The sequence below is a fragment of the Lathamus discolor genome, chromosome 6, assembly GCF_037157495.1.
Source record: "Lathamus discolor isolate bLatDis1 chromosome 6, bLatDis1.hap1, whole genome shotgun sequence".
Taxonomy (NCBI): domain Eukaryota; kingdom Metazoa; phylum Chordata; class Aves; order Psittaciformes; family Psittacidae; genus Lathamus; species Lathamus discolor.
In genome coordinates, this window is record NC_088889.1 from 20582984 (window position 1) to 20727162 (window position 144179).

General features: G+C 39.3%; 3 protein-coding genes across 8 annotated transcripts in view; all 3 read right to left on the reverse strand.

Annotated features, from left to right (window-relative positions):
- Positions 1 to 735: 735 nt before the first annotated feature.
- PPP2R5E (protein phosphatase 2 regulatory subunit B'epsilon) lies at positions 736 to 79923 on the reverse strand. Of its 2 annotated transcripts, none has more exons than XM_065682965.1 (14): positions 79218 to 79923; positions 76309 to 76469; positions 35312 to 35508; positions 21675 to 21776; positions 19538 to 19630; positions 14951 to 15081; positions 14799 to 14858; positions 14055 to 14163; positions 13017 to 13070; positions 12857 to 12907; positions 11644 to 11763; positions 10381 to 10508; positions 7872 to 7973; positions 736 to 5260 (listed from the first exon to the last, which is right to left on the reverse strand). In XM_065682965.1, the coding sequence occupies exons 2-14, from the start codon at positions 76463 to 76465 to the stop codon at positions 5161 to 5163; spliced, it is 1404 nt and encodes a 467-aa protein (XP_065539037.1). In that variant the 5' UTR covers positions 76466 to 76469; positions 79218 to 79923; the 3' UTR covers positions 736 to 5160. The 2 variants fall into 2 exon arrangements, with proteins under 2 accessions (XP_065539037.1, XP_065539036.1); XM_065682964.1 differs by having other exon boundaries at positions 76309 to 76472; positions 79218 to 79920.
- A 26642-nt stretch (positions 79924 to 106565) lies between these two features.
- Positions 106566 to 126253, reverse strand: WDR89 (WD repeat domain 89). Of its 5 annotated transcripts, XM_065685569.1 has the most exons (4): positions 126202 to 126253; positions 125816 to 125902; positions 123871 to 123956; positions 106566 to 108244 (listed from the first exon to the last, which is right to left on the reverse strand). In XM_065685569.1, the coding sequence occupies exon 4, from the start codon at positions 108211 to 108213 to the stop codon at positions 107044 to 107046; it is 1170 nt and encodes a 389-aa protein (XP_065541641.1). In that variant the 5' UTR covers positions 108214 to 108244; positions 123871 to 123956; positions 125816 to 125902; positions 126202 to 126253; the 3' UTR covers positions 106566 to 107043. The 5 variants fall into 5 exon arrangements, with proteins under 5 accessions (XP_065541641.1, XP_065541644.1, XP_065541645.1 ...); XM_065685572.1 differs by lacking the exons at positions 125816 to 125902; positions 126202 to 126253 and adding an exon at positions 124314 to 124395; XM_065685573.1 differs by lacking the exons at positions 125816 to 125902; positions 126202 to 126253 and adding an exon at positions 124150 to 124203.
- Positions 126254 to 133101: 6848 nt separating this feature from the next.
- Positions 133102 to 144179, reverse strand: part of SGPP1 (sphingosine-1-phosphate phosphatase 1) — a 21748-nt gene continuing 10670 nt past the window's right edge. The window contains exons 2-3 of the mRNA XM_065685430.1: positions 141675 to 141764; positions 133102 to 139368 (exon numbers count right to left, since the gene is read on the reverse strand). Coding sequence (XP_065541502.1) covers positions 138817 to 139368; positions 141675 to 141764 — 642 coding nt within the window. The 3' untranslated portion in view covers positions 133102 to 138816. The remainder of the gene's footprint in view (positions 139369 to 141674; positions 141765 to 144179) is intronic.

Genomic DNA, 144179 nt, shown 5'->3' on the forward strand with positions numbered 1-144179 from the left:
TGAAGTGATTTGTGACAATGAGCTCTTCTAACAAAGGCACACAAGATGTGCAACTGTTGAAAGTCTAATTTGGAAAAAATCAAAATGGAAAGAATTGTTAAGAATTAGGCTACTGGAATAACCCACATAGGAAACTGATATTTTAAAATGAGAGGTAAATGTTAAATACATCCTGTCCCCAGTTTTATTGCAGCATCCGTATCTGCCACAATTCCAGTAAAACCATTTTTAAACCAGCATTGACCCTTACCAGGCTCTATCTGTGGTTCTTCCAGAGGGTGTTTTCCACATACATGACCATCTTAAGCCTTTCTCTTCACTTCCAAACTGCAAGACAGAGTAGCACCAGGACTGAAACAGCAGGATGATACTTTAAAAGAACAAGTTTCTTCACCAGCTGTGAAGTGTAAGGCTCAGAGGGTTTATAAAGAACACTGTGTGGCTCTAAATCCTCTCTTCTGTATCCACTGTCCTTTACCTTCCTCACAGGTGTGGTTGTGTGCAGTATGAGGATGCTCATTGTCATGAAAGGACCTTGAAAAAAAACCCAACTTTGTGAAATGAATATTTGCTATTGTAAATCTGGCAGAAACTTAAATTGCCACCTCACTGTTTGTTTCTTTTTTTCCTTGGTCCTTACAGTCAATACAGAATGGCTATCTGATCCCTGGAAGGTCACTGCTGAAAAGACACACAAATTTAGATGGGAGGAAGTGGAAAAAAAAGCCAAGCACCTGGAAAACACTTCATTGCTTCTTTTATTTAGATGCACCCACAGTACAGAGCCTCTTGAGCATGAGCCCAAGAGGAAGATCACACATTTATAGCTGGGAGCACCACTGAGTTTGAGTTTCTTTGATACCATTTTTGAGAAAGTAAACTATTTCCAAAGAATTACATTTGAATCCAAGAACTTAAGACCTGCTTGTACTTTATCCAGCAGTGGAGATTATTTTTCTTTTATTATTACTTTGATGTAAAATAGAAGACATTTTTGAGTCTGGTTGGACCAGTCTATATATTTTCATATGCACCTTTTAATTCATATAAAAAAGGCTTCATTCCCTCCCCCCCCCAATAGTTAAATGCATCTAAATTTAAAACCAGTAATCAACCAGAGCATTCCTATGGGGAAAAAATGAACTTTTGCTGCCCTCTCCTGCTTAAACAATGAAATGCTAAAATATTAAGATCTATGAATCTAATGCTAACCTTGAACAAAAAGCATGACAGGTCATTTGCTATACTAGAATCAAAAACAGGACAACAACAAGAAATGTATCGGTACTATTTATATTTGAAAACTCCTCCTCATTACATGAGGCTATGAATACAACATATTTACAGTAAGTGATCCAAGTAACAAAAACTTGTATTCAGAGAGGTCATGATAAAAAGTGTTTGCTTCTGTGGATGGGAAGCAACACTTGGATAAAAGTTTTCAATCAGAATTAGTTCCACTCTGTTTCAAAATACTGTTTCATAGACTTCAAAACAAAAAATTGGGCTATACAAAATCTGCTCACACAGCAACTCGCAAAACTAACCCGTGGCTCACTCTAGAGCTGCTAAGGGAAGAGGGTGAGCCAAAACGAAAAAGCCACATCTATATAAACACATTCTTCAGTCTTGAGCATTGTCACCTTTGTCTTGTTTTAGGGCAACTGCTTCGGGATGGTATTGTAACACAGTCAAGAGAATAGGCCATCTTTGTCTTCCAAGACAGAAATAAAAGCAAATTATTTCAGTTTTACTTGAAGGAGAGAAGAAACTTGTCTTTCTCCCTCCTCAAAAACAAAGTTTTTAGAACTCCTAATGCATTCTCCTTTCCACAAAGTGAGAGAGCCTGAGGCTGTACTTAATGCACTTACAATATAAGTACAGCTGCTATATTTCTTACTCAAGCAATTCTTGGCTCTAGCACCCTAAATTTTTCCATAAATAGGAGGAAATAAAAAAAAAAAATTAAATCCTTTTATTTATGCTAACAAAACCAAGATTAAATTTACTGTAACCCTTCTAGTGAACACTCCAACAGCATTAGAATACTTTTATTTAAAGCATTCCAACCTTTGGAAGAGACACAAAAAGCACTCAAAAGCAAGGAAAGAAAAACAATAAGGGAGACTTGCGACATGAAGAAAGCAATGTGTGCTCAATTTAAAGTATATGAGAGGAACTTACTTTTACAGTTGGTATATCCCCATGACCTGATGCAATGCCCTAGCATTGAAAAAGCAGCTCTTTCCTTTTACCAGAGAGCATTCAATCCTTTCTCCTGAAACCAATATGGTACAGGACACGAGTGACCACCCAACAACCACCATACGAGCAGTTAATAAAAACATTTACACAAATAAACATAGCTTCTGGAACTCAAGAAGCAAATGAAAGCATAATTAAATAGACACACTGATCACACTTGGGCCCATACACTGCCACCTTCTTTGCCTACAACTCCAATTGATGGGAGCATCGCAGAGTGGCAGGACATTGCATTTGGATTGTGGCAAACAGTGGATCCCGGGGGTGAGGTCGTATCACTGTGGCAAGTGCTTCTTCACATACATCATACAGTGCAACCTAGTGCCGTATCAGCCTTTTAGACTCAAGTGACTAGTATCACATCGTCTCATTCACTTTAAAGAAACGTCCCTTCTTGGAAGTGACAAATCATCTATGAACTTTAGGTACTTCCCACCGTCCCTACATCAGAGGTAACATTAGAGGTAACAAAATATTGCAACCCACCAGGTTCTCATCAGTTTCATATGATCAATACCAGAATGTCAGGTCAAAACCAAAAATAGTTATGAACAAACAACACTCACCTAAACTCTAAGTACAGGACAAGGTGCTTTTTCTAATTTCACATTGCTGTGTTCTACTCCACAGGGTGGAAAACATTAATCTTTTTTCCTCCATTTTATCTGTTTTTCACAACTGAGCATTAGTCTTTGAGCATGAGTTTGGGTCCACCCCTCTTGTAAAGCGTGATCATTTCACACAGAAATCACACTGTCTAGTATTTTTTTGGTAACAGAAATAAAAGACTGTCAAAATCAATGGGCTAAGGGACACGATTTGTTATAAATTTATTTAATCTTCAGTATTTCAGCTTGCACCTTTGCTTCGGCACTTTAAAATGTTTCAACTATGACAGTAACTGCCTAATTTACATTGCGTCCCAGTCAATGTTCTTAAAAGAAGCTTGTACTAATCCCACTAAACCATGTTGTGTTTGGTGTTGCATATGACTAGTTCCACTTTTTTTTCCAGAATTAACAGTGTCAAGTTTTTACAAAATTGTTGAGTTTACAACATCTGTGTGCGCAGACCTGGGAATACAAACTGTGACCTGATAATCCTGAAACAGTCAGTAGTCTAGGAGGGAATTCTTTTTTACCTCTTTTCCATGCCTGAAAACAAGAAAACTCCAAATCCTACTTTATATTTAAATGGTAGGAAGAAAAATATACAAGCTTATATTTTATACTGTATTTCTATCAATGGCAACAGGTCATAAATTCATGTTTGCAACTATCACAAAGACTCAAGAACACCAATTCAGTTTTATACTGTAAATACTGCTGGATTGATGGTTTAGGATTATCAATTCACTGTTGTCATATGTCTATAACAGTTCAAAAGCATCCTGGAGAAAAATCCTGAAACACATACCTTTCGGTATATAATAATGCAACTGCATTAGCTAAATATATACTGTACATAAGTCTTATCAGCATTTTACCTACCAAAGATGTAAGATTCCACTTTCAGATACAAAGCAGATAGCCAATAATGTATATTTATAATACAGCCCTCTTCTTTGTTTTTGTATTTTTTCTTTCGTTTTAAACAATTTGGTCACAATGCACCTTTGATATAAAAGCATTTTAAACTTTATTATTAATACTCAGAACATTAGGATTTCCAGATTTTTTTTCAGTAGCATTTGTAGAACCAGTTTTGGTAACAAATACAGTAGTTAGGAATGAGCATCCAGATGAGAATGCAGAAGTATATTATCCAGAATCCTTTCCAGCTAAGACCATAGGGCTGGTACTGTGATGAATAATAGTACTAGAATCACAAAAACACTATAGTATGTTTCTTAGAGGCTACATCCTCTTTTGCTGGAACACTTTATAAATACATATTAAAAAGTAAGGCAACAACTCCAAACAGTCCAAACTGCTATCTCAATTTCCAATTAGATTCATGACCACTGGAAACTAATTTCATGCTCACACTGTTTAGCATTTGTCTTTATTCTTTCAAAATGGTCCAATAAAAACATACTGTAATAATTTAGCAATTAGTATTTCTAAAACAACTCCGGTACACGTGTCCAACGCCACATCACTAATACTGGTTAGGTACTGAAGTCCAGGGTGTTACCACTGCCTGTTTTTAAAGGATTGTGGACACTAATTTGGATTTGCAATAAATCGGTGCACAAACCCAAAGCTCCCTTTCCTACTACATTTATCACCTACTTGTTTTTTTAACTCCTAATGTTCAAATTAAGGAAGCACCAGAGACAGCCTGGTACTAAAAAGAATGCTCACACCAGTAAACAAAACTTTTATTCAGGACCTATGTTTTTCACGGCCCTGATCTGAATGGACATTCAACTTATGAAGATGTGCAAAAGGAAAAAAAAAAAGTCAAATTACAGTAAAGTTATCCAGAGAAGGAGGATGTTACACAAACTCATAAGGAAATGACAGTCTTTTTTCTCTTTTACTATAAATACACTTAACAGTTTAGCAGAAAGACAAGCTAAATTTTAAGATTGTTCACATTTGAAAGTTGTATTATACTCTCTGCTAATGATAAATAAGGAACAGGTCCTGACAATGGAATTTGACATCGCAATTTTCATCAACAGATCTTTGAAGACTGGTTTTAAAGAAGGGTTAAAACAATGACTATGTTTGTAAAGTTCTGAGAAGTCCATCTGCTGTCCAAACTTTGGATTAAAGTCCTTATTTTTTTCCTTTACTTAGAGACAGGTATATACAGTGCTGTTGTAATAATGAAACAAATGTGAAATCTACTGTAAAGTTGCACAATACAGAAAACTGTTGCTCCATCTTCTACTACATAAATGTGTGACTCCACAGGTTAATAATGCTGTTTTGTTGGGTTTTTTTGTTAAGTTGGGATTATTCCATCACGTCTAAGACCTCTCTTTAATTCCAAATCCTCCAGTTTTTTCCACAGTTCTTCACGTTCTTTCTCTTTCTTCTTCTCACTGACAGATGAAATAAAACAAAGTTAGCAGGAGAGAATACTGTAGAATATTTATGTGTAAAATATCTATAGCTGACATGAATTAGCAGCACTGATTTTGTTAAAGATAACTGCAATTTTCCTAACATGTATTTAAGTTTCCAAAAAACTTTGTTACCTACATAAGTATCACTGAACAAAGCAGTACAAAAAGAATATAAAACATAAGCTGACTGAAGTAACAGTACGTGCTGACACTAATTTGTAAAGCGGAAGGAAAAAAAAAAAGGGCTTTTATTATGGAATATTTTAAAATATTTGATATGTTATGGAACAAAGATATCATAATTACAAAAATTAACATTTCAGGACTGGCTTGCATTTAACTATTTTCAAGATACTTTTAAGAAAGGTATTTTTTAATCTTATAAATAGCAGCCACGTTCTAGAACAAGCATTCCCTTATTCTTTTAGAATCACTGTTCTAACTTACTGGTGCCTTTCATATTGCTTAGGTAGCAGCCAAGGAAAAGTTCAAGCTACAAGATGTGCCTTTCAGTGATTTATACCTTTTCCTTACAAATTCCTACAAGATCTATGTAGCATTTGCTTTAACAACAGATTTTAACAACTAACCTAACATTTACTTTACCTGCATTATTTACTTTCTGAACTTCCTGTATCTGACATCGCTTACTTTGAATAAACCTCCTTGATATTGCAAGGTATAAAATCCTTTCAATTTCTACTACATCACCTTGTAGGTTCAGATGAAATGGAAAACTTAACAATTACAGACACAGTCTCTGCCAGTCACATTAAAGAATTCTTGAAAAATATTTCAGTGGATTAGAAACATTCCTACACATCTTGATTCACTCAAAATGCCAATATCTGGCCCATTTATTTGAAATTTTTATTTCCCAAGTGTATTTTAAACATATAAAAATACAATCCACTTTCGGATAAATCCCTGAAGAACATTAAAGGGAAAAAGAAAAAACAAACAAAAAAACAAGCCCACTGTCACTAAAAGTATTTCAAATTAAATATAAGAGTAAGTGAAATAGCCTGACATTTTCAGGCTACTTACCAATATTTATCTTCTAAGCACTATGAAATATATGCCTGCTTACCTAAAAGACTGTTAGAAGATGATCACCTTATTCAACGTACCTATATGACCTATGAAAGTCATTAATATCTAATATATTTCTCCTCAAGCTTTAAGTCGTATCAAGTTACCCTTCTGAAAAGCAATTCTATTAAGATGCTGAACATTTTCTGTAAACATTAAGGCTTTACATGTTTTAAAATGCTAAGTAGTAAACAAAACTGATGAAATGGTTAGCATCAGCCTTGATAGGAGCTACAACATCAGTAGGTGCAAGGAAAATTCTCTGTGCAGTTCAGACAGTAAGCCTCGCTCATTATCCAGACATGGGACATACTAGCACACTGTCTGGTCCTGTTAAGAGCAGAGTTCCCCACCTTAAGGGGCAAAGTGCAATCTCAAATTGATGTAAGTCACTAAGCTCCCTCAGTAAATGGGTAGATTAGATGACTGGTCCTAAGATTCCCTGCCTTCTCTGCTAGAAAACCATGAAGCATTGTCTCAGCTGCACTAACAGACTGAGCCTTATTTATCCACACCTATCTGGAATTGATCTGGCATCTTAACTCAAACATATATCTACATCTCTAAAATTAAAATACTGTATCAATGAACTAACCTGTTAAGCGTAGATTTGTGTGTGTGTGTATAAAACTTTTATTTTACAAAAATGAAGCAGAACAGAAGGACAGTGTGATTCCAGTCACACAATTCAAAAAACGTGGCCTCCAAGACTTTAAAGACAATGCTAACTAACAAGTTCAAATGACATACAGTACCCTTTGCTTTGCTTGGGAGAACCCCGAGTCATAGAAAAGGTATGACTTAAATAAAACTGCAATCTGTTCAGAGTTCCTCAAGTTTCCTCATTTTTTCATGTGACACTTAGGGTAAGCTGAAACTTTAATTGCTCTTTAACTGGAAAATGAAGATTAAGAAAAATGGGAGAAAAGACAAAAAGCATTTTACTAGAGTGGAACTAATGTATATAAGATTGGTGTATCTAATGGATCCTGCATGTTAGAAGACTCCAATATAGAGAGACCCAGGAATAAGAAATGAAAGGGTTGAGAGATGCCTTTTTGCTTTAAGACCATATCTAGCCTACAGACAGTAGTTTGGCAAATCAAATCTTAGGATGTGCCCCTCATGTTTCCAAACCTCAGCGTAACATTTTTAGACGTCTTTAAACAAAGTGTTAGCTTTAAACCCTTGTTCTTCTTTTACTATTGAAGATCTTGATACACTCAAGCCTTTTGGAATGTGGAGTCAAAAGGAACTCCAGGAGGAATGCGATTCCCAAGCAATGCAATGGATACTGTATTTCATAAGGGGTAAAGAACAACCTGTATATGGTATTATCTTGCATCTTTCAAGGAGAAGGCTGAAGAGCATGCAAAGGGAAAAGTGAGGCATTGTGTCTATTATGGGTGAGATTATGCAAGTGCACCTGAGTGTGAGGGGAAAACTAAACAGCAGCCCTTACGCACAGCTGACAAAAAAAGCTTTAAAAAGTTACCGCTGACGATCTGACTTGTAAGTGGCTGTCAGCTCATCAAACATGGTGCTGTTCATTTCCATAAATGCCTTCAACACATTGTAGACTAAAGCCACAATAGCCCTGTGAAACATTAAAATAGAAAAAAGAAAGGAGTCTATTAGTTTCAGATGAAATCAAATATGAAATAAAAGTGTCTTCTCTTACTGGCATTGCCGCAACCAACTCTGCTCTTGCAAGTGTGATAACGTAAATTCTTTGATTTCAGTGAAACTACTTTTGATTAACATACTTGAAGGTGAGAATCAGCTTTCATGTCTCTACTGACTTCTTCAATGGAGCAACACAAAACTCTAGGGTAAAAGGTAACAACAAAAAGCTATTACATATAACTAGACACTTCCCCTCATGCTGTGGAACAATTCTTAATTCATCTCCAGGGATTCAAATCATCAATGCTGCCAGAAAGAATAGAATTTAAACATGAAATGGGAAAGATTCGTATTTCCTTATGATTTTTCTATGAAGCTGAACATTCAGTGCATCTATGCAAAATAAAGCTGTATTTCAAGCGTGATTTCCTTGTACTCATACATTTCATATTCATTTTGATACTGATACTGCAAAAAACTCTTCAAAAAAACCCCTACAGATCCTTGCAGTACCTGTGTAAAACTATGTGTTTATATATAAATAGACATACAAATTATTTTTTCATAGATATATAAAAAAATATGCATCATATCTATATGTCTCTAGATAACCTCTGCCTACTTTGCATATTGCTGTTACTGACCCTACCCAAGACCCAGTACACTGCTGCTTATTTGAATTCAAGTTGCTTAATTGCATAAAACATAACAGATATGATCTGTTCACACAAGAAGAAATTATGTGTAATCATAATTTCACAAAGGCTTCAAAGGCATTCTGTCCCACAAAGGTTCCAAAAAGGGAGATACAGTTTAGGCTTTTATACCATTTGACTGGATAACTAACCTAAAATATACTAGAATTTCCAAATAAAGATGGATCTGCCTATCATCTGATTATCTAGAGGTCAAAACTTCTTTCTGGCAGAATTGAAAATAAAGAAACAACGAAGCAACTGAAAAGGGTGTACGGAAAGAGACAAATCTAAAAACCTCTTGAAGAATTTTGAATAGATTATCAATCAAGAGATCCTAGTTATGATCCACTACTATTCAGACATGGGGCTGCTTAAGAAACAGTTTAGAGAATGGTGAATTAGCCAGGAGACAGTGAATCACCATTACAGGTGCTGGGAACCTTTGGAACTAACCTACAAGGCAGGCAGATTCTGTGCCATCTCCTTTGCATCCTGTATATCATTCACTTCTTTCAATAAACATTCATTTTTGTTGCCTACATTTAAAAATGATGTTACAAATATAAAAATTCTTTAAACACCTTCTTTATTTTACATGTATCTTAACCTGACTTGTCTGTCAAAGGTACAAAATTCCTGCAGGTATGAAAAACTCTGCAAACTGGGATAACTGCAATATTCTCATTACCAGAAGCATCCCAGTGCTCAGTATAAAGGGCTGGGCAGGAGCACGGGCAGGTTGGAGAATGGTGATACAGTAATGCCATGAAAAGTGTCCTTTTGTGACCAGATTATTTAAAGCTTTCCAGTAGCATTAGATTCATCATTCATTCTCACGAACTTGAGAGTTTGGAGAGGTACAGAACAAAAAGACTAATGTTTGAAAAGAGGAAATACTTTACAAATACTTTACAGTAAAGTCTTAAAGCAAATGGGACTTGAACATAGCATAGCTCATTAAAAATACTGGGTTTATTACATGATAACCATCTTGACTTCAAAAAACTTCTCAACTATAGAATACATGGCATCTAAGTATAATAGCATTTTTCATTAAACCACTTTTTACTAGGTCATTCAGCTTAAAAATAAAAATGCCAGATTAAGAGGATATCAATACGGATCAACTGCTCTATTATTGTGTGTAACAGAGACCAGCTCTGTTTAAATCAATTTAGAAAAAAACAACCCAGTCCAATGACTATATGCTTCATAAGACATTTAGAAAAATGCCAGTACCAGAGGTCTACCAGAGGTGTCAGTATCATCCACGATACAGCCACAAAGCTTTACTAATGCCAAGCAACATTCTTCTAGACAAGTTACAATCAGGCTTAAGATGTTAACCAGTTTATAAAAAACTGTGTAGGAGAAATTCCTAATGAGCAACACATTTTCTTCAATAACAAGCTAACATCTGATTTCTCTTTTTTCCAACTTGTGACAAAGTCTATTTTTATCTCACAAGGTACTGATTTTTGTACACATATCATATAATTAAAATCATTTTGAGATAAACTCAAGTAAAGACTAATTTATCCTGGCATTAACAGAGTTGCACCTGTTTATGCCAGCTTTGAATCAGGAACTCTCCTGTTCTGATGTTCTCCACCAGACATTCCCCAAGTGTATCAGTGGCATATCAAATGGCAAGATAAAGTATAATGGCAAAAAACTTACGGATTCCAGTGCTCTTTAGAAATCCTATAAAGGCTGGAAAACATGATGGGAAGTATAACATTTGAATTCTCCTCTATCAAACTCATGATGTATTCATTATTCCAATAATACAGCGCTCTTTCGGCCACCTTTGAGTCAAAGGAATAAATATTAACAGGAATTCAGATAGCTGTAATTTTGCAATTTTCTCAAGGAAAAATACATCAGAGAGAAATTTTGTGAAGATGTTTTAACAGGAATCATTAACTTTGGAATTAAAATTCTACTTTAATCAGTAGCATAACATGCATTAATGGAATTAAGTTTTTATCCTCTAATTCAAATCACCCAGCATCCACTCTCTGTTTCCCCTGAGTATGGTATGCTGCTACTCACTGAGGACCAGGTGCAGACAGTATATTAATGCTGCAGCTGTGGAAGGGAAGTGAGAGCAGACAGACTTCCCATCACCCCTTTCCCTCAATTCTGTGACTGCCGTCAGAAGGAAGGGAGCTGTGCTGGGATACCAGGGGAAGGAGAAGGGAAAGGCCCAGTAGCTGAGCTCAGTGAGGGAGGAGAGATCTTAAATGCAGGCAAGGTACCAGTGATAATAATCACTTTGGGGAGGAGTTGGGTGGGGGGAAAGGGTTGTCTTAGGAGAGAAAACACTGATCTAAATGATGCTAAATACAAATGTAGTCCAGGAAAGATGAAAACAGACACATCTGCCTTTGAGACAGGATAGGTCACCTAGCTTAATATGAAGGCACTACAGGTCATATATCCTATCTCCTTCTTCACATATGATTCAATTTAAATCCTATTCATTCCCTTCCTTTCTGTTATGCAATGTGAACGAGCTATGGGTTCTACCATCTCTAACCAGACATCTCCTTACAGAAGGAGGTAAGTAGGAAAACAAGAATGGTGCACAATACTGCATTAAAAAGGGAGTAAATACATCCTACATGGCCTATCAGACCCAAGGCCATATGGTGAGTACACATCACCTACAGTCAGAAGAGCTCGAAGTCTGCCTGGATACAGTTAAAGGCCTTACGTGGCTCAGAACAGCAAGTTCTGTGCTGTAACCCCAGATATATCTAACAAGTTATTCATGGAGCTCAGAACTAAACTTCCGCTGCAACATAACCTCTTCCATAGAGATCCACAAGACAAGTATTTAAAACAATGTAACATGAAATTATATATACATTTGGAGGGGTGTTATGTTTGAAACTGAGACAATACATTTCTATACAAACAACAACCTCTACAACTGACCTGAAAATGAGGGCTAGAGACACACTTGGCAATTTGTTTAAACAAGGGTTCCTGGATTTTGACAAATTGTGATGGTTCAATTACATCCAAGATTTCCTCCAGCTCTCCAAGGAACATGACCTAAAGACAAGGAAGAAAGAATTGAATATAAAACATTTGAATCATCTTTGGTCAGCAAAATGCTGGTAACTCTCAAATTCTGCTTCAGGGAGAAATGGAGGTCACTAGCTCAGCAAGACCCTCTCTCAAAAAACATGATCAGTTCTACCTTTAACAGCTTCTAGATTCAGTTTCATAAAAGAATGACGACCAGTGTGTGCAAATACTGTATTTAAAGTAGTCCTTTAAAACAAAATTCAGAATTGCACCAGTATATCCATGCTGAAAACCTAGCCTAATACAGTCAAAGAATCTGGTCAAGGCTTCAACTTTGTTACGCAAGGAGAGTATCTTGATATCACCTCAGTTACGGAAGCAGTGTTCAAAATAACAGTTTCATTGTGTCACAGTATCTCATTAGGGAATTTCAGATTTGCTCAGGGATTGGAAACAAAAATACAAAGATCTAAGTGCACCTTTTACATGTTTAATAGGTAAACACTAGACAATAAAATATCTTTAATCCTCCTGGAAAAATACGACCCTCACATATAAACAATTCCAAATCTAACAAAATTTACCAGTCTATCCTCAACTTTAGGTTCTTCTTCTGAAACAAAAAGGAATTCTCTGCAGAAGAACCACTGTTTGTTTTGTTAATAGTTAGGTTGTTTTGTGAATAATCAAACATGGTTATCAAACTTTTCACAGTTAAAATTGTCAAAAAATCCACCCATAATTCAAGTATGGAAAATCAACTACAGGAATCAATACCAGGATCCATCACAGCATGTGCTATTTACCTGGAAATATCTAAAGATTGCCTGCCTATTATATTGTAGAACAAAATAATAGCTGTGTTTTGTTAATACAAATAATACACACCCTTTACCTTTTGTTAAGGGTGGTGAGGCACTGGAATCGGTTGCCCAGGGAAGTTGTGAATGCTCCATCCCTGGTAGTGTTCAAGGGCAGGTTGGACAGAGCCTTGGGTGACATGGCTTTGTGTGAGGTGTCCCTGCCCATGGCAGGGGGGTTGGAACTTGATGATCTTAAGGTCCTTTCCAACCCTAACTATTCTATGATTCTATATTAATACTAGAATATCACTTACCTCTTTCTGACTGCAGGTTTTAGGCCAGAATTTCATTAAGCCTCTAATGACCTAAATTAAAGGGAAAAAAGTTAAGATTTTTTTTCCTTCCCTCTCAACAGGGTAAGCCATTTATGATGAAAAAAAAAAAAAAATAAAATTGTATGAAAGAAATATTTACTGGTTCTGTGAGTGAAGGGTCTTTCTCCAGAAACTGTACTATGCAATACGCCAGCTGTGAAGCAGTAAAGATTTAAGAAAATGAAGTTAGAACATTTCTATAAAGAAAGCACAACAAAACAATTATTTTTAAAAGAGAGACTTAAGACAAGATGCTACACAGCTTTCTCCAGTTGCATCCAATTTTAAACTCAGACGCACGGTTTGCACTGTGCAAATCCACCCAAAGAGCAGTTCAGAAGAAACAACAGAACACATTACAAAAAAAAAAAAAATAAATTAAGGTGACAAAGTAGCATATACAACAACAATCAGAGCAACTTAGAATTCTAAATACAGTCATACAACCAACGTTTAGAAGGTTCTGTTACTCTCTGAAACTGTGCCTTTTTACACATTTTATACATCAGCAAAATCATGAAAACTCTTGGCAAGGTGAGCTGAGACAGCTAAAAACTGGAATAGCATATTTAGAAAGTACAGCTTTATCAGCACTACCTGAAAACTGGAGAAAAAGGCAACAGGTATCACTTATCAGAGGAAAAACTACATCATGAAAGCTGGATGTATAAAAAGATACATGAGAGCATAAATACAGTATTAAGAAATATTTGAGCGAGAATGTTAAAGATTATGCAAAAATTTGGGTATTGGTATTCAGAAAGTTGCCAGGGTGAAGAAGAGCCTTGACAGCACAAGACTAAGGAAACCCAAATATCCTCTTGGGAGAGGAATGGGAAAGGCAAACTTATGAGAATGAGAAACTATCAAAGAGAAATCTAAAGAATTTACTAAACAAAATCTCCAAAATAGTACCAATTTCTGTTAAACTTTTAACTGTCTAATCAGAAGCAAGACATTTATCATACAAAGGACATTAAATGAAAAGGAAAAAAAACCTATCACATTTTTTCCTACATTCCAAAACTTTCCCCCCATCTTTCATGTAACATGCAATTAAATTTCCAATGCAACCTTAAAAAAAAAGTATCTTCCTGTATCACCCCACTGAGCAGAAAATATTTGTATTAATTTCTACCTGTGCATGGAAGAGTGATAAACTCCTGACAGTATGTAAAGGGATCAGCACCTTCACCAGAAATTGTTTATGCTCTGCCTTAAGAGGTAAAGCAAACCCATTGATAATACTGGAAATTAGAATAGAAATATTTGTTAGTGTTATCACAGAAAACATTCTTGAAGTCTGAACAAGCACTTCCTAGATTAAAATAATTTAACAGTCAGCACCTGTTTACAAATAGCCAGGTCATACCATTTGTGAACAGCTGCTGATTTGTCCTGCTTTATATTAGCCATGCAGTATGTATCTAGGTAGCAATTCAGCTCTGACTTAGGAATAATCATATAAATAGCTGCACAAACCTGTTGCCAAACAGGTAAGACCTTGTCTATGTGGTCTGTAAATTCATGTAAGCAAGATGTTCTGGAGCAATTAATTTAGAAAAGTAGATTTCCTCAAAATATTCGCACTGTTAGTGTGCTCAAAATAATGTAATTATTTCTACAGCATGTAAGGATGAAGTGCACAAAACTTAACACACACATACGGAAAGTCAATCCAACACTTTGGCTCTAACTTGCATCCAGTTATATATTCTTGGCAAAGACATGAGAGAGGTTTGCACATGGGCATGAAGATGAGCATGTGCACACATCTGTTTTCAGAATCAGGGCTTATAGTTACACTTTTTCCAAATCTGACACTATTCTGATGTGTCCAGAAGGGAAGTTTGAGATAGATAACAAATAAAGACCCATTTACCTTCCTAAAATTTCCAACAGTTCAGCTACGCCATTGAAGTGTTCAGTTTCATAAACAAATCTAAAAAAACCCAAAAAACCCCGTTAAATATAAGTAATATATTGGTTTCCTAAAGTGTTCATAAGCAAAATGTACCTTCTTCCAAAACTCACCGTAGAAAAATATTATTAATCTGTTTTCGGATAAATGCTCTAAGACCCAGAAACTTGCCATAAATTCTGTGCAAGACTGTTTTCAGGTAGTCTCGTTCTCGAGGGTCTTCGCTGTCAAACAGCTCCAACAGCTGTGTTTAAAGGAAAAAGAGAACTGAAGCAGTAGACATTTGACAAGTATGACACACAGACTTCTATATAAAAGAAAAATTACATATTCATGCATGTAAAAATGCAGTATCAGTTACCCAAGGTGTAGAAATACAGTATTAAAAAAATCTGTAGTTGTAACCCCACTACATCACCACAAAACTCAGTTTATTAATTTCCACTTCTGGCGTAATGAAACTTTGGCAACCTCAAACAACTGATAAACTTTTGATTAAATGGCTCCAAAATGCTGCCTTCAGTCTCCTCCTCCAAATAAATAAATTCTTAGACATTGCCATATCTACAGAATAGGACAGTTTACCTCTTACCATTCAGCATTCTCTCAGTCTGCAGAAAAAAAAGATCCTCATTGGTCTTATTTGTTCCCAAAACATTGTGTCAAGGTCACATTTTTCTAATTGCTTGCAATTTATATTGCGAATTCTTAAGCCTTCCTAGTGATTGCATGGCCTTCACACTGCAGAAAGGCTCAAGAGTGAAGCCTATGCCAGCACTGGATCTGTGGTTACACAATCTCCACCAATCAACTGAAATCAAAGCATCAGGTGGAATTAATCCTCCATGTTGAACACAATGGTAACTTCAATATCGAGTTTAAACAAACAAAATCCAGCAACAGAAAACCTACATTTACTAAGTAACTTGTAAGTAACATTTTAAACAGCAGAATGATTATGTGTTACCCAGTGAAAAGACAACGCCATCCCGTGTCTTTTACTGTACAAAATACATCCCGAAACACTGACACCTAAAGTTGTGTCTAAGAATTAAGGCATGAAATGAGCAGCAGGAATATCACCTGCAGATCCTTCTTCCATTCCCCTTGAATCCCCTACCACAGAAGTATGAGCTTCCCCTTATACCTTCTTCACCTTTTTTGACACCACAGCATTGGCTATTCTGGCAGACAGTTGGAATGAGTTAGACAGTAAACTTTATTTAAAACACAAAACCAATCAAAACACAAAAAACAACTGCCATCCTCCTAGTGCACAGACAAAAGGTGAGTTTAAGGTAGTAATCATGAGCAACCACTTGTTTGCATGAAAGAGAAATTAACTGTCAACCAGTACCTGTCTTGCAAGAGAAATTAAGAGTTTGTCAAAGAGGTCTGACAAATGTGTAAGATGCTGTCAGAAAATTATTACAGGAAGGGTAGAAAACAATATTATCTTGGATTCACAAACGGATACTGACATATGCATAAGTACATATGGCAGTGTATGTATACTACCTGATCTCTGTTAAACTGCTACACAACTTTGAGAAAGTAAAAATGAGAAGACAGAAAAATATGATTAAAATACGTTGTCTGGCATTTTGCTTTCTAATATCCAGATTTAGGACTGACATATGTTTCCTTTCACACTGTTCTGGATTTTTCCGTAGGTTGTAATGAGATCCCACTATCTCTTCCTTGCAGTAAGAATCTGTGGTGGGAATTTCGTGTGGCAACAATGAGGTATGTCAGCTGCCCTCCAGAGGTTATGAACATATTGCTTTGTTCAATTAGTTCTACAGTTAAATAAATAGTCACCTCATCCTTCCCCAAATAGTAAATTTCACCCAAATGCAGCAAACAGCTGGAAACACGTTTTTAATTTTCTTATTGGACTGCTTTTAGGAGCAAAGTATTTATATTTCCAGTTCTCTCACACAGATCCTCTATGGAAACATTGCTGAACTAAGACTTGGTCTCTCATTTGAAGAAGGACAATTATTTTGATATGCCAAATTTGTTACCAGGTTTCAACAATAAAGTCTTATTTTTATGGATAAGCTGCAAGACTTTTGTAATTTACGTAACTGTTCTGACACTAAGCATACGTAGAGAAGGGAAATAAATTTTCCAAAATAGCAACCTACATAACACAGACACTTGTGGATATATTAGAATAGTATGTCTCTTAGCAACCACTGCCAACCATTTCAGACTGTATATACGCAGGCTTTGGAAATGAACAGTTACATTGTTAAATACAGCATTTTATCAAAACATACAGCTGAAATCCAGAAACACATCCATATTAAAAAAAAACAACAGCAAAAAACAAGCAAATAAGAAAAAGCCTAAAAAACACCCATTAAAGTGTCATTTTTTTATATAGGCATTCTTATCACCAAGAAATACTTCAATAAAGATCCTCACATTTAAAAAAAAAAAAATTTAGAGAGAAAGCTGATTTCAGACTGTCAACACTTGTATTGTCATGAAACGTCAAACATGCATAATGTCCTTAAGTCTCAAACTGGTTTCCTATGTAAATGGTCTATAGTCACAGATTCTAAGGAATTGTTCTAGACACACAACAAATACAATAAGAAGTGGAATAAGAAGTGGAAGGACAAGCCAGTACTTACACAGCGAAGACAAACACACACACACAGATGAATTTCCTTACATGTATCTATACAGCTCAACATTAACTTCTTACAGGAAAAAAAGGTGAATTTTATATTGACACGCTGTGCATAGCAAGACGTAAAAATGCGTCACTTAACCATATGGCCAGAACTTAAGACTTCTTAGAATTCTTTTGAACTCTAAACTGTAATATCATACATTTTCAGATATGATGGTTTTAAAACGTTATATTTCCCTCTTTCGGTAGATACTATTCTTTCACTTAGTAGATTTAATAAACACTAACAGGATTTAAAATAAAAAAGTAAAATCCTTGGTTTAGACCCATTCTACCGTTCCAAACTCTTAACATGTTTGAACACCTTGAAAGGGCATGAGTGGAATGCCACCAGTCATGACCAAGTCCAGCAGCACATAACAGGAAAACCCGGGAATTATTTTCTCTAGATTTCTAAGTGGAACACAAATATTTCTTCTAATGTAATCCTACTAAAGAAAATAAAATGAGTCTGGAAAAACCTGTAGACTGATTATCTCCCCATGCACATTCTTACATCTCCACCAGGTAACTGTATGATCAGACTGGCGTAGCCCCTTGTTCAAGTCAGCATTTACATGAACAAAAAGGGAACTCCACCACAGAGGCTTGATCTGGATAAAAAACATTATTGTATTTAGAAAATGGATAAACCATAAATATCCTGTTGCTTCTGTAGGGTGAAGAAGGTCTGTATTATTAAGAAGGAAACTGAAGTCCCTCATTTGAATCTTTGAATACAGGGACAGAAGTTGCTCTCTTTGCTAGGGTTTTAGTTAACCCATAAAAATAATACACACGGACAGGAAAAGCACTACTTTTATTGCCTGACCACTACAGGGAAAAATAAAAGCTGTAGGCCAGAGTGGTAGAGAATGGTCTTCACAAATGCTGAGTGTCTCCTGCCAGTTTTAGTTTGGCTTTGATTCAAGTCTCAGCCCACAAGGAAACTTCTTTTTCTGACTAAGTAGGAATCTTTCTAAATTTCCCCGATTTCAAAAGCAAGCTATAGACAGCATTAAAGTTCTTTCTGACTTTGCAGTTATACAAAAATTCATGATGAGAACAGAGAACACAAGACAGGCCTATTCCCAAAAGCTGAAGACAAAAGTCATATCTGTGGAATTTCCTGGCTTATCCCAGAAAACACCTTCCATCAGCCCCCTCTGTTCTGGTGTCTGTCAAGGCCTGGACAAAAATTCCTCGCCATAGAAGAGCAAGTACTGTAGTTTCAAGTGAAATAACAATACATACATGAAGCCTAGCTTGTACAAAAGGAGGAAGAAGGGAAGGTTAAATCTGAAACACAAAAACCCTGGCTACCAGCTGACCAAGTAACAGCACCCATCTCTTCCATTTAGCCGTAACAATAGTGAGTAAACTACAAAAATACAGGTACACATTCTTTGCCAATGTTGTTTATTATTGATGCTACTTCTTCCATGCTTTTAATAGAGCTTGAACTTCATATGGCCTTTTGATTTACTTCCTCCCCAACCACTACAGCATCACTGTTTTCAGAACTGCACTGGCAATAGGTTTCCTGATGAACTTCTGTCCCTGCTGCTAACACTCCAGCAGAGACAGAAGGGAGAAATACTCTCCCTTTCCAACAGAAATATTTTAACAATATTAAGACACCTTAAAACAGTCATTTAAGTAGTCTTTCTAGATAGAGCATTTTTGGACTACCTGACAGCAAACCTTTCATTTTTCAACAATTACTACTTCAGCTCCCTCTCATAACCAGTAAGTCAAATATTTTGATTAAGGTATCAAAACTGGATACAAACCATCCATTTTATATATCTATAGCAACAAGACTGACATATAAAGACACAGACACATATTTCCCCTACCTCCATAGACTGAAAACTCTCACTGTATATGCTTGTTTAGCCTTTTTCTGTTGCAAATGAAATTACCAAAATTTCAAATTCTAAACAAAATATTTTTAAAGACCTTTTTTCAAAAGCAGAATGAAGCCTTAAATTTAGAATAAACGTCAGCTTACCTGCAATACAAATTTCTGATCTATGTATTTTTTGGCAATGCTGGGCTGAAATTCTTGGCTTTCCAAAAATCGTATGAAAAACTCATATACAAGCTGCAAAAGAATAAAAAAAAAATAAATTTCCACAGTTTAGTTTATGACTTGATTATATTTTAAAGTCTTTCTCTAAATTCTTTTGCTAGAAGATAAAATGCTTATTTTTCCACAGAGCAAAAGGTTGAAAAAAAAAAAAGGTTTTTCTCCTTTATCAAACTGCTATCTTAGAGTTACAATTAATTATACGAGCTTTTAAAGTTAGTTTTGCTTATTTAAGTCCAGTGAAAGACACTTCATCACCAAGAACAGACACTGCCATTTTGTAATGCTTATTATCATCTTGTAAAGCTTCCGAGAGTAATTGGAAAGCACATTTAAACTGCCCTCTGAATGGCTGAAGTCACATCAAATACAGACATTACAATTCTGAAAGGGCTGGGGAAACAGTTGGAAATATTTAAATTAAATTAAAAACTGCTTAGAGTAGCTTTTAGTACAACTTGAAACAAAGAAGAATACAAACCAGAATTTATTCAGAAGTTCCTAACTTACTGTAAAGATTAGCCTCAGGCTGGATAAAACCTGCTTACTTTCAAGCAATTCCATCTCTGCCTCAACTATTCAGCAGGACAGAAACAGACTTTCAATATAGTGGAGAAAAAGAAGAGTATGAAAAACAGGCAAAAAGGAAGGGAAGTGAAACAGAGACTGCTGTGGCCTTTTTGTTGAACCGTTTCAAGAGGAGCAGCTATTTAAAACTTTTTCTTTTCTGACTTCAGAGTATGAATATTGATACTGAAAGGAGAAAGGAAGCTAAAGATTACATTTTAAAATAATTTTGAACTTTTCTACGCTAACACCAATATGCTGAAATACTGTTGCTGCTTTACGTCAGTGTTCTCTGACTTCTAAGAGGATAGGAAATCAAAAAGGGGGAGAGAGGTTTAGAAATATGATATGGAAAAAGTGACAGCTTACATAACTAATATTAAATCATCAGGAGATCGATTCCATCAACTCCTGACAAATACTTTTGTGCATTTCTTTCTTCCTGACAAGGGTAAATCATCCACCAGCTAAGAAATGCCATCATTTCCATGTAAATAATGACTTTTATAATTACAGCACTACTGTCGACGAACACACAATAGCAGATACACATGCCTGTGCTGTTTCCTGGAAGGCAGAGCTGTTCAGAGCTGCCTTGAAGCTTTTAAGAGTTTTTTGGGTTTTTTTTTTTTTTTTAATATGAGAGATGAAATCTACATTTCAACAAATTCTAGATTTGTAGCACAAAAGAGTGAAACAAACTGCTCACAGGCAAGGACTGTGCATGCAACTGTCCAATAAAATCCTCATTTCAAGCTGAGATCAACTGTGCTCCTTTGCTCACAGAAACTTCCAGTTTACATAAACTGTTACCTCTCAGGCAAACTTCTTCTAAACTTACCAGTGGTGTAAGTCATTGTCCTGACTAACACAGACAGAATCTGCATCTGTATTTTCTCTATAGGATTTTACTGCATTAGCATCAGTGATTCTTTCTCCAAAATCAGTTTATGGTCTTTGTTCAAAATACCTTGTGTTGGCACTTGAGGTACAGAGGAAGGGATGATAAACAACAGTGAGCATGCATCCTGCTACAAACACCAGAAGGCAAATAGTGACAAGGGAAGAGGAAGTAAGACTTAGGCATATAGATTCTCATTCATATTTCTGATCACCTACCAGCACCTGTGGACTTTTGTATGAAAATTAACTACCCTCTGTAAAGCAAAACTGTGAGCAGTATCTTCCCCACAATGCTCTCACTGAAATTGCTGAAAGACACTTGTGCAATGGAACAGTTTGGAAAGCAGAATAGTTTTTAAATCACTGAAGGAAAACAAGAATATGAGTGGCACCATCAATACAATTGTGAAAGAAAGTTTCAGATTTTGCAAATTTCATGAAGTACTCTCCCATCTTTGTAGGTACTATACTACAGCCATGAACAATATTTGTAAATGTGTCTTATAGACTAGTTCAGATTCATAGGGTAAAAAGCAGCTGAGATACATTAAGCAGTGATGAGCATTTCTGAGATAAAATTATCAAAAACCTGTAAATGTGGCCACGATGCCTCCAAGGTCGGCTCATCTTCTTCTGGATCAAATTCATTGCTGTCACTAGGTGGGAGAGTTCTGAATATATTGCAAGATACCTGGAAAGTGAAAAGAAAGAATTATGAGATCTGTTTTTCAAATAGGTACTAGATCTCAGGACTCTGTATGTCTGTACCTACTCTCTCCTCCACCATGTAAGCAGTGTTTCTTTTGGCTGCTATATGATAAAGCTCTTTAGCAAAAGCACAGGTCTAAGGAACCTGACACTTTACAAACCTCCCACAAGCCTTGCTCTTCTCCAGGTGTTTTCATTTCTTCTTTCCACTACTATGCTGGCATTACCCAGTCTGCCACCATTTCTGTCCACCATGTTCCAGATGTGCCTACCAAGATGTAATTCCCAGTCCTGTCAGGCACCAGTGAGTTGAGAGCCACAACTGTTTAGGAGTTTGTCATGGTTTAAACCCAGCCATGCAGCTCGTTCACTCACTCCCCCACTTTCTCCCTCTTTCTTTCCTTCCCCCTGCCCCCCCACTCCCAGAGGGATGGGGAGGAGAATTGAGAGAATGTAACTCCCACGGGTTGAGATAAGAACAGCCCAGTAACTAAGGTATAACACAAATCACTACTGCTACCACCAATGATAATAAGGATAAAAGAAAATAACAAGGGAAGAGAATATGATACCACCCGCCGAAACGAGTCCAACCCCTAGAAGAGAGCCCGTGCCCTTCCGGGTAACTCCCAGTTACCTCCCTGCGCATGACGTGCTGTGGTATGGAATACCTCTTTGGCTAGCTTGGGTCAGGTGGCCTGTCTCTGCTTCCTCCCAGGCTCCCCTCATCCCTGGCAGAGCATGAGACTCATAAAGTCCTTAGCCAGAATAAACATTACTCAGCAACAATTAAAAACAATCGGTGTTATCAGCTCTGTTCCCAGGCTGGAAGTCAAAACACAGCGCTGCACCAGCCACTAAGAAGGAGAAAAACTGACTGCTACTGCTAAACCCAGGACAGAGTTGCAGGAAACACCATCAACACATACAAGTGTTTTCATACAAATTTGAGTTATTTCCTGTTACACAGGGAAAACATTGATGATATCTGATTAAGGTCTCATTTATCAGCACTTGTTAAGAATTGTGAGTGCCATTTACACATTGTATGCCTGGACACCTCATGCCAAGTACAGAAATTGGTCCTAAATAAAAGCAACAAATAGTATTTGCTCAACACTTGGCCTGCATTTTATCTCATGGTTGTTTCACTTTGCCTAATCTTATTTAGAGGAATTTTGATGAGATTGCTTGGCTTTGTGAGGCTCATGCTACCAGCAAAGGCTGAACCAGAGTGCTTTCCTAGGGTAATTATAGTGCTGAATGGAGTGTACAGCTTATTATGCAGCAAATATGATAAACTGCAAACACGGTATACAGCCTTTTCTGCACTTTGAAGGTGATGTTGTGCCTTCTTTGCACTCTGCTACTGCATTTGACCCATCTCTAAGCTGTTAATCAAACAGCTGGGAAAAGCAGCATGTTATCTCCTAATCCTGTCTATACATGACCCATTCATTGCACTTCAGACGAACTAAGCTATTTAAGAAACAAAGCTAGTATATTCTGCAACATCCTTATTTATTTTTCCACCTTTTACTCCTGTAAACGTTTACAAGTTAGTCTGTAAAACATATTTTCAATATGTTGTCAACTTGGTAAGAAAGAACACTTTGAAGCCAAGAGTTTAAATACAATTCAAACACTGGAAAAAATGGATTGAAAGAAAAAGTAAAGCTTTGCAAGAAAATATTTGCAAGAAAATCAGAACAGATTCAGGTACTGCATAAACAGAGAGATGAAACAATAGAAAACTGTAGGAAAGCACATGTGGTGCATACCAGTGAGGAATATTCACTAAGCACATGGGAAAGACAAAAGAAAAGTAAGGCAAAGAAGTGAGCACAGGAAAAAGATAAAGGAAGCAAAACCAAACTCAACACACACATAAAGGGGTCACATGGGGTTTCTGCTTGGACTTTCCCCTTCTTGCCACAAGAGGGTGTATTTCACTACAGTTACAGTAAAACACTTTTCACAGAAGCCTCCGCTGTGTACCTATATCTCATGTTTTCAAGTCACGTGGCTTTCAACCTTAACATACAGAGCTCTTATTATAGTCTGTGCTGATACTGAACTCTGCTTGCCCCGTATGCACAGCTGCCAAGTGACTACTAATATTTATTAGGAGATAGTCTTTTCCTCCCTTCTCCATCCTCTTCCCCTGACTCATTTACTTCTCTCAAGAGCCCCTCACGAAGACTTGCATGAGGAGAGGTCAAATAACTATTCCAGGAATACACATTCCTGAGCTCCTCCTTCCACTATCCCTGATAAAAAAAAAAAAAAAAAAAAAAAAGACACAAAAAACAGGGAGAGGAGGAAAGTTATCAGAATTGGCATGACAGAGTTGTTTCTGTGTTAAGAGCACACAGCAAAATAGGGTAGATGGCCCAAAGGATTATTCCCAAGTAAAAAAGGGAAAACATACCTATTGATGCCTTGGATCTGAACATCTGGGATTCTGCAATACTTACTGAAGCATTTTTGGTTAATGCTTCACATTCAAAAATCCCAGCCTTCCCAGGATTTGGACCAAAATAGGAAACTAGCAAAACCAAAGGCACTCCGCAGCTATTTTGTTTTTTCCCCTGCTTTAAACTACTTGAAACAAGAAAGAAATTTTCATGCAAATTTAACCACACATAAATTATTGAAACTTGTACCAACAGATCAGAGAAAATGTAAGTATTCATCAGCTGTTGTGTTTAGAAACTCAAACAGATACTGAATTATGGCACAAGCAAATCCTGCAAGGAAAAGTGTCTACTTTCAGAATGAAAAGCTAAACTAAGACAAATTCCTGTAAGATTTAAATTAAGTCAAACCAAGCCTCAAGCAGTTAGTGCCAGGGCTTTAACAGCATGACAGAAGTATGAAGGGTTCAGCAACAATTAGTAAGTGCCAGCACTGACACCTGAGTCTTGAGCTTGTAACAAAACCAGTATTTCTGGAGAGCACCTATTAAAAAGAGGCCAGTCTCAAGGCAACTCTAAAGCAGATTTTTTGCATGAGAAAATTAACATACAAGACTAAATGAACAAAGTAGAATATGGTCCTAGTATACAGTTTGCTCTCTTTCATTTTCTTTCTTGCATTAGGAGAAAAGAAAAGCTATATGAAACCAAAATGCACATATTCTCTGGAGAAGAACAGACAGAACAGGTTATCTTTAAGTGATTTCCCCAGGTTATCATAATTTTAAAAGATAATGTGTGTCATTACCGTTACATTAATCACCACAACACAGCATGATAGCTCATTTACATACAGTGTCAATTTTATAGCATGCTTATCTGAATCAGTAGCCTCTGGGTGGCTGATGTTATAAGCCTCTAAGGGAGAAGTGAAGGCAACAAGTTCTTCCATGCATGAACTGCCCAGCTGTACATTAGAGACGTTGACAGCCACCACACAAAGATGGGAATACACTACATCAAATCCAAAAGAGTAAGTTTTTTCTCAGATGGGTATAAGGTAGCTATTTAGTATTTATCCCTGGGCCCACTCAGCATGCCAAAATTCCTTCAGCTGGATAGCTAAATCATTTCTCTTCTGACCTCTGTTGCATCATCAAGCCAAAGGACATACCTGCCAGCCAGCATATAGAGTCCCAGATGATTTGTCTCCTATAACCAACACAAATGACTATTGATCATACTGTCTTCTGTCTTCCACTGGTTAAGAACACCTCCAAGCCTGGATGCTATTTTTGTAAAGCAAACCAGAACTCTAACACTGCAGAGAGTTGTATGATGACAGATCTCCTCTTATATCCTCCATTACTGTCCCTTTCAGAAGCAAACATCAAACTGGGTGTAGAAAAGTACATCACTGCTCCCCTGGTATGCAGAATTTAAACACCCAAGTGCCAGAAACCAATTTAAGAGAATTGTAATATCTACCAACTGGCATCGAATCTAAAATTTTCATGATCAACTTCGAAATGCCAAAATGATACATTTTTAAATTCAAGATGCCAGAAGCCCCTATGCCCCATGTCAGTGTGACAGTCAGGCACAACTCTGACCAGAAGAAAAACAAAAACGACTTCTTCACTGTGAGAGTAGTAAGGCACTGGAACAGCTTGCCCAGAGAAGGTGTGAGTGCCCCATCTCCGGAAGCGTTCAAAGCCAGGTTGGACGGGGCTTTGAGCAACCTGGCCTAGTGGAAGGTGTCCCTGCTCACAGCCGGAGGGTTGGAACAAGATGAGATTTAAGGTCCCTTCCAACCTAAACCATTCTATAAAAACCTTTCCAGGCTATTACAAGTCAATGTCAATTCATTAAAAACAAACAAGATAGGGAAGGCTGCTCTGATACTCCCACACAGAATGAGCTGCAAATTCTGAATAGATCTGATGACTAGTACCTGGCAATGCAGAACTATGAATATACAGTTAAAGTAATGAGCTTCAGGAAAGCTTTGATTTTATCACCACATTTATATTTTAAATAGCTTTTAGGAAAGAAAATACTGAAAAGCTTAAGTCTGAAGGTAGGAATAAATGTTTTGAGATGTCCATTCTCTGTTCCTCACCAGAGTGCTATGTAAACAACGATGCTGTAACAGAAACACTTCACAAATTGAATTTCAGCTCAGCACTCCTACTCTGTGCTGTTTGAAACAAAGATTTTCATCAGTAATAGTTTTCCTGAATGGAACCTGAAAACAAACATGCACGCAGGGAAGCTTAGTATATTAGCTATAAAAAAAAAACAGGATAAGTGAATAGCCAATTAGCTCACAGGAAATACCTCTTCTTCTATTATCAATATGTGAAATCATCTAAATAAACCCTGTGTACATATGAAATTGAAACCAAGTATCTCTGCACATGCAACGTTTTAACTATTATGCATATTAACAACATACAGTAACATGCAATTAAGTCATAACATGAAGCCATGCTAACTGGAAGGCAACAATGGCAAGTGGAACAGACACTAAACTTGTCCTTCTTAAATGTATGTGTGTGATTTTTTAATATTGTTTATGGATTTACATATTTTAGAGCCTGAAATGACTACTGCAGTCACTCAGCTATAATCACAGAATCACAGAATCCCAAGGGTTGGAAGGGACCTAAAAAGATCATCTAGTCCAACCCCCCTGCAAGAGCAGGGTAACCTACAGTACATCACACAGGAACTTGTCCAGGCGGGCCTTGAATATCTCCAGTGTAGGAGACTCCACAACCCCCCTGGGCAACCTGTTCCAGTGCTCTGTCACTCTTACAGTAAAGAAGTTCTTCCTGATGTTAACGTGGAACTTCCTATGTTCCAGTTTACACCCATTGCCCCTTGTCCTATCACTGGATATCACTGAAAAAAGCCTAGCTCCATCATCCTGACACCTACCCTTCACATATTTGTAAACATTGATGAGGTCACCCCTCAGTCTCCTCTTCTCCAAGCTAAAGAGACCCAGCTCCCTCAGCCTCTCCTCATAAGGGAGATGTTCCACTCCCTTAATCATCTTTGTGGCTCTGCGCTGGACTCCTTCAAGCAATTCCCTGTCCTTCTTGAACAGAGGGGCCCAGAACTGGACGCAATATTCCAGATGCGGCCTCACCAAGGCTGAGTAGAGGGGGAGGAGAACCTCTCTTGACCTACTAACCACTCCCTTTCTAATGCACCCTAAGATGCCATTTGCCTTCTTGGCCACAAGAGCACATTGCTGCTCATGGTCATCCTCCTATCCACCAGGACCCCCAGGTCCCTTTCCCCTTCACTATTTTCCAGCAGGTCAACCCCCAACCTGTACTGGTACATGGGGTTGTTCTTCCCCAGATGCAAGACTCTACACTTGCCCTTGTTAAATTTCATCAAGTTTCTCCCCGCCCAACTCTCCAGCCTGTCCAGGTCTCGCTGAATGGCAGCACAGTCCTCTGGTGTGTCTATATAACCCATTGAATTGTTCCCAGAAGCTTGACTAAAGTACATCTTACAAAAAGTAACACCTACTTTTACCTTAAAAGATTATAAATGATTCCACCACCCTCCTAAAGTTTTGCTACTAATCTAACGACAGCTGGCTTCAGACTTCAAGGTTGAATTTGCCCGATTTCCCTGATGGTTCTCGTTAAACCACCAGATCTATTTAACATCTGCATATACATTTACATATACAGTATATATCTATTTTTATGTAGGCATTTTTATATAGACATGACACTTCTTAACCTCTGTGCTGCTAAATGAAGAGCTAGAGCTTCTGAACCCAGGCAGTTGTTAGTTTCCTTGTTGGTTTATAATCCTGTGATTATTCTTGCTTCCTTCCTTTGAACTCCCACCTGTGCACAGCAAGGATACTGGGGTAGGTATAAAACACCAGACCCTCTGCCTCTTTTTTTCCTGCATGCTGCCATTTTTATTTATCAACATTCATTTCTTTGAACAGTGCACTGTACCAGAAACTCACATTAAGATACTCATGATAGTAATCCACAGTGCTCAGGTCCTTTTCTGCACCACTGTTTGCCTGAATATAGTCTTTCAAGGCTTAGTATTATGAACCTTCTTTTTGCCCAGAAGCATTACTTCTGACTTGGCTGCACTAAATTAACTACAATGGACTGCAAACACAGTCAACAATCCAGATCACAGGGTGGGGGGAAAAGAGTCCTTCTCATCTTTTCTTGATCCTTAAGTCTTCCAAAGATTTAATCAATAACCTGTAAAAATTTAGCTCTAGATCAGGGTTCCTAAACTTGTCAGTTTACCATCACTTACTTCCGTGGTGGTAGCAGCTTCCATCCATACAGATAAGAAAGCAGTAAAACTCAGATCCTTGGAATTCTGTTGGCTGACAAGTGCAACAGGAGCAAGTTTGTAGAACAAAATTTCTGGTGCTTGGCTGCAATGTCTACAATATGAATGCCTGGAGAGAGTAGTTTTTCTAGTGATCCCTTGCACTGAACCCCATTAGCAAGTTGGAAAGCATTAGCTACACTCCTGGAGTAGACATTTTGTCCAAAATTACCTGAATTTTCAAACCCTAAGATTTCTCTGTCACAAACATCCAAGTAGAGTGAGAACAAATGGGAAATCCACTTCAAGAGCATACGCAGGATCTGAGTTAGTAGCACCAGCAGAAACCCATCCTCAGGCAGCATCCCTGGAAACTGCTGGAACTGAAGCTCTGAAATCCCACTGTGTCGCCTAAACCCGCACCATAACAGGATACCCTACTAGTAACAATCCTGTTCCTCACTACCTCCATGTAACTATAGTTTTGAGATGATCCAGGGAACACTTATTTATTTAATGTGTCCCCAACTAATTCTATACAATACAGTCTAAAAATTCACAGCAGAAACTCAAGCATCTTGGACAAATTAAAGCACAGTACCAGCAGAAGGAGCCCCTCACCTCTAGAGCAGGCGCTGGATAAAGTGAAAGCTTGCCCATATCTGAACTTGAACTCCACACAGCATTACAAATCTCACACTGTCTCAGACTCCAAACTGAAGAACAAAACAAACCCCAAGAAAACAATCCCCCAGAAGATTCATACTGTGCTTATCTACAGACACAATGCTTGAAAGGTATTTTAGAAGATGACACAGCCAAAATGGGGGTGGAGATATGCACTCCTTAAAAAAACCCAAAAAACCCAGCTGCATTCAGCACATATACTTCTTGGAAAAAGAAACAAGAAACTGTTTTGCAGTTTATTTCTTTGTTTTAGACCTAGTAACTGTACTATTATGCAGATAAGGTCTGACAAATGAAAGGCCTATGTAACCAGCAGGAGGAATAATGGATACGGGTAAATGTAATTACATACTGTCGGGAAAAATTATTAGGGACAACTACTGCAAGAGGAGCTGCCTTCATCTGATTTTTTGAGAGGAGTACAGAACATCAGAGCCTCTTCTTTCAATAAGCATTGTGGGTTTTGTACAAACTAGGTGCATAAAGAATGTGAATAATAAAATGCATCTAACAGAGGGATTTGCAAATAATGCATAAATGAAGCTAAAGTTAGATTCTTCTCCTGCTTCTACCAAATTGATAGCCCTCACATTAAAGAGGCAAGAACAGAAATTAAAACATGATGTGACGTTTATCTTCCCCCCCCCCCCCCAATTTCCATAGCATGTTTGCTCCATCATGCTGCATCTAAATGACAATTTTTAATCCATGTCCATTTTGGGGGTCAAAGGACATTGCATCTTCCTTTCAGCATTTCAGATGGTTTCAGAACAATCCATTCTACTGATTAGAGTTTAAAATGAATTCCTAACATTTTACAGAATTCCTAATGTTATATAAAATTTATATTAGAAAAGAAACATTATTTGTAAATCCTTGTAAGACTGTATGATCTCATTTACTTCCCATAAACTTGAAATTACATTCAGCATTATATTTTTTTAAATCTAATACAAGAACCAACAGGAACATATGCACATGTTTTTTGCTAAATCAAAACGGTAAGACTAAGTATAGGTACATTTGCACAAAAATCTTAATCCAAGAACATTTTAACATCGAAAACCCTATATAAGATGACCGGTTAGCAAGCAGGGTGTCATACTTAGTCAGAAGCTATAGCTAAAGCTGTAGAAGATTTAAAAATTTGAAATTCCTATGAAGTCGAACAGCTAGAACACTTCCAAAAAATACGTTCTTAAGCCATGGCTTTTTTACATGCTAACAAGACAGTCTCAATGTTTAACAGGTCTGTCACAAAAACTCCTGATCAGATTCTGCTCTCACTTCTGTTAAGACAAACCTACAGTAGAAGGGATTCAACCCTGCTAGATTTATGTCAATAGAAAGAAGAAAAATAAATAAATAAGTAGATAGATTAAAATGCTAATTTGGTATTTATTTGGGTATTCATTTAGCCAAGTTCCTTCCACTGTGTAACTCAACACAGCTCCTAAGGCACAAGGCATCCAATACGATGTTTCATTTTGCCTATAGAGATTAGAGTCTTATTTAACTTGATTTGTCATTATAAAAAAAAAATATAAAAACAACAACAGGAAGTCAAAGGTATTTCTACACTTAAAAGAGAGGAGAACAAAGTAACAACATTCCATTCTAAAATGTGTATCTAAAAAATGTTTCATTGGCCATCTCTTATGGGCTGGCAACCATCCATGCCTGCTGCATAAATAGCATGGTAAACGTCAGGGGTCAAGTTTACAATTTTTGAAGCAGCAACAGCAGAGCTGAAATGCTGCTCACCAACAAAGAGCTTCATCCAGACTTCTCAGTTTAACAGCTTGTCAATTTTTTCTATCCGATTTCTAAATTGAAAGAGATCAGCTTCCTCAATCTATGTCTTAATACCCAGGAAACAAAAAGCTCTACTACATACACCCTTTAGGATACCACAGATAATAACAAACATTTAATTCATTCAACTACTATTGCTTAATCTACCAGCAATATCAGCATCATTAGTTTAAGCCTCCACATTTTGCTCAGACAGGATCACATTTTAGATTAAGCATCCAATTATTGGCTCATAAAGCCACATTACTGGCATTTCCTTCTTAGCAGAGTGTGGTTTAATTGGCAAGGGCCTTTTTTCCTATGACTAGCCTAATTCTAAAGAATGTCATATGCCCTTCTAAACAACACATCAAACTGCAGGGGAAGCGCTCTGAGCAATACCCTCCTGAATAAATCTGTCCAGCTTACAGCCATTAACACAAATCCCAACTGCTCTTCCCATCAACTGATATTGATGACAGTGACAAGGACACTGCAAGCTTGCTTTGGTGGCCATTAGTAAATTCAATTTCATTCTCTTTTTTAAAAAAACTAATAACATGCCAAACACTTGGGTATGTATCAAGCTAAAGACAATGGTTTAAAGAAGCACAGGTTGACAAATAGCAAAATGATTTCACATTTAGCTATATACAGCATCATATTATACGCTCAAGAGAACAAGATGCAAATATGTGATATTACAATTAGGGATTAAGGTTTTAATGCCATGATTTCAGGATAATTGGCAGTAAAAATATTGAGGAGCTGTTATGCTGGTTACCACAAATGACTTTTTCAAACCCTTATAACATAACACAACATAATATAACATTTTTGAAGTAATTAAAAATCTCAGAGTTTCTGAAGAGCTTTGCAGACAATCCCTCTCTATTCTAGTATCTATAAAGCCAAACTCCTTTTGGGTCATGAACAGAGAGTACTAATACACAAACATGTTATAAAAGTTTAAAGCAAAAAAGGCTCTCCCACAGATACTACATTTTTGACATTTTAGATAATTAAGACAGGAAATCACTTTTCAGCCATTAATACTTCTTTATAAATACTATTAACTTTTAAAATATCAGCTTCAGACTGGTACACCTTTTCTTATGCTCTTACATTACAAAAAAACTCACAAAATAGCTTCTTTTTCCCCTGTTTACAGTACTTCACCTCCAAAAGGTGAAGCCCGAAGTGCCAAGCAGGATATATTAATTCCTGGATTCAAAAACACTGAACGTAATAGGGAAGAGACCTTCCAAGGGGACAAACAACACTTGTGCTCCATTTTGATCAGTTTTAAGATACTGTTTTTTCAATCACAACACTCCTGTGACAATTGCAGCAGGCAGTCCATGGGGACACTCATTTGCTCAGGAGACAGGTACTGCTGTTTTCTTTACTATCATGACAGATCTGAGATTGCCAATGTGACAGCTCCTTTGTGAACACAGTTGGAGACTTAGATGAAAATCCACAAAAACAGATAAAGGCAGCAGTTGCACTCATGAAGTCAACTGTGTGCAGTTGAGTCTCTCTTAGTATAAGATTATAAGCACAGTTCCTCTTCAAACAAGAACATGCACTTCCTAAAAACACAAGTTACACCAAACATCATGCTTCAGAACAGAGTGACTAATGCTGTCCCTTCACCAGGCAATATGCACTGAAAGCTTCTTTCATACAATATTAGAAGTCCTACCTTTCCCTCTAGAGCCTGTATAACTGAAGTCAACGTGATGAGGAAGTCTTGCTTTTATAAGCAAAGACCAGGAGTTAAAAAAACATTTTTTTACCTGTAAAATACAAAATATTTGCAACCCACAAAAGCCCTGATGATGTGGTTCACTAGAAACACTTCATTAGCATTCACTGGGATGACAGATAGAAATCATTCATGTGTTTGCCATGGATTTACTCTAACAAATTCAATTCCAGAGCACAGCATCCTGCCCACACAGAATACAACCACCAAAAGTTTCTTCCAAGAGCACATGCAGCAAGAACACTGCTGGCTGCAACCGGCACAATTACGGGACTCCAACTTTCCAATAGCTTCTTCAACACACAGGTGTCTGTTGCAGGCTGAAGTTTCTTGCAAAATTTAAATATAAGGACTTTCTCAGGAAATTCTTTACTGAAATAAGCATGTCCACTTCCAAAACTATTTAGGTGTCTTTTTATTTGATAAAACAAAACAAAACAAAACAACCCAGGTTTGGGCAGTCAAGTGTCATGGAGTAGCCAGATAGACTTGAGAGTATTCTCAGTTTTCCCCTGCTTAGGTACCCTGGCACTAAAAAGAAAACATAGCTAGAGCTCAGCACTGGAGCACAAATGCAAGGCAGAAGTAAGAAATATGAAGGGCATGATGCAATGAAAGGATCAGGGGAATACTGGAGAAAAGACAGAACAGTATTCCATCAAAAATGAGCTAAACTGAAACTGAACTCTTGAAGCTCCATTAGCAAGTATCTGTAAAATCCACCAGAAAAATTCAAATGGTATCTTTACTTCCAATGACTCCTCCATATTGTAGTTACAGACTATTTGAAGAAAATTATTTAGAACTATGCTTTTCAAACTATTTAGGCAATGCATCATTTCCTTAAGGTAAAAGCTGTTTTATGAATGAACATAAATGACTGCAAAGACAGTTGGACACACAGCAAAGAGGTGGTGTGTCTCTTCTAAAGTTCAAGTTCAGACTGCTTCATAGGTTATGATTTACGATTCAAACTGAAATTTATGAGCAGTTACAGATCAAATTCTTCCTTCTTGGGACCCAACAGACAACACTAACTTGCAGCATCTTTATTCTACAAATATTGCTGCAGTAAACAACTATAACCAAAGTCAATGTGAGAATACAACCTCAGTAACAGAAATGCTAAAATAAATACTAAATTATCCCAGGAGGTGAGTCTGGAGGCATCTGCTACTCACAGAAAAAATACCTGATTTTATTGAAGTTACCTGCGCACCAGCGTCCTGTCTATACAAAGGGTATTATATACTTTGCTCATCATACGGCAATCATACAAGTAAAATTAAGCTAACGTTTGCAAACCCTTTAGATACTACAGTGCAGCACCAGTGGAAGAACTGAGCAAAGTAGTAGTAATTCTGTATTCAGACTGGTATTTGAATGATGCATTAGACCACATGCTGAATAAAACAGCACAACAGATTGAAAGCAGTTCATTCAGAAGATTGGTCCAGTACAGAAGGGAGAAAGGGAGGGTGAAGGAGAAGTGGAAGAATCTGATCAGATAATTACAGGCTTTCTGACAACACACACACGCAAAGCAGCCATATCAAGATTTTTCTATACACCCTTAACTCTGTTTTATTTTTCTTCATTATTAGCTGCTTGATAGTTCTGTCACTATTTACAGCTATTTTTAAATATTCCAAACAAACAATACAGCATGTGTCCATGTGTGTCAGAAAAGAAATAAGGAGTAAAATCTATTCATGTTTTCATGCTTACTGCACACAGCCAGTGGATTCCATGACCACATAGTACCATTAGGAAACCAACATCACCAGATTTATATGTAACTAACTGACTTCTCATTTAGATTACAGGTTATAAGGGTTCTGTATGGTAGTACAGAATAAACATTATGAAAGCAGTGACTGATTTTGCAAATCACAATGAACATTTTTCACCATATAGCTAGCATCTGTTGCTGCTTCCATTTTTACATTGAAAACACTATTATTTTACAATCTATATATATATAAGGTATGGCTTTATTACCACATAACCTTGCTCACTCTAACGGCAGCTACAATGAATCCACATAATACAACCAGGAAATTTCCATATTGACCTATACAACATTTTTAGCATTTTTCTTTAAAAATCATTACCTGTGTATACTTTAGGCTATCCCCACCTAAAGCACACTCTCAAGACCTTGGATAAATTTTGAAGAAAGACATTACATTATTTATACTGGAGTGGGGGAGAGGGTGGATAGATGGTGAGGAACTCTGATTTTACAGCTGCTGTCTTTCTCCATCAAGAAACAATCCAGGTTTCCTTTCATGCATTCGTAACACTGTAATAACCATCATCTACTTGACTTTAATTAAGAATATATAAAAATTAAATTTTTTTCTTTGGAGAATTGTCCCCAAGTGATGTCTACTAGAAAAAACAAACCGAAGGCCTCATTTAATCCACCTACTCCAGTGTTCAATTTCGCCCACAATGCGTAACTGGAATTGCAAGTGGATTTAAAGAGACCACGAGAAAGAAGGAACTCACCATTCTAACTACTTCAGGGTAAGTCTGCTCTGTCAAACAGCCTCTGCTTATTGTAATGTAGTCCACCAGTTCATTAAGAGTGGAGCGCTTGTATTCTTTCATTTTAAGGTCTGAAAGCGTGTCCATGAAGTCAAAAATGACACAGCACTGTTGAAGTTTCTTTAGGAACAGTTCAGGCTGCTCTGAAGATGGAACGTCTATGAAACAAGAAAGGAAATCTTTGTGAGTCTGGCATCTTATTATACAAAACAGGATTTTTTTCTGAAGATCAGTTTCAAAGGAAAGCAGCATTCATATAATTTTTGTAAAACAGAGCTCAGATTAAACAAACAAACCCCTTATAGAAACTGTATTACTATTGTGTGTTTCAGATCTCGAACAACATGCTGTAAAAGTAATTTAATCATCACCTGCTATTAAGAAAATAAAGTTCACCAAGAATGTGCAGGCTGAAGCAGCAAATGCACACACAACAGCATTCAAGACATAATTCTGTGCTATACCACTGTTTTCACTGAAGGCTGACATTCACCATCAATAACGTACACTGTGAAGAAGGATGAGAGAACTGTCAAACAGATCAAGCTTGATTAATTTGTATTTCTAAACACCCTATATGAATATACATAAATGTGTATATGAATACACAGCAAGACTGTCATTCTTCAAATAAGTTTTCAGATTCAATCATTACCCCAATGTTGACACTTTCCATAGCAAAATCAATTTTACTCTAACACAGTCAGGACTATTTGCTGTACTATGAAGACATAACATACATTAATAGGAACATTTTCACAGAAAATGATGCTATGTGCTTGACCAGGAAAGTAAAAGAATGTACTACTTACTACTTTGGCTCTGTTTTCTTAATTCTCAGCAAATGAAAGACTTAATAAAATAGGAAAAGGAACGTAAACTTCCTCATGGTTTGTTAGTTTATCAAGTGCATCAAAAGAGCACACAGAAAGCTTAGTTTACCCAACATTCATGTACACCAAAGGCTAACAGCAGCAGAAAGTTGCAGAAATTAAATATGAATTTCTACTCTGAAAGTACCTCTAGTAGAGGGCACTTCACTTCCTTTGGTCAACTTTCTAAAAGCAAAAATGCTCTGTCAGCACCAGAATCCAGCAAATTACCTTCCAAGCCACAACACATAAATGAAAACTTCTGCTGATTTCAACTAGAAAATTTTAATAGTAAAGAACTGATGTTTACTTCCTAAAACTTGTACATAATTATAAAAAGCCAGCCTAAGACTTCTTATGGCTGACACAATAGTATGTCGAGTTAGGGAATACTTGTCAAACACTGGAAACTGTTAGTAATTGTACAGTAGTTTTAAGGACAAAGTACCATGAATCTGTTTTAATTAAAACATACAAAACAGTTACTAGTTTGAAGCTCAAAAGACCTATGAAATATTACAAGGTCACAGTATATAGTTCCTAAAAAGTACTGATAGAGATGCAAGGACCCCGAGGCACTTCACATCAACTCTCTGCATTGCTTAAATACTGAAAAGAATAAACATGGACTGCGGTATAAATAAAGATGCTGCATGCTTTCTGACCTAACATGATCAAGTACAACAGTTTATTCAACCTTTTTTTGCGTATAGTACTGCAGAAGTGACAGGATTCAATAGATTGTGCAAACTGCATCCCACAAAAAAACACCACGATCTGGGTAAAGTTTAATTGATGGTATCAGGCAGTACACACCAATCTCTTATTCATTAGGCTTGGGTAAGCTCTGCAACAGCTGTGTCCAAGGGAAATTAAGAGGGAGGAGGGAAGCTTTATAGTTATGACACCACACTTCATATCATCAGAATTGTTCACCCCATGTTCCCGAAGGACCGGTGGAGCATCTGTGGCACAGAAGATGCAAGTGGTCCTACAGAACCCCAACAACAGCAGCTATGCAAGAAAAGAATCTTCCTCAAACACCTCTGGAAAAATGAAGGTCCCAAAACCAGGTCACCCTAAAGCTATTCCACTGGCCAGCGCTCTTGCACAGGTTCGAATGCCTCACAGCAGGCAGTGGGTAAACCTAAAATAAGCCAGAGTCGGAGAAACTCATTAGCCTTCACCCATTACAAAAACCGACCACTTCTGTGAGCAGCCCCTTCTAAGGTTACAGCCTCACAGGAGATAAAGGGCCTGGGGAAGCAAAGTACTCGTGACTGCTTTCTTGACTACCTGCCTTCAAATAATACAAGAAAGTAGAACGGACTTCAGAATTCACTGTGATTAGCATGCAGGCAACAGCTAATCAATTAACAATTTCTTTCCAAAGCCAGACTGTAAATACAAGCTGAAAAAAGAACAACAGGGGAAAAGAGATAAAACCACAATTAGTTACTTTTCAAGAGTATTATTTTTAATTCTAGCTTCCACTCTTTCCTATACGATCTATAATCCACCACAGAACTTGACAACACTTAAATGGTATCAACAAAATCTATGATGTTACATGAACACTGTTTCAGTTGCATTGTTCTACATGGCTTTCACACATTCACTTTGACCAATGAGAATATCATGGTCAAAATGAAAAACAGGTTGAAATCAAATTGGGCTCCATTAAGACACAGTTCAGCACAAGTTACAACCAAACTTACAGGACTCAAGACAACACTCATTTTAAGGTAGGGTTGGTATTAAATAAAAATTAAAAAATGAGTAAAGCATTAAAATAACTAATAAAAGTTTGTTTTCATTTTTCCACACTCTGGAGGTGTGGGAACAGAATGAAAAATATAATTAAGCTCTTCTCAAGAAAAACCACTCTAACAGCAGTAGATGAAATTCACTGCTGCCTTACTGCATTGAGCCATGTGAACTACAGTGGTAAACCAAAAAAATAAACCCAATCATAAAACCCCACAACCAACCAACAGAAAGAAAAAAACACCAAAGCCCCCTGAAATAAAACCTTGCAAATCAATTGTTCTGGTCAGATCTGCTTTTCTTTATTAAGCAAGCTGCCATTTACAGCAAAAAACAAAACTGCAAGAAATGTCACACAATATTTCTTGTTGTTCCTGGGGATTCAGAGTCCCACCACATGCCTTCGTTTTTTTACTTGGAAACAGCCAAAATATATGAGTGTAAATTTTAAGGGGTCCTAATGTGCACAGCACAAGAAAAGGGCATCAGAAATCAGTAAAAGCAGCATTCCATGTTCCCAACCTTCTCACAGAGACCATGCTATTAGTTGGCTTGGGTTTGGGGTGGTTTTGTGTTTTCTTGCTTGTTTGTTGGGAGGGGTGGGAGGGGAAGAGGGTTTGGGTTGTTTTTTGTGTGTGTGTGTGTGTGTGTGTGTGTGTGTGTGTGTGTGTGACCTTACCAAAAGATCACTAAGAATGGACTTCCCCAGCCATCCTCTTGCTATTTGGAGCAGGAAGCACACTGGTGCTTGGGGTACAGACCTATTGAGCTCCATAGCAGAGCCAAGCTCCTTAATGCAATGACTTGAAATGAAACGTGCAGTTCCTTACAGATGTTCACAGTTTGCTGAAGAAAAACAACAAATAGTTTTCTTCTCAGCAGAAGCATACTCAGAGCTTTCAATGACTTTTGCAACACTTTACTCTTGCACTAAGGTGCAGCCAAACATTTAGGGCCCAAAATTTGACAACCTGCAATATTACACTGTATCTACTTTTAGTTGAAAGAACTGAAAACTCAGCAACTGCTCTGATAAATCTGTGTAAATATCAGTAATACTTTAATAATCCAAAAAGTTAAACTGAAATGACACAATTAACTGGTGGGTGTGTGATTTATGTCAAATGCACAGGAGAGTATACATTTATTAAAACAAAGATTTAAAGAAAGATAAACTTCCATCTGGATGACTGTGAGAACTCTCCTCATTTTCAGAAGGTCTTTGCTACAAGTTAATTTTCAGGCTTGTTGGTTTTCTTTTTAGCCACTGAAACCTACACAGAGCTTTTGAGATACACTGCATATTCAAAGATTCAAAGGAAACTGGCTTAGTGAAAGCAAGTACTAATACATCGGAACAATGATAATCAAGACAGCATCAGAGCCTTTAACAAAAGAAACTTTCATAAAGTTATCAGGAAATTTGTCTGAAAATAGTGTTAATTGGTTTTTTTTAGACATGGATGAACAATTGTTACTACAAGGGCTGAAATACTAATTTTCTAAAATGGCCAAAGCAATTCAGTTTCTCTCTTAATAGCCTTTCCCAAAATAATCCTAATCCAAGCAGCCCATCCCTTCTCATCAACCACCTCTGCAGTTTCTGCCTTCTGCATCTTTTATCAAATACAGAATAAAAATCTGACACCATACTACTTCTGCAAATCTCCTACATGCACAAAAAATATTCATGTTTAGACTACATTCACATTTTAATTGATGTTATTTACAAGTAAACAATTTTGGATCATAAAACACTGAAACTATGCATTAGATCAGCAAAACTGCATATAGAGAACTAAGCTATGGTTCTCCTCTCAGTGGTAGTTAAAAGCCAAGAATGGAGAGAAACTAAACACCTGCATCAGTTCCCTGATCCGCTTCAGCCTGTGGTTCTCCAATGAAAGGTATAATGCTAGGAAGTAAAGATGGCGGAAGTGATTGAGCTGCTTAAAACCAGCACGGCACCTATAAGGAAAAGTCCCAGGACTGCACACGCAAGAGATAATAGGGCTTTGAATTAGAAGACAGAACAAATAATGCAGATCACATATAAAATATTAAGCAAAACTGGGATATGCTCAGAAATGGTACCGTGCAACCACATACGTACTATCAAACATTTATTAATAATTAAAACCAAAATGCCCTCAGAATTAACTGCTGCTTCCAGTGTATAAGTTACTGTTATTAACCAGCTTAAGGGTGACATTTGCATAAGGAACCAGCATCACCTTCTTGTTTGACAGTAAAAGCAAGCACCACATTAAGCATGAAAAATAAGAACACACATACTAAACTCAAAGTATGTCCAGAAGGTGGGACAGTGAGATTAACACTAACTTTTTTACTCATATTAATTTTAAGAACTTCCTTACAATTTCCCAGCATCTGAGAACTCTATATTTAATTGCCTCTGCCCACTGGGATTCTTTCCTGTATTCTTTTCCTATCGACTTGATGCAAAATAACTCCCCAACTTTTCTTCAGTTTCCATATCTTCCAGTTATTAAATAAACCTAGGACTATCACCTTTCTAGTTCACTAAAACTTCCTTGTGACAAAAAAGCCCTAAAATACCCCAACTGCTCCCACTTTGCTGCCACTTGCCAAGCCACCAATTTAAACACAACCAACTACTGAAGCAAGAACCTACCCAAACAAAGCAGGCAGCTGTGCATAAATCTGTCCCCCACAGGTCACTATGAAGATTCTGTTTGGTAAGAAGCTAACTTTCTAGTTTTTATTCAAATAAAACTTGCAAATTTGAATTTGAAAGCCTTTTTTGTCTGCTTTGAGAAGTTGTCTTCAAGAGGAGGTCTAGCAACACCCAGCTCAAAGCTTTCACTAACTCAAGGCCCTGTCATACATATACCTGAGTACATAACAAGCCACATTTCTATAAGCCACTTTTTACAGTAGAATATTGGTCATAAGATTTCAAGAAGTACAAATGTTTGCCCTCTCTTTCTTACACATACTTCTTGAGAAAAGTAATCACTATCCTGATTACATTAATTTAATTTTCCTGACTGGCTGTCAATATTATGAATGCTTTATGAAGTCAGTAATCACTCATTTATAATAGGTGTTTTTTTCAAAGTTGTTTTCTCAAACCATTCTCTCTAATAATTATACAGGCAGGGCAGTAGTTAAGCACTGTGTTCAAAATACATAGTCTAAGCACTACCAACATCATTCACTCAGCAATAAATATAGTGGGACAAACTGAAGCTGATTTTTATGAGTGAACGTGCACAAAACGATAAGCACAACATGAACATACTGTTTCCAGCACATTCAAAACGCACTCTTAGAAGTCCAACACAGGACATACTCCACCAATTTTCCTGATAAACAGTGTCTCTCCAGATAACCAATCACAAAATTGAGAATTAGTTCCCTGACCATAAATTTCTTCTGATCAAACCGAACAAAGTTCTCACCAAGTGGGAGTCTCCTGGGTAGTTTCACAAGGATCCTAGATATTACAAATCCCTCTACTGCTTGCAAATGCTCCCCAATCATTCCACAGAGGTTTTCAACAAACTTCATTTACTAGGCTGGGTAGTCTGAAAGCAGTGATCTAGCATTTCATCTGAGTGCCTAGAGTGCATGGAGCAGCACTAAAAGCAACGGGATACTCCTTATTAGACATATACACTGCCAAATTTTATAGCATAGATATACTTTTAAATATATTAATCAAAATTCTGCCTTTAATCATGTATGTAAAATCTGACAAGCTTCAGCACCTTAATAGAACGCATGGATGAAGGGCTGCTGCCTCCATCACAAGACCAAAAGTTAAAACCAAATAGACAATAAAAAAAGAATTTCAATAAAGCACATTTTTAAACCACATACTTTTTAATTTTGTTAAGCTTCAATTATACTTTTATCCTACTTCCACAACAGCCAAAGTGCAGGCAACAGTTTAAGCCTACTCACTTTCACCCGTATGGCTCAATCCAGAGCCACAGCAGCAAAGCTTTCAGTGAAAAAGACTCCTTTAGGCTAGGCTTTGTCAACCTGTGACCAACACTTGTTCATCCCACTACTGACTACACCAGTGGTGTGTGTGCCGTGAATATCTTTCAACCTGGAAGTGAACAAAGATCACAAGCTTGGTTGTCACAGCTACTGATGAGCCATAGCAAAGTACTATTACATCCATACTTGTTGCAAAAAGACTACTACTGCAAATTAGCACCAATGATGTGTCACTCGCAAGTGAGTAGAGTGCTTTCAGGGTGCACTAGGTTTTAAAGGTTTGGGTCCTGTTACTCATCACTAACCCAACATGATGAATCCATTATGAAGCAGAGCTATACCAAACACCTAGGATAGTAAGCAGTCAAGTAAATATACTTGAATTCATGAGCAGCTACTGGAAGACAAGATTATCAGGGTATCTGGGTACACCAATTGTTGCTCCCACAAAAATACAAGAGTTTTGGTAGTATACAGTGTCTGTCACACTAGTACTAATAATAACCACTTAGTGTAATCGTGTCTTCTCATAGTCAAGCAGCAATGCCTTCTCCCACAGGTAAGCTGACAACACTTAACCCCTCCTCACAAGTTCTTCAATGAATGGGAAGAGTTTAGGTTAATGGAGTAACCCAAGACAAAGTTTACTTATTCTACCTACAAGTACGTTCAAGCCAAAATCATGCAGGTCAAAGAAAATAACAGAGAAGGTATGGAAAAGGACTGAGATTAAGCCAATTTTGGAGAAAAATTGATGGGGCAAAAGCAAGTAGATGAGCGGACCAAAAGAGATGGAAGAACAGCAAAGCACCTGTGAGTATTATGACAAGGGGACAGAATGGGAAGCCAAAGAAGGCAGAGCAACAACATAACAAAGTATTAAAAGATGAAGAGGTAAAAGGAATGAGGTAGAGCATGAGCAGAAAGCCTGTAAAAAAAAAATTGTTCAGAGAATAGGTAACACAAAGAAAGTAGAAGAATATTTTAAAGGAAAAAAACATGAACTCAAAGTGTTTAAGCAAACAAGAATGAATGAGTTAGTGGTTAGGGGCTACATTTGATTAAACATCTACATACCTGGAGGTTCTGACACTCTTGTGACATCTTTAATATATCCCATTACATTATTTATGGTAAGTGTGCCTAGACATCAAATGAACACTTATTTCGTAGCCCCAAGCTGATCACAGGTCTTGTAGGTTGCTTTCTTTCTGCTCCCTCTCTCCCAAATTTTTACTATTATTTCAAAAACAATTATTAGCAATTTTTGCTTTTAAGGGAAGCAAAAAGGCAGGCAAAATTACACAGAACTGTCATTTCAATTTCCAAGAATGAATACGTGGCATAAAATCCCAAAATAAGACAAAAATACTGCGCCGGAACACCAAGAGCTATTGTGGCCAATTTTCCTGTACTGACTCAAGGATTTTTATACTGGCTCAGAAAGATTATGCTAGGTAAGTAGGTTATTACTGAATTGCACTTTTAAAGTACAAGCTAACCTTTACTCAGAAGAGTTGAAGTCACTAGGTTTGCTGAACAGTCACTAGAGAGAGCTGCTGCCCATGTTTGTCCTGCCACTTGAGAATACTGACCTGCCATACAACTTCTGCCTAACCTTATGCCTAATCTTCTACCATTAAATATAAAAGACATAATTGTTACTTTTCAAAATCTTCTCCAAGGAGGAGGGGAAAAGAGAAAACGAGATTAACTTCAAATGTCCTTAAAGCAACCAAAAGAAATCAAACAATAAATTTTAAAAGAGAAAAAGAAATAACCAACTAAACTAAACCCAACCACATGATAAAACCCCTGTTTGTCTTCTTCTTTCCACATTTGTATAAATATAAGCATATTTATACTTACAGGATTTGTGGTTGGTTTGGTGTTTGTTTGTTGGTTAGTGTTTTCTTGGGATTTTTTAGGCACTGACCTGTTAATTTAGTATACTGGGTTGTTTTTTTTACCATGCCTAGCTATGCTGGGAGACAACACTTAAACCCAGTTCACCAGCTCCCAGAGCTGTTATAACATCCTCAGTCTAAGAATCAAAACATCCACAAACTTAAAAGATCTCTGAATTCTAACAAAATGCTCCATTACAAACAAAAAACTGATTCTACATGAAAAATCTTTGTAGTTGGGTTTTCTGAAACTCCATGATTAGTATTACTCTTTATACCTTTGCTCAATTCTAGTTGGTAATGCCTTCAGTGCTGAACCTTCAGCTGGTTCCTTTCAGCTGTTGAAGCTGTACATCAGAACTGAATCTGTACATCAAAACTACTGGTTTTCCTGTAGACACTACAATAGCAAAAGCTGTAGGTAGAGCAAATGTAAATCTAAACCAAGCTGAACTTACCCTGTTGCTCAGCTCCTCTACCCTAAAGGAGAAGACCAGAGAGAGGAATGCAATGTAAACAGAGCCATCTCAGTTTTCAAAGTGATTTCTTAAATTACAGCATAGAGCAGAGCTACACAATAGCAACTCAGTGCTCTGCTGGGTCACCCTACCGCTATCTTCCTTTCCTTTAAAATCACCAACAGACCTTCAGGCTGGTTTTCAGTGTATTTTTAACTGCCTTGCTAGTCTCTAGGACCCTGCCATCCTCCATCTGTTCCTAAGTTCTTAGTAGAGCACTGGAATTCCAAATGTCAATAGAGACACAAGCCTCGGCTCATTACTTCATTATGCTGTGCTTGTATCACTTTTATCACATAGTTTGCTTCTGTTAATTTTAGGGAGAATGATGGATTACACTACAGCTTCAACTTTCCCTGGCTACATCATACTTTTTTTTTTTTTGTGTTTTGGGGTTTTGAGTTTCTTTTTTAAATGTAAATTAATGGCAAATATCACAAAATTACAAGACTAGCAATTTATAACGAACACCTTATTATTTCCCTCTACTCTGGCCTTGTGGAGCCAGCTGGAGTACTGTGCTCCACTCTGGGGCCCCCAACAAAAGAAGGATGTGGATGTGCTGCAGCAAGTCCAGAGAAGGCCACAAAGATGATCAGAGAGCTGGTGCACCGCTCCTATGGAGGCAGGCTGAGAGAGCTGAGGTTGTTCAGCCTGAAGAAGAGAAGGCTCCGGGGAGACCTTACAGCAGCTTCCAGTACCTAAAGGGGGGCTACAGGAAAGCTGGAAAGGGACTTCTGACAAGAGCATGTAGTGATAGGACATGGGGAAATGGCTTTAAACTGACAGAGGGGAGATTTAGATTAGATCTTAGGCAGAAGTTCTTCCCTGGATGGTGATGAGGCACTGGCACAGGCTGCCCAGAGAAGCTGTGGCTGCCCCATCCCTGACAGTGTTCAAGGCCAGGTTGGACAGGGCTTTGAACAACCTGGTCTAGTGGAAGGTGTCCCTGCCCATGGAACTAGATGATCTTTGAGGTCCCTTCCAACCCAAACCAGTCTATGATTCCACAAGAAATCTAAAACCCAGAATAAGGTTCACAAATTCCAGGCTACTAAGAAACACTTTTGCTAAAAAACCCTCATGATGGCCTGCTGAACAGGCAGACAGAAGAATCCAAAGAGGATTGTCTTCCTTTTCATAAGATTCTTAACAGGTCACTTTTTTTTTTTTCTGCATGACATAGGAAGCTTTTGCACTATAACAATCATTATATGTAAGAACACAAACGTGTCACAGAAGTCTTACAGTTACTTTCCATTCTAACTGGGGTCACAAGGCAGTTCAGGATGTGCACTGGAATTTGTTTGGTGCATTAAGTACGTAACAAAATAATGATTAATTATGTATATGTACATGCTTCCTGGGAGACAACACTAAGACCCAGTTCATCATTTCCTAGAGCTGTGTAACAAAATCCTTAGCCTAAGAATCAAAATCTCCACAAACTTAAAAGATCTCTGAATTTTACCATCACGCTGTATTACAAACAAAAAACTGATTCTACATGAAAAATCTTTGTAGTTGGGTTTTCTGAGACTCCAAAAATCACACCTTGCTCTGAAACTGCCATCCTTCCACACCACAGAACAGTTAGGGTTGTAAAGGACCTTAAGATCATCTAGTTCCAGCCCCCAAATAAAAATATGCAGCATTCATTTTGCTCAAACTACAGAGTTGCCCTATGAAATTTATGCAGAAACACCTAGACTCTTAAAAAAACCAACACAACACAACCCTGAACCAAGAACACAGGAAACCCAAAACATAACTCTCATCCAAAAGCGGTCAGAACCAGTTCCAGGATTGCTACTCTGCTTGGTACTGACCCATTAATTTATCCCAGAAGTCACAGGAGTAGTTGATTCCCCGGAAGAAGTAATTAAGTGAAAGCTATTCTACAAACGCAGCCCACTAAGAGCTCAGGCTTATATTTAAAAATATTTACATTTATTAACTTAAATAATATACATACATATAAAATACAGATTTCTCTAACCCTATTTATACACTGAGAAGAGTTTAATTGAACCCTGAAAACATAACTTCCATTCCCTTCTCATTTGGTAGTATAAATTTAGTGAAGAACATATTCTACTCTATGCTAATTTACCACAATAGTCTCCAAGCATTTTCCAGTAATGCACTATGCAATCCAACTGTCTGTCATTAGTTTGCTCTCTCATTCTTTCCGTAGAAGGAGCAATTTTTGTAATGGGTTAAAAATTTTATGATTTTATGGAACTGCACACGTGTAAGATGCTATGCTTGTGAAAGAAAAAGACAGGATTTAATAAACATACCCCAAAGTTATGATGGAAGACGTGGAACCAAGCTGGGAATTCAATCTAAAGTCCCAAAATGGACCCCCCTGAAAGCTCGACTTCTTACACACGTTTCCTCTTGGCTGCAGAAACTCAAGGCACAACAGAAGGAGAAAATTATTTGGTTTGGCTTTCATTATTCATTCAGTCTTGTAAATACTAGTTTCAGCCCACTAAGACCCTCTGAGACCAGAATCAACACCTCAAGCTGGATTCGAATGTATGCCAAAGACAAGCTGGGGTTGCAGGGCATGATGCATCTGCAGCAACATGTCCCTCAGGAATACGAGTCACAGCACTCGCTGTTCATCTGCATTTCCTGAGCACAAGAACCTAACCCCCGCTACATCCTGGCTGAGCCACAAGAAAACACAGGAAAACCTGAAGGTATATCCTGGTCACACTGGAATAATATCTCTTTGACAACTTTGAAACTAGAAAGCATTACTCAAAGGATGCTACATGAGGACTTATGCACCCACAAGCAAACCACACGGTTTCTTTGTCAAAAAAGGAGGCTAACACATCATTCCCTCCTTCAAGATAAGTTCCTTGCATAAGGCCTTCCATTGCTTTGGCTTGCTCAGCTGCCCTGTGATATGGTCATTTGTAAGGCTCGAACTATGTTATTCAATACCTTATGACAATAATTCAAATTAGTCAAGCTCTTCATTAAGAGAACAACACCCTTCTCATGGCCAAGCCCAGTAGATCTGTCTAAATGACAGAAAATAAATAATCTATTTTATTTTGCTTTTGTAGTTACTGTAGATTGTCTCAGATTCCCCAGTGCACAGAAATATATCCCTGTTCTAGACCACGTCTACAGCAGCCTCTCGATCTTCAGATTATTCAGGATCTGGAACAACTTACCAATAGAAAGGAAAAAAACATGACTTTATATAATTCTCCCCTATACCTTGTCAAGTTAAATCTGTGTTATGTTGGATATTTTATGTTACTTGTAGTATCTTTACATACGTCTACATAAAAATACCAGCTGTTCCTTTAAAAATCAGGATCTCCTCTATCACAGAATGGTTCAGCTCAGTTTAAAGGAATGTAAATGAGAGACTCACTTACTAGTAATTATCATTCACCTTTAGAGTCCACCATTATGTTATACCTAAACCAGGTATTATTGCTAAAACTTAGAAACTTGACTGACATAGAGTATTTAGGCCACTTTTCTACCTTTTAAACAGCAACTTCACTTTTGCTGCAGGAATCCTAAACAGGGTAGTCATTTTATGTCCCCAACGCAAGGTTCTAGAGAGCAAAGACCTCCTTTCTGAATATCTGCAATTGTCTAAAGAACCACCCTTATCACAGCCTTGCATTACCATAACATGCATGGATGCTTTTCTTTACTCTGACCTCTTCCAAAATCACTGAATATTAAAAATGCAGTTTTCTTTTGGGAGAATGTATTTACCTGCATGCATACACATCAGTCACAGGGGCTTTGTGCCTCAGAAATGCCACCTGCTACTGGACAGACAAATCTATCACTGGGCCTTGGCAACTGAAGTGAATTTCTCTAGAGATTACTTAGCTCCTCTGAAATACGACTATAGGTCTACAACAGTTTATCACATTCAAAATACATATTTGACCCATTACAAATAAAGAGTTTTGTATTATGTTCTTAAGATTCATAAACAAGTTTGAGAAAACTGAAAAATACAGAGACTACAAGGTTATGTCACATAACTAATATAATCACAGGTATTGCTCTGCTGTGCTTAGCAAAGTTACTTCCAAAACATTTTTAGTTTAGACTGTTACAAATATCAACAAGACATAACAGTTTAGGCATTAAATACAATTAAAACGTATCTTCCCTGGTTACCAAGTAACACTACTACCCTCTCTATCTCTTCCAAACTACTCATCAGGAAAGATGTTTCTCTTTTGAAGATGATAAACTGATTACCAACAGCTTATTTATCCTCAGCTGTGTTGTGGTCACAAACTTCATCTTCGGTTGGCATCCTGGCCAAACTGAAGTCAATGGGAGTGTTGCATTGGTTCTTTAGAACTGCAATTACACCTTTGCTCTAATTGGCAGAAAGCTCATTGCTTACTAAAAAAAAAAGATCAGTAATCTCAGCAGTTTTGTATTCCATGAAAAATTAATGGAGAAAAACTCAGCAGGAAAAGTGTGTATTTTGCAGGTTTATACATACACAAGTAGAATTTGAAAGCTCCTCTTCATAAGTGAGATGCTCCAAATACATTATTGGTAAATTAGCATAACTTTTAAAAGGCATTTTTACAGAGTCTCTGCAGGTACAGACCACTGATCAGGGAAGCATGTATAGTACAGCAAACATGCTTTTTACCTGATCATGTGAATACACAAACTCCTACACTCTCTAGCTTGCTCATACTTTTTAGGAATTGTCAATCTCACAATTAGACTACTAGCAATAGTTCAGATCTTGCACACATCCTTTGTGCATTTAAAGCTAGGACTTCAGGTGCATCCTTCTTTACTTTTTTTTCCTCCTCCCCCCACATGACATACCAAATTCACTGATACACTATTAAATGACAAGTAAAGCATGCCATTTAAAATAAAAATAAGTAATTACCGCCACAGAACTGAAGTTTATCAAGAGAAAGCAAACAGCATTCTAGATTCTCTTTACTTTACATTCAGGCTATATCAGCAGGCACACATACAGATGGCCTTTCCCCAATCCAATGTCTAACGTGCAGTCAAATTAGGTGAGTAAGGAACAAGAGTTTTAAACTACACTAATCCTGTGGCTTCAGTATCCTACAGAAATGACAGAAAAGGAACATCAAAACTCTCATTACAGGATGAAGTTATAACTGTAAAGACTAGAAAGCAAAATACAATCCTATGCCATCAAGTTCTCTGCCCTGCACCTGGAGTATCAATTGTTTGGTCTAGGAGACTCTGGCAATAGTCAACTAATTGCCTTCAAGCAAACCTACTGAAGCAGCACTTCTGTGTGCCTTACTCCTTTCTCTGACTGAGGCATCAAACCCTAACATAAGACCTAACAATTGAGAGAGCTGTACACCCACTCCTCTGGTTCCTGTCATTTTTAGAGGCTATTACAGCTTGTTTCATTTTAGTATCAATACTAGCGTTATCTGTCTTGTCAGAAGGGAGTGAAGAATCCAGCTCTGGCATTCCATCAGCAACAGAGGCCCTTCAGTTTTAGGGTCCAATTTGGTATTGCTTCATGACATTTCTCTGGGCTAATCCTACCTTTGCCTGTGTGTGGTTTCTCACAGTCATGTCTGTAATACTCCTTTCCAAAGCTTGCCTCTTTGTCTTGCTTCTCTCAAGTCTGCAGCTGAAGACCTTCTCCAAAACAGCCCCCAGCTTCTCCAAATGCCATCTATTTTTACCTAGGCATTGCCGTCTCACTCCGGATGCTGCTAATTGGCCCTTTAGTCACAACTGGAGAAGTAACCTAGTTGAGTAACTCTTTCTAAGCTGCTGCACTGAGGAATCTGTATGTCTCATACTTGCATTAATTCAAATGAGGAAGCTTCCAGTGAATTTGTTCCCATGCAAGATAAATCCCAAAGTGTAACAAAAAATTAACCAGAATTTAGCCTCCAAGATTCTATTTCAAGTTCACTCACACACTTTTAAGTAATGATCTTTCTGCACAAGAGTTTATGCATAAGCACTACGTAACACATGAGATTAACTGTAGTACTAGAGATCAAGTGTACTTGACCTATTCACCAGTCTTTTTTCCCCCCACGTATTACCTGTAAACTTGCAGGTATCTACTAAAAAGAACTGACAGAAAACACATCTATAGTTAGATTTTTAATGAGTGAACTAAGTGATGACAATGCACACACATAAGCAGCCTATTCTGAAACAGGTTTTTTTCCACACAGACTTCTTTCTTACGTACTTAACAGAAAACAGCTGGCTTCACAGCTACAAAATGTTTCAGACAACTCAGCAAGCCCTGCTTGCTTCTTAATCACTTTGCTAATGAAAGGCAAGTTAGAGCATCTTGGAATTTCCACCTAACTATTCTGCTTCTGAGTAGTTATCAACCAAATTGGAACAAACAGGAAAAATGGATCATGAGACAGACTAGTTAGGCAGCTTTTGCTAGGAAAACACTGGGAAAAGTAAATAACTGAATTATCTAAATTCATTCTAAATTACTTTACAGTGATGGTAATACTTTATTATTCAACTAGAATGGCAAATTTAAATGCTAAGTATTTAAAACCCATTACCTCAGAAATATAGAACGTAAATGAGAAAATTACCATTTATTAAGAGAACTTGGCTCATTTTCACTAATGAAGACTGCAGTCGTTTAATACTAGTATAATGAATCCCTTTTAGAAATTCTGAGGTTACCACAGACAAACACAACATGCACTTTTGACAACATGAATGCAACTGTAAGATGTCCTGAACATCATCTGTAAAAACTAAAAGCAGAGTTTTTCCACACATTGGTAATCCTGGATTCAGTTAAATACTGGCAGGATTAATACTATTTCCTAGGACGAAAAAAGGATCCTGTTCCACCCCATAAAGACGGCATACACTGCCAAGAGAACAGGGAAGGGCCTTCAGCTGTGGATCATTAAGAAACAGCCATTTTAAAAAATGGGATGTTTTAGAGAACACAGCATCCGGTAAAACGGTGGAGTACTTTTTCCATGTGGACCCAAGAGAACTTGAAATCATTTATTCTGCAAATGAGAAACTGAATGCTCCTGTGATGGTCTGTTTTGCTGAGAAAGGAACTTCTTTTCACTTAAAAAGAAGGCAAAAAGGACCTGCTTTAAGTGTGACTATGCTAAAAAGAATGAATATATACAGCAGACTGCAAAATCCTTGCCATGCAAACCACCACCATTAGCCATGCGCATCCCTACCTCCCACTCCCTCATTAGTTTGGTTTGGGTTTCGTTATTTTTGTTTTTAAAGAAACAGGTCTGTATGGCTGTGTACAACTTTGGTCCAGAGCGAAGACTCCAATAATAAAGAAGTAATACAGCAAGAACGCCAGTTAATTATATTACAGAAAAGGCATGCACATCTATTTGGGTCCAAACGTATGGTGTCCCAAAACCAATGAGAAATCCTTGCTTCTCACAACAGCGCCGTGACAGGCATTCTGCTCCTGGAAGGAGCGAGGAGTGAGCAGAGAGCAAGCTCCCATAGGACAAACAGAGACAATCACAGGAGCACCAGGCAGTCTGAGCCCTAGGACCCAGCTCAAGAGCATCCCTCTCACTGTTCAGCTCCTAGACTTCATGCTTGTTGATCCAAAATGTTGGAAAAATGTAGGAGTTTCTAGCTGTGGACACAACTGTGATGGGACAGGACATGGTTATTCCCAGTTACATTCCTGGATTACCCATGGGGTGTTCAGGCACAGCCGAAATAGTTTCTAGACAGACCAAGGCCTGATGGTTACTGATCATTTTACAGGAGGCTATTCTCCAATGTTCAAAGCAGATGTGGCAGGCAGGTGCAATGGTGATCTGTGACCAGCCTAGAAACTTAAGGGATCTCTGAAAGTACTCAGAGGACAGTACAGTCCAGTACAGTAGAGGACACCACTTTCCATGGCACTCTTTCCTCCTGGCTAGGGACTCATAGGTCCCTACTCCCCATGGGGCTTTTCTGCCATTTCAGTGCCATCTCCTGCACTCAACCAGGCCTACCAGAGATGGCTGAGCTCTCCTTAGTTGTTTGTCCCCACTCACATCAGGTGCTAAGAGCAGCCCATTTTGTCCTCTTTCACTGCATACAGCCTTACCTGGACACACAGGTTTTCTTGGCCTAATGCAAGGGTTTGATCAGGATAACAGCAAGGCAAAGGAAATTAAAAAAGGCTTGCTTGTGCAATGAAGAGGAAAATGGCAGGTTCTTCTGCTTTGAGCACTACTCTTCCCAACTATGACATAATCCTTGCTTGAGGCATCAGCACCACCTTAGGGCACTCATGGTGCAAGTATCCATCCCTGGCCCTCCCTGCAATAGCTCAGATCACCTGAAAAAAAATGAAATTACTCAAAAACTCAACCAGCTTGTAGACAGATGCAAATTTATTGGTATTTTTGCTTAAAAGTACTTGTAAACAAAACTGTATTATTGTGCAGTAATGTACTTCACCTGTTCAGGAATAAAATTTTATTATCATTTTCCCACATCCTCAACTATCTCCAAGTAACAGCATACTAAATAATCCCTGAATTTCCTTCTTATTTTTCCAATGTTACAAAAATGCACAGTTTTAAAAAGTTGAGGAAAAACTGGTTTAGATATTACAGCAAGCTCAGATACCTCAGCAGTTTGCCTGCAGTAGCACTTCCCTTCTCTCTCACACAGAATACATTCACTCAAGCAGAGCTCTCTGTTCCTCAGTAGTCAGCCCAGTTCTGGTACCAGTAAGCTCTAATTCGCCTCCACTGCCCTGCACCTGTCCCTTCAACTCCTCCTATACAACAGGTCTGTCCAGTTCCTCTCAGCTTCCTGATTCTGTGACTGAGCAACAACTCCCCTTTGCTTTCCCTTCCCTGATCATCCTACCTTTTCTTGTCACTACTTAGCAAGCTGCTTCCTACTTTTGAGTATGTCTAAGCTAACAAACGTTGGTCATTTTATGTTTCTGGACTTCCTGCACATTTGAAAAATAAATTTAAAAAAATAAAGCTTTTTTTCCTTGGTATAAGTAACGAAATCATTCAAATCTGTAGGAAGAAGAATTTTACAACTATTTGAAAATGTTTAGGTAAAAACCAAACAACCAAAACAAAAACTGATGACTGAAGAAATGTCTCAATTATAACTGAAACTCCTAATGTTTTCTGAATGTCCAAGGAGTAGAATACACAATGTGTACAAAATTCTTGTTGGACTGCTCTTTTGAAAGTAGAGTTTCTTCTTTATTACGCCTAATAAGCAATGCTGATGTCCTTTCTTAAACCAAACAGAAACACAGAATTTTTTTCCTGTGGAAATATTTGAGAACACATTACCGGTATGAAAAAATCTGGATTTATAACTTTCACATAAAAACTTGGAAAACTGGAAATCCAACTTGTTTTTACAATTTTACCTTTATTCTGTACATAATACTCTACCCCCAGCTGGAGGAGAATCAAGTCATGTTCAATGACAACTTCAAAACTTGTCTTCACCTCAGCAAAAAAATGTGCAAAAAATAAAGTACACTGCAATCTCTTTTTTGAATTGAAATACAAGTACAGTCCCTCTTAATGTTCTTCAACACAGCGATCAGACTTTGCCTTCTTGATGTTACCACACAGCACACTAGCTAGGGTAACACACACATTAACACACATCTCCCTCTACGTGACTACCTGTCAAATAGTGAACCTGATTCAGCAGTCCTTAATCAGGAAAAGTGCAAATATAACCAAATTACACTTGGTTCTGAATAACACAGAAACTGGCCTTAATTCTGAAATGCAGGGAAAACTGTTAAAACGTGGAGACTGATGATCCTACGCATCCCCAGCTCTTAGGGTTCTCAAGGCTGGAAGATTCTGAATATAGGATCAGGTTATAAGTTGATCTAATTTTGACTCACTGTCTCATAAAGCTCTGCAAATACAAGCCAAATAAAACCATCATTTAAAAAAATAAGGATCAGCTTTCCTCCAAGTCCACAGCTTTGCTACAGCATGCACAGACAGTATTTTTAAGTGATACCTGCCACTGAAAGTTTACAGCTGCTAAAGATAGCCATCTCAAGTTGTAAAGCAAATAAAAAAGCATCCTATTCAAATCTTAGCACCTGAAACATGAGTAACTAGAAAAAGCAAGTAACAAAAACAACAACAAAGCCCTACCAAAAACCCCACAATACCTTATAATTTGACTATGCTTGAAAAATTGACAGGTAGTCACTCAAAATAATATCCTAGGAAATCCATCTTTTAAGTATATAAAAAATTATAATATTAATAAAAAAAAAAGATTCTTATTTTTCAGACACCTTTAAGAACCTTACCTTCATTACATCCACAAGATGAGCATTGCTTCTTTCCATCAATGGAGCACTCTAAAGAGCGTACCTCCTTCTCACCTGAGTGCTTACTGAAGGTACGCTTAAAAGTCAAACACTAGCCTATAGACTAATTCACTTGCCTAACAAGTGAATTATATTCATAACTGGATGGTGATTAACATTAAACAAACCAACACTCACACAAACAGCACAGCAAATCATTCTTTTCAAACTGCCAATCCTTGAGGTCAAAACATCCATGCTTTTAAGTCAAATTACAATCAACTTCCTCCCCACCCATTCTATTATTTGTTATTCATGCGTTGACAAGAGCATGGAAACCACTTCACAAAATAGGTAGCTTGGAAGAACTTACACTACTTAGAGACGAAACACCCTTTAAAAAACAAGAGAGGGAAAGGGCTTGAGTTTAAAAAAAAAAAAAAAAAAAAAAGCCACGAAACAAACCCCAACCAAACTTATTTCCCCCTTTCACTTCTTCAAATACTTCCCATTCTCCTCTCATCATTTTATCCATTACACTGCCCCCCAATTACACCCACATTCAAGTATCAAGCCAAGCAATTGCTTTCAACTCCAAAATTTAAAATGAAGTTATCCAAAGATAACAACACTTTGAGTCACAAATGATTCACAAAGGTTTGGTGCTGGCCTCTGAGAAAAATGTTTGGTTTAGCATCTAAAATTGTAGTTATCAATTAAAAAAAATAAAAAAAGAAAAAAGAAAAAGAAAGAAGGAAAACAAAAACAAAACTGGTTTTCTGTTTTATTTGCATTCAGATTCATGCTACACCTCTTCTTCATCTTTCTAATCTATGTTAACATCCAGGAAACTGGTAGCTTATAAATCAAGTATTTTCTAATCAAATGTTAGTAACCTCCTCCAAATACTACTTTTGACAGCAGCAACAGCAAACAAAAGACAACATTACTACAGATTTGCAAGAGATTAAGCTTTTCATGGCAAAAACTCCAAGTAGTAGTGCTGGCACACGGCTCTGAACCCGAGAGCGCTCTCGGTTTCTGCTTACCCACCCTGGATCTTGAGAGCAGCCGTGACGTAGGAGTGACGGCCATCGTCCAGCGCTGAAGGCAGCTCCCCGGCTGTTTACTGCCTCTAACTTCATTCCAGTTCTCGTGGGTAAACACACGCTGGCCAGTCCTTTCATTATCTGCATAATCCCAGCCTCTTTGATTACTGGACTGTAATACTAGTGCCCAAGAGAGCTTTCATTGCTGAATTATGGCCACACATAACACGAAGAGGGGAGTGCCAAACAAGATGATTAAGTAGCAAACTATGACAAGGCATGAATTATATTATTCCTATCTATCATTAGCCGCAGAAACGAGGGGTTTGTGTAGCCAATAGTAACTATGTGTAAAGAAAGCTCCTCCACTTTGACACGGTTTCAAAATAAAAGCAACTATTTATTTTGAGTAATTTTCTTCTTCGGTTGCTTTGACACTGAACTGTATTTCAACAGCCTACAAATTACTTCCTTTTTCAGACTCTACTTTGAAACAACGTCAGAGGAAAGTCTTTTAAAAAGTCAGACTCAGATTACAGCCCTTTATTTTCAGACAACAAGAGCATAATCATTTGTTGAAAACTACGCTGAACAGCTTTCATTTCAGCAACTCACTGCCTCTGTATAAAGTATATATCAAATTTCTGCAAATTCTGGATTCACCAGCATATTGTGTTTCATTTCCCCAAATTCCTAAAAAGAATAAATCAAAAAGTGAGTCTTAAGGAGTTTGTAACAGCCATAAAACCTTGGGTTTTTTGTTTTGTTTCACTTTGGTTTAAATCACATCATCTGAGGTTTCACTCATTTCTGCAAAGGCAGAGGTTCCCTTCTACCTTCAGTGGTCTGCTTTACTGGTTTTAACACGCATGCTTGGAAATGGAAAGGCAAACGCCTAAGAAGGACAAAAGTTAATGTACAGACACACAACTCATCACACTAAATAACTGCATGTTACACCACAAAATTGGTGGAACAAACACACCAAAAGTCCACAGAGATGAAATTTTTTTAGCGCTGTAAAATATCATTTCTAAGCACTGGGAGAAGTTGTTCTATGTTCTCTAAGATTTAGACCCAAAGAAAGGAATACCAAGCAAATATACAAAGCATTTGCTACCAAACAGTTTACAGTTGACAATGAAGAACACAAATGCAGGTGGCATCAGCATTCTCCCCAGCAGTAAAGGAAGAGGAGAGAAAGGGCATGCAAAGACAGTTGTGCTCAGGACAGGCAGAGGGAAGTGAGAAAATAGAAAAGCTTACGTAGAATTGCAGTTTAAAATTATTTTAAATCTACAGTCCTACTATAACCTGGTGAGGTTTGCTAAACTGTGCTAATGAGAAGGAACAGATCCTGTGAAGCAATAAAGCCAACTATGGATTTCAGTTAAAAAAAGAATTTAAAAAAAAAAAAACCCACAGCACACTACCCTCAGGAAGAAAAAGTAATGCAACAATGAATTATTATAGTGAATTAAAAACCACAGTAATTCATTTAAAAGTTTTATTACTTTAAACAAATAAAAAAATCTGATTGAGAAGGAAGGAGCCTCATGCTTCAGATGAGCCAATGAAGCAACAGTGCTCCAGTCTGGCTCAGACCTGAATTTCACTAGTCTGTATCATCACCCTTAGCTGTGACTTTAAAAAACGTTCACGACAGTCTGTAATTTTTGAAAAGAAAAACAAAAATAATTAAATCAGATTTGTTTCTAGTAAAATAAGATTAGAGCAATCTTTCAGTTACTCAGCTGTAATGAAAGCAAAGAATCATAGAGTTTGTATAATGTCGTATTTAATTTTTATCTCTTGTTTTTCTCAAACCAAACAACATTTTTAAAGACTGTCATTTTTATGCTGTACTACTCACAAGATATTAATTCAAAAGAACATTGAGAAATAAAAAGATGCAGATTGAAAGCATCCATTAATTTTCAATGCCCAATTTGAGACATCCTGATTTCTCTGAATGTTTACTTAGCACTATGTAGTATTTAGGACTAGTTCCCACCAAGTTCACTTGTATTTTGAGTCATCATCCACTCTGTAAATCACAACCCAGAGTCTCAGACTGAGCAGCAAAAAGAGCAAGCACTTCAAGCAGAGTATAACTGAAGATATAAAAAGCAGAGGAATCAACACATTCTAATTCCTCCGAGGAAATATCCAACTACTCTAACACATGAAAGCCTCGCTTTTCTTCCCAAATCCCTCACTGCCTTACCTACAAACTTTCAAAGGTTCTGAAATGGGTAAAGCTGAGGCTGTTACAACTGCAGATGTAGGAAACTGCAAGCCAGAAGGGGCTACCAGAGCATATAGTCCAAGCTAAATGAAACAGCCGCTAAGATTCCCTAATGAAGCAATCCTCTGTGAATTCAGTCTAATAACTTGTGTTCAACTATGATATAACTTCCAGAAAAGTCGTGACTCTTGATTTGGAAGCACAAAACCAGAAAAAAATTTTGAAGAGTTCCTGCCAGCACATATTTCTCCTCATTATTAAAAATGCATGCCTAATTTCTGGCTTTAGCCGACAGCATTAGTTCTTCTTGTGTTTGACCACTATTTTCTCCATGTAAGACACTATGACTATATCAGACCTCAAGCTTTCCGATAAACTATTCAAACAGATAATATTTTTTTAATTGTACTGCATAAAGCATTTTCTCTGAGTCTTCGATCATTTAATGGGTCTCTCTCACTTGCTATAGCTTCTTCAATTAGTTCAAGTCCCAAACTCCATGATGCATCCTAGTATTGATCTTACTAGGGCCACACACAGGAGTAACACTGATGCCTCTGTCACACCTAAGAGGAAACAAATCATTTGCACTCTGCAAGGATGACACATGTACACTCTGGTTAATAACAGATGCTAAATTGCCTGATGATTCTTAATTATGATAACCCTATCTGTTTCTGTTACTCACAAAATAATCTTACACCATCAAAGAACTATGCCAAATTTGGGCTGGTATTCATGCACAAAGCAAAAGGCTGACCCAGGGCACAAAAGCCATCCCTGACAAACAGCAAGGGACCACTACAGAAATTCTAAAGCAACCATTTCACATGGGCAGAAGGGCATTCTTTCAGAAATAAGTTTCTAGAAATTCTACAAGACTTACTGAAACTTTATGAAACTGTGTACAGAAACTTCAGCCATGTTACTGCATAGTGTAGTAACAAGAAAAATAGTAAATAAATCACACAGAACATATTTATGAAAATCAAAAACTCTTTTCTATCAGAAACAGAACTAGTAGCAGAGACAGATCAACACAGACTCTGTGAGAAAGTACTTGCTATTTCTTTGCCTCATTTTAAAAGAGAATTTAATTTTTTTTCTTTCAGGTAGTTTTGCAGAAATCTCCTAGGTTTTAGTTCAACTTGCCTACAATGAAATGATCATTTCTGGAGTCATCAGGACATCAAAAACTGCATTTTCCATTTAGATTCCGACAAGAGATTCTTTTGTGGTTCAATGTGAATTTATTTTTTTCCTCCATTTCTATACAGCACCTGCCTGAAGATTTACGCACACAAAATTAAACCTATTTCAAAAGGTACAAAACATTAATCACCTCTTTAGACTTTTTTCCAGGTTAACTGGATCTGGAAACGCTTATAACCACACATGTGCAAATCTCTGCTTCTGAGGCATAGGTATCTCCATTGATGTTAACTATTTAATGACCCAGCACAGAGATCCTGTAATCAACCCTCCCCATGGAACAGGTCATAAAGGGAACCGCACTTAGAACCGAATTACAAGTTCATACTTCCTGCTAGAATCAAGTCCCCTGGTCCTGAGCAATGGCTTCCTAGGCTTTTTCTCTCTGCTTAGTCACACAGCGCAACAGCTTCACACAACTTCTTTATCTCCCTTCTTCGCCCACCAAATGGAAAACCAAAACATGCTGGGGTAGCTTATTTCACAAGTCCCTCACAGCATCTCACAGGTCAGAAATGGTATGGCTAAAGACACTTTGGCTTGGCAAGAAACAAGGGCAGCTTCCAGGACCATGCAACCTGCAGAGGAGGCCAATGCAAGGGATGAGGAAGGAGCAGATGAAGAAAGCTTTGCCTCTTGGGCTGTACACATAGCTCCAGATGCAGCCAGTAGAAATTCAGGCCTAAGGCCTTGTCCCACTACCTCACTTCTGGCCTCCTTATGGTGCTCTCACAGGCTGCAGTGCAAAATAAACCCTCTGAAGTAAAATTTCACATTGTTATAGCTTAGAAAATCATTAATAGCAGCAGCTGCTCTGAGCTTTCTGAAAACTTCAGAAGACAACACTCACCAGCTTTTAGTCTAACTTACATAATCAGAAATGGTATTACTCCCCTTGAAAAGGAAAGTCACATAAACTGACATAATTCACAAAAAAAAAAAAAAAGAAAAAAAAAAGAGACACATAAGAAGAGAAGGAAGAGCTTGCAGATGGATTTTTTTTCCCCCTCACATCAACACCAGCAAAATATTTGTAGCTGAACTCTGCTTGTTTTTTGGTCTTTATTCAACATGAACAGAAATTACATCCAGACAATAAGTACACTTTTAAACCAAAACTCCTCTGTCATACTTTTTCCCAGCAATTCTTCCAGCCATTAAATGGGTTTTAGGCAAACCTACTAAACAGCTGCTTAATATTTTCAAGTAGGTTTGGTCCAGGTAGCATCTGCCAACCTCTTAGCTACATTTAGTATCCTCCCACAGTTGAAGCCTAACAGACTTCTCTATTGAGACTTAAATCAGCAGCCTCTTTGTCTCCATGCAACTGCTCTTTTACTGAAAATAGTATGGCATCATAGATAGCACAATATGAATTTAAAAAGTGAAGCTGATAGAAAATTTCTTGTTGTCTAAATGAAAAAAAAAAAAAAAAAAAAAAGGTAAATTCCCACTTATTTCCTCATTGGAGGAACTAAAACGCAGGCCAGCCCTCCCTGCAGCCATATGGATGCTATCACAATGGCATTTGCAGGTACAAAATAAACATTTCAATGTTCACATTCACTTGCTGACCTGTTAGCCAGTTCCTATCCCTTCCAGGGGATGGATAAGATGACATCACGTAAGGGCAAGTAGCAGGCCATGACCATGCTGCTTTGCATGGTTGGGGTTTTTTTCTGTATAAAGTAAATCTCTACTCAATTAAATAAGCTTCCCTGCAATTTACATCTGCTCACAGGATTCTCAGAAGTTTTACAAATATAGAATGCTGAAATTCCACACTATCTTTTTCCTTCTGTTTAGTATTATAAGAATGTGGGAGTTTCAGTGTCATGCATGTTCCTAACCATTTGTAAGAACAACAAACATTGAGAGATATGCCATATTTATTTAACATTGCTGATCTTCATCATCTTCTAAATATGAAACCAGGAATACTCGTGTTTAACACCAACTACTTAAAAAAAAAAAAGAAAATAGAAGTACTGGTGGTGTTTGAACCCAGGCCTGCTATGTAGTGTGGCTTCACTGCAATGGAAGTTTACCATTTCACATGACAACTATCCCCACCCCTCCCCAAACCCAAAGACCGTGTAAGATCAGATTATTTGTCACCAGGTGAAATAAGAAATCAGTCATTCCCTGACAAATGGTACCTAATACTTTAGTATCAGACAAACACAGAAACCCAACCTTTAACAACTTGTTTCATTTAATAATCTTCAATTGCTGTCTCACCAAAAACTACAAAAGCAACAGCAACAATTGGAAAAAAGATTCACCTGTATTTGCATCTAATACTACAATTCTTATCTAATAAAATACTTTACCTGAAATTTACAACCAAAAAAAATTATAGTTTTAAATAAAGCTTGTTTAGGGTTAATTAAAAAAATCTTCAATTTTGGTAGCTGTTTGTTGATGACTGGTCTTCCCTGTTCTCCTACTTGAAAAATGTGCAGTCTATCAAGTCCTTCAAAACACGTCCCCCACAGCATCAATAATGCTGTTCAAGAGTCACATTTTGCATATTAATACTTTTAATACTTGCCTATTAATACTAATAATATTTAGGCTACAGCCAATGTTTTTCCAAAATTTTTCTCCTCCCTTATTCGAATGAAGCAATCACAACAGAAGCTCCTGGTGCAATCCTTAACAAAACCAGCACATCAAATTGTCAAAAAGACTACCTACCAACACCAGGACACACTCATTCTTCCAAGAATAGACTTCTAAACACGCATGTGCATACGTGCACACACTGCCCTCCTTGAACCCACAGCTAACTTAGTTTCAGGTTAATGCATCCACTCAATCTCAAGTGGCCAGTGCTAAGAAACATGCACTCTGGTTTCTACCCGAGTCATGCATATAAAGTTAAAAAAAAATAAAAAGTTAAAAAAAAAATAAAAAATAAAAATTCAATTTAACTTCACGCAATAAGCATAAAGAATCGAAAGAAAAATAAATCATTTGCCTTAACACTGTAGAAGTTTCAGATGAGTCAGGTGACAAATTCCACCTTTGATCTTATCCTCTTTCCAGATACGAAATATTGTAAAACTTCTTTATTATTTGTTCATTTAATAGGAATAAAAATATGAGTAGTATTTAATATTCTTCACTAGTCATTTCTTCTACCAGTTATTTGGCAAGATCTATAAATGCTGACATCAGAAATGGATTTAAAATTCCTAAATCTTATGCCCTTAGATTCTGTCTCTCACACTATATTCTTCCCTATTCCAAAGACGTAGTTCTGTAGGAGATAAAGTGGATTAAAGCCATATTGAGGATTATAGATTATGTAGTTAGAACAAACACAGGCAAGTATTTCAAATAGCTGACCCTACAGAAAGGAATCACATTCTGTTCTCAAGATGATATACAAAAATAGAAAGCATATTCCACTAGGAAAATATTTACTTAATAATTTATCATTTAAGAACTACTACTGTACAAACTAAAGTACAAAGACAGCATGTTGAAATCAATGTGAAGATATATACAGATTATAATACAGCTTCAATTTTGATTGTAATTGGGTTTACAAAGTTTACTCTATTCCAGCATGAATCACACTTCTGTTTTCCCCTACAGTCCTACATCTAAAACTCATTCCAATTTTTGGGGTTAGAGAAGCTGAGAAACACTGTACTGCCAAAAAGTCTAGAAATAAAAGGATAAAAATCTCAAAGTATCCAGCTGCAAAGAAATGCCAGTGAGAGATAAGATTCAATTTAGTCCAGACATTAGTAACTTCGTTAATGATCTGTATGATTAAAATAGCATATAGATAACATCTACTGAGGATATTAAATAAGAAACTTTGAGTAGCAGTAAAGTCAGAAATAATACAAAGGAACCTAAGCAAATTCCTTACATAGCCTGAAAATAAAGTGAAATTCAGTATGGAAAAACACCATACTGATACACCTGGGAAAAAATAACCCCAAATACAGAGATTCAGTACGGACAAGAAACCTGGGAAACAACAATGCAAAAAAATTGCATTAACCACAAATGCAGCATGAGCTAAAAAAAGATGGTGGAGTCTATCTGGCCACTGAATCTAGGAATAGGGGAGAAGGCTGAATTACTTTCCTTTCACGTATTTGACTCCTCTCCTGAAAATAAGCACACGTGGGTGGGCAATCTATTCAACTATCTTTGCTGCAGCTCTGGACACAAGATAGGTCCTGTTGTTCAAGACAATTAAAACAACATGGGCAAAAATATTATTAAGTACTGAATGCTCCCTCTAAAGAGACTAACTGTAATGAAAAATAGTCTGTGCTTTATTACTGAATATTATGTGGTATTGTAGATCTGTTCTGTTATATTGGAAATATCAGGGGTTTTCATCCAGAAGTATCCAAAAACCAAACATGAAAATACATTCATTTCCAAACTATGTGCTTTTTATTAACCATGAAGGCTTGGCACATTTCACCACAAGTGAAATAACTTTGAAAATGTTGGCTCTCAAATGACTTTTTGCTGTAGTACAGTATCTGTTCATGCTAGGATGCAAAACAAGGGGAGATCAACAATGAACTCCTGGCAAATGAGGTCACCTCAGAATCTATTCTGAAAGGCACGTCAATCCTCGTCTCTGAAAAACCCTGGATTGGAAGAGTTTCTACAACAGGAATGACTGTTTCTTACTAAGCAGGGAAAAAAAAGAAACTTGCTGAGGACACACTTCAAAACCTGCTTTTAGCTACCTCTGTTTCTAGGTATTATGCCATTGCTTCATCAGAATACCCTGAAAAATTAGGAAAAATACTGTTACACTGCTAATATAAATTTGAATCTCTCCAATCCCCTTACACTCTCTCAGAACCAGATCAGAAGTATATACAGAAATTCAAAGTATTATTTGGGTTTCATAAGGGTTAGTTTTAATTTTGTAGAAGGGCTGCTTTGGGGTAGGGATGTCCGTCATCCCCCCGCCCCGTGTGTTAGTTGGAAGAATTCATCCCACTTGAGATCCAGAGCTACCTTAACCAAACCTTAAACTTAGCTCTTCTTGCCCATGAAGCATGGTGCTCCAAATGCTGTTTGCTGAACTTGACTGTGTGCATTATGGATGTGGCAGTTTAGGGACAATAGGACACTGAAGGAACAGGAAGGGGAACAGACTTGTCCTGTGGAATTCAACACATTTTTCCTGCCTTTGGAACTCCCTGCTATTAGAAGGAGACAAAATATTGAGATACTCTAATGAGATTACTGAATCTACGGTTGTCTTTTTGTTAAAAGACTGAATCCTTTTGATTTATCACTTCTTCCTGAAATTAAAGAAGAGTGAGAAATTTCCCTTTGTGACCTGGAATTTCACAGTTAATAGGATGATGGAGTAAACATAACCTCAAACATCCTTTCTCCTTCCTTGCCACAACTCCTTTGACTCCTCACAATGAAGCATCTAGAATTTTCCAGGAGCCTTTTCACCGTCTACCTTATGCCTAACCCACAATATAGATCCCATTTGCTCTTTTCTCTTAATATTGGGACTCCCTTCAGTTCTTTAAATCTCATTAGCCACAAGTAAAGTCTGGCTGCTCAGACGATATTCTAAAGCAGTTCACAGCAATGGACACTTTTTTTAAGATGATGGCATCCAAAATACAGGCTAACAACCTCGTTGATACGCTGTCTCTTCCTCAAAGTGCATCTACAAAGCCTTGTGTTCCAACCCTCCCAACACACCTAACAGCTCTAGTCCTGTACCTTTGCATCCAACATACCATGAGACAATTGCACTGCTTTTGCAAGAGCCAAAGGCAGGTACCAGAACTTCAGCCACTAAATCCATCACAAGACAGACAATTCTGGACCTACTCTTCTCAGGAGGACTAATAACCACTTCTCTCCATCATTATTTCTAGTACTAAAAATAGAAATTAAAACTATAGTGGCGTTTATTCTTGAATTCCAACCTTCTCTTAAGGTCTAGGTTCAGCCAAAAGCAGATAGAATCACAGAATCATAGAACAGTTAGGGTTGGAAAGGGCCTCAAGATCATCTAGTTCCAACCCCCCTGCACTGGGCAGGGGCACCTCACACTAAACCATGTCACCCAAGGCTTCATCCAACCTGGCCTTGAACACTGCCAGGGATGGAGCACTCACAACCTCCCTGGGCAACCGATTCCAGTGCCTCACCACCCTAACAGGAAAGAATTTCCTCCTTATATCCAATCTAAACTTCCCGTGTTTAAGTTTTAACCCGTTACCCCTTGTCCTGTCACTACAGTCCCTGATGAAGAGTCCCTCCTCAGCATCCCTACAGGCTCCCTTCAGATACTGGAAGGCTGCTACGAGGTCTCCACGCAGCCTTCTCTTCTCCAGGCTGAACAGACCCAACTTCCTCAGCCTATCTTCATACAGGAGGTGCTCCAGTCCCCTGATCATCCTCGTGGCCCCTCTCTGGACTTGTTCCAGCAGTTCCATGTCCGTTTCATGCTGAGGACACCAGAATTGCACACAATACTCCAGGTGGGGTCTCACAAGAGCAGAGCAGAGGGGCAGGATCACCTCCTTTGACCTGCTGGTCACACTCCTTTTAATGCAGCCCGTGATGCGGTTGGCTTTCTGGGCTGGAAGCGCACGCTGAAGCCGGCTCATGTTTTCTCATCAACCAGCACCCCCAAGTCCTTCTCCACAGGGCTGCTCTGAATCTCTTCTTTGCCCAACCTGCAGCTGTGCCTGGGATTGCTCCAACCCAGGTGTAGGACCTTGTACTTGTCATGGTTAAACTTCATGAGGTTGGCATCAGCCCACCTCACAAGCGTGTCGAGGTCCCTCTGGATGGCATTCCTGCCCTCCAGTGTATCAACCGAACCACACAGCTTGGTGTCATCGGCAAAATATAAAGATTTCTACTAAGAATCTCTATAAGAGGTAAATCACAGTAGTGGTTATTTATTTTCTTGCCCTCTTTGCTTTGCCTTTTAACCCTTTCTGCACATTCAAAACATGAACAGAAATCCCAACCACCGCAGTTTCTTAGCACTGGTGGAGAGGAAGGTTCTGTTTCCTCTAATAGTAAGTTGGGGGGAGAGGGGAAGGAAGGGAAAAAAATAAAACCACAACAAAACCAACAGAAACATCAAGAGACTGCACGTAGGAGAAAGCACAAAGAAAATTATGGCACGAATAACATAAATGGAAGATTGTCTTGCAGTATGGTCTGATTACTGAAACAGAGGGATGATGGAGCTGGCATGCTTTTCACAGGGTGGATCTCCATCCTGACAGGTCTAGTCTTGTCTCCAGAGGTGCAAACAACCACTATTAACACACTGATAGAGCTTGGGAAGAACAGACTATGTTTTTTTCTTTAGAAATATAGCTAATTTTATCATACTGCAATTTTCAATAACCTCTGCTATCCACCCCACCTGGAGCTTGTTTTCACATGTATCAGTGAGTTTTATCACCCTCTTGTGGAAAAATAAGTGAATTGTACCCATCAGAGGTTACAGGAAGAAGAAGTGGGAGTAAGGAAAGCAGTGATAAACGAGCAAAGAAGAAAGGAGAAATATGGGTTGGGTGGAATAAAGGGAAAGTGAAGGAGAACCAAATGACTGGTTACACAGTACCATCTCAACTTCTGCAAAAAGCTATCCCAAAAATGTTATTTGAAAACACCAAAGATAACACGCTGCCAAATTTATTCCCTTAGTAACACTGACAATATTCAACAAATAAGTTATGTTCTCTACAGTGATTCAAGTACTGTCTCAGCTGTAACCACCACCTTTTGCACCTTTGTTTCCACATAGATGGGAAAACAGATTCTCTATAAACAGCTTTGAACAGTTAACCTTGTGAGAAGTCAGAGAACACATACTTGATAGATTTGTAATTTATGAAGAGACTGCATCTAACATCTATACCCTGCTGCTGGAACATGAAAGGGGAGAGCATGTGAGCTAAACTTCCCAAGAAAACTAATGGGAGTTTAGGCATTCACATTACATCCTACTGGGCAACATAAAAGAAAAATAAGAGTATTTAATTCCTCTAAAATCTGGAATCATCCTTTTGTCAGTTTCTTACTATTCCTAATATCAATTTGTAATATGAGAAACTTTAGTTGCAGCAGTTTTCCTTTACAACCTGATCACATATAATTAACAATATATTCAAAATCTTGAGAGCAACAAACAAATTTACTGCCACCTGCATTTTAAAGCTTGAAAATCCAAGTTCGGTATAAGCACACACAAAAAAGAAGCCAAGAAAGTCACAATAATATTAAATTAAACTCATGACACTGCAAAGAGGTACAAAAATCCCAAACCACAAAAGGCCAGTTCAGATCAGGTAGATAAGTATCACAAGCATGGTGAAAAAATTAAGAGGTCTCAGAATGTACTGTTAGAACTTCCAGAAAATCTTTCAGGAATCCCACAGAAAACTACAGCCCACATACAATGCAAACCACTGTTATTTTTTCTTAAAGACTCCAAACATTTTTTTCACACTAGACCATGTTGGCCAAGGCTCTGTCAAAGCTGGCTTTGAACACTGCCAGGGACAGACCATTTACCACTACTTTTGGCAACCTGTTCTGGAGCCTCACCACCCTCACAGTAAAGAACTTCTTTCTTATATTGAACCTGAACTTCCCCTGTTTTAGTTTAAACCCACTACCCCATGTCCTATCACTACAGTCCCTGATGAAGAGTCCTCCTCCAGCATCCTTCCAGGCCCCTTCAGATATTGGAAGGATGCTGTGAGGTCTCCACGCAGCTTCTCTTCTTGAGGCTGAACAGCCCCAACCTCCTCCGCTTGTCTTCATATGGGAGGTGCTCCAGTTAAAGTGTTTTAAAATAAAATTATTCCATTACATACTTTGTTTTCAAGCAATACAACTTTCTGTAAGACTTAGTATCAGACATACTGTGACAACTGATTCCCCTACAGCTTGACTTCGAGATTCTGTTCAAAACAGACAATTTTTTCAATCAAGTGCAACAACTAAGGGCACAAAGTCTTTTACACCAGCTCTTTGGACAGCCGCCTTATCTTCTGAAAATGCTTGATAAAGATCCTCAGATGGTAACTGCAGCAATTCTGTTGTTTTTTTTTTTTTTTATTTTTAAGCAGATAACCACACACACAGAAGCCATCAACCCTGTATAAAAGTTCACCACTATTTCAGTTCTGCTGAATTAACTGTTTGAGAAGACACTGGAGCAACCACATCACTAAAATTAGGAGAAGCTGAAATGTTTTTAACAATCTGTTTATACTGTGGCCCCACAGACACTTGTCTCAGCACAAATGAGAGGCAGTGCACTGTGGTATATGCTTGGGAACTTCTCAAAGAAGTTTCACCATCAGAAGAAAACCCTCATGTAACTGCATCTGCAATGAAGACTGACACAGTGAAGTTTCAAACTAAGATAAGCTCTGCCATATCCTTCTGAAAGAAGGCTGTACTATTTTTCTAAGAGATTTTGTTTAACTTCTAATGTTCGTCCACTGCTGGTACTTGTGAATTAGACAGTTACCAAGATTATATGGTCCTACCACTAATCCATTAAATGTCCAACCCTACCAAAACTCTTTTGAACTCTTGAGTCCCCTCATCTGTTACTTTTAAGGATTCTTTTTGCCTGACTGAGCCGAAGAAACAGTAATAACTTGAATGAAAAAACTGTAGGTGAAAGGGAGTTACCCTGCATGTAAAAATAGTTTTCTGTCCTCCTCCCACTCCCCAGAAAGCATAAATGAAAGTGCTCTTTTCTCAGGGAGGCAGTAGCTTACAACAGATGAATGTGAATGGACTGCTTCCTGACTATAGAGCTTTATCAATGAACAGAATCAGTATCTCACTAAAAGTATTGAGTTTTTAAAACAGAACAGAAAATTAAATGAGCTCAAACTCTATATATGATACATATCTGCATATAAACAAGTTATATATATTTACCATTATACACATTTGATGTAAAACCACAAATTTTATATACACAAAATTCCAGAGATATTAAAAAATATACCTTTCATAACAGTAAAGTTTCATATCAAAATCAATTATTAAGGCAGCATTATACTTCAACAATCATGTATACTAAATAGAAATAATTGCATGGCTAAGCCAGAACTTTTCTATCTCAAAGGAAAGGAAAATAAAGGAGGTACTTACAACAGAAATAGAAGGTTCTATTACAGACCTATAGGGTTACACTTGAACACAAAGAAGAAAAATGTAATATTATTAAAGAAATAAATAATACTGGGAAACAGAGAGAGCCATCGTACAAATACAGACTGAAACTAAAAGTTTTTAAGGATGGTAAAGTCTAAGTGCTCCTGCAGAAAATTACCAAGATTTTAGACTCAATGTTGTGAAAACTGCAGAAATACATTTTACAGTGATCACAAGTTACTTCATTGTTTAAATAACTTAAAAAAAAAAAAAAAGGAAGAAAATAGAAAAGGAAGATGTGGGAATAATGATCATTCCTTAACATTTCCAGATTCCCAATTTCCAGCAGGTAGACTTAGAAATTCTGGAAGTAAAACAATTATACTAAGGCTTCAGATTAAAAAGCAAAGCAAACCAAAACAAACCCACCTTCCCCACCTTCTCACCTTTATTCCCCCCCCCTAAAAAAACACAACACACCACCACTATGGCTATAGGAAAATAACCAGACCTAAAGAGACTTAGAAATAAATAAAGACAACTGAATGGAAATATAAGAAGATAAAGGCTAAGCTGACAGAGTTTCTCAGCAACCACAGTTTCACTAATACATTGTTAAGATAAGGAGGTATTCTTTTACTATGATCTAAACTTTTAAGTCAGAATTTCATAGAATCATATTATCATAGAATAGTTAGGGTTGGAAAGGACCTTAAGATCATCTAGTTCCAACCCTCCTGCATTGGGCAGGGGCACCTCACGCTAAACCATGTCACCCAAGGCTCTGTCCAACCTGGCCTTGAACACTGCCAGGGATGGAGCACTCACAACCTCCCTGGGCAACCGATTCCAGTGCCTCACCACCCTAACAGGAAAGAATTTCCTCCTTATATCCTATCTAAACTTTCCCTGTTTAAGTTTTAACCTGTTACCCCTTGTCCTGTCACTACAGTCCCTGATTAAGAGTCCCTCCTCAGCATCCCTATAGACCCCCTTCAGATACTGGAAGGCTGCTATGAGGTCTCCATGCAGCCTTCTCTTCTCCAGGCTGAACAGACCCAACTTCCTCAGCCTGTCTTCATATGGGAGGTGCTCCAGTCCCCTGATCATCCTCGTGGCCCCTCTCTGGACTTGTTCCACAGTTCCATGTCCTTTTTATGTTGAGGACACCAGAACTGCACACAATACTCCCGGTGAGGTCTCACGAGAGCAGAGCAGAGGGGCAGGATCACCTCCTTGGACCTGTTGGTCATGCACCTTTTGATGCAGCCCAGGATACGGTTGGCTTTCTGGGCTGGAAGCGCACGCTGAAGCCGGCTCGTGCTCATTTTCTCATCGACCAGCACCCCCAAGTCCTTCTCCACAGGGCCATTCTGAATCTCTTCTTCACCCAATCTGTAGCTGTGCCTGGGATTGCTCCGACCCAGGTGTAGGACCTTGCACTTGGCATGGTTGTCACAGTTGTCATGGTTGAATTTCATAAGGTTGGTATCAGCCCACCTCACAAGCGTGTTGAGGTCCCTCTGGATGGCATCCCTTCCCTACATTCTCTACAAATATGGCTATGCAAAACTACATTTCAATTGTAGGAGACAATAACAAGCAGAGTAAAATTCAAAAAGACACAATGTTATTAGTATATGGCCCTTTCTAAACACTATCAAACAAATACGTTTTAGAAACAATCAGAAATCTTTAAGGTTATTGCAAAGAATTTTCCTACAACCACCTGATGTTGAAAAAAATAAAGCATATATTAAAAAAACAACTATCAAGACCACAAGAGCAAAGCGAAGAAATTAATTACATATGACAAGAACCTCATCTATCAATACCTCACACAAGAAAGCTGGAGAGAGACTTTTTGTAAGTGCATGTAGTAACAGCACAAGAGGGAATGGCTTTAAACTGACAGAGGGGAGATCCAGGATAGATATTAGGAAGAAATTCTTCCCTGTGAGGGTGGTGAGATACTGGAACAGGTTGTCCAGAGAAGCTGTGGCTGCCCCATCCCTGAAATGCTCAAGGCCAGATTGGACGGGGCGTTGAGCAATTTGGTCTAGTGCAAGGTGTCCCTACCTGTGGCAGGGGGGTTAGAACTAGATGATCCTTAAGGTTGCTTCCATCCCAAACCATTCTATGATTCTGTGAAGTCCTTCTCCCATTTGGGATTGTGGTCCTATTCCCATAATATAATGATCAAAAGCAAACAAGTGAAAAAGATATTTTCCCTTTTTGACTATGCAATGCTCTTTTGTTGCCACTACAGCAATTCCTTAATGCCATGGAAACTATCTGATAAATGTATTAGAAGCTCAATAAATTTCATAATATTGAGGTAGCAAAGCAATTGGTATTGCTGACAGAGAACTTCTGTTCCAAGAGCCTATTTTAAGGAAGAAAAGTTTTCTAAAAATAAAAATCATACTTTGAGCTGTTTTCAACAAAAATACATAATAGTTTCAAAAAACCTGAAAGTAACTTATACTAATCATATCAGATCATTGGAAAATGTGTGAGGATGAGGATGACAGCAAAACATAGGCACACCTTGAAATTACAAAAATGGGATACACAGATTTAAAACTTAACAGTCTTACTTTTGGATGGTTTGCTTTACCCAACTTATGTATTTTTAATGAGGGCAAGGGGGATGGGAACAATACTGTGAATTGTATGCTAATGTTCTGTCCAATTTCTCAAGATGCTAAAAGTATACATAAGGCATATGATCTTTTTAGACATCTATATGTATGTCTTCATCCTCTGGGTACTCCCATACCATTACAGATACTGGCAAAACCATAAATTAACTCCCCCTTATACAGGTAAAACTGAAACTGCTCTGTTTTCACGTGTCCAATACTACAGTATACTTTTTTCCTACCAATTGCTTTCTAACACTGCACTCTTACTGATCTACCTCTAGAGAACAAGTGAAAAAAGAGTACAAAATAAACACCTATCCAGTGCACACACAGTACTATCTTCCTCTACAGAGCAAGCATGATTTGATGCATGCCACAGACTTGGTTAACAAATTTGGTCTGGGTTTGACTCAGGCTCAGAGGTGGAAATACTCAATCCTGGAAAAGGGCCTTTCACCAGGACTGCTGTCCTACATCCAGATACCTAAGGCACCTGTCAGCCTTGATGATACCAACAGCCCCTTTAAAAATAAAGCAAAAATCAAAAGTCATTAAGCACTGCAACATACAGTTGCAGGCAACAGCCTGCAAACATTTAAAAATGCATGTGAGATTGAAACATATGTAAGAGTACACATAGTGAAAATACAGGCCAATTGTACCACAACTCTCATATGCACTTCTCATCCCATTCCTCTACACTTGAAACAAAGGAGGAAGCTGGGTTTAAAATGTTCTATTGGATATTAGTCACATTTAAAAAGATAACTCCAAATTAAAGTCACAACACAACAAACAAAAATAATTAATTTTTCTGAAAAGTTAAGACCTTACCATAGGCAAACAGAACTGCTTTCTGGCTTGTGGCTTTTGAAAGCCTAAACCCAGCCCAGCAAAGCCTCAGAAGACATGTTATTTTCTAAATACATTAAATGTTTGTTTACAAAAAGATACAATACACACTTTAAAGCAAACAAACACCACAGTAACAACTTCATTTCTCTATACTTTTTTTCTTACAATAAGCAATACGGAAAATTCTTCTTATTACATTTTCTAAGTAGCAGCTTATCCCTCAGACTTGTACACAGCATCAAAATACAGTGTCTTTTTTATTTTTCCTTCATGAAATACTTTTTTTACCAAATGAACAACAACAGCACTGACTTATCTGTTTTTGCAATACAGGCATGTATGTTCACAGAAGGCAACAGACTGCATTAAAACACTACCAAAACAAGCCATTTCACTATATATGACTCTGCCCCTGGGGAAAGAAATGAGAGCAGATAAGATGTGACAGATGTGTAGTCACGTCACTTAATACACTACTGGAAGGTGCTCAAATCATTATGGTGACAGGCATAGTATAAAAACTTGCAAAGAATGGACTAAGCATTTATCTAGCTTTCTGCATACATGGTTCTTGTAATCAAAGAAGATACTGAAGTCCATAAAAGTGCTGTATGACAGAAGGCAGCCTGGAAATGCCAATATGCAAAATAGCTACTAAAAAAGAAAAAAAAGGGAAAAAAAACCCAGGGGTCATAGCATGTTTGTTTCTGTCAGCAAAGTTCCTGCATCATGAATATGCAATACATCTAAGGTTGAATTCAAAGTCTGCCCTCTGAAAATTTCCTTTACAGGAGTATTTCTTAAGAGGTCTAATTAAATTTGAAATTCACTCAAAATAAGAAGTTTAAATAAGTACCTATAGATCTCCAAACTGATTTCATTTTTCTGAGACTTTAAAAAGCTATTTTGTTGATATCTCTGTTCTACTTTGGTTTGAAAGATACAAACAATAAGGATAAAACTGGAAATCATATGGTTACTGGACTTAAGTAATAGGACTAGTCAGTTGTTTGAAGGTAAGTGCAAACCTAAGAGTTTAAAAAATTAGGATTTTGGGGCAATTGGCCAAGAAAAGTATGAAAAATGCAGGAGAAAATTGTTATCTCACTTCCTTCAGGTTTAATAACCCTGAATGTTACTAATCTAATGTAGGTCAAGAATATTTCCAAACAGTAGCATGATTTTTAACTGCAGGTATCGCTTCAGCAGAGACCAATACCACTGCAGTTTCAGATAGACTGTTAGGCCCAAATCCTGCAAATTAATCTGCACAGGTAGATCCCTGCACCTCTGGGAATATGCATTAAGTCAAAGAGGGAAAACTAACTCACAGGATCAGATTCTTAATTTGAAGCTGGACCACTATAACTCATTATGACACTAATCATAAATGCCTCATCACCGATCTCTGCTCCCCATCTGTTTGCTTTATCTTATTATGGTTTTATATCTCAATCCATGGGACTAACTACAGTTGTCAAATTAAGCACCTGTATATGCCTCCGTTTCTGCAAGACCAGGTCTTCAGACAACGGTAACATTTTTCTTATGCTTGTGCACATGCCTGCTTTATTCCCTGAATGGGGCTACACAACGAAACAAAATTATTGTAACATCTATTTCTTCATTTATACAAATCTCAATGTTTTCCACTAATTTACCCATTTAAAACAAAGGATAAACTCCATTCACCTTTTGAAGTGTAGCAACTAGTATTACCAAAGGAAATCACCTGCATACCAAAAATGACCTGAAGAATATAAAACTGAGCTTTAAAATGTGAAAGGTGCATTTGCTTCTTTATCATACCATCACAAAACAAGTAAAAGTCAGAAAATAATACTCATTGCAGACTAAGCCAAAGCTACTGGCACCAACTGACCCTACATTGAAAAATGCTGAAGAGGGGGAGCATTCCGGTAGAGCACCACTCTGTGCCTCCTGTTCTACTCTCTCTGCTTCCAAGTTGGTCACTGTCAGCATAATGCATTGGGGCTGAATGTACCTTTCTTTTGACCCAGTATGGCCACTTGTGCATTCTTACAGGTATCTCACAGAAAGAAGTCCACAGTACTTTAATGAAAAATCCACTAGAACTAATCCTAGAATCCTACTTTTTACTGAATTAAAAGCCACACATTTTTACTAAATTAAAAGACACACCAGCCTCCGGGGGGGAGGGCCGGTATTGTTTTGTGAGAGGGTTTTTGCAACTTCTCTCTTCTTATAAAAAAGCGGGGTTAAGAATGAAACCAAAGTGCAATTACATATTTATTACGTATTTCAATACTCTGATTAACAAATCTATCAAACAGGTAAAGGAGAGAAAGTGGGAGTTACACTGGCCCACTAAACAAAAATTGGGACAAACATAGTATTAAAGATATTAATCTTCCCATTTTCCAGAATTATCAGCACCAACCATGCTTATTTTCACCATTTATAGCAAAAAATAAGAATAGCAATGAAAGAGATCCACAAATCTAAATAAACAATTTGAGAATTCAGTGTAAAAGCAATGCTTCTGAAAGGCAATTCCCACTTCTTCAACAGACAGACATAATTCTGATAGGTACTTTTGGCCCCTGGATTTGTACTGAAATTCAGTGACAACTGGAATTTAGGGGAAGCATTGAATATATTACAGAGATATTGGCATCCTTTCAAGAGTAGTAAGCTGGATCATAATTTTCTTTCCCAAATTAGAGGTTAAATCTGCCAGCAGAAACTCAACCAGAGCTGGGATACACAGGCTCTCAAAACAGTAGTGTCTTGCCTAAGACCTGATTGGCAGCATCTTCCCCCTTGAGAGGCTGCAGCTCACGGGACCTTTCGATTTCAAAACTCAGCAGAAATTAGGAGCTTGAAGCTACCAGTTCACAAGAGGTATGACAGAGGGTCCCATCTCCCCACTAATACCTTGCCGTAGGGCATTCGAAATATGCCTGTGGGCTGAATTTGGCCCCCCTGTCTCAGGTTGCAAACCCACACATCAAGGGAAGATACCAAAAAAAACTTTCCCTCTGCTCACAAGTCAATTTACCCTTACCAAAATTATTCATCTACATCAACTGTTGAGGATTCACTAACTAAAACACTCATACATAGCCTGAGTAACTTGAAAATTCAAGTCATGGTACAGCTCAACATCAGCATTCAAAACTCTCAAAAGTATTGCAAACAATTACCACACCCTCAAATCACTGATAAAATATTTTGTATATCTTAAATACATGCATTTCTGGCACGAAACATTTCTCATTGCTGACAAAATCTCCTCGTGATTTCTGGCAATAGAGTACTTTGATTTTGGAAGTTGACTGTAGAGTAAAACTGCTATTGTTTTATTTATTAAAACTCATTCTTGATCTTACCTTTTAGCAGAGGCAGGGGAGTTAACTCGATAGGCTTGCCCTGAGACCTAAACTGGGAGGAGCTTTGTGACCTCTTCTGTCTGGCTTTTCTGACGGACTTCCGAGAAAATCCGTCTACTTTATCCACTGATGGAGGAGTAGTTGGTGCTGAGGACATATCCCTACTGAAGGAAAACAAATGTTACCAACATATTCCAAGTGGGTAAAGATTAACTTAAATTTTCAAAAACTCATCTTCTTTCTGCAACACTCTCCTATTGACAAGTCACCCAGACTGACTAAGAGCTAACCCACCAATGTATGTACAAATTTCACGGAATAAACTTAATGCAACAGCGTAATAATTCTCACTTTTTTCATCTGTGTCTCCCATTTGCCAAAAATCCTGCCACAGAAAAAATCAGACCTAGTACTGACATCATTAAGTCAACAGAACTTCATAAACCTGTAGACTTGACATAGGATTGTAGCCTTAACTACATATTCTTTGGGATAAAGTAATTTCAACTCAATCTGCAAAGGACCACACATGCACAAAAAGGGCAACTGTTTTTTTGCCATTACAGTCACCAACATGCATAGGACAGAAAAAAAAAATAACAGAAGAAATGTTCAGTTTATCTGCCACACCTGCATACAAGATTTTATTGAAATTTAAGAAAGTATAGCAAAAAGTACTGCTATGCTTCACAATTTCACTAACATCAACAAATTCTATATATTACCTCTTTATTCTCCACTTTAGAAATACTCAGTTATTTTCTTGTAAGTCTCTTTATACACAGTTATTCCACCTTCTGGCATTTCTGTAAGAATTGCAGTGTGGTAACCATAACTTTCTAAGGGCATAAACCAAACAAGGTTTGCAGGAGAGGCAAAGAGCCAAAAAAAGGTTTCTGCAAGCAAAAGTTTGTTTCCCAGCTCTACTAGCCAGTCTAAGAAATAAGTGCTGCTTCTTTCTAAAAAACTTGCCTTAGTAGTACTCCTGCATCTGATTCCCTACTACTATGAAATAATGAAAGGAAAACATTTAAACAGTGAATTAATCATCCAGCCATTGTATTTACCAGCCTTGTCCTGGCTGCTAAAAAGGCCCATCACATCTTGGTGAAATACATGAGTAATACTTAAGGGAAATGAGACAGGAGGAATTTAGGCCTACATATTCCACGCAGCTCTGTGTACAGTTAACTTCACCGGCATGTGTACCTCTGTTGAAATCAACAGAGCTATCTGCATTAATAACACGATCATTAACAAGAGCAGCTCTGTTGATTTCAGTAAGGCTACCCACTCGTGCAAAGTTAAGCATCGGCATAAGCATTTGTAGGATCAGGGTCTTAGAACATGTCCTTGGAAAGCATTACTCATCCTCAATGTCTGTTGACTTCAATTACCAAAGTGACTCGTATGCTAAAAGAGGTTGATTCCACAATATAGAGAACACTTTAGAGTGCTGGTTTTATTAAAATATTTGGTTACTCATATGCTTCATAAATTATTAAATCCATTGAAACAGACATGTTTGGGTTTGTCTTTTGTAAGAAAACCTTTAGAAAGTATTATTTATTGCAACAGTGTAAACAAGTTCCAAAAGATAAGAACTATTCAATACAAAATTATGTACATGTGCACTAAATCTATCAAAAATGGAAGTATAAACTCCATAGCTTCTTCCAGGAAGCATGTGCAGCACCCAGAAGCTGAACTGTGCAGCCAGCATTACAATAATGAAAAAGCCTTGTTCCATATTTTTGATTCGTAGATATGCTTTCTAAATATAATATACTATCAGCAACATGAACCCGTACCTTAAACTGGTCTTGTTTATCATTCGGGGGAAAAAAATGCCACCATCACCAGGGCATTCAGGCCCCAGCCAAGATTAATAAATTAAAAAGATAAACCGAAATAGAATGGCCTGTACTTTAGGAACCCACTTCTAAGATTTCAACAGTCCAGCAAAAAAACATGCAAAGTTACCTGTTACATAAACCAAATTTTGGAAATACCAGCAAAAATACATTCTTAAAACCTGAATTGCTTGGCCCTATTTCATCTCATAAAAGAAGATTCACCTCCTCATCACGTGCATCAGTAAAGTGGAACCATTTCTGCAGAAATGTTTCCATGCTCTCACAAAATTAAATTACAAAAAAAAAAAAATAATAATGGGCAGGGGCTAAAGTAGATCACTTAAACTGCAGGATCATTGTATCAGCAAGAAGCTTTACTGACACTTCTCTGCTGTAAATTTAGTAACAGTTTCCCTAACCTGCTTTATAAATTATTAAAATCTAATTCTAATTCAACAAGACTACATCCAGCCTAACAACCTTACAGTAAACACTGATCTTTTTTTCATCTCTCCAAATGAACATTCCCTTCCCTGAATGCACTATCACAGTGAAATACACTGTTTCAAAGAACGGCGGGGGGGTGGTGGGGGGGATTATTTATTGTGTGCGAATGGGAAAGCTGCAAACACAGCCACTGCTTCTTGGTTCTTTCAGCAGGGGATCTTAATTTATTCCCCAAGTATTTTGGTAAATAGGAAGCCACGCACATCAGATCTGCTGGTCCCCGGGGTAGGGGGGGTGCAAGGCACAGAGAGGCGAGTGAACGTGAAAATACCGACGGATAACACCACCAGCGAAGGAGCCGGAGGCTCGCTCCCCGCCCGGGGAAGCAGAGGTGTAATTAGCTGCCTCCCGCCTGCTGCTATCGGCTGTCAATTCCAGAACGGAGCCACGGAACACCGCAGCTGGAACATGTCCTCCCCGCAGCCCCCCGCGCCTCCCCATCGCCGCCCGGCCTCCCCCCCGGCCCGCCCGCGCCTCCTGCCCGCACCGCCGCCGCCTCACCGCTCCCCCGCGGGCCGGCGCAGAGGGACGGAGGGATGGAGTTACCTTGACTCTCCTGGTAGAGAAGCCGGAGACGGGAGGGAGGCGGTGGCTTGAGCCGGGCTTGCTGAAGCGCGGCCGATGCTTGGCGGCAGCGGCCCGAGTGTACTACGCGCCGGGCTCGGTCCCTGCCGCGGCGGCGGCGGCGCAGGAGCCTGTAGGCCTCGGCGGCGTTGGCGGCCTCCCCAGCGCAGGGCGGCGTTGGCGGCGGGTTCAGGAGCGGGCGGCTGCTCGGGCTCCGCTCAGTCCCATGCACTCGGCGCGGCCCGCTGCCTGCGATGGCTGCTGCCTCTTTCACATTCCCGGCGGAGCCCTGCGGAGGGGCCCTGAGGAGGAGGGGGGAGCGCGAGGGGAGCCGAGTGCGGGCCGAGCCGAGGGGGAGCGGCGGGCGCGGCGCGGGCGGCCGGGGGGGGGGCAGGCCGGGCGGGTGGCGCGGCGGTGCTGCGAGGGGAGGGAAGGCCTCTTCCGCCGGCGGCTGGCTCAGGTAAGAGGGGGGATCCCGGTGAGCTTCGGGGTCGCGCTCCTGCTCACTCCTATTGTCACTCTCAGCGGGCTCCGGCCATGGCACTCACTCACACACACTCACTCACTCACTCACAACCGAGCGTGCTGCCACCGCCCCCCGGCCAGCGACCCGCCCCCCGCGCCCGCCCACTGGATCCTGCCGTCGGGACGCGCCGCCTCATTGGCGCCCGCCGCCGTCGCCGGGACAGCCGGGAAAGGGGATCGCTGCTGGAGGAGGCGGTGCCGGCTGGGGCGGCGGCGGTGCCGGGTGGCTTGTCATCGTCAGCTCTCTTCTCGTCTCTCTGCGGGCCGGGGGTGAGGCGGATGAGCGGCGGCTACTGCCGCCAGAGAGAGGCCCGTCGGCTGAGGTAAAAAACCCGGCAGTGCTGAGGTAAAACCTTGCTAACGTTGAGGTAAAGCTCCTGTCCCGCCGCACCAGGCCTCTGACGGGGGCCCGGAGCCCCCTTGCTGGGGAGGTCAGCGGGCAGGAGGCGTCTCCTTCCGGGCCGCCGGCAGGCCCTGGCACTGGCCTGGTAGTGCCGGGGGTCCGTGGGGCCGCCGGAGGGACCGAGCCGCCTCAGGCATGGCCCGCAGTGCCCTCGGTTGGCCGCGCTGCAGCGGCTCGTTTCTCAGCGGCAGGGCTGAGCAGCCCTGCACCCCCTGGCTTTGGGTTTCTTTAGCCACTGTGTGATTGCTTTCCGAGTCATTTTGTGCCTTTTTTTAGGTGTATTTATAAGTATAACGGCCCGCACAAGGAGTGTTTGTAGACGATATGTTAAATATCATAGATTTTGTTTAAACTTATTTCCCTGGTAGCTTGGTGTTTGGTGGTTGTGTCTTGTTGTTGTTTTTTGTTGTTGTTGTTGTTGTTTCCTTTTTCAAATAAAATGTTTTGGTACAGCTGTTACGTTTAGAAATACTATCCACTATTTCCCCTGTGTTTTGGGGAGAAAAAAATACCCAACTATTCATATGAGCAGCAGTCCTCCTGTGTTAATGTGACCAAAAACCTCTGAGGTACAGTCATTCTCTTTAGAAAGTGGCTTTAAGGGCTGTTTGAGAGCTGGTTGCTTTGCTGGGTCAATCACATTTCCCCCTGTTTGTGCAGGTAATGAGTACCTGAACCCTCTAAAGGTTACTGATCCTACAAAGGACGCCTAGTTTTTGTCCCACTCAGCTTCTTGATTCAGTTTACCCTCTAGGTACGTGAGTACCAATGTTGGCCTACTAGAGGAGGTGGGACTCTGGCAGACTTGATTTAGAGTTATTTAAGCTGTTGTGAAGCTATTTTCATAATTGCTCATTTTCAGCCAGGTGAATTCTCTGGTCCAGCTCACACCGAGGAACCTGGAACACTAGTTAAAATAAAAGCTCCATGCTACTGAACTACAGCTGTAATGGACGTGAACAGTATGCTTCTTGCATATCGTAAGACATACATCTTCCCCTATTTTTTTTTAACTGTAGACTAAACAATTCCACATTGTTTCAGTCCTTGTGTGTCGCAGTTGTAAACTTCTTAAGATGCTTATTTCTTATTCCTGTGTTGTTTCAAAATCATTCACATCTGTTTTGAACTGCAGCACCCAAGAGTGGAAACTGCTGCAGTTAAGGACTCGACAACTCCAGCATCTGCTGTCATACCTGTTGCAGACTACATTCCTGTTTACACATGCCAGTACAAATGCTTTTGAGTCAGTATGATCTATTCATGATTTTGCTGTCCTGTTTTACCCTCGCATCCATTTCTGCTGACCTACTGTGCCAGTTATTTCTCCCTCAAGTAGACAGAAATGCTACTTGAGATTTACTGCAACAGACCTAACACTATCCTTTCATTTTTCTTGCTGACAGATGGGCAATCAAGCAGTCAAGATATCTGTTAAAATGAAATTCCACATGATTTTACATCAGAAAACTGTAGAATTTGTCATCTTTTGTAATTAATTGCATTTCTCAGAAGAATTGTATTTAAAATCCAAAACTTAATTAAGATAGAACTGTTCCACAGTTACAGAATGGTTCTGTAAGTCAAATTTAGAAGAGATATGTGTACATGTTTGTAAATTCACTTAAACCAACTTAAACCAAACCACCTAAACAATTTAAGTGCGAGCAGGGGTTGATAACCATGACTGGTAAGTGTTCAAGGCCAGGCTGGATGGGGCTTTGAGCAACCTGGTCTAATAGAAGGTGTCCCTGCCTGTGGCAGCAGGATTGGAACTAGATGAGCTTTAAGGCCCCTTCTAAACCAAACCATTCCATGACTTCATGATTCTCTGAAAACAAAGAATGTAGGTCAGCAGATTTTATACCAATATAAGGTAGCATTTGGCAAAAAGCTGTAACCTCCAGTTGCTCCTGTCAGTGAGGGATAGAACCTGCATATACTTAATTTTGTTAGTTGTATTCATCAGTGACGTATTTTAATTCAGTTATTCACTGCCCTGTGTGCTGCTTCTGATTGGGACTGAATAGTGCAATGAGCAGCTTGTAAAGTTATTGATAGTATACTCTGCTTTATAGGTGAAGTTGAGCATGTCATTTTACATGGTCATACTTTGGTCTTCACAGCATGAAATGAAATCTGTCTTTTTTAACACTAAGAACCGAAACCTGAAGCATGTGATGTGGGTGTTTATTAAGATTACTGCCACAGAAGGGATACAAATGAAGCCTGTCCAGGTCCACTAGCATGTGTACACAGAGTTTTTTTACTTCTCATGATGTCTTTGTATAATAGTTATGGAATTATTTCTTCAGTATAGCTGAATGAGCTGATAAATAATGCATTCAGCTAGTTTATTTCTTAAATGAAAAATGCATCATGTAGTATGTTTTGTCCATTTTTATTGGTTAAAGCATTTCTATGATGTATTCTGTATCAGGTAATCTTTGTATGGTAACAATTCAAGAAAAATACAGGCTTTATAAGTGAATAAACAGCAATTTTGCCTTTTTTTGTCACTTGGTCAGCAGAGTTTACAGAGTTGCCTTCTCTTTTATTTCCAGTTTGCATTCTATTTTTCCACTTTGATCTTTGAAGTCTCTATCTATGAGGAGATTTAAGACCACAACATAAGATATGAATGTAAAGCTGCTAGTATTTAAAAGGGGCACTGTTATGTGGCCTTCTGCTATTCTGTTTAGTCTGTATTTTGTAAAAATTGCTACTTTAATAATGATGACATGAATCCGAAGCAGAGATGGAGAAGAAGCAAGTAACGCAGGTGTTTTACATAGATGTGTTATCTGTTTATATATGCATTTGTATAAATACATATAATACCAGTTTGCAAGTATAAAAAAATAACTATCATCAGATAAAGTTCACATGACCAACATCTCACATACAAGTGTGTAGGCATATATATATATATATATATATGTATATATATGCCTATGTGTTCAATACCTACAGCCCTTCCTGAAGACCTACAAGTAATAATAAGTTCTTTTGATCACTGGTTCTCCACTGTTATCAAAGGCATAAGACAAGCCTGTCCTTTTTTAGAAGTTATACTGCCTTACTGTCCTATAAAAAGGATTTTAAAATACAGCTTAGAAAGATGTTTCCAAGGCCAGCTCCTCAGCAGTTAGGCACTGTGCTTTTTAGCACCCAAACAGTCAGAGTATCAGTCAAGAGTCCTCCAAAAGAGAGTTTTTTGTACCAGTGACTCAGACTTACGCTGCTTCATGGGTTTTTTTGTGTGACTGAAATTCCACTATAGACCATCTGTTATGGTCACCCAGGCAGGAATACAGAGCTCACATCCACATTGGCATTCCGCTCTTTACGTAGCAGCTTATCAAACAGGATTGCTACATAGGTACCACTGTGGAAGTCCCACTCCATTGAGCAATAAACATAAGTGGATCTAGCTGGAGCTTGTAAATGTTTCACGTAGCACATCTGATGTGTATTTGTCTACAGTAAAGGTCATGTAATGCCCCGTAAAGGATCTCCTGTGTGTCCAAAGGAGCATTATCAGGGCTGCTGTGGGATTAGTTCAGATATTCCTTGTTCCAATACCAGTAAGCAAGAAAAGACTTGATCTCCCCAGAGAACTAATTATTCAGACCAGCAAGAAACAGACCAGAAAGAGAAAGTGTTATGGAGGGAGCAGCAGTGCTGTTTGAAGAGGCAAATCAGCATGCGAGCAAGCCTTTTCTGATACACCTTTTAACAGAAATGAACACAGTGAAATAGTGCATCAAAGTAACTGTCTTGCTCCATCGATTTGATTGAAACAGCACAATCTGAGATTTGTTGTTTCCTTTTGAATCAAGTTCATGTGTAACAGAAAAGAATTCTATTTGGTCTGTTTACCTTACAGTTAACTTCCGATTCATACATTTACATTCTGGGGAGGAATGGTTATGACCAACTTTTGGGCAACATTTGTGATTGCCATACCGGGTCATTGTAATAACAAGCACATGTTTATTACTTTTTGCCTACTCCTGCTTGTATCAGCTGTGCAGTAATACTTGTCAGTGCCCTGTTAGATACTTACAGAGTTTTCAGATTATGGCAAATAGAAGTGTTCTGTAGCTCAGCTCAGAATTGTAGGGAATGCTTAAAAACAGAGGGAGTCTTGCAGCACTTAAATAAGTTTAAAATGTAAGTTGTAATGGGTTTTCCAAAGCTTGCGGTACAAAGCTGGGCAGAGGAAGGGCTGTAAAGGTTCTGAGAGCACTTCCACAGAGCTTTTGGACAACTTGTTAAGGAGTATTGGGAGCAAAGCTGCTTGGAAAGAGGTGGCTGAGTATTAGTTACAGGTCGAAACACAAATCTTCCTGGGAGTCTGCTGCACACACAGGTGTGCCCTCACATGGAGCAAAACCAAGTAGTCCCTGGTATATCCACTTTAGGTGGCTGGCTGTTCTCTGCCTGTCAGATGCAACAGTAGAGATGTTACTCTAGGGAAGCACTGTTAAGGAATCTGTATGCTGCTGAAATAGGAAGGACAGGAAAGGAAAGGTTGTAAGAGCACTTTCTAAAATCCTTCCAGATCCACTGTCAAGATTAAACAAATAGGATAATTTCACCACTGAGAAAGTTACGTGAATAAGGAAGCTTGTAATTCCTTCATGATGCTGTACAGGAAGTACAGATACCCTATAAATGACCTGCAGTAAAGGACTTTACATGAGACAGGAACTGGAGTTGAAATCCAAATGCTATGAATCCTAGAAAAAGGTAGAAATTGATTAGATTTAGACAGAAAATAGCAAAGAACCACCTGAACAATCTCCTGACCAAGCAGACCACACAAAAATAGATAATTGGAACAGGAACAAAAATGGTGTTTAAAAACTTAGTTGAAGAGATGAGAATGTCCCACTTTAAAGGAACACATTGTTAGAACTGATTTTTTAGGAAACAGAAGGAATGGCATTAAAGCCTGTCCAGTACTTGATGACAAAAAGAGATGAGAATGCTAAGGGCAGGAAAAGAATAATGAATAAACCAGGAAACATCAATCTACCATTGTACAAACCTATCATGCATCCTTCCTTGTCTTCAGCTCTGTGTAATTTGGTGTAGACTGCATTTAGAAAAGATAATATAGAAAAAGCTGAGAAATAAAATGGCTCTGTACAATTCCTGCATGAGAAGAGGCTTAATACACTGCGAATATTGAGCTCAGAATTAAAAAGCTCCAGGCTCAATTTGATAGAGGTCTGTCAAGACCTTCAGTGGAATGGAGGTGGGTGAATGACTGACTTATTTTTCAAAATCCCTTTGTGTTACTTGTTTTTGTGGTATCTGGCAAGGTGGAATATTACAACTTTTCATGTCCTGTTACAGAAGCAAAAGGTACGAACAGGTTAAAATGAAACAAAATTTTAAAAACCCAAGAGCACCGAGGAGGCTAAATGTCCTTGTACTTTAAGAGGCTACCATAATTGCAATATACATGACATATATAACACATTAATAAGTTTAGAAGCTTATTTGCCACAAAACAAACATGCACCACTATTAACTTGAAAAATGTGTTCTAGAGAGAAGTCTAGACACCAGATTTAGGGTAAGAAAACTCGGTAAATATAGAAGAATTTGAGCCAATATGAAATCTGTGATATGCTCTGATGAGATTTGGCATATTATTATTAACTGGCTTCTTTGACATGTTCTCCAGTCCCCACACTTTGAGAATTTTCAACATTACCTGGTGTCAGGTGGGTCCAGGAAGAGTTTATAGAAAGAATCAATAGCCAAGACTTGAACGAGAGAAGATCAAAAATAGAGTTGAGATTTTCCTTTCTAAGAAGATGCAAGGAGGAGTTAAAACCATGATTTGCTAAGGCACCAAGTAGCACCAGCTGACACCTCTGGAAAATTAATCTTAAGCTATATTTAGTACATTAAAAGAAATTGTGGCTCCTACTTCAGCCATTTCAGCTGATGCAGATAAAAAATAATCAGATCTCATGGAGTGTTCACTCATCTTGAGTAAATAAATATTTTAATGGAATTGTGCACTTCTGAGTTATATTTGGTTCCAGTATGTGTCTTTCTACACAGAGCTCCTGCCTCTGAGCAGATTCGTCTCTTAACTGTGATTCTGTAAGTGTGCATCTCTACTTTGTGTGTTGAAGTCGATGAAAAATACACTAGATAATGAAATTCTAATATTGACAGCTTTTAGGGCACAAATGGCTAATGAGAGTCCTTCAAACAAGCTCTTCCTCACAAGTTTGTTTTAGAATAATTTAGAATAATTAAATTCAGTTACTGGGTTTTAACGGTAGGCTGTTGAGATGGTTTTTTTTAGTCCTATAATCTTTGTAGAGCTTAGTTCTTAAAATTTTATCACCATCTTGTAGCCTGAGTGTGAGATATTCCTGGGCAGCACTGTTCAATGCCTGCTTGAGTACAATTTTTAAATGTGATTTTTTTCTTTTTCACTGATTTATGCCTAGGTCAAATTCATATTATGATCTTATGTTCCTTTCTTGAAAACTCACTGGAGCTTCATGTAGGATCTTAAAATACTACGTAAGCTGCATCCTGGAAAATATCAAAATAGATTTTCTCCATCTTCTTCATAAAGCATCCTCTCTGAATTACCAAACTTCCTTCCAAAGTACACTGGTTTTGACCCAGAATGTAATTCCTTGACATTCAAACTGTTCTGATTGCATCAAATATAATTCCACACCCACTGAAATCCGCCTCAGGCCTTTACCCTATGTGATCCCACCATTTTCAGGGGGATTTTATAGGAAGTTGCACATTACCATTCTAATACACAACAGTGAATATGCTTTAGACTTTTTTAATGATTCCTGGTGGCATTGCACTTACCACACTGTTTCGATATATATATGTAAGCAATTTAAGTTGCCTCCTGTTCCCCAATTTTGCTTTTAACAAATTGACAGAATTATAACAAATATGCATGCCAAAGCTTTCATATGGTACCGTTGCCTATCATCCCATTCAAATTCTTTCTTCGAGAAAATTACCATCTAGCATTGGTTCTGCTGGTGATCATCTACATTATGTTTCAACCAGAAAGCCATGCATGCAGAATTCTTTGTTTTATTTTAGTTGCAAAAATATTTGCCCTATGAAATGTTACCTGCTGATTCAACCCGTTAGTCAGAAATACAAGTGAGATAGTCTGCTTTCAACTGAGATTTACAAAAATACTCATTACCTCCTGGGGAAAAAAAAAAGGTAAAAGACATTTGCAGAAGAAAGTAGGGCATCTACTGCTGCTACATGTTTAATTTTATTTGATTTACTATACTTAACTTTTTCCTTTGTTGGCAAAACCAACCTTAGCTGTTGCTAATGCTGTTTGCCAGCATCTCTGTCTGCATCTTTGGTAACTTCTTGGATTTGTTCTCTTAGCATTGCAGAATTCCGCTTGCATCCTCTGAATACTCATGGGAATTTTTCCTCTTTAGTGGTTAACATTCGCAGCAGCATCAAGTTATTCACATTGTGGATGACAGTTTCCTGTAGTCAAAGACATCTGAACCCAGTTTCCCCTCGAGTGTCTTGGTGATCACTGTCAATCATGAGGGAATGCCTTTGTCTCATCTTCAGAGGTCTTGGATTCTTGCTGTACACACCCACATTTCAGTTTTGTCAGTAATGCCAAATCCCCTTCTGGAGAGTTTATCTAAATTAATCTCAGCTCATAATTTTGCCATGTAGATGTATTTTGAAACTGAACCTTTCTTTATCTTACCTTTTGTAGATTATTTCTTCGGGGAGTGGTTTCTATAGAGCACCTTGGAAAGCAGCCAGTTTAGTCTCTGAGTTAGTTAGTGCTGTATTTGTGCTGAATTTCTGTCTGGCCTGTTTTCTGCTGACCTTTACTTAAGTGATCATGTACATGTGTACATGCATGTATATTTGTAACGTTTTCTATCTTGCTCTGGTTCTGGTTTACTGCATAAAACAAGCTTTTCTCCTGAGTTTAACGTCCCAGTCATTTTATTAGTATGGTAACAAGTCTGCTCATACAAGGCACATCACTGCACATCTGAATAAAAGTAAACATCCTGTGTTTCTCAGCCTGCTATAAACCCCAGCAGATGGCTGCTACTTTTACAAACTGTGCTGAATAGCTTGGCTCACATTTCCCATGCAACAGTCTTATTTCTGGCATTCAACCCAGTATACTTCTTGCAGGTGGGAACACTGATCTAACCACAAAGCAGTTTAGCCCAAATCAGTCCTACATGGCAACTCTTTGCAGGTCAGACCCTCTTGCTTTCTGGAATGGATGTACAATGGGCTGCACCTTATACTGCTGATTCATCCAAAGTTGCAAGAGGACTGATAGCTTCTACATGTAGGTAGGTCAGTGATCATTAAGCCTAAAGGTCCTTTGTATAATACTTCTGTTTCTTAGAATCTTTGTGTGTTTACTTATTTTCCCAGGAATAAGTATTTTTTGGAGATAGATGGTATTTCTAAGAATGACTGGATTTCATCTTAATCCTCAGAGCCAGTCCCTGCTCAAGAGACCAGCTGAATCTGCAGGAGGTGGTGTACGTTTACCTCAGCTAACATTCAGGAGACAGGTGCCACAGGTGTATGTCTTGGCCTGGTTGTCCTGCAGCAGCAGTACACTGATGTTCTCTGTGCTTACCCATCTCTGGAATCAAGGGCACTTCAATGCCAGCATTGAATTGGCAGCAATGTCAGCTTGAGGCTTGACCCCGTGTGTGCGTGTGCATGTGCGTATGCGTGTGCGTGTGTGTGTGTGTTCAGGGAAACATTCCCATCTCAATTTCTTTTCCTAAAAAGAAGCAACAAGGAAGCTACTTTGGCTGCAAGTCCAGGCAAGTAGTCTCTGTTAAGTCTTAAAAACAATGTTGAGGATATTTTGTCATGAGGGAAAGGTAGTTTGGGAGTGGACCTCATCTTTTCTTGTTAAAACGCTTCTCCACTGCATAACAGGCTTGGTCTCAGCTACCTGCACCCACTTCCCATTGCATTTTGGAGTATTCAACATCAAAGGAAAAATGTTTTGAAAGACCACCTTGCATTCTTCTAGAACTTGTGTGCTAACCTTCTTGCATGGATGATCTTCAGTGGGCTACATGTCTGTTCTGTTGCATTCAGAAGCCCTAAAAAATACGCCATTTGTTTACCAAAAAGGCTGAGTGCAAGTTAGCATAGCATTAGCTGTCCTTGGGTACCTTCATTGGCCAGAAACTCACTGATTCATGAAAACAAGTATACGATAGGTGTATAACATGGGATATTTTCCTCTGTCATATGAGTATAGAAATCTCCCAGTGGCTTTTGAATTCCTGTTTTCATTAAGGATCCAGTAGACTGGTCACATTCCAAAACCCATCAAGTCTTTATTACTTCCTAAATCAAAGTTATTTACATTTCCAATTTCCTTTACTTTTTTTTTTTTATATGTTTTCTGTTTGTTTTTTTTTTTTTTTTAACAAACTATTGTTAAGCCAAATTTCATTGTATTTTAAGGTATTCTGGACCATGTGCATTTCACTTTTTCAGCCATCTTGTCCTTCAATTCACTATTTGGTCATTTCAGAGTGACCTGGGAGGTGAGAGCTGTGAAACCAGAGATTTTACAGGTCTCTTGCCAGCTTTCGGGTCACAGTGGTATCTCCTGTGTACCTCCCCATAATGGCAACATCCTCTTGGAGCAGTTTTTCTGTGGTTAAACAGAATACACTGTTTGTCAAAATCTCTAAGTAGTTTGAGTAAGTAATGAGACTCTATTCAGCCTGTCTTCCAACAGCTCTTCTGCTTCCTTGAGGAGAGACTCCCTGGGTGGTTATGTCCATTTTCCCACTAATGGGACTAAGTGTCATTGACTGGTGTATGCAGCCAGAGTTTCTTGAGGTGATGGCTTTTTTACAAAAGGTTGTGCTCAGAAAAATCAATATTACACTAAAAAAATAACCTATTGACATTTTCCATTGTATAGAGAGGAGTTTCCATTTGCTTTATCTTATGTGTCCTGGCCATATGAAGATAAGCACTGAAATCAGGTGGACTACTTGCATTCACTGAACTCTGCCATAATTTAGTATGTCCTGCTAATTGCAATTCCAGTTCTCAGTTTGGTTCTTTAACCCAGAAGATTTTAGAACTGCTTGTACTGACCCCCTTGCAAGTGTGTTTATTGAACCACAGAGCTGTATCTACTTCTTGCCCTTTTTTTTGCAGCTTTTTACAACAGCCATGCCTCTCCAGCTTTTGCATGGAGGTTTTCAAATTCAACCAAAGCATCCGTGAACCATTTTGCCTACTACAGTAAGACACATTTATCCATGTGGACTTCCCTCCCCATCTGGGAAGCTGGGCCAGTAGTATAAACCCATGTACTATAAAATCAGACTAATTTTTCCACCTGTACAAAAAAATATGGTTCTGGCACATGTGCTTGAATAAAAACAATATAAATTATATCAGTGATCAAATGAGACATCAGGGTAAGTTACTCCTTACCCAGAAAGTTGGATTCAAGTGTGAGCCAAGTCAGTTTCTACTAATGTTTGCTATACTAAGAAGCAATGGGGCATGTGCACAGCCTTACAAATTTTAAGTGGGAGAGAAGCTTCATATGAAAGCACTAACCGTAATCACAGCCTAAAACACATGCTGCCAGAAGCCTTTAGTAACCATGCTCAGCTTCTCGCCTTCTTGCTCCGTACTCACACGTAGATCCTGCATTATGTGTCTATCCTACATCTAGCACGTGGTTTTCCCCCATTAATTTGTAACTGTTGTGCATGCCTCACCACTGGCCAAAATCTATTCTACCCAGTCAGAGGCTACATCCCTGCTAGAAAGGATGAAAGCAAGGTTGCTAATCAAGCCTTTGAAGAGGGCAGCAACTTGTGAGACTATTAAAGAAGGTTATAGTAGGTTCAAACTGCTAGGAGAGAAATACAAATAACTCCTTATGAGCGTAAATAAGACACTTTCAAATGTGTTTAATATTGCTTGCCTGTCTGGAAATCTGGCTCATCATTCTTCTTTCTATTTCTCACTCAGAGGGTCACTAGTGCCTGAAAACACTGATATGCCAAGGAAGCCAATTCCTCATGGGAGCATGACTCTGTTCCACACAGACATTTTCCCTTCTGTCACTTGGCATAATTCAGTATGTGACTTGAAAACTCAAAATATAAACAAGAGGGAGGAACCAGGGCCAACAGTGTTGCAAGCAGAATTCTCAGACCTTCCCAGTGAGTGAGAAATACCTCTCCTCTAGAAATACCACCAATTTCTCTGTTCTTTTTAGCTTAACCTGAACTAATTCTTTGCAGCTCTTAACTTATGAGGAAACTGGGGCAAAAATACCATAGTCAAACTTATATGATTAAACTGTAAAACCCCACCACTCGCTGCCTCACTGTGCAATACACAATTTAGCAGGTAAATTTCTCCTATCTTACAGTTCTCTTCCTGTGAATGGCTTGTTTCTTTTTCTTTCTCAGGATCATTTTCTCCCGTAATTTTGTTGTTCTTTAGCACCTTTTAAATATAGTTATGAAATATGAAAGCACATATTTATATTTTTCCTGCTGCTCACATCTGTGTTACAAATGCAAGTTAAAAACCTTCAGTGAGTTTGCACATCATTCTGAGGAGAAAAGAACTGTTCCCTGTACCATGCTTTACTGGCTTCCAGTCATTCCCATCTCCCAGGATGCACAAAATTACTGCAGTTTTGCAGGTTTTTCCTTAAGATTGGTAAACGATACACCTGTGCAAAACAAATGGGAAGTACTCCAGGAGCACAGACATATCTTCTGAAAGCCAAATCTGAGGTGTCACCTTTCTTTCAGTTCCTTATTGAACCAGGTGAGTGCTGGCCCTCTCCCAGTGTGGCAGTGAGCAGCAGGAGGCAGCAATGTGAAGGTATTACTGGAATAGTTGCTTAAATAATGATATATCTTCTTTCTCCAGCTGGAGCACCCGATTCTGCTCTTGGAAGGTGAATCCTAAGCAATTTCCTGCTTAGGGTCACACTGTACTACATGTGGAGATTCTTTACTAACAGTCATGGCACAATTCCTCAGCAATTGTTTTGGTGATTGCTCCACTACCTCTTTATACAGTTTGCTCTTTTGGTACTCACCAAATCCTTCCAGCATCTGTTCAGCACTGGTAATGCTCTCATGACCTGCTGCTATCAGGGCAACCAAGTGAATGGGGAAGTGGTTGCAAAAGCTACTTGCTGCTTTGGCTCCTTCTTTTGTTCAGAGGAGCTCTTGTCTGTAGTTTTATTATGAAAAGTACTCAAAATCTGAAAGAGACTAAGCACGTGCAACTTCATTCACTCATGGAGCTGCACCTGCATTATAGAGCGTATCCATGCACTCCTGAAACAGTCCAGTGTTGCTGACAACTCAAGTGTCGCTTCAGAGCTGGATTTAGCAAGGTCAGGCTAGCTCAGGTGTTTTAAGAGGGACAGTTTCATCTAAGTGTTTGAATCTGAAGTTCAAACATTTAATCTTTCAAATTAAGGAAAGATGAGAATTTCTGGGAGTGTAGAGGGCCTGAGACCTTTAAGAGAATTATTAAACTGAGTTATCAAGACTGACAGTTTCTTAACTGAGGGGGAGAAAACGCAAGTTGCTGGAATGGTTAATTTTGGCCCCTACCATCACAACATACCTTATTTCTAATTCACATGATGTCCAATTTCAGCTCCCAGGCAGTCGTCTTGTCATACACTGATTATTGTAATAAACATTGCTATTACCACATGTTATTCCTACATGCAGTCATGTACTAAAGAGCAGAGTCTGCAGAGCTCACAGGCTGTTCAAGTAGGCATAAGCAGCCTCTGTACAGCCTTGTTTCTTCTCTCCTATGGTTTTCTTCAGTGCATGAGGAAGGTGAAGGACTACAAGGGTCTTGCAGAGGAGAAGCCATGGGGCTGGCCTGGTATGTTCCAGGGGATCATACTGGAACCTCAGGTCCCAAACCAGCGCATTTCCCCAGTACTGGGCAAACATCCTGTCTTTAGATGGCCCACACTCACATGCACTTCAGAGAGACTGTAAGCTGCCTATCATCTTAATGTTACATGGAACAGAATTCTACAAAGGTTGATTTCTATAGTGTACACATGTAAACCACAACATGCTGCAGGGGAAGGGTAGTTCTGGATTTTTTTCTTTACATTATGACCTCTGTGAGGAAAGTTTAGGACTCCCATTCTGAGTAGTCATCCTACCAAACCTGAATTCAGCAGTGCACACAGAGGTGTGGCAGGATTAGAGACTTACATTCTTGGCTGTTAATTAATTTTACCATTAATTCTAATGTATTCACAGAAGCCTCTGTTCCATAAGAAATTTTAAACATGGCTGAAGCTGAGTTTTATACATTTAAGGCTGTAAGTTTCTCATATATAAGTACCACATTTCGGTGGTACACAAGCTGTATTATAAACTATACTTGAGATAAAGCACTGTAAACAACAGTTTAGGGAAATGACAGTTATTTGTAGAGTTCATTCTGTTGTGTATATTTCTATATTGCTAACACAGGCTGTGTTGCTATCTGCACATTTCAAACCAAATTGCAGGGATGTCATGATGTTACTCTTTGTAATGTCCAATGGCAGAGCCTGGCTCAGCACTGAGTGGTTCTGGTTGAGCGCAAGCAGCAGAAACCTGTTCAGAGAGAGTCTGAATGATGGTAGAGACAAAAGTCGATGCTGTGATCTTAAAGAGCCCCAAGATAAAGTTGAATGAAGGCTTTTTACCATGGACGATGCTAAAGCAATCTTGTTGGGTTTTATTTGTGTGCTTTTGTCCTTTAAAGAGCCATCAGGGAGAGCAGTAACAATGAGTCTAACACATGGATATGAAGGAGATGGCATGAACCGAGAGACTGTAGGGCACACAGAGGTTGCCACCTCCTGACCCAGTGACTGATTTGCCTGCTGTATTCCTGTGTGGATTTTATAAATAGCTCTTAATACCACATACACTTGAGCTAACAGAGTGAGGTGTGTGCAGGAGCCAAGGCTATGCTTGGTTGCCACTGTGCATTATGTAAGAAGAGATGATAGAACAGGTTTGTTTCATTTCACTTGTTTGATAAACCCATGGAGCTCTCCTGTGGGTTTGTTTGGTTGCTAGCAGTTTAGTAGTGTTATATTTAACACCTTGAAGGCACTGATAATCCCTTTAAAATCATCATTCTTGGAAGCCAGAGCAGGTCTTAAGTGGCTGTGACCATTCATAGCCTCCATCATGGGAGGGTTGAAGATGGTTTTTAGTTTGGTGTTGTGCCTGGCTGTGATGGAGTTGATTTTCCCTGTAGCGGCCCCGACAGTGCTATGCTTTGTATTGCTACCTAGAAAGGTGCTGGTAACACACCAGTGTTCTGGCTGCTACTGAAGAGTGCTCCACAGCAGCAAGGCTGCCTCTCCAGCACTCCCCCCACACCAGTAGGCTGAGGGTGAGCAAGATCTGGGAGAAGACACAGCCAGGATAGCTGAACCCAGCGGATCAAAGGGACATTCCATACTGTATGGAATGCTCAGCAGTAAAGGCTAAGAGAAAGGAGGAGGAAGGAGAGCATTCATTATTATGACGTTTGTCTTCCGAAGCAACTGAAGCCCTGCTTCCCAGGAAGTGGCTGGACACCACCTGCTGATGGGAAGTAGAGAATAAATCTGTTGTTTTCCTTTGCTTATGCACATGGCTTTTGCTTTATTAACCTGCCTTTATCTTGACCAACAAGTTATTTTCCATCTTACTTTCTCCCCTCCCTGTCCAGCTAAGGAGGAGAATGATAGAGTGGCTTGGTGGGAACCTGGTGTGCAGCCAGGGTCAGCCCACCACCAGTACATGTTTAGGTTCTCCCAAAGCCATGGGAAACATAAGAGGCAAACCCTAAAACCTTCTGAAAAATATCAATTGAGAAGCAAAATCACATATTGCCCTTGTCTCCTTGTATACTTACATGGGAGAAAACCTCACACAACTGCAGACCTCACGTTTGGAGATGCTTGCAGGTGGAGCAACAGCAGCTGTTGCCCTTCCAGAGAGATGCCCTGGTGTAATGCTGCCTCTGAATGCTTTGTAGCATACATTTTTGCTTATCGTAAAGCTGCTTTGTAATAAAATTTATCCTGGGGTGTTTGGGGTGTACAAGTGGGCTTCAGCCACCTTCATCAGTGCCAGTATTGCCCAAAGCCCTTTGCTGAGGCAACTGGTAGGAGACTCACCTGTCGGGGCAGGGGGTGGTGGTGTTACTCTACCACTTGCACCATCAGCCTCTGACTGTGCTTATTGAAATGGATTCCCTTAGTCCTGGGCTTTATGAAATAATGAGATTTTTCCAGAAATAAAATGGGGTTGCTCAAACTGGCAGCGTTGAGTGAGACACAAATGCTTTTGGCTTAAAAAACCTCAACACTAGCTTCCTGTGAAAATTCTGCTCTCGTTTTGAAGGCATTTCTGGGGTTCTGTAAGTGGTCGGAGCAATCCCAGGCACAGCTACAGGCTGGGCAGAGAAGAGATTCAGAGCAGCCCTGCGGAGAAGGACTTGGGGGTGCTGGTCGATGAGAAAATGAACATGAGCCGGCTGCAGTGTGCGCTCGCAGCCCAGAAAGCCAACCGTATCCTGGGCTGCATCAAAAGGAGCGTGACCAACAGGTGGAAGGAGGTGATCCTGCCCCTCTACTCTGCTCTTGTGAGACCTCACCTGGAGTATTGTGTGCAGTTCTGGTGTCCTCAGCATAAAAAGGACATGGAACTGCTGGAACAAGTCCAGAGGAGGGCCACGAGGATGATCAGGGGACTGGAGCACCTCCCGTATGAAGATAGATAGACTGAGAAAGTTGGGGCTGTTCAGCCTGAAGAAGAGAAGGCTGCGTGGAGACCTCATAGCAGCCTTCCAGTATCTGAAGGGGGCCTATAGGGATGCTGGGGAGGGACTCTTCGTTAGGGACTGTAGTGATAGGACAAGGGGTAATGAGTTCAAACTTAAAACAGGCAGTTTAGATTGGATATAGGGAAGAAGTTCTTTCCTGTTAGGGTGGTGAGGGACTGGAATGGCTTGCCCAGGGAGGTTGTGAATGCTCCATCCCTGGCATTGTTCAAGGCCAGGTTGGACAGAGCCTTGGATGACATGGTTTAGTGGGAGGTGTCTGTGCCCATGGCGGGGGCGTTGGAGCTAGGTGATCTTAAGGTCCTTTCCAACCCTGACTTCTATGATTCTATGATTTTTTGCCACCTCCTGAAGCTGTAGCAGTCCTGCAGGCACTGCCATGTCTGCTGAGCTGCTCTGAGTTTGAATCAGGCAGATCCCCTTTCAGGGTTCCTAACCCTACATCACTGAGGTGTGCAAAATGGCAACTCATGACGTTTGCAGCGTGGCCCCAGCGGTTTGCAGCTGGGCAGTGGGAGGGAAAGCAGGACAGAGCTCTGTGGTGCTTTACTGGTCTACGGTTTACTGGTTTACTGGTTTACGGTCTATACTCTGGTAATGTGGCATGCGCATATGGGTGCAGGGTATAAGGAGGTCTGAGGGCAGAGCCTTGCTTGGGAGAGGAGTTGAGGTAAGCATAAACTTCAGCCCTGCTTCCCCCATACCCAGGCCCAGCTACCTGTCGGACTGGCACAAGCAGTTGCTTGCCTGTGCTTGCCTTCCACCACCACTCATCAGCAAGGAAAACAAAGTTGGTTGAACAGAGCTGGCAGGAATCCTACCTCTGCGTTTGTTAAATGGATCTGTTAAAATGTAAACAGAGATCACATTGCAGGGCATCATCATAAAACACCATGGGTGACAGCTGATTCCCAAACCGCATTGCTTCCTCCCGTGGTCCTGTTGTCTGTGACACTGGTGGCTGCTACACAGCTGCTCATCTTGCACATCTTATTCACAGTTATCTCAGTTTTCCCTCCTCTCCCCAAATGGCTGCTCACTGGGTCCTTCGAAGGCTCGTCGCTATCCATGCAGCATGGTACTGCAGTCTCACATCCCACAGAGGCATCGCTTCAACTCAGGCATGTTTTGGAGACACACAATCTCTCTGAGGCTTTCTGCTTTAGGAAGATAGGACTCTGGGACCTTAGTGCCGCTTTGCCATCCCTACAGGAACCCTTGAACTTGCAATTTAGCCTTGACGGAGCACGTGACAGGCTACACAGGTTACACCCGTCCTACTCCTGCCTCGCTGATACACATCTAATAGGAGTTTCTATCACCTCTTCGTCTGACTTTCAAATGAGTGTTCTCTTGCTTTCTCCCCTGCTTCCACCCCTCACCCTGCCCAGGGGCTCCCAGGAAGCAACCACCAAACCACGACGTTGTTCTCTTTCAAGAACTCTTTAAAGCCATGTGCCCATTGCCCTCCCTGCCACCCATGTCCACAAAAGCTTGACAGAAATCTGTGAGGGGCCAGGGAAGGGTCAGGATTTTCTGATTTCACACCTGACTTGGCTACTGCTGCTGTCTTCACCCTTCCTTTTCTGCCCATGTGTGATATATTCTGTCTGGTGCATCAACTGCATGCTCCTTGTGTCTCTGTCCTTTGGGGGTTCTAGACCTCAACAGAAGCTTCAAAGCTTTAAATTATCGGAACAAATTACCTCTAGTGGTAACATTATAAACTCTGGAAGAGGCCAAAGCAGCAGCCTTGTAGTGCAGGGGAGTGGGAGCGGAGCAGCAGTTCTCAGCTCCAATCCAGTTCTGGTACAGATTTCTTACTGTGCAGATGGGGAGCCTTTTGCCTTGCTTTCTCTGTCTGCAAGTGAAAAACACAACATCCACTCTGTTTGCCACACTGAAGTGGTGAGCACTCTGGCAGGACAGTTCACGGTTCACCCATCGAGCACCACGTACAGCAGGTACAGAGCAGTTTATCTGTATGGGGAAACCTGGGCTCTGCCAGTGCCTCCAGCCACAACAAACCGATGGAGCAGGTAGGAGCACAGGTTAGGAGTAAGTTAGTTCCCTTAGCTTAGGGAAGCTAAAGAGAGATGCTATTTTGTATCAGTCTGTAAAATCGATATATAGTAACAGTTTTCAAGACCATTCTGCTCCTGAAATGTGTAATAATGAAACCATCTTAATGGAACAGAGTGCCTGTTATATATCTAAAAAGCTGCGCTTTTAGAAACCCGGTTTCCACTTGGGTTCTTCAGAAGTTTTAATTTCACTCCTTGTGAATAACTGTGTAACATATGTTTGAAGATGAGCTGGTTTATTTTAGTTGTACTGGAGATAAGGGGGGGGAGGGGGGGGGGAAGCTTAAATCCTGTCTAAAGTCTGAGGAAAATAGTCTTTGAATGACAGAGCACCATTTTCTACCAGAAGATTCGCAGTAGTTTATTATTCCAAGTATATATTTAGACTATTCCACTTACATAGTTGCTTTCCTATCAAACATCTTAAAAACTTTCCAATAGCTGATCACATTCGCAGGCGATTCCAAACTCCTCTGTGTGATCTGTTACATGAAGTCCCCCTCAGACAGGCATTTCAGCAGGCGTGCGTACACACGGGATCCCTCTGCACTCCTCTTTCAATATGCTGCATGAAGCCACGTGGCCCAGAACGTCAGCAAGCAAGTCCAGTGCTTTTAGAACACTTACTTGGGAACATTCTTGCAGTTTGGGGATTTAAAAACATCTATTTTAAACCAGTATGTTTCCTGTTTCTTCGGTGCTGTCCCAGTGCTTGTGCTGGCGAGGCAGACAGTTGGAAATCATCCTGGTAACTGTCAAAGTCACCTTCGCCTGAAGTGCAGAAATATTCTGAGACCAAGAAGAGCAAGGCAGGGAACACATACAGGAGGTCCTTAGAAACACTGAAGAACTTCAGTAACCCTTTCTCTTTTGTAGTAAGATGACCCCGGATTGCATAGTGAGTTAAACCAACTTTTAAAATACTAGGGAAAAGGATGGAGACATGGCACAAACACAGCAGTAACTGCTCTTTGTATCTTCTGCTATAGGCCAGCTACATGCGTACTCTCTATTCTCCTATACCTTGGGCTCTGACCCAGCAGAATACTCTGGTTTGCATCAGGAGGAACTGTCCAGAGCTAACGGTGTGTGGCCTTCCTTCTCCGAGGTTTTGTAGGAGGGTTCATGAACATGGTACGCGTGGAAACCCGCGATGGACAAGAAAAACCTGCGCAGTAGCTTAACTAACCCAGCAGGATGGAAAAAACGTTATGAAGTTGAGGGGTTTTGTATTCTGCAAACAAAAGGAAGTTCATTTCCTCTGCTAGCTCAGTACGGCGTTATGTGCAAAAACACGCCTGGAGCTCTCAAAATACCTTTGCTTATTTCTGCATCTACTAAATTTATTTATAGAGCCACCTGGAAAACACTGGCTTTTCATTTACAAGATCCTACGGAGCTTTCGGAATTGTTTCATTAACCAAACTCTCTAGAAACACCCACACCTACAGAAATTGTCAACCATAATCAAGTCTCAGGCCTTTTCTGGGTGTGTTTAAGGATTGACAGGACAGTTAAAACTGCCATATTAATGTATAAATAAGTAACTCTCCATGTGCTAACTTTACCACGTTAATAAATCTAGCTATCAGCAAATGTGTCTAATACATCACACATTGCTGAAAGAAACCACAAACACTTCAGTTATGTCTCATTTGAATACAGGCTTGGGGTATTCTAAGAGTCTAGAAAGTAAAAGCAGTCAAAGTCTTAACTGAAATACAATAAACAGGCAGGCTTAGCACATCTGGAAGAGAAGCAAGGTGAAAATACAAGTGTCCTGGATGGCAGGTGAATGTGTAAAGGGAAGAGAAGCTCGCACATGCTGCACATGCCACTGAGCTAGCTCCTAACAACCGGGAGTTACCGTTCACTCACTGTCTGGGCATCCTGGCAGTAAACCACAACAGAAATGTTAAAATAATAACACTAATAAAAATAAATAAGCATTTGAGCTTATTTTAGCCAAGATGTTCTAACAAAATGCCACCACTCATTCCTTGGCATGTGGTGGGATGCCTGTGTTCTCCTGTTACATTCCTTAATTGCCTTCATACTTTCTACTGTTTGCAACAGTTAGGACTCAATAAATTCAACCCAACTATCAGAATTAACTCCAACAAGCATTTAATCTTCTTAGCACTCTAATACCATATGCATATAGAAGACTACCCAAAATTTGTTGCTACCCTGTTAATGGTTTGCCATCTAGAGGTGCTCCTTCTGACCCATACATAGAATCACAGAACGGTTTGGGCTGGTAAGGACCTTAAAGCTCATCCAGTTCCTATCCCCTGCCATGGACAGGGACACCTTCCAGTCGGCCACGTTGCTCAAAGCACCGTGCAACCTGGCCTTGAACACTGCCAGGGATGGGGCAGCCACAGCTTCTCTGGGCAACCTGTGCCAGTGCCTCAGCACCCTCACAGGGAAGAACTTCTTCCTTAGAGCTAATCTAAATCTACCCTCTTTAAAGCCATTCCCCCTTGTCCTGTCACTACAGGCCCTTGTCTAAAGCCCCTCTCCATCTTTCTTGTAGGTCGCCTTTAGGTACTAGAAGCTGCTCTAAGGCCTCCCCAGAACCTATTTTCCAAGCCGAACAAATCCTACTCTCTCAGCCTGTCTCCATAGCAGAGGTGCTCCAGCCCTCTGAGCATCTTTGTGGCCTTCTCTGGACTCACTCCAACAGCTCCACATCCTTCTTAACAAAACAAGGTTGTTTTATAAAATGCTCGTTTATTTCTAATAAACATGAGGTTGTCCAGTACTGGTCTCATCTAGACTTTGATTTGTGGGGTGCGAAGCACAAACAGACTCTGGTTGATCCAAGACACTGTTGTCCTCCTGGGTGTTGTTTCTGCTGTCTCGGCATAATAACAAGCATAATTGTTCCCTGCTTCGTTTTGTCAAAAAGATTGAATGTTGAAACATAAAACTGCTCGGCGTCTAAGTGCTCATTTGGTAGCATAACTGTTACATTTACATGTTCCGGTATGTTTTTAAAGAGTAGCATAGGAAATGCAAGTCTGTTTTTATGTGTTCCCAAAATCCATAGCTACACAAACTTGAAAAAATACTGTAGCAGCGCAGGAGGCATCCCTCTGTTTCTCCTGATCCCTCATTTCTGGCTCCTAAATTGAGACAGTTTACCAAGGCCATTGCTATAGTGAAACCTTGAGGTTCCCTTCTTCAAGTGATCCCCAAATCACTGTCAGAAAATGTTGCGCTATGCAATTCTGCAGATGTCTGAGTAAAAGAAGTTAAAGCAATGCTTAAGATCTCCCTGTGTGAGAGTTACCCTCCTCAAAATGTGTCTGCCTCTGTTTCTCTCAAGACACAGCTGTCAGCTCACCTAGCAGCCAGTATCCTCCGCAGCCCTCTGGTGAGCACTGCAGGCTTTGCTGTGCTGAGAGGTACCCGAGAGACACCAATTGTTACCAGCTCCAAACACAGGCAACACCTTTCAGAGGCATTTACAGCTGGGCACTTGCTAACAGAGCATCAGCAGAACCACAGTTCCCAGCCCAGGGTCCACACTTCCTCCTTTCTTCTGATCTGATAAACAGAAACAAAAGCACATAAGAAAGAAACCATTTTTTCTAAGATGAGAGACACGAGACTCTGAATGCAAACTTGACATGCACCAGCCCAGGATTTGGGCAGGAATCGTTACAGTTGAAGGTGATGTTACAAGCACTTTATTGGTTTCCCTGTCTGCCTTTATTCCTCATACACCCACAGTGCTGGAGTCAAAGAAATCAATTCTAAGCATTGTTCTCCAGCACCCTCCAGAAGTCCCAGTAGAAGTTAAACGTCCCTTCCAGCTCGTTTATATGCTCTGTGTGTAGTCAGTAATCTTTAACCTGGATCTGAAGTGGTAAGCACTGCTGTACACTGTACTCACAGATACTCGACTCCATCAGTAAGTAAGAATTCCTGTATTAAAACCATCCAGAAAAGTGAATTGTGGGTCTGCATGTGTCAGCTCTTTCAGGAGTACAAAAGCTTTGCTGATTAAGTGACCTGGCAATTAACTGCATCCATACCAACACCAACACTTGCACCAGGCTCCCTCCCAACAGGCAGAAGCCCCAGCACCAAAGACAAGATGTGGCTACAGGAGCGTGCAGGTGCCCAGCCTTGACCACCACGAAAGAACCATGTCTGAGGCAGCACTTCACAGGATAAAATCTATTGCTTTATACAAGAGTATGGCCTACAGAGTTGCACAAGATCACTGGTTGAGAGAAAGCCACCATTCAAAAACATAGCATAAAGCTTACACTTTATGTCTTTAAAATCTGTTGCGGCATCAGCATCTGTGCTAATAAGGATTTCAATGTAGACATGCAGTTATGTCCATTTGAATACATAGCGCACACACCGTACGCAGTCTGTTCACGAAACTGTTTCTGGCTGGTAACTGGCTGAATTCCACCTAGAAATGAATCCATATCTTTAGTTTGTCAAATAATTTCCACCACAGTCCCAGAGTGTGGGTAAAATCCTGCACCCTACCAAAAGAATTGCTGGAAACACTCACTGCCTATGGGACGTCATCCTGACACGTCTTTTACTTGAACAAACGAAACTGTAAACCAGTACTTCAAGAAAAGGCAGCAAGCTCATATTCAATGTGGTGTTCGCCCTCACAACATGGTAAGGGTGCAAGTACTGGATTTTACATACAGAGTAGAGAAAAAGAAACAGAGGAAATGGAGGAACATGCCAAATGCAAGGAAGTTTATTCTCCTGTGTTCGCAGCAGGATAATCTCCTGCTGCTCAGAAATACTCTGTGACAGGTTTACTATAATCTCTGAATGAAGATGGACGGTTTTGTGCACTTAGGTAGTCTATCTGGATTTTCACTTTTCATTTACTGGAAAAAATCTGATCCTGCTTCCGGAATGAAAGCTTCCCCTGGGGTTAAACATCCACACCGAGATGATTCCTGAACGCCAGCAATTCCTGAACGCCAGCTGCTGCACAGAGTTTCAGTTACGTAAGTTTTATAAAGGTCAGATCTGGACTCCTGTAAGGCCTTTGACACAGACCCCATGGCATTCTCTCTAAACCAGAGAGGTGTGGACTGCTCAGTAGACAAGGAATTGGATGGCCAGTCACATCCAGAGAGTAGTGGGTAACAGCTCCATGTCCAGATGGAGCTCAGTGATTAGTGGTGTCCCTAGTGAGACCAGTACTGTTTAGTATCTTCACCAGTGACATGGACAATGGGATCGAGTGCTCCCTCAGCAAGTCTGCAGATGACACCAAGATGCATGGTGTGGTTGACACGCCTGAGGGACAGGATACCATCCAAAGGGAGCTAGACAGGCTTGAGAGGTGGGCCCATGTGAACCTCAGGAGGTTATACAAGGCCAAGGGCAAGGTCCTGCACATGGGTTGGGACAACCCTGGAATCAACACAGGCTGGGGATGAAGGGATTGAGAGCAAACCTGTGGACAAGGACTTGGGGGTGCTGGTGGATGAAAAGCTGGACAGGACCCAGAAGCGTGCGCTCACAGTCCAGAAAGCCAAACATACAACATGACCAGCAGGGCGAGAGAAGTGATTCTCCCCCTCTGCTCCTGTGAAACCCCACCTGGAGTACTGCATCCAGCTCTGCAGCCTCTGACACAAGGACATAAACCTGTTGGAGTAAGTCCAGAGGAAGGCCATGAAGATGAGAGATCACAGTCCCTATGGAGACAGGCTGAGAGTTGGGCTTGTTCAGCCTGGAGAAGAGAAGGCTCCAGGGAGACCTTATTGCAGGTTTTCAATACTTGAAGGTGGCTTATAAGAAAGATGAGGACAAACTGTTCAGCAGGGCCAGCAGCAACAGGACAAGGCACAATGGTTTTAAACTAAACGAGCATACACTCAGACTGGATATGAGGGAGAACTTTTTTATGATGAGAGTGATGAAACACTGGCACAGGTTGCCCAGAGAGGTGGCAGATGCCCCATCTCTGGAAACATTCAAGGCCAGGTTGGACAGGGCTGTGAGCAACCTGCTCTAGCTGAAGATGTTCCTGCTCATTGCAGAGGGGGATGGATTAAATGGCATTTAGAGGTCACTTCCAACCCAAACCATTTTGTGATTGTATGATTCTGTTTCTTAACAACGCTGAAGTCAATTTACAGACATGAAAACTAACCCAAGACATTAAACACAGACAAGTCAACCTGCCTAATTTCAAGTCTGTTGTTACTTATATGATTACATATGTATGGTGGCTGTGCTCTGTGGTCTATGAAACAGCAGTTGCAGTTTACAAAGGCAAGCAATGCTAATTACTAGTTAACATGTAGTTTCTGTCTCTATGGGTTAACCTGAAATAAGTGAACACAAAAGAAATCAAGTATTTTCAGAGGCAACACAAGCCTGAGACTCCTGACCGCTGCCGTGCTTTTGCAGAATTTTAAGATACATACATACATTTTTCCCCTTCCACTGCTGTTGAAGTTATGCATATAAATGGGAGAAATCAACCTAGGGAAAAGCATGGCTTTAACTGTGATGGGTATCGATTTGTTATGACAGATCGATCTAATTCAGAAACAAGTTAGCAGATACAGGTTGCATGCTTCAAGCACTCCAGTACCAGCACTCCCATCTCTGCTGCTTTAAATCAGAGGGAGCTGGCAGAACAGACCTACACCTCGCCCAGCAGACACCTGGGAGCGGGCAGAGGCAACCAGGAGCTCCCACACTGGGCATTCCTGTATGTAGCAAACAAAACTCTCTTCAAATCAAGCATTAGACAAAGCCAATGACCCTACTCCACCGTGTGCATCAAGATACCAGAAAGAGAGTGGCAGAACACCTGAAAAGCAAGTTACACGCTGTACTTGCAATGAAATAGGTCTCAATCATCCTTTAGTTCCCCACTCCCCAGCTACTGGTACTGAACCCCATCAGGCCCATGAGGGCATCACAGTAAAGTCAGAGGGGTCTGAGGCTTCTGGTCCACTCACAGAATTCCACAGAAATGGGCAATATCAAGTGACCTAGGAGAATAAATCTCAAAAGGGCACATGACCCAGGTGCATCACAGTCCTGACAGTGCCCAAATGGTCTCCGAATAGCACAGAGCAATTTGAAAAGCGCCAGACAAGGATGTTGGGTGGAATTTGAATTTAACAGCAGGCATTAAAAAAAAAAAAAAAAAGGTTGAGAAATGTGGTTTTTAAAGTGAAGCTGCATTTTTAAATAACCAGCAGTAACAAAAGCAAGTGAACCATCTCAATTATCACCAACAGACAGACCCAGAACAACCATGGATGCATAGCTGTGGCTCAAAGACATGAACAGTTTGTGAAATGTATTATATGGAAACTTGATACTTGTGGTTGAATAGGATTTGTTTTCAGAGATGATATCTTCAGTGCAGTTGCTACCATCTACTAGAGTTCTCCTCTGTGCCTTGGAAACCTCCTGAACTCCAGACTAATCTTCCAAACCTGACATTCAAGCTTGTTTTGAAAGAATTACCTCTCCAGTCTCAGAAGAAAAAATAAACCCAGCCCCTCTTAACTCCTTTGCCAACTATTCCATACCATGGCAATTCTGAAACACTCTTGTGCTGTCTTCAGTTGTAGTCCACACGTGTTAATTATGGCGTAGTTACCAACCACCATGTGACTGCAATGATCCTCAGAAGGATGAAGGTAATTGCATGTGCAGAGCCACACACAGAGATTGTGGTCTGCCAGGGAAGAAGAATAAGCATAAAGACTCACCCGTTTCGGAAGTACAGGGCAATTTTTGCATCACGTAATAGGCATCTGATGGAATACTAAAACAGAGCTGTGCTGGGGAGATGTCAAAGCATAAAACCTCTCTGCAGAGAGAAACACTTCTTAAAGGACACACACCCCTCTAAAAGTTTTGTTACAGTCTCCTCATGTCGGCTGGCACTCTGTCCAGCCTCAGAAGGCATCATTCATTTTTGGTTTTAAACATTCCCTCTTAGCATGTGGTACTGGCTTATTTTAAATGCAGGATTTGGGACTTGAAGCACCACTGCTGTAATTATACCTATCTATTTCTTTAACCTATGGAAGATCGCTGCAATCTTCCAGGTTTACCTCCCTGAGATGTACTTGCCAGCAGAGAATGAAGCTGCTTACCAGGTTGTTGGGTATTTTCATGGAGGAAATATGCCCTAAATAATGCCAGTTTAACAGTTCTCATACACTTAAAAATGAGATGTTTGGAATCCTGTGTTCCTCTTTGGTTGAATACATTCACATCTTTGCTATGAAACATACAGCTGTATCCACTGCTTCTTTATGAGCCTGTTACAAACCAGTGACATGACGGTGCAAAACAGTATTTACTTTCTGTTTTACCAAGAAGTAATTCCTTCAGACATAAAGATGTAACATAAAATCTTTTAATATACTGAGCAATTTCATTAAAGTTTCTGTAAAGAAAGCAGAATACTGTATGAAATACAAAAGCATTTAAAACATGCCAGGGAATTTCAGTGGGAAGGTAACAAATTATGTGAGCCACGGGCCTGTACTACACATTAAAAGTGTTGGCTGAGACATGAAACAACCACAGAAACATTTTTATATAATATAAGAGATATTTTTTCAAGAATTCCAGAGCAAGCATGTACTCCTTTCTGATTAATATTTGCAACTTTTAAAAAATGCAAATACACAAAACAAACAAAACCCATAAAAAGGCATATGTCATTTCTAATGACTGAAATACATCATTTCCAGGTAGAATTCAAGCACCACAGTTCCTTCCACAGAACACCTCCCAGTAAAGCACAGCCAAGAACTGCCTGAGAGATTAAACACCAGGAAAGCTCTACACAGCAGAGATCCCCGCTTTCAGGATGTTACCTCTTCCTGCTTTTGAGGGAGCTCTTGTGAACTCTCACTCTCTTCTGCACAGAAGACGCGATCTTCATAGACGCCTTCTTTGCGAGGGCCCTTTCAGCAGCGCCGGGTTTCCATAGCAGCAGCTGCGCATCCTCTCCGCCCGTCAGCAGAGACTCATCTGTCAGGTTCCAGCAGAAAGAGCGAACAGGAGCAGAGTGTCCTCTGCAAAGGGTACCCACCAGGGTCAGGCCATCGGTGCTGCAGCTCATGAGGTGAATGTTTCCTCTGGACGTTCCCCCAATAAGGAAGAGTTTGTCTGCCTTTTCGTGGTACAAGCCACCTACCAGGTAATGTAAGCTGTTGTTTTCAGGATGGACTGCCTCTCTGACATCTACAACATGCAATAGTGTTATTGGGTCTTCAGTATCTAGCTGAGCTATGTCCCACCAACAAAATCCCTCATCATGTGTCACGCAGTAGACCTGTTCATAATCTTTCCCAGACCAGCCAATAAAACTTACTGATGAATCTGAATTGCAAGTTGATATCAAAGCATCATCTTCATTATCCTTGTTAATGTCAAACACATTAACCAACCCATCGGTTGACCCAGAAACTACCAAATTGGGTTTGACAGGATGAAAGCAAATTTTAGTGATATCATCATTGTGACTTTCAGAGTAGACTCCCAAGGGTTCTTTACTTGTGCTGGCGCAGTTAGCAACACCTCTTGCATCCCAAAACACCAGAAATGTGTCCTTTTCGACTTTTTCTGTTCCAGCACAAAGTATGGTATCACTGCAGTTGACATCAAAACTGATGAGAACGTTGGAAGGATAGCCATGGAATACCTGCACAGCTTTCTGAGTTGATAAACGAATATCCCAACACTTCACTGTACCATCACTGCACGCTGAAAACACTGTGCTGTCACACGTGTGTGCAAATCGGACTCCATTAAGTATCCCAGGATGGTTACTGTACTCCCGCAGGAAGCTTAATGTTTCCCTGTTATAGACCCTAATTGACTTATTGGAACATGAAACTGCCACAAAGCGACTGCTTTCAGATTGAGCTGGTTTGGAAACATCTATATCCAGCAAGTAAGCAGGCTCCTCAAGTAGCGTAGAACGTTTTGCTATGCTTAGACTAGCAAGCTGCTCCTCAATCTTCTCCACTGCTGTCATCTCAAATGCTGTTCCTAATGTTGTCAGAAACCTGTGACAAATACAAACCAAGGTGAGTTTTAATTATAGCATTCTTAAATAATACTAGCTTTAAAAATGTGTAAAAAAACATCCTGCACAGAAATGATGCGTGAAGTCAAAACTTAATTATCCCAATGTCCTACACACTACCACTTCATTTACAGAACCACAGAACTGGAAAGGGCTCCTCAAGTTAAGGAGTTCAGCCTCTTGTGACTGTAAGCACTACATCATAACCCCCCCGAAAGATCCAACAGTCTGTCTGCAAATCCTGTGAAAGCCACTTTGCTAAATTCGCTTTATTTTTTTTATAAAGTGATGTTCTCCACACGTGGAAAGAAAATGAAGTCATCACCACGACCTGAGGAGGTGCCCTAAGAAGCTGCTTAGAGGCACAGCCCACAAATAGCTGCTTCAATACAACTGCAGGAGACTTCTTGAGAGAACTTTTCTGCTGAGGGATGTGCAAAGGGTAGGCAGACAATGAGACCAAAATTACATAACAACTACTGCCTGAAATGGCCAGATGAGATAAATTTTACAAGTATTTAGGTGCCCAATGACGCCCATGAACCCGTGTCAGCATACCACAGACCACCTGAACAGGCTACATGACATCAGTGGAATTCACTGGAGTTAAGCACCTTTGCCTTTTTCATCAATTCTCCCAAGATCCTAAATGGTTTTTGAGCCTCCTACAAAACCACATAATTCTGGCTCTTCGTGCAACTGATAAAAATCTCCCCTTCAGAGGCAATTCTCCTCTAGCACAATTGAACCCTCCTAGAAACCCAAAAAGAAAAAACAGGGGGAGTTCTCTCCTGTAACACAAAGGCAAATTCAATTCTGCCATTGCAGTAAAGGCTTTCAGCAATTCAGAGTCAACCCCCCCCCCCAAAACTGAAGAATTGAAATATGAAAGAGATATTTGCATTCATACACAATACATGGTTTTAGTGAGTTCACAAGCCACAACATTTTGTAAAGGAAGCTGCGGTGGAGTACCCTAAGTAAGCACAATCATCCACGTGAATGACTCCTGTTAAAATTACAGGTTCAATTAGATTACTCTCTTGTGTTAAACCCCCTCCCCCTGAACACTGAGGGAACCACAGCATGTTCTAGGGGGTCAACACCCCCATGACCTCCCACTGGTACAGACTGCTATGACAAAACTGCATTCTGCTGTATGGTTGGTTTTTTTCCTTCAAGGTGCTGCTTGTACTTTCAGGGTTTTGCTTTCCCTCCTCCCCTTTGGTACACATAAATATTCACAACAGCGTGTGACAAACGAGCAAATTCTTAAAAACAGCTTAAGTAGGCACACTCAATTCCCAAGTCACAAATAATCTCACTAAGCTATTTTCTTCAGTAACATCCTGACAACGAGGTCCTCAGGTTAATCTTCAAATCAAGGCAACCTTTCAGAGCACATCTACAAGTAATTTTTGCCATGAAACGCAGACATCCTGTGGAAACTTCTTTCCCCTCTGAAGAGAAGTTCAACGTGTTTTCTGGCATTAGCCTGCGCAGAATCCTACCCACAAAGCTCGCTCCTTACTTGCTTTTCTGGGTATGTCCTCAAATGGTACACGCTTTTACTAGAGCTATTACATAAAGCAAACTGTTCTGAAAGACCTTGTGCCACAATGCTTAAGCACAAAACTGTTGAACTCCCATGCAAAATAGTAATCTAAATTTAAGAAATAAAATATTTTAACATTATCTATAAGAACAACTTCTACGTAGTCCAATTTACTGAAGAATTGCAATGGAAGTTTCAATTTAAATAATATCTCAAAAGCATGTGCTTGAAGGTGGAGAAAGAAGCCTTCATAAACCAGCTATCCTGCAGTGCTACAGTTACTAACAAAAAATGGGTTCTCTCTGTAAACTTTTTGTAAGAAAAATGTACTTTTCCAGACTGACCTGAATTTCAGGCTCTAAATATTCAGACTTTTTATGCTCAAAAGGCCAAGTAAACTCAAACAGACATGTTCCTGACAAACATCATCCATTTGGAAAGCAAGCTGCAGTTGTTTAAATATTACTGACTTTGATAGAGAATATTATTCAATAAGCTGTTTCTGCAACATTCATGTCGGAGCTTTTACTGCTGGGGAGAGGAAGGGAGGGAGCTCTACAAGTACCCAGAAGTTGTAAAAAGCCAGAGCCTGCAAAAGCATGTTCATTCAGATTTAATAATATTTTCTGGGAAATAAAATTAGCCCTAGATAGCTCTCATGCTTTACCCCTGAATGACATCAGTACAGCTATTCTGAAATACCAGAAAATACTGTTCATGTTTCCAGACAGATGTGCAATTTATACCATCAGGAAGCTGGAGGGTACAGTTTTCAATTCAATTCCACTGCAACAACTAAGGAGGCTTAAAATTGCATTTGATGGCAGCCAGGTTTTTGCTCAAAACTCAGTAAAATGTCTGCCCTAGTAAGAAAGTCTTCAGACTCCTACGAAATTGTGACTGAAGGTTATATAAACAATTCATGCTCAGACTTCAGGGTGTAGCTGCCAGCCCTTCCTTTTCAGGAGGGGAAGTCACTGTTGTATTTTGATGGGAAAATTTAAATGGCAGGAATAGGATCTGTGTTAAATTTATGAGACAAATAGGAAACAATGGTCTTCCAAACACAATAGAAGATAACTAAGCACTGGACCAAAGCCACTTACAAAGCACATAGTGCTCTGCACCACAGAAGTGAAGCACTTTTAGTTGAGCACTCCTTAACTTCAACAACACAACTGTTTTGTTTCTGCCACAAAGAACCCTTTGAAACTTGACATATTTTGGATATAGCACCACAGCCAGTTGCAATGATCAATAATGAAAACTGCTCATGTTAACATGACAAACTGGCTGACATAAAGACCCTGGAGGGCACAGACAGCTTGCTCTTGAACTGTTGCAGTCTCAGAAGAGATCACAGACAGCACTGGCCCAAATCCTTCTCTTTCCCCAGGTTACCTCCTTTGCTCAGAATGTGAGGTAGTTGATTTAAATTCAGGTACTTGGTTTATTCCAGCTCACAGTGGCCTACGGTCTTAATCTAGTCTCAAAACAGACAAAACCCAGGTGATAAGGTCCCAGGAAAACACTACCACTGGGATGACACATATGTATCTGGCTGAAGGTGTCTGGCTATGGCCAGTCACTTGTGTTTGAAACAGGAGTGCAGTCCCATCCTCAGAGATCACCATTCCTGGTATGTAACAGCTACATCTCATCTGCATTCACATGTGTACCCCCTGAGCAAGGCAAAGCCACCTTTTACAAATTAACCCAGAAACTTCGGTGTTACTGTATCTAGTCCTCTGGAGCTACATTCATGTGATCTATTCTATGAACTAACTTTAGTGACATGCAACCCCTGCACATCTTGATACCACAACAACCAGGAACAACAACCTTCTTGAAGAACACTCACAACTCATTACATCTTGGGAACTCAGTGTGAATACAGCAGTCTAAAATAACCTAAAATATTTTGACCCCCAAGGGTCCTTTTAAAAAGAAAGAAGCTGGATTTTTCAGAATAGAAGGCATGAAGTGGAAGAGATGAAAAAGAGGCAGGACGGGATTTTCAGATGCTTTGTTACACATTTCTCACTAGTTGAGTGTGGAAACAACCACACAGCAAGACTAGAAGCAAACAGGCAGCAGTGCCAAAAGCCACCCTTTTCAATGACAGAGAAATGAGAGGTAAGCACTCATCTGCACAAACTCAACACTCAGTGTTGTCCCAGCATATAGCACTGTGCTCTTTGTGCAGTGTTCTAAATGCTGCAGTCTCAACTCAAGCCAACAGACTCATGAGTCCTCTTCAATCCAGAGGTTTTAAAAACATAAATGAGCAATTTGTCAGTTATTTTCCTTCTCGTGTTACTGGTGTACACAATATGCTGCCAGATTGCATGGCTCTCATTTCCAAAAGGGAATGTCAGCTAAACAACATACAGAAACACAAAATTACCTCTCTGAAAAATACCATTGAAAATGTGAAAGAAATGGAACTTTCTCAAAGATTTAATCAGTAACATGAGAGTAACTTATGAGTAGGAGGGTAGAAACACTGATAAAAATGAACACAACCTGTAGTTTTGGCAATCTTCTCTGCAGAGGTCAAATACCAAAATTAGCAAGGGATTTGAACAGCAGTAGATGAAATCTTGCACTGTTCTTTCCAACTATAAACAATACAAACAGACCCTCCCTTCATTCTCACTATTATTAAAAGTTCAAGAACAAACCTGGAGCTCTGGGCAGGGGAAAGCCGTTCATGCATGCAACATTACATGTGGTTTGCATTTTAAAACAAACATGAAAAGTGCGAGGTTGGCTGAGAATGCATTAGTACGCTGCACTTCACTAATGCAAAACGCCCATAGAGACCTCTCCTCACTGGCATCACTTCCCAACAGAAGATGGATCAGCCAAATGATCTAAGCACTGAGGAGAAGCACAGAACACTCATCAGGCATGCAGAATTTCTGCAGGATACAAACTCCTATAGCTGATTTTGTCTTTTACCAAGAGAGAGGATAAGGTGTTTTTCCAGTATTCCCACAAAGCCATTTTAAGGCAAAAAGAATAGCATTTAGTCTATCAAACAGGAATAGAATAACATGTGTGAGAGGCTACATTGAGGTGCACTGACAAGATGTAAACTGCCAACAGAATTATTTCATTCCTTCAAATCAGTTACATCTAGTTTCCAAGTCTAAGGCACAACTCCACCTGATTTTGCATTTGCAGAAGAGAGAAAAATATTGTATCAAGAAAGGATAAAAAAGACAAAACACTGCCACAAAGTCTATGGGAAGAGCAAAAAAACCAGGTCTATCAAACTGTCTGCCTTCCATGAAATCAATTCCTACCCTCCCACCAGTATGGACCTTGGGGATACAATCCTGTTCAGCAATGGAAAGAAGTGCTGTAAGGGAAGAGAGAGAACCCAGTAAATGGTTCTAAATAATAGTATTGGTTAGAAGGATAAAAATAAGAGTCAGAGCTAGGAGAGAGCAAAGTTGGAAATTCACGGGTGCCCAGTGCTTTGGGGGTCAACAATTAAAAAAACTAAAAGAAACTACAACTTCTGTGTGCTCATTTTTGGGGCATAAGCAAGGTGTTCATGTCAATACAGAAACAAGACTTCTTTTTGAGTATTACACCAGACATCCATGGAGAGAGAGCACAAAAACAACTTTTGGATTTGACCAAGTGCAGTTTTAAATGCATAAATCATAAAAGCAATGCATTAAATATTTTAATCAAAGGAAAATTTTAAACATTGGGGTTTGGCGTAAGATTTTGCATTTCAAGTAGAAAGACCTTTCTACTTTCTACTCCACACTGTGGAGGTAGGCGAGATTCAGAAAATTTAGTCATGACTTCAGGTCCACGTTGCCACGAATTAACATTCAAGCTTGAGTAACCGAAAGCCCACTGGTATAAATTCATGAACCAAAGAGATGGTAAAGAGCTGCAAAGGAACCAGACAACAAGCCATCCTAAACAAACCAATGTACAATTTAAAAACTCAAATAAGCCAGAAAACACCATACAAAGCTAAAAAATGCTCAAGTTACTAATTTTGGCTTCAAATTTAAGCCAAAATTACTAAAATCTGATGCCCAGATAGCTAAACTACCTTCTCTTGCGCAGTTCAGGAGACCCTAACATGAAACATGGTTTCTAAATACCCTAAGAAGCATTATTTCATCATTATTTCAAACACTTTTGAGAATTACATTTTTCAATCTTCTCTTTTCATCCAATTCCATTCTAATGACACAGACCTACTAACAGAGGAGCAGGAAAGTCAGTTCTGTCAGGCTGATGACATGAGCAGATGGATTCAACTGAGATCCGTCTTGCGATGGGGAGGTTTCCTAATAGTGCCCTCACCAGGCAGAGGATGTTACTGCCTCCAGGTGTTGATGAGGTGATCATCCAATAAAGGAGACTGCAAAGTAGTAAGAGGATAAGAGATGCTCTATTTTACTCTCATGGCAAATCTCAGATCAAGCTGACAGAAGCTGCAGCAGAAGCAATCCTATTTTATAAAGGCAGATCTGAAAGAGTCCCAGGCAAAGGTTCAATTACAGCAAGAAATACCGTAATCAGGACATTTTCTGCTACATTCTATATATTCTCATTTATTTTTGTAAAGGATACTGTATTTAAAAACCCTCTGCTCGTCTATGTCTAAATTGCACACTCACAGCCTCTGAACAGGTGAACAACAAACTGCATCCTCAGGTAGGTTCTAGAAAACAGACAGGACCTGCCAGGAAAACTGGCCTAGCACTGGGCCTTGGCTTTTGCACTGGAGCAAGTCTCTGAGATGGGGGTCAAATATGAGGTTTGTGCCTACTGCTCCCCCTTCTCCGCTCTCCTCCCAGGTACAGACAGTGCTTAACCTTTACTCCAGCCCAGCACCTTAAACAACATATGGGGTGAAGCATCCAGATCACCCGCTAAAAGAAGGGTAAGCATCTTCCAGGGAAGGCACGGCTAGTTCTATGACACAGCCTCTTTCTTCAGTAGCCACCTCCTCCTGTGAAGGGACACAGGATATTGGCTAACACCCCCACGAGGAATGGAAGGTGCATCATGTGCACACCCAACCACTCCAGAAGACTTCACTCTCCAAGTGCTGTGCAAACATCAATGCTCCCAATTCCAGCAGATACTAGGTAACTCAGAGCTTCAGGACACAGCAGCACCTCTGTTGTCCTGGTGCGTGCCTGTAATGTAACCATGGCTATTCAGCCAACCCGCTGCAAAACATTAAGAGAATCCAAGTATCAGCTTCTGCATTTGTGCTTATCTCATCAGACCACAGTGACCACAGAAAAGTCACTTCCCTTCTCTTGTGAGCACCTCCCACCATAGACACCATATTGACATTACTTTTTGTAACCACAGACACAGGAGACAAGATAAAGAACTATTCAGTCTCCTAATTATGTACAGACAGCAATGGCTGGAAAGCAAATGTACAGGGTACAATGTTATACTGCATATAGTAATAAGTTTACCTCCATTCACATTTCCACAATATAGCAGATAGGAGAAGGTTCAGACCTTTCTCTGAACTATTCCTCATATGCCTCCACACTAACAGCATTTTCTGTTGTTAAAAGGTCAAACAGCTTGTTGTTTGACTTGGCACTAGAGCTATGCACCAACATGGCCACCTCACAGATAAGGAAAAGAGAAATAAAGCTATTAACCCGAGTCCATTTGAACTAGAGCCTGGCCTACGAACACTTACTAGTCCTTATTCTGGCAGAACAGCTTACCGAGTAACTCCCAGCAAGATGCAGCATTCAGTCACTGAAACAAAGACAATATATGCCTAACTGGTAATGCCTGTGTACACAAACACTACAAAGTACAGTCAGCTGCAGACTTCTGAAAGGAAAAGCCTTGCTCTGAACATCTACACTGCAAGATAAAATGCAGAAGTCCGGGTAGCACTGTAATGCGCTTGCAAATTCCACAATCAAAAAACGCTTTGATGTCCTTTCAAGTTTGGGATTACAAAAAAAGAATCCAAGAGCAATGAGTTTCAGAGCCATTTTAAGATGAACAAAACCACGACTGAATGGGCAACCCCAGTGATCCACCCTACAGAGAAAGGTGAAAGGAAAAAACTGCTTATGCGGCTGTATGAATAATATAGTGACTCTGTAATAACACCATTTATTTCCTCCAATGTAGACACTGCTTCTTCGTACCAACATACTCTTACTAAACTAACTGGAAATAATGAAGAAGATTCTTCCCAAATGTCAATAAGTTTGTTGAAATTCTTCCAAAGAATTTGTTTCTACACCACAGGAAGCCTGGGAAATTTCAGCCTAAATTTAGCAGCAACCATAATAAAAGAATATAAAGAAACCCAGCTACAGCAGGAAAAATAGCTCCTACTACCACACATAGGTGCCAAAATACCTATAATGAGATCAAATGTTTTGTTTACCAGAATACTTTAGAAATTCTTTCACAACAGTAATTTAGCTTAAGTACATTTTGTTACCAGAGCTCATTCTTCAAAACATAAGACTATTATGTTTTCAAGACTCTTTTCTTAAAAACCCAAGCTTAAATCAGTTGCTGCAGTTCTCATCTTCACTAGGGATGGTGCCGGTGATCTGATAAGAAGATATTCTTATACATGCGCAGCACCAGGATATCTGTGTGCTTGGCAACTGTTAACACTACTACAGCATTACTGCTTAAGCCATTCTCTGCAGTTCCAGATGTATTGCACAGGTACAAACATCTGCCAAGCATAAGCAGAGGAAACAGATTCTCCTTAATTTCCTCATTTGCTTCCCCAGGAACATGCAGATCGCTAAGGTATCTTTGCCAGTCACATCCTACAATATCCTTTTTATATATGTTGTACCCTGTTTGATTTTTTTATTTCAGCAGTTGCTGCCTGTATGTAACTGGGAGACTGATTAGTTCTGTATCTTCTCCTATGCTTGTGGTTACACATATATGTATATATATTTTTAGCCAATCCAGATCATCACCACATCAGGGTAATTTGTCAGACCCTTTCCAGTATCAAAGCAACAGGAGAAGCTGGAGATCCTTGTGTGCCTATGACAGTTAACAGACTATCAATTTCTAAAACATGCTCTTTGTGCATAGCCTGACAGTTGGAGGCTCTGCTGAATCCTCATCATGTCCTAGGCTCAATTTCCAATACTTTAGAGGCAACAAAAGGAAAATATGTCATCAAAGTGAAAACAGCAGCGTGGGAGAGGCTGAAATAAAGGGATTTAGAGCTATGTTGACTCTATGCTGCTCAAAAGAATGTACTTTAAAGTCTCCACAAAAGATGCCAAGGCATCATGTATGTGCACAATGTACCCATGCAAGGCGCTCTCTTCAGCTCTTTGTTTTCGGGAGCCTTTAGGCAGTGTTTACACTTGAGCCATACACGGACTCCTGTATAGCTTCACCAATGCCATGCACAGATTTAAAAAAAAAAAAAGAAATCATTTTTCCCTTTCTGTAACACCCAAGTGCACAGTGATTTTCCACCGCACTGCACGGGAAGTTCATGTTCAACTGGTTTTTCACAATGAGAACTAGGACACAGTTGCAAGAAATAGAATCACGAAAGGGAAGGACAAAAGAGCAAGCGTGTAGATATTGATACTCTACCACTACTGTATGCAGCAACAAGCCAACCCCTGCCGGCAAAGGACAACAAAAACTATATGCTTTCATTAGTACCCACAAACCCGTAAGACGTGGGTGGGGAATTTGTTTTTCTGAGATCCACAAAGACTTTTCCAGTCTCTTCAGCAGATGGCATTGCCCAAAACAAGGCAAGGGCCAAAAACAAAGTCAAGAGCTTTATGCATTTTAATAACCCTGCTCTCAAGCCATGATGGTTCTCAATGCTTTAGTCAATCTGTATTTTGCAGGGTCATAGCAGGTTAAAAGCAGGGCTCTTTGCTGAAGCCAACATCTTGACAAGTAAACCATAATCAAGTGCAGAGGAGGATGGGTTAGATGATCCAGGTAATGGACTGTTTATTTTACAAGTAGCTGGGATTCTTTGCCTTGTATAGCTTGGCAAAGACAGAGACTGAGAGGGGACACGATTGCTATCTTCAAAACATCAAAGGCATAAATGCTGAGAAGGGAGGGGAGCCACTCAAGAACAATACTGGCACAACAGTTTAAGAGTATAAACTGACCATAAATAAAATTTAGAGCAGAAATTATAAAGTTTATCTTTCAAAGCAGTTTCCAATTACAACAGTGGGGGGAAAAAACCTTGACTATCTTCATCTACTTTTATAACCTTGTCAACCTGGCACCCACAACTGCCCTTGCACAGCAAAGAACACAAATAGGAAGGCAGACTGAAAAACAAGCAACTATGAGATAAGCTGGCTCATCATTTTTTCCTGAAAGATACCACATCACCAGACAGACAATAGCAAGACACAACATTTGCTCACTGCGTAGTTTCAGAAGCAGGATAAGACAGTAGTAAGAAGGGGTTATATATGTGCACAAAGAGGATGCAACTTCCAGATTATGGCGGCTTCCCCTCTCCATGCCCCTGAAATTGTCGGGATAAAAGGTGAAGGATTTACACGGTGCTCCTCCAAGCAGCTACAGCTTTTTACAAAGGCTGTTGCGCGGAAAATGCAATGCCTCCGTCTCAAGCTTGACTATTTATCATAGAATATCAGGTTGGAAGGGACCTCAAGGATCATCTGGTCCAACATTTCAAGTCACTTCTGCAGTGCCTGCACCTCTCCGAGCAACACAAACGTGCCATCAGCGCGGCAGAGGACACATGCACCGTCAGTCACTCGGAGAGCAGGAGGTGACATGGTGACTGACGGACAGCAGCTGCTATTGCGCATCCAGCCCACTTGATGGCACTAACGACCACCGCTCCAGAAGAGCTCGCTCACTCCTCCAAGAGCTGCAGTCTCAGATCTAGACCCCACAATTCAGAGAGAGCACTTACTCTTTTTATTTCATCTATATATTCATTCGCTAATTTTCATCGGTTCTTAAAAGCTAATTGTCTCCTTAACAGAGTGGCATTCAAGGAAGGAAAAACTGCATTTACAGTGCAAAGCACAGGAAATCAGTGAAGTACTGTAAAGAATGTTGTTAAAGGTAGCAGCATTTTTTATTTCCTTTGAAAAGCCTCAGTTCCTCAAATCTGACTATTAATCACAGATCATAGCCTTTACTTAGAACTGTCTAGCACCAAAACCTGGAAAATAAAACCAAACCCAAATTTAACTACATTGCAACTTTTTCTTGTGCTCTGTCAAAGAGACCAAAAAAAAAGTTACACACACTTCTTTCAAGTCTCATTTTTGTGAATTCAATTCAGAGCTTTTGATCTTTTAGACTTCACGAGGATGCAAGATGTTACCCTTGCATTTCCATGCAATGCACACAGAAGCACGCAGGAACAACTGACTGGTGTGTTGGTGTTTGCTCTTGAAGCATCCAGGAAGCACAAAGCCCAGAAATGCCCATCACTAAATTTTCCCAGAGAAGAGGCAAGAGGGGAGATGACACCAAACCAAATCCAACAACTAAAAAACCCTTCCTCTCTCACTCTGTTACCTCATGTCTGGCTGCTATGAACATTCCTCAACCAAGAACATCCAGTACATGTTCATGGTAGTAGCTGCCCAAGACATTAAACCACTAGAATTAATTTTTCCTTACATGTTTTTCCCCCTTTCAAAACCAGGCCGTGTATCTCCTTAAATACACTGACAGACATTGAATGAACTAAAATCAACTTCACTTACCTCAAGAAAAATCCTCCACAAACCATACACAAAACCTGAGTAAGTCAAGTTTGCTAGTAAGAGCTGTATGTTTCTAAACAAGAATTCTTGCTTTCGCAGCCATCTGCTTGTTCCTTCTGATTCCACAACGGAAAAATAATAATTCCAGCTCTTACAGTCATTCCCATGGCAACAAACATTGAGAAATGCTCATTACAAAAAGATTATTGAGGAGTGATCAATACCTGAAGCTTCCTAGTCTAGGTCCTGCCAGCAAATAGCTCCATCTAGCAAGCAGTTCGCCAATTTTAGTTAAACGCCAGGTTATCTTGTCACCAACGTAACTGCTTACCAATTGTACAGCACTTTTTTTTTTTTAACAAGAAGCTGAGCAATGGTTTTGCCTTGAAATAATAAGCACAGTGAGAAAAAGAAAGATCACAAGAGTCACAGCTGGCTGCAGAGAGAGTTACAAGTGAAAAGTTACTAATCAACTAAAAAAGTAAAGAAAAAAGAGGAAGATTCTGCTGAAGAAAAAAAAAAAAGCTTGCAAGAAAGATGGTTAACCACACAGGAAAAAAAAAGTTATTTTAAAGCTGATTTTTTAAAATTAATTAGTTTAATCCAGCGTAAGAACGATGAGTAGTTTAGTACAGATAAGATAAGATTCAGTTGCTATATTAAACAAAGGATTTCCAGAACCCTTTAGGTTTGATTTTTCATTCAACTTTCATTTAGGTATGAAACTACAGAATTAGAGAAAGATAGCAAATGCCCTTATAAAGCCACTGCGAGGTCTTAGATAAAAGAAGTCTCAAAGAGTAAAAAACAGTGACTAAGAGGTTTTAAAATACTTAAGTTCCTCTCTGTTGGAATTTTTAGTCTGAAGGTAAACATTAAGGTCACCTCAAAAAATTTTCAGCAATATAATTAAGGCAATTAAAAAATAATAACAACAACCTAAGAATAACAATCTGTAAGAAGGGCCTTTGGATTAATCTGAAAGGGGAGATAAATTCATGTAAAGTCTGTAAAGGGTAAAAGCAACAGTACAGATGGTTTATCTTGCAAAGGAGCTCAGACTAGGTAATGCAACAGTCCTCCTGGACCTTAAATAATGAACAGAATGAAAACATATCAGACTGAACAGTTTTTAAGAAAATATTAATGTGAACTTGTTCCAATGCACAGCTGCACCTGCTGCTGCTACTTACAAAATGTCTGGATTCTCAAGAATCCTATAAGGCCTAGAAACAGGACAGAAAACATATTCTGGGCTGAGACCTTCAGAACAGCCTAAGCAAATTTTTCACTATTTGTCCTGCAACTTCAGCATGATCTTTTCAGTGCCTTAGATTGGCTTTACTTTCTTCTTTCAGTGAGCTGTCCATCCCCATCTCCTGCTTTGTTCTCAAATATTTAGGTGCAACTTGCATCAAAGTATCTGCGAAGGCAAAAATACATCATAGAAACAACTCATCCAAACTACCAAAATTTAATCTGAAGGCAACATTTCTATGACTTAATCTGAAGGCAGTTTGGGTTGGAAGGGACCTTAAAGTTCACCTAGTTCCAACTCCCTGTCATGGTCAGGGACATCTTCCACTAAACCAAGTTGCTCCAAGCCCCGTCCAGTCCTTTTTTACAGTATCTCATCTAAGCCTATGCTCTTTCAAGTTAAAGCCATCTCCCCTTGTCCTATTCACAGAATCACAGAATCCCAAGGGTTGGAAGGGACCTAAAAAGATCATCTAGTCCAACCCCCCTGCAAGAGCAGGGTAACCTACAGTACATCACACAGGAACTTGTCCAGGCGGGCCTTGAATATCTCCAGTGTAGGAGACTCCACAACCCCCCTGGGCAACCTGTTCCAGTGCTCTGTCACTCTTACAGTAAAGATTTCTTGTAGGCTCCTGGAAAAGAGCCTGGATGTCTGTTCTTAGGAAGCTCATATAACACACTCTCATCAGTCATGACCACCACCAAGTTCCTCCACATGTATTTAACTAATCAGCCCTAAATTAAATGCTTCTTTACAGACTGCACAGAGCACGTCCCAGCTCTACATGCTGACTGCACCAGCCCAACAAACCAACAAACCATGCTTCTGCCAGATCTGAACCAGCAGTTTGGTTTGTAGGTGCAAAATGCTGCAGTAGAACTGTTGTTCCCCAGGGCTTCAACAGTTGCAAGCTGGAGTGAGAGAACGATCTGAGGACAGCTTGGAGGAGAAGAAAGGGGAAGGAAAAGGTGTCAGGAAGAAATAAGAGGGGAAAATGCACCAGCAAGAATTTATTTAAGTCTTCTTTAAAGGAAAAGAGACGGTATGGGAACATGAGAATGTTAAGAGCTAAGGGAGAACTGGACAATGGGTCAGGCTAATGTCTGAAGAGGGCAAAGGCGCATTTTAAGAGAACCTTCCTAAATCCACACAGCTACAGACAAGTCACTCTTTTCCTGCCTATGTCCTCCATTGTCCAGCTTGCTCCTAAATTGCTTGCAAGTCACAAAGCACACTCATCTCCAAAACCTGGCCTTGCCAAATCTCAATACTCTTTTTTCATGTCTGGTGTGGAACCCACTATCAGACTTATCATCTCACAGGAGAAGTGAACCCACATAGAAATCTTTTCATTCACCAATTAAAGCCAAGCCCTGAAGTCCACACAGGTGACTTTACATCAAGCATGGCTCATCTATATGGTAGCGCTGATTTCCTTCTGCTTTGTTTTGTTTTCTTTCCCCCAGAGGAGTTCAGAAATCACATTATTTGTATAGTCACAGTAAAAGCATGTCAAAGCTGTAGAACCCAGCACGGAAGTGCTGACAGTACGTAACAACAATGTGCTTTTACAGGAGACCTCCTACAGTCAGGTACAGAGCAGATACTAGGGCTGCACAGCAAAGGACTCTTGTGCCCAAGACTGATACAGAGAAAGAAAGAACAATTTTAAAAAAATCATACTTAGGCCATTTAAAAATCTACCTGAACGTCATCAATCAGCCCACGTACAGCAGAACTGGCAAAAAAATAAGATAAATGTTTCCAAGAAGTCTGAAGACACACAAGAAACAGTCAGGCCCCACATCATTCTCTATGTATGCAGAGGCTGCTGAGGAGTCCTAGGCCCACCTTTGGGCCGTTCCTTGACCCCATAAAAACATACCTGGAGGAAGATGCAAATAGCTACCATAGTCTTAAACTCCAAACAAGCAGGAAAGAACACATAAACTTTAAACAAGCATTATATAAGATTAGCACCTGGAAAGCAATCCTTGGGATACACACAAACAGAAACCTTTTCAGTTACTCTACTGACAATGCCCAGTTATCTTACAGGAGCTGTTCCGCACACACGCTTCATAGAATCTGACCATATCTCTCAAATAGGAACCTGTTTAAAATACTAGGAAATAAAAGGCATTAATATAGCTTAGCTCTGAGAACAGAGTTTTCACAGACCCAGAAAGCAGCATACTAACAAAAGACCTTGCATCTCTGCATTCTTCCAAATATGCAACACATTTCTAGGGAAAATGGGTTTGCAATTATTGTAACCATTTGCAATTATTGTAGAACTGTAACTAAGGTGAGTCAGCAACATAGCACAGCACTGACAATTCCACTCCTCTATCTTGTAGGAAGAAGTTAATTCTCCAGCATAGCATATTTTGAAATACCTATTGCTTATATCATTTAAGGATACATGTATTACAGCTTTAGCAGGAGTTCCTCTGGGTTTTGGCTCAAAAACATGAAAAAGTTTCTTTCCACTTTTTCCCAGCAAACAACAAAACAAAAAAACCAAACCAAACCTTTTATTTCTCATTCTGCCCTTTTCCAGATTTTCTGGTTTTACTTTAAAACTATTTTTGTTTTAAAACTGTTTTTGCTTAAACTAGTTAAAACTTGGTTAAAACTAGCTTTGTTTAAGACTATTTCTGTTTAAAACTATTACTATTGTTAAAAAAGATCCCATCTTCACAACACCTACACTGGTGCTTACCAGCATAACTGCTTACTAAACATGCATTATCTGTCAATACAGGTTCTAACTCTAACACTGGCAGCCCGTAAGTGGCCAGTCACAACCCTCATCAGATGTGCCTATCCAAATTACCAATACACTGACCCAAATCCTCACACCAGGCTCAATCCTCAATTCTCTCGCAGACACAGCATCAAAGCTAGGAAGGGTGACGAGGCCAGTGCCAACCCTCCACCTGCTCTGCCCCCTGTCCAGCGTGCTTTGAGAGCACTGTTACTGGTTTTAAGGCTCCAGGCATCACTGAGTAACCGCATAAACTCACAGCGAAAGTTGAGTGCTTTTGTTCAAGCTTCACCAGCAACACAGACAGCATCACAATCAGGCAAGCACGAGACGCCACAGTTCAGCCTAAAGGAAAGAGAAAAACCACCGGTGAGGTACTGAACTCCAGGAACCCCCCTTTTCGCCTCCCCACCGCACAGGGCACGACGTACGCCAAGAGATGTCCATCCCTGGGCACAGGGACACCTCTGCGCGCTCGCTCTCCCACCCCGAACCACCCTCCACGGGCAACCCTTATCCTCCCCTGCCCAAACCATACCAAGCCCACAGGAACCAGAGTCCCCCACGCCCCACAAAGGCTCCCACCCAACCCGGCTCCCGGCAGAGAGGATCCTCCTCGGAAGCACACTCCCCTCGCCCTCCTCACAGCAAACACTGCCCTACCCCGGCAGCCCTTCCCCAATACCCCCACCGCGGACCTACCCCTCCGCACCCCTCCCCTCGACGGCTCTGCTCCACACAGCCGGCTGCCGCCCCGCCTCCAGAACCTTCCCCCGCCACCCCATTGGCTGCTCCCGTCGCTTCGCCAGCGGCCATCTTCCCTCTTCGGCGGAGGGAGAGGAAGTTACGTCGGGAAGTGGCGTGCTGCCAGGAGGCGGAAGGGGCGGTGCAACCTCTCCACCTCCACCACTGCATTGGCTGCTGGCCGCGGCGCCGTGCGGCGCCATCATGGGCCCGTCCAAGGGGGCAGGCGTGCGGTGGCCTGTGGAGCGGAGCTGCTCTCCTCCGGCATCGCAGGGATGCTTGCTGGGAGCAACCCAAACAAAAAGAGGGGACAGGAGAGCCGCTGAGGTTTGCTTTTCCTGGCATTGCCCCAGGCCCGTCTTTTTATCAACTAAAGTTCAAAATAGTATTTTTTCCCCGCGTTTTACTTGCGGTTTAAGAAGCTAGCACATACAGGTTATTAGAGAAAGGACCGCATGCTTCACACGCGATTCTTCTTTTTCTTTAAGGCTGCTCAAAGTGTTGGGATTCAGAATCTCGCGTTCTGCTTTTAATTCCCTGTGCGGCACTCAGGTTTGGCTCCAGCTGCAGAGTACTGCATTACTCCATGATCTTGGCCGTTAATGAATAGACAAATCCGTACCTTTATTTTTGTACCGGTTAAAATCAGATTTGTAGTCTTTTCTGATTAGTGCTGTAAGTTGTTGTAATAATACCGGTATCAAAAATACACTCTTTCAAGATAAATGTTTAAACAATGCTTTCATTAGCTTAGTTTCCACTGCCATTTTTAAAATTAAAATCTAAACATTTGAGCTGTTTTTCTGACAAGATAAAAAGCTTTATCTAAGCCCAGTAATGTGGTCAAATCATATGGATAATAATGACAGAACATTATAAAAACAAATGTTGTACCTCCGTTTAATGTCCTTACCTGTGACATGTCATGAAAACAGAAAGTTCATCAAAAGATACTTCAAAGTACCGACAGTTTCAGTTGCCTGTCACTAGTAGCGTGCAAATGTGTAATTAAAAGTCGTACTCCAGCGTAACTACTGTTATTTTTATTACTGCAGCTATTTATGTACCTCTGGCACAATAATCTTTCTATGAATAGAGAATACACTTCTCTGTCATCACTGCAACACCATGAGATCATCAGCTTGGCTTGTATTTTACAGATGGCTTGGTGATTCACCTTGATTTCAGCTCAAAGTCTGCCTCTAAATAGTTAGGACAGAGACTAGATCGCCTGTTTGTAATTATGGAGTCACAGCAGCTGCTTAGCCAAGCAGGTATCGCAGGGGATAGACGAGTTTACCAGCTGCCACAAAGAGGAGGTCTTTCTCGTTTAATTTTGCTTCCTAACAGTTATTTTGGGGACCATTTTGTTTCTGCATGGTACACTGAAGATAGGAAAATCTCTAAGCACATGACAGCAAAGACCCAAATTACATGCATATTATTTTCAAAGTAAATACCTTCTGCCATTGTGGTGAAGCCAGGTCTTGCTGAAGTCTGTCACCCAGGATTAGTCACTGCTCACATTAGCGAGAGCTGTTCTGAAACTGTAAAAACAGGATGTGTATGATTTCACTGAAGACAATATTTACTTTGGCACAATATACATTATAATAATGTCAATATTCTAATGAGAAATATTTTTAGTTAATTTTTAATCTTGAGTTTCCTGGGATAGTTTATGTTGCCACAAATGCAACAAATACCTTCTGTTCATTGTTCACAAAGTAAAAACAGCTGCAAGATCAACTGGAACAACACAGCTCTACTGCCACAGATTTAGTATTCAGTACTCCCAGATGGATCCAGCTATATTAACAGAAAGTACAATTACTTGATAGCACACCCATGCTGCTGAGTCACTGCATCTATGAGGTAGAAGTGCATCTGTAAAGTTTACAAAAGTAGTTCCATGACAGTTGCTCCAAAGATCGCTTGTAACTCGAAAGTCATTTACAGACATCACTCAAAACACAAGACATCTTCAGAAAGGAATCTTTATGATCCCCACCCTAAAAAGAAGCAAAGTAGTCTAAACAGATCTGAGTTTTAATGTCATGTCTCCAGGACTAAGGTCAGGTGCTCGAACAGCAAGTCCTCTAGAGTGAGAATTTTTTTGCTGTTTGCATAATACCACAACTGTTGTGACACAACTGTCCCCGAGTTGCTGAAAGCAGCTTGAGCACTGCCAGGGATGGGGCAGCACTGCTTTTCTGGGTGACCTGTGCCAGTGCCTCACCACTCTCACAATAAAGAATTTCTTCCTTATGTCTAATCTAAATCTCTCCTCTTGTCAGTTTAAAGCCATTCCCCCTTTTCCTGTCACTACATGCTCTTGTGAAGTGTCACTCTCCAGATTTCGTGTTGGCCCCTTTAGATACTGGAAAGGTGCTCTAAGATCTCCCCAGAGCCTTCTCCAGGCTGAACAATGCCAACTCTCATCCTGTCTCCATAGAAGAGGTGCTTCAGCCCTCTGAGCATCTTCATGGCCAACTCTGGACTTGCTCCAACAGTTCCATGTCAGGGATCATACCAGGGATTACTGAACTTAGTTCAATCAGAAGATTTCTGCATCTGGAGAAAGAAGAATTTAGTTTGAACATCTTTAAAAGTTACAGCTCACTGGATTGTTTAACTTCTCAGTTATCATCTGTTGAGGGAGACAGGGAGTTGGCAAACTTTTCTCAATCACTTTTTGCAGTTCTACTTGATACAATCTAGAAATGGGGCAAATTAATTATGATTACCAACTTCCTGGATTTACTGAAGGTATTTTAATGCTTAATTGCCACTTTGTGCTGAGTAAGCACGTAATAAACCAAAATCAAAGGTTGATTAAATTCTATACTCTAATTACATCATACAATAAAAGGATGTTTTGATTGCAAAGTCAAGTTGTTGGATAAGGACACCAGTTTTTAGAGGTCAGCTCAGACTTACAGCTTATGACTCAAGAGATCCTAAGTTAACTATGTATCCTGCAGTAGAAGAGCTGTGTCCATCATCCCTTTTCTGCAGGAATTCTTAATAATGCTGCTTTGGTAATGATGCTCACAATTTCTCATGACCTGCAGCACAGAATGCCAGTTTAAGGTTTTATATTTAATCCTGCTGAAGGCAGAAGATTGGGCCATTCACTGTGGGCTCCTCCTCAGCCTTCCCAACTGTTCCGTGTAACTCCCTAAAAGGCTAATTCGATGTTCCAAGCATAGTTCAGGTAGGGAAAATAGACTGCAGACAAGTGTTTCTGTTTTCCTTGTCAGCCTCTCTTTCTGAACGCCCATGCTATGGACACACATGTTGAGATTAGGGGTTTTATTGGCAATTTTGTTATTGGCAGAAATTCCTGATTCCTCACTGAAGCAGAAAGATCTGGATGCTACTGCAGGAACCTTCCATCTGAGCAGTAGCAGAGGGCACCCAGAGCACATAGCTCACCTAAAGGCACTCAGTTCTTTCTGTATTTGTAAAGGCTTAAAAGGATAGCCTTGCTTGAGCTATTCCTCTTCTTCCTGGCTTTTACCAAGAACCTCAGTATTAAACCAACACATTCATGTGCAAGGATCCTGAATACAATACAGATGTGCATTACAAAGCTGCTCAGATCTGCTACCTATCGACTTTTTGGGGACAGTTTCTTAAGAGCCTGGATTTGTCAGATCCCATACACTGTATGCTTTTTTTGTTGGTGTATCATCTTTTATCTTTGCTTCAAGGTCTGGTTTTCTAACTGCAGTTGAAATTGGTTGACACAGAGATCAATTACGAAGGACTGACCTCCCAAAAATCCTGAACAAGTTCAGGAGCAGGAGTTCAGGGCAGCAGTAGGCCCTCAGAGCAGGTACACATTTCAGAACTGCTGTATCATAGACAGTGTTTGCATTAGCTACTGAAGTGGCTCCTATGTATTTCCTGTATGAAACAGACATTTATTTGCATTGACAAGAAAGAAATCTCAGCAACCAGATGTTTAAAAAAGATGCCTGGACATGCCTCTAAGGGAAAAGAGCCAAATCTGACCAGAAGAATTCTTTTATTTTGCTTTCAATTATGTATTAATGAGGTTAGTCAGCCTGAAGTGTAGACACAATACCAGTGCTGTCACAAGGCCAACGCATCAGGAATGAGTAGAACTGCTGCTGCAGGGCAAGCACAATGCAGTGCTAATTAGCACTGGTATGAAAGCAGTCTGAATATCGAACTGGTTGACATCATGCTTTTACCACTGTTCTAAAGATGTTGGCAACATTCACTCCCTCAAACTTTATTAAAAGTTACCAGGGACAGCGTTATGTCCTTAAACATCAGCCCAGAGAAAATATTCCAGCTCTATGAGCAGCAAGTGTACATTTGAGTAATAGCTTTACTTAATTTATAGTTCCATCCACCTATATAAATACTTAATTTATAGTTTGCAGCAACTGATCCACAGCAATGACCATGAAGCAATGAGTAGCCATTACAGCATGCATAACTCTGCAGACAGTAAATGACCAAAAATGATTATAGAGTATATGCTCTTGCTGAATTTTCAGTTTAAAAATCTTTGCAAGTTAATAAAAATCTAGGTCACAGTGTTCTGAAATTCATTCTGTACGAGGCAAACATGATTACATCCCTTTGCTTAACAGCATGAGATCAGCAATTGCGACGTAACTCTTTGTAACAGGCATTTTTGGGGCAATCTTCCCAAGGCAGTTGTGGATTTGATTAGCCACCAGAACTGAATTCTCCACAGCAGGAATTACCCAAATATGGCTGTTGGCACACCAGGAGAGATGGTCAAAACATGTGGTGGATTAAATAATTCAGAGGAAATTTTTGTCTTTAACTGATATGGAAGCAGAATGTTATGCTTATGCTTACTAAGCTATCATGTCAAATTAGCCTTATACACTTAAGAGGACTATAACTTTCAGAAAATGAACTTGATTGTTTCGGGGTTTTTTTGGTTGTTCATTTTTGTGTTTTGGATTTTTTTTAAGATTCTGAAAAGATTAACTGCTGAATCCATATACAAACTCAAATATGAGACTACTTGTAATCAAACTGCATTAGAATTAGTACAGGCAATGAACCGTTCTCTGGCTACCACAGCAAATGACCACAACCCTAAGCCAAAATTGCTCCCCACTCTCGCAACTTCAGGAACAAAAATAGTATGGGGTTTTTTTAAACTTATTAAAAGATGGAATTGTTCCTAACTCCAAGGATGTTCTGAAAAGGGGAAAGGATTTATAGCTCCTGCCTTATTCACAACACTATTTATTCCTCAGTTCGCTACTTCCCAACATCTCTGCAATTCCTTATGTCCTCCACTTACCTATTCCCACAACCCTTTTCTCCTCCATATCTACTATCTTGCCTCTGCTACACACGGGTTCCTTCCCCCCCTTTCTTTCTTCCATGATCTAGCAACAAACTCTTGCTGTTACCCTCAACAATCTTACTCTGCACATTTCAGACCAGACACTGTGTAATGCAGAAAGGAGATATCTGACAATGCAGAAGATGCATACCTGAAGGATATCAGTTTGGCACATGAACGCTCTCTGTTGTGAGGTGAAGGAACCTTGTGCTGTGGCTTGTCACCAAGCATGAAGTATGGCTGTAAAACTTGGGAGGCTGATGTTCTTTGGAGCTACCTGAAAAGAAAAAGCTGAAAAGTAAATGAGAAGTAGGTATCAGCGAAGGTGAGAAAAATAGCTTGTAGGACATGGGAAGGCTGCAAATAGGAAAGCACCAGATGGCTGGGAGGCAAGTGGCCACTTATACAGAACCAGAAAATCATTGCTTTCCCACCCAGGAAGGGCCAGTCAGCATCTAGTTGAAGGTAATTTTGCCTACTGCACACTAGCTGTTGTCTATCACTAATTTGTAGTGTTTTCTAGAGTAGAACAAATGCTTTAGTTCTGCTGAACTAACAAGTTTTAGAATAGTGTCCACAGAAATAAGATCCTCTTGTTGAGTGGTCTAAACTTCTCTGAATTTCATTCTGAAGCATCTGTTTAAGCAGCAGCTTTTCAATGATTTTTATGGCAGTGTAAAGGAATCTTGCTACTTTACTCCCGAGATTAAGAAAACTAGTTTGGCTCCCCAACAAATGGCTGCAATGTCTTTAGAGGGGAAAAAAAAGAAACCAAACAACAAACCCCACAGCTTATTAGCAGATTTAGAATCATTTCCCACACCTGAAAGATTTATTATGTAGTAAAACCAGGAAAATACTTCTCTTCGGGACGTAAGCTATGTTCACAAGTTGTGGGGACATAAGAATGTATTTGTCCCAGAAGGGGAAGGAGGGTTGGAACATTAGAGGCAAGTAAAAAACAAGCGTACCAGCCATACTTGGAAAGGAATGCTATAAACCTTACCAAACCCGCATCATCTGTAAACCAAGTATTTGCCATGCTATCTGGAAAAGTTATTGTATGTGGTCAGAATAATTCACTTGTATAAAACCAGAGCATTCAGTTAAGTCAATAATAAATGGTATAATAAATATTTTACAGTTAAAGGGATAGTAAGAAAATTCTTCAATAAAGAAAACCAAGTTTCTCTACATCCAATTGTTCTTCACAGCCCAAGTTCAAAGCACAGAGAAAGCTCTGAGACAAAATGTGAAATGGAGGGATAGTTCCCAGTGGAATGCAGATTTAAGCTTTTGGGCTGGAACCTGCTTTTACTTTTGCAAAGTAATTAGCAAGTAAAAAGTTAAATCATATTAGACAATCTACATGTAAATCATGGCTAAACTGATGTCAGAGGAATATTAGAGATGATTTGTACCTATAAAGGTTTATGTAGTTATCCTGTATCTCATCCACTCTTTTCATTGTAAAGTCTCATGGAAAGAGCAACAAACACTATACAGCTGAGGAAGAGCCAAATCTCAGGTCTATGGAGATTTAATTACCAATTCAGAAATATTTGGTTAGGTTTGGTTGATCAGAGGAGTTCCAATTACACCTTTCTGGTTTCAGTTCAGTAGCATAAACTAAACTGTCATGAGTCTATCAATTAAGCTCCATCAGCTGTTGAAGCAAAGAATAAATGCTTACTCCAAATCCTTTCAAAAATATTTCATTTAGAACTAATAATTAGAAAGACTAAGCACATACGAGCCACTTGCTGAAGCAAGGGCCAGAGATTTACTTTAGTAACAACTTAAATCCTTAAAATAAACCTTTGTTTCCTCAGCAGAGACCATAAATAGATAAAACATTAGTGGAATGATGAATTAAAATCTTGACATCAAGGAGGAGCCATTTAGTTACATTTGTTGAGGTTCTTTTGAGTTTATCCTTTTGGGGGTTTGAGTGTTGGTTTTTTTTGTTGTCATTGGGGCTTTTTGGGGCATGGTTTTGGGGTTTTTTATTTATTCCCCCCCCCCCCATTTGTCTCAGCATCTTCAGAAGTAGCTTGAAACTTAAAGAACAAACTCTTAACCAACAGATCATGCATTTCTGTTGTGCTTGGAATTAACATCCTAGTAATCTACATTTTTGACAGCTGTAAGAGGACAGAAAGGCTTTGGTGGGACAACAAAACAAAAGTCACAGCAATCTCTTCAAGTGGTAGGACAGTTGCTTAGCATAAAAGTGTTTACCTTATGTAACAAGTAGAATCTCCTGAACTATCTCCACATAAATCCTTCAGGCTATCAAAAGGAGGAATGCTTTACAGTGCCCCACTAATGGACCTGAAATGGCGTAACAGCTTCTTTTCAAGAGGCAGTTACCACGTCTTCTAGAGTGTTCTGCAACATTGTTTAGAAACATTACTTAAGTGCTGAAACTTCCTCACTGGGCACTGTACACTGTACACTGTACACAGCAGGAAGAGAGGAAGTGAGAGTTGTGCTGACCAGTATTTTTTTTTTTTTGCTGCACTTCTCAAAGTAACTTAAGGCTATTTAAAGGTAATGCAAATACACAAATGAACTAATACTTGCTCATGCCCATATATTAAACAGCAGTTAAAGCATCTTGGGACCATGGTAAAACAAAATTCACAGCATTTGAAATTAATAGTATTCTGCAATTAAGTCTGTTTTACTAAGGAGGCAAAGCTCATGCAAATATACTGCCTGCATACATTCCACGGAAATCTGTTAATAGTCTGAGGAATAAGAATACCTACAGTTGGCCAATTTTCAGAGCAGATTCAGGAGGCAGGTAGAAATTACTATAAGGTGATCCAAGAGGATACAAATTCATCTGGTTGTTTTCCATAAGGACTCTGATTTCAGTCAAGGACTGAGCTGCCTTATTAAACTGACTGTGCAGTGTAAGTCAAAGCAGCTGTTAGACTGGAAATCCAAACTAAACAGTTTCAGAATTTGGGAAATTATTTTTTTCTCCAAACAGGCACTTTCATAGAAATAGAAAGTTTCTTGTCAGGCTGAAAGCTTCCTTCCATATTCATTTATCAGTGTGCAGCAATTGACGAAAGCTGTAGATAGAGAGAACTTAAATCTTCATTTACAGTTTGATCAATAGCTTGTTTTATTGTTTATATGAAGCTAAATAGTCCAGATTTTAAAGCAGTGGAAAAAGAAAAACCTCATTTCAGAATTTCCTTGTTCTTTTTCCTGAACTTAAGCATCTTAAGCCCACACCTTGAAAGTATTTTTCTAACAGTTACTGATAGATGAGTTTTCTTGTGATCCGTGTTTTACGCTTGTGGTATGTGTCCAACCACATGCCCCTTAGCACTGGAAGGAATAAAGACAGCAAAACACAAGTGAATCCAACAGTACTTTATTACCCACTCATTGCAGATGAAGTTAAGACACTTCAGTTACCAGTCAATATGAGTTTAAACATTAGTTGACAACTGCAGAAGTGTACAATGAGTACAAAATCATTAATATAACAAAAAGTTCCAATGTATTAAGTTTTAAAACATCAGTTCTACACTATTATACAGCAACCATTATATGATACTCTACTCTCAGGGCTTGCATTTGAAAGTGTTTTTTGTTTTTTGGTTTGTTTTGCTTTGTTTTTTTTAGTAGTCCTCCAAGAGGTTGAGATACTGGGGGTTACAACTGCATTCTTTCCTGAAATACTAACACAAAACCTTGCCTTGTACAGACAAAGCTGGTTTATATTTTATGAACACCTGCTTTTATCAAGGAATGCAGTAACAAGAAAAAATCTGTACATAAAAAAATAAACTCCAATATGCAATATATTTTATATATATATTATACTACAGATTTCATATAAATCAAGTATAGGCCAAATTTTGGCATCGTTTTTAAGTGCATTAATACAAAATCCTCCTTAGACTTTGTTCTTACTTTTCAGTTTACTGGCTCATGAACTGATCATTCTCAGTTACAATACTTTAGACAACTAGAACAGCCTTAAGATCTATTTTCCATTTCAGGAATATCACCCTTGTCTTTCTTTACACTAAAAGCAATTAAGTTGTGGGAAAACTGTAGTGACTAATTTAGTCAAAGTTTAGTGACTGGTAAAAATTTCCAACTTGACAGGACTTTTTACTTCCTGGTCAGTATCTTGAAGATAATAGTCTCCTTTGTACTCCACCATTCCCCTTTGATTCTCCAGGAACTGTTATTATTATACTCTGCAAACACATATTGCTTTGAAAGGACTCTTACCAATACATATTATTTCTAGTGCAGAACAGAATGCAGAGAAATATTTCTAATGCAGTTATATTTGCTTAAACTTCAGCATGTGGTATTTGCTTTTTAGAGAACACCTACAGAGCTGCATCTTCTCTGCCATACAGTATCACATTCTGTTTCAATTAAGCTTTGTTTGCCTTTGTTTCATGAGTGACCCAACTAACCTTATCAATTTGACAAATACAGTATTTACAGTAAACTTTAAAATAGGCTTACGTATTTTTGCTGAAACAAAAAGGCCACTTAAGCTTTTCCACTAGAATAAAGTTCTGGCATGAAGTCATTCAATACTACTTCCTCCCACAAAAAAAAGTCAAAGTTTCCTCAAAGACATTTGTAGAATATAGAAATTAATTGTATAACCTAGAAACATCCTATATTAGACAAAAAAAACCACCCAAGAATCAATTACAGTAAGTTGAGTCACAGTACCTCAAGAAATCAATTCTCCTCTCATCCTTTTACCTACTGACATTATTCTGGGATCTCGGCATTCAGTGCAATTATGGTACAGAGGGGAAAGCATGAATTAAGTACTGCAAACATACAGCCAATTCCAGCTACAGAAACAGCTTCCAAGTTAAGCCCTTTATAAGTCTTGTAAAAACTGGGCTAAGTGTGAGTTTGAAAACAGCAATCTCAGACCTCAAAAGAAAGACTATTACATTTACACCTTAGAAAGCAAGTCACTTCACACACACTGATGCCTGCACGTTAGAGCATAGACATGACCTTCGTAACAGGAACTTAACAGCAGTGCCCCTTCATATTATTGAGTTATTAAGTATCTGATGTATTTGTTGTGTGCGAAAGGAAAAATCTCGATTTTGTATTGAGAAAGTAAATACTGAAATAGAAACAACTTTTAGCACAACAGATGTATTTACTTACAGCATGCACGGTTTGTTTTTGTGTATTGGAGCAGCTAACAGCCACTAACAGCCCTTAAGATTTTACAAGTTCAAAATTACAATCTTCACGTATGTAGCAATTGCTTACAAAAAGTTCAGGACAATCCCTGGGAAATAAGCAAGAAATGGAGTAAAAAAATACTGAAAGCAGTATTAACAAGATAGTAATAAAGGAAAACGTAATAGCTTTTAAAATCCAGACAATTTAACACTGTTCTGGTAATAAAAGAAATAAAAAAGCCACATAACCACATTTAGAGATGCAATTTTAAAAGAAATGCATCTTTCTGATTTTTTGTTTGTTTGGGGTTTTCTGTTTATTTACTATTCTCTCCCACAGGAGATAATCTGTACATAAGCTTAAAAAACAAATCTCTAAGTAAATAAACAAAATACAACTCCCTTTGGTTCACCAATTTAACTTAAAACAGCTTATCCACCTCCTCTGCCCTCCAGTTTGCAAGGGAAGTGGTAAGGCAAATGTGATCAATGACCGAACAGCTTCATAGGTGAGCTTCATAGAAGAAAAATGCTTCAACCCCAGTGCATGGTATGGGAAGCAGAAGTAATAGTTTTTTTATAAACATGATTTTTTTTCCAAAATAATAGCTTCTCAGACTTGCCCAAGCTGCAATGCATATGTTCGTTCTGATTGAGGGCCAGGTCAAGAAAAATCCTACTCCTGTGTTTAACACAGCCTGAGAATAATTCGAGTCTCTTCAGCCTCTTGGAAAACAGAATTTTGTGCCAAATTGCACTCTACATGATTGTTTGTTTCGGGTGTTATTTCATATAGTAATCAAAGAAGACAAGTTTAACTCATGGCCTTTTGTAATAAATGTGTATTTGTATCTGCTTCCATACAGTAGCAGTATTTATCTCCTTGGGACGATACAAGCTGGAACTAGCAGTGACATATGTTTTTGCACCACTTCATAAAAGGTTTAATGTGTACTGTCCTTCTGAAGAGTCATTTAACTACCTTTTAAAGTCACGTTAAATTTATAAATTATTTGGTACCAGCTGATGCTTATACAAGAACCAGTTTTCACGTTCAACTCTAGGAATTGCTTTGTGTAAAGGAAGTGCTCCAGTTATACGTGCTGTTTCATTATGCCCAATTTGAAGGATCTTAAATTCTTATTAGACATAGATATATTAAAATACAAATATTTCATATTTAATGTGGTTTTTTTTAATTTTTGCATTTTTTATTCGCTATAACAGTATTCATATTGCATTATATTTTGTGCTCAACTGCCCTCATGACTGTAACTCCTTATAAAACATGAAAATAGAATAGTAACATTTTTTTCATGTAAACTTCAGTAGAGTTGTTGCAGTCTTAGAAACAGGGTTGTGAAGGTGCATTGTGAAGGTGCTGTATAAACATTGATATACATTTTCTGTGGACTAGACTATGTGGTACATGGAACATGACATTTTGAAGTTACCCAATGTAATGTATAAAAATATAAAATATATCTTTATGAGTAACAGTAGTATAAGCTACAGTGCAATTTTCCTTCGCCTATTGAAAGCCCTACCTGCATATGATTTTTTTCTCCCATTCTAGTTCTTTCACAGTAGATTTTATTTTCCATTCGTAGAAGAGAGCAAGCACAGCTAGAAAGACAGCTTTAAGAATACCCTTATGCTGTAAATCTGAAGTGCCTAGAAGTCAAATATGTACCGTAAAAGATCAGTCTTGCTCACTTGTCTCTTCTGTGCTACAATTTAAACATTTTTTCGCTATAAAATGTAAAGCTAGGATATTTAAGGAGAATATGCCTTAAACTTCAGAGAAAGTTATCCTGTTGTTTTCACCAGTCCTCAGACTAATTTAATCTCATTTGAACTACTTCGCTTGCTCAGGGCAAGTGTAAGGCATTTTGTGTACATTCCCCCCAGCTGTTTATTTAATGACTATCTTAGTGTGCAAAGCCAAACACATGGAAATCCCTCCTTCAAAACCTTGGAAACCAATTTACCTCTTACTGCACATTCAGCATTAAACTGCAAAAGAGGGACAGATAGAAAAATAAAATCCAGAAACACGCACTGAAATAAGCTAACCATTTTCTACTAAGGAAGGTCTTCTCAACTGTAGAAGTTGTTTAATACACTATCAGTTCTGAATACATCAGTTTGAATACATTCATAGTGGTACATTCTGAGTGCACTGAAGAAATCCATCAGCAAAGTTAGTTTTTTACATCACCTAGTGCTGGCTTACCATAAATTTGCTGCTCTGAAGAAAAATATTAACTTTGTTAATTTATATATTAACAGTTTGGAGTTATGAGCTCTAATATGAAAACTCTTTCCAATTCCAAATATTGTTTACAAAAAAATTGAAGCTTTGTATTCTATCACTAGACTTTTCAACCAAAATATGATTTTCCTGGGAAAAAAAAAAAGTACAATACAAAACTAAGTAATTCACATCTGGCCAGACAATGAGACTGTTCCTGACATGGGAAGAACAGATTAAGCAACACATGAACATAGACAAAATGAAACACAAGAGGCACATGAAATTCCAGTTGAAGGGTCATATTCTACTCATCACTGGGAAAAGGATCATGAAAAGCTGAAAAGTGCATAATTCAGTAAAACTTAGATATGCACAAACTGTTTATACATTGACCATATTGTCTCGACTGCTCACAATCTACCTATCAGAATGATTAAAAATTTAATTTGATCATTATATTGTCTTATAGCTATCTAAATGGAGTAAAAGTGATTATTACCTGTAAATACGTTAATGCATAAAAATACATGTATTTCTTTGAGAATAAGGATTATATTTCCTAAGAAAGTATCTAAAAACAATGGTATTTCTAAATTAGTTTGGAATAATAAGTGAAGCCCATTTCTTTGCAGAATGGTGTGTTTTTATTGTTTATATGTTTCGATAATTAATTTTGAATATCTGTCCACTATATAAACAATCTCCAGAAAAATATATCCTCTTCCAGTAACTTACAATACACACTAAAAATACTTACAAAAGGGATTATTGTCCATTTACAACATCTTGAGCTTAAGGACATGATTCTTCCGTTATTTCATTTATGCAATTCTGATCAGGCTAAACTGAGTATTTTCCAGTTAACTTGAACCATGCCAGCAACATGATGGACAATCTAACATTTAAAAATACCTGCCTAATTATGTAGTATTTTAAATAAAATTTGGCATTTTTACATCACAGTATATATGGCATTTCTTAATTTAGTAACAGAAAGGCACAGTTATTAAACCATAAAATACAGTACCTGGATCATATACACTGTAGCGCTATCTACCAGTAGCAGTCCAGACATTTTACTCCGTAGAGGGGGCTAAAGAAAAAGACTTCTGTTTACTTCTTTAGAAAAATTCAAACTCATTACAAGTTTGGTCCATTAGAAATGCCTATTAGCTGAAACATCTTGAAGCAGGGCTTCAGGAAAGAATAGAGAAAAATAAATGTAGCAGTCTATGGTCCAACAACTTCAGTAAGTTATTATGAAATGGCAAACAGGTCATGAATGAAGCTTTCTGATCAGCTGTCTGACATACCTGTTAAAATGTCAATGTACACAGGTACAGACATTCCAGATACATGAATTGCCTCACACACACAGACTTTGTTACAGCAATAAGTCTAGACACAGCATTTATAGAGTTCAGCACTTCTTGTGGATTGGTATTTGACTTTTGGCCCTGTACCATACCCAAAGATGTGCAAAATTCTTTAAATGCTTTGCCTTCTATGAATTGCTGTTAAAGTGAAGACCCTGCCAAAGCGAAGCTCACTAGCCTTGCCTTAGCAGACTGTGCACCTATTTGAAAAGCAACTAGCTCTGATCTCCCTATTGAAAGTGATAAAACTGCATCAAGAAAGACCAATGAAGTGGAAAAGGCAAGGAACAATGAACATGAGGGAGAACCCAACCGTTCCATACGTAATATAACGATAGGGAAGCTCAACTTCCATGCGTTGTCTTGCTTTCCGTACATCGTCATGTGGTATGCAAAATATTTTACATGCCAGTGGAATAGTGACTTTTTTCATTGCTACTTTTGTTAACAACAGAACTATTACTCCGATTAACAACCGCAATATGGCTTTTCCAAACACAGTCACAGTGAGAGAGGAAAGTGATAAAGGTAAAGTCTTGGGAGGAGGATCTAGATTTAGACCCATCATGTAGTTAACGTGAGAGCCACAGGCTACTCCAGCACCACAGCCCAGTATCTGAGCTGTGTCGCCTCGAGATGTGCTCCAGGTGTCTAGAGTGAAAGAGAAGATGCCCAGGGCTAAATGGAGACTGATGATAATTAAGGGTGCATATTTGTAAGTTAAGTTGAAGTTATCAATCAGGTCCACAACTGGATGGAAGACGACCAAGATAAGAATAGCATACAGAAATCCAGCAATAACATCCTGTTGAAGAGAGACAAAAATATGATTTCAGTGTAATAACTATTTAAAAAAATAATTCAAGTCACTTTAGCAAGAAGTCTCACTGATCTGTTAAAAGCAACTTGTGAATTCCCATCTTCTTCCATTTACTGTCCACAATGACATCTTTTTATGTTAAGGGTAAGGAATTGCATTTGACCACCTATTAATAGGACACCTGCATCATAATCAGATCATGAATGATCATGAATGGAACTATAATCAAATGATCCATTATCAGAGTTGTAGATCTACAGATTTTCTAGCAAAGCCTGCAGTGAGAGGACAACAGGTACTTGTTTTAAACTAAAAGAGTGTACATCTAGACTAGATGTAAGGTAGAAATTTTTCACAATGAGGGTGGTAAAACACTGGAACCAGTTTCCCAGTGAGGTGACAGATGTCCCATCCCTGGAAACATGCAAGGTCAGATTGGACAGGGCTCTGAACAACCTCATCTAGTTTGCTCATCAACATGTTGAAGATGTTCCTGTTCATTGCAGGGATGTAGGATTAGATAGCCTTTAAAGGTCCCTGCCATCCCAGACCATTCTGTGATTCTTCTATGACTATTTGCTGGCTACAATGGTCCTTATCCAGGCACTCAGCCCACAGTCAGCACAGCACTAGCTAGCCCAGCTAGATCAGTTCTGCCAGCTGAGTCTGCTGTAACAGCTCAACACTGGATCTGTGTGCCTGAGTGCCAAGACACAGGCACACTGGCGGAGCAACAGCTGGTAATGCAGTGAAGGACCACTGCAGCTAGGCATTACAGTGGCTTAGACTTTCTACTTCAGCTTCAGAATTAACAACACTGCAAGAATGGAGAATTGTTTGCCACTATTAAAGGAGAGGAGGAGGTAACTTCTGTGGCTTCATACTTGATTTTCATTCAGTTTTATTATTGTTTTTAAAATGTCTTTTCTTAATTGAAAGGTTCCTCAAATTCTTTTTTAATTTAACAGTAAATTTCAGTTACTGCTGATTGATCACTCAGTTCCACAGAATTATCTGCAGGTTTTGTCACCTTTACTTTTTAAGGAGGAATTTGTTGAAAGCTTTTTAGAAATCTAGTCTGTAGAAACAAGATCACCTTAATTCACATTTATCAACTTTTCCACATGAGCCAGGGGTAGGACATGCATCAGCAGTATTTGTATTGCTCCATCTTCAATGAATCACTCTTACTCACTTCCACTAATAGAATGCTTGATAAAAGCTCTAATAGAATTGACTGAGAGGAAAATCAGACTCTCTCATTTCAAATGCAACCACAACAGTTTTCTCCCATATTTACCACCTTGAACCCCTCCTCCTTCCGCCCACAACTTAGGCACCATGGTTGATTTTATTACAGGTAACACATGGTTAATTGTATTCATTCAAACATTATGGAGGAATCGGGTATGAAACTGCTGAATAACCTACTCTACATGATGAATCACTATTTGTTGCATGACTTATAGACTATCAGCTGACACTGTAATCTAAAATATCAGTTCATCCCACTGTCCCCCACACGATGGTTCTGACTTGGGAAGCCTCCTAATCACTAATGCAAATGTCAGTTTTTCCAAGCTGCCTTATTTTCATATGCTCCTTTTACACTGTGTTCATCAACCAGCTACTCACTACCAGGCTTGCTGTTTTCTGCTAACTTTTCTCCTTCTAGCAAGTGATCCTTAAAAACCTCTTTAACCATCCCTATTAATGGTCTTAAATTCTGATTACCATTTTATACTGATCTCATTTTCCCATTTTTACATTGCTTGTATTTGTATTTCATTTTTCTTCTTTTTAATCCTTTTTAATAAGCAATTCCCTTTTTCAAAGATGACAACTTTGTTATTTTGTTTTAGAAGTTTGGTAAGTGAAACTCTAGCATTTGGCATGGCACTCTGAAATGCACATGCTTTGAGTAGGTGATGTGGAACCTGAGTGGACATTTACAGCCACTCTCTCATCCCGCAAAATCATTTCTGCTCTGCAGAGGAAACCTTAAGTCTATGGTTTAGTGGTCATCAATTTCAAAACTTAGCTGAAACATCAGCTAAGTTTCAACTGTGGATTGAGTTTATGAAAGAAAAGTATAAATTAACAGAAGTTTGACATCTAGTTTTAGCTATTGTACTGATGTACTGCAGGAGAAATGCAACTATTCTGTTCCTGTATGGTAGGCCATTCTATAAAAAGATCCATATACAATTACTGCACTGTAAAAGCTTAAGTGTGATGGAAGTTTATGAAATTAGAACAACATTAAAATAGTAGTAGGATTATTTTCTTACCAAAATTGAATGCATTCCCATGTAAATTCGACTACAGCAAACCAACAAACACCAGCAGAATGCAAGGATCAGTCCAAACATAAGGGGATACTGGCAGGAAAAAAAAAAGTGGAGAGATTGTATTAGAGTTTTGAAAAAAATAATCTAAAAGAAATCACTCTAAGAATTCTGCAATAATTAATTATGTAATTAATTCCTATTAATGCAATTTATGCTTACCCTTTTCCTTGCTCTAGCCCACCCAAGCCTATTAGACCACCTCAAGGAAATCCACTTTTCAGAACGACAAAACATATTTATGTTTTTCAACTTTTTCCTTGTCCTCTTCCTTTGCATTCAGGATATGAAGTTCAGGGCTTTGGTCATATCTTCTCAGACAAAGCAGTAAGAAGTTAACAGATTTCAGTAGCAGTTAGTCTTGCCATCTTAAGAGATCCTAAGTTGGCAATATGGGCAGAGACGAGCCTTGTGTTATAAACTGCAGAACAGTTTCACACTGTAGTATTGTTAACAATTATCCAGGCAGAATCTAGTAGCTTCACCCTTCTTCTGAAAAGGAAGAACTCATAACAATGTACAAATAAATGCAATTCCTTTCTGCAGTCCCTGACTCAATATCTGAGCATCCGTATGAAACTCCTGGAATAGTAATCATTTTTGTTCTCCACAAACTCATATAAGTTTCCTATTGCAATCCATATTTATTGAACATAAATAATAAAGGAATTATTTCAAATTATTTCCATCTTCTAATAGATTTTTAAATTAATAAGTACTGTTTACCAGGAACAAAACACAATACTTCATTTTAGTCAGCATGTATCAGCATGTGCAGAAACTTAGCATTTTAACTTTCTTAGGTTTTGGATAAAAGTATGCCAATTCACATCTTGCAACACATTATGAAATACTTTCTCTACTACCATATTGCAAAACATTGTACAAGACAGGATATGGCTTCCTCCTTTCAGTATTAAAAATAATTATTCTATAAAAGAAGCAGTCACAAGACAAAATAGCATGCTTCCAAAACTGCTTCACTTCCTACATGATAAGCATTTTCAATACAACCAGGCAACCAGGCAATCTAGATGTACTCAAATCTTGGAATACAAAGTAACTGCAGGCAGTTCTCTTGCCTTCTGCCTTGCTCCTTTCATGGGTAACCTGAAGGGTAGAATATCTAACAAATAAGAGAAGGTATCTTTAATCTTATTGGAGAAAGGTGTATGTCCTCTCTGAAGGCCACCTGACAGACTGACAAGCTTCTAAATCAGTTTTTCAGTGAAATGTTTGGGAGGAGATTATAAGTCTTCCACATTATTCCAACATTCTTTGAATTCTTAACTCCAGGAGCACATTAGCATGACAAACGTAAAGAAATTTTCTCAAACTAATGGAAAAGTGGGAAGCTTATGCTTCACATAAGAAACAAATTTTGCATTAAAATCAGTTCTAAATTCCCAGCTCACAGTTGGGTTACATCTAAACTCTAATTCCTGTAGCAACATGTGTCTTTTTTTCCTACGACATTCACCTACAAACTGTAACCTAAACAAAATTACATATTTAATGATTCATTTCTAACTGAAATGAAGAAGGAACAAATTCAGTTTCCTGCCTTTCAGAATTATGCTAATAATGGGCAATACACCAGTAACTAGGTCACACTCAAGACATGACTGCAGAGTCATCAGATGCCAGCATTGTTATAGTAGCCACAAAAGCAATCCTTGTACCCTGTGCTGCCCCACCAGAATACATTACACCATTATGCCTCTTCCATCACTTCCATTGATCTCAGGGTACAAGTAGTGCTGCCTGCACCTGGAAGACACTTCAGCCGCATAACCTCCTGCTCCACTCTCCCCTCACCTCTGAGAACTACCAAAGCAGAAATGCTGTATGTATATAGAGGGATAGGTATATCCTATATTCTCTCAAGTAGAGAGGAGCTTCTAGCACATCCTTACCTGCTCCACAACATGAAAGCCTGAGAAGACAGACTTCTTGTTTCCCAGAGAGAGATTAACAAGGGAAGATTTAGTAACTCCAGAAGCAATGCAGACCTCTTGACTAGAAAAATTAATACCATCACAATTACTTGGTGATAGAATTAACTTACATGAGTTCATATGCAAGTTTCAAATATTTTTGTGCATCACTTGATACCATATGCCCATTCTTGTTTCCTGGCACACATCTTTTGTGCTTTCAGGCCCTAATCAAGAATAAGATTTTTCTTTAATGGAGATTTTTCCTGTGTTTCTGAAGTACGTGACAGAAACAGAAGCTGGAGCTTTAGCAAGAAGACCCATGAAGTGTCAGGCTCAGCAGGCTGTAGCAGCTAATGATTCTATGGGTGGGGGAGAAGTTACAGCAGCTAAAAAAGCAAGACTCTAAGAAGTATGAAGGAAAAGGTGGATGTGAGAAGTCGTATTTTAAGAGTCCTGGGCAGGTCATTGTGAACAGCAGGGAGAGTCATAAAATTCTGTAAAGTAAAAG

Coding starts and splice junctions, on each gene's coding strand:
- WDR89 (XM_065685568.1), bottom strand. CDS start 119,606: ATGGTTTGTGGAGGATTTTTCTTGAG. Junction 108,245..119,580: donor TGTGGAGGATTTTTCTTGAG/GTAAGTGAAGTT, acceptor TATTTGTCACAG/GTTTCTGACAACATTAGGAA.
- PPP2R5E (XM_065682965.1), bottom strand. CDS start 76,465: ATGTCCTCAGCACCAACTACTCCTCCATCAGTGGATAAAGTAGACGGA. Junction 14,164..14,798: donor CTGTTGGAAATTTTAGGAAG/GTAAATGGGTCT, acceptor TCTAATTTCCAG/TATTATCAATGGGTTTGCTT. Junction 13,071..14,054: donor TATCACTCTTCCATGCACAG/GTAGAAATTAAT, acceptor ACTGCTTCACAG/CTGGCGTATTGCATAGTACA.